Source organism: Sorex fumeus, unplaced genomic scaffold (assembly GCF_029834395.1).
Source record: "Sorex fumeus unplaced genomic scaffold, SorFum_2.1 ptg000122l, whole genome shotgun sequence".
Taxonomy (NCBI): Eukaryota; Metazoa; Chordata; class Mammalia; order Eulipotyphla; family Soricidae; genus Sorex; species Sorex fumeus.
The window spans coordinates 8251687-8374477 of NW_026606179.1; the positions used below are offsets into that span (position 1 = coordinate 8251687).

Sequence of the window (122791 nt, forward strand, 5' to 3'; positions counted from 1 at the left end):
GCACAGAGCCAGAAGTCAGCCCTGAGCCCTGCTGAGTGTGGGTGGCCCCAAACAAACACAACTGCAGCTCCAGGCATGGCGCCTGTCAGTAGGTGAGAAACTACCGGCACCACGCTCTACGCAGGGGGCCCTACGCAGGGGGCTGAGGACAGGTGGGGAGACTCCTGGGTGACATGTGTTTCACCTGCACTGGACTCCCTGACTCCCTTTCTCAGAGGAAACTGAGGCACGGCAGAAGCAGTACACTGGTGGAGAGGGTCCTGAGGCGAAGCCCTGAGAGCCTGGCACACAGCACAGGTCCCTGGCGCCGCCTGTGGCTCCCCCACAAACACACCTGCCACTCGAGGTCACTCCGGGTGACCCCGCAGAGTGGCGTTGCTAAATGGGGAGGTGCAAAGCTCCCCGGATCATCGGTCTGCGGGGGAGGGGGTGTCCCCTCTCAGCCCCTCCCTTGGGGACCCAGGTGGTCCACTCTGTGGCCTGACCTTTCGACTCCAGCAAAACAGCTGCTCTGGCCCTGCACTTGCCCGCACCCATGCACGCACACGAACACGTGCACACAGAACCCTGCACCACACACTCACACACGCACACTGACTCCACACCACACACGACAGAAACACACTCACCAGCCCACGGGAACCCCCAGGCCTGGCAGCCTTGAGTCCTAGAACCTGGGGAACGGCCAGCCTGGCTGGCTAGCGTCTCTCCTTCTCCAGGTCTCAGTTTCCCCCCCAGAGCCTGGGGCCCCAGCCAGGTTTTGCCATGGCTCGGCAGGAGGCCATCATCATCTTGAATGAATTAAAAAAAAAAAAAAGCAGAGCCAGGGCCTGTGCCTAGTGAGCCAGGAATAAACAGCCACCAGCGCGGGCCAGCGCCCAGGGGCCAGGAATAAACAGCCCTGAGTGCTCTGAGTTTACTTTCTCAATGGGCCAAGAACACCCGAGAAAGTTCCTGACCCTAGCAGCCGAGAGGGCGCCTGGGGCGCTTGAGGAGCTGTTGGTGCGCCTGAACCGGGTCCCAAGAGCCGTGAGTGTGTGGCGGTTTCCCTATACCGCTCAGGGGTGCGGGGCCGCAGTGAGTCCCGCTGTCAGCTGGGATGCCCTGAATCATCCTCGTGCAAACTGAGCTAGACCAGCGAGAGGGCCCCATGCGATCTTCCAGCCGTCTGGCACCCCATTTCCCCCAACCCCAAGTCAGGCATTGCTTAAGCGTTTTAAGGCAAACACCAGACCTGTACTGTTGCACTCCAAAAGGGGTACAGACTGGCCCCCACCCCTCACGGTGACCAGCGGTGCTGGAGGTCCAGGCTCAGCCTGAACCCGGAAGGCTTATCCTTCCTCTGCGGTGCGCGGCTTGGCACAGGCCGGCCGGCGGGCGCTTCCAGGGCGCGAAGTGCTGCTGCGTCTTTATTAATAGCAGTGGCCGTAGTAGTAGTGGAAACGGGTGAGTCACCGCTGGCTGCCGCAGCCTCTCCTCCTGCCGACCTTGGGGGAGCGGATGGGCCCCCGGAGCCTCAGTTTCCTGCTCTGCAAACTGGGGGCGAATCTCCCTTTCCCGGTGTCAGGGAGAATTCGGTGTCAGGCGCCCAGGTAGCCTGCTCCTTCTCCTGTTCTCTAGAACTCAGCTCCAACACTCCCAGTCTGAGGGAGGAGGCTGGTGCCTGACCCTGGATCTGAGGGAGGTGACTGGGATTCTAAATCTGTGAGCCTGAGGTGGGACGTGAGGGAGGAGCTTGGGGACAGGACCCCTGGGTCTATGGGTGAGGGAGTCTGGAGGCTGGACCCATGGGTCTGAAGGAGGAGGCTGGAGACTGAAGCCCTGAATGTAAGGATGGAGGAGGCTGGGGACTGGCCTTCGGGGTCTGAGGGAGGAGGGGTCAGGGTCCTGGACTCTTGGATCTGAGGGAGGAGGCTGGGGGCTAGACACTTGGATCTGAGGAAGGTAGCGTTAGGTCCCAGATCTGAGTGTGGAGGAGACTGGGGACGGGGCCCTGGTCTGAGGGAGGAGGCTGGGAACTAAGCCCCTGAGTCTGAGGGAGGAGGCTGGGAACTAAACCGCTGGGTCTGAAGGAGGAGGCTGGGAACTGGGCCCCTGGGACTGACGGAGGAGGCTAGGGGTTGGGCCCTGGTGTTGAGCAGCCAGATGGGAGTCCCCCTCCCTGACCCCAGTTCCTAGAGGAGGCAGAATCCAAGGCCAGGGCCCCATCCCAGGTGAGGTGTGAGTGGAGCCCGTCCTCGCCCCGCTCTTGGGCCTAGCCCTTGGGGGTTCACAATATGTTTTGTCCCCTTTGTTCTGGGACCAGAGCCCAGAGTCCAGCTGGTCTAAGTTTGGAAGGGGGAGGGCGGGGGACAGCGTGTCAGAGGGGGTGAGGGAGGAGTGTGGGGTGACACGATGTCTCCGTGTGGCTGCACACACCCCCCTGTCCCATGTCCAGAGAAAGGGAGGAGGGACAAAGGGCTCTTCAAGGGAGACGTGAATAAAGCTGGGACAAGAGAGAAACCGGGGAGCGAGCCACTGAGGGCAGACGGTGGGAGGAGGAAGAGAGACAGATCAAGACAGAGACACAGAGACAGAGAGGAAGAGAGAGACACAGAGTCAGAGAGAGGGAGAAACAGGAACAGATACAGAGAAACAGGGACAGAGAGACTCAGAGACAGAGAGACACACAGAGAAAGAAAGAAACAGGGATAGAGAGGCACAGAGACAGAGAGAGACACACAAAGAGACACCAGAGAAAGAGAGAGAGAAACAGGAACAGAGAGACACAGAGGCAGAGAAACAGGGACAGAGAGAGACAGAAACAGAGAGACATAGGGAGAGAGAGACACAGAGACACAGAAACAGGAACAGAGACACAGAGATAGAGAAATAGGGATCCAGAGAGACACAGAGAGACAGAGAGAGAGAGACAGAGAAAGAAACCAAGAGAGATAGAGAGATAGCCGGGGAGCGAGGGGCATTCCCACAGGCCTTTGCCAGAGCCTGCGGGCAGCAACCAAGTGCAGACTAGGGGCAGGGAAGCTCAGCCTCACACAAGGGGCCCCGAGAGGACGCAGGCCTGGCCCAGCTCCGAAGGGCCCCTCTCACGGAACCCCAGAGTGTGCCACGCCCCGGAGCAGGCTATGGAGCTCAGGGAGCCGCAGCCTGAGGATGGGGAGCCCGAGGTGAGGGGGCGGGAGGGGGAGAGACCCGGGCCGGGAGCAGCGGTGCCCACAGGAGAAGCCCCTCTCCGGGGAAGCCCCAGCCCCATGGCCAGAGTCAGTCCCCCAGCCAGCCAGGACAGAATCAGATGGCGAGGACCGTGAGTCACCATGAGTCAGTCTCTCAGGACCGTGACCTGCGCCCCCCAACCTTGGCTGCTCCTGTGGCTCCAGACTCACCCCCGTCCCTTCCTGCAGGAGGACACGGCCACAGCCCTGCAGCGGCTGGTGGAGCTGACGGCCCCTCGAGTGACCCCCCTGAGGAGCCTGCGGGCCCAGTACCGCCTCATCCGAAAGCTCGGCTCCGGCTCCTACGGTCGCGTGCTCCTGGCCCGGCCTCACCCCGGGGGTGAGTCCCGGCCCACCAGGGCCACAGAGACACAGAGCAGGCCGGGAGGGTTTGGGACTGAGGCCTCAGAGCAGTGTTCTCTGGGAAGCAGCTCACCCAGAGGGATGAGCAGCGTGCCTGAGGGCACACAGCAAGGTGGTAGCACAGTTTGGAGCAGAGCCCAGACACCAAGTCCCTCACTTTGGGCAAGCCAAGAATTGGGACTCAAGAGGCCCAAAGGGCCCTGCAGGGTCACACACCTCACCAAAGGCACAGCAGGACGGGTGTCAGGGGACCCACTGCAACCTCCCAGGAGAAATGGCCAGGCAGTGGCCGGGCAGCCCCAAGCGGGGTTGGGGAGTGACGGGGGGGGCGGGATCTGCAATGTCTCAGTGATAAGGGCTCAGGGAGTGACTGGAGCAGAGGTGATGCGCTCAGAGGGGGTGGCAGCGGGTATGGGGCTGGGGGGGGGGGGCAGAGCAGGGCTGTAGGTCTCACTGCCTGCCACCCACTCTTTTCTCCCCACAGGTCCTGCCGTGGCCCTGAAGCTCCTGCGGCGGGACACGGTGCCCAGGAGCACCTTCCTGAGGGAGTTCTGCGTGGGCCGCTGTGTCTCCTCACACCCTGGCCTGCTGCAGACACTGGCGGGGCCTCTGCAGACACCCCAGTACTTTGCCTTTGCCCAGGAGTATGCGCCCTGTGGGGACCTCAGCAGCATGCTCCAGGAAGGGGTGAGGCCCACTCTCCCGCCAGCCTCACCCCGACAGCACGTCCGTGCCCCACACAGCTGCAGCCTGTGGCCTGCTCCTCATCCTCAGAGCAGCTGCAACTGCTCTAGACAGAGACACCTGAGCATAGGCCCCACAGGGTTTGGGGTGGGGCTGCGAGTACTTGAGATCCTGCAGGGAAGGTGTGGGAGACAGAGGGAGGCTGAGTCGGTGTTGGGCAGGGTGGGGGCCAGGACAAGGGAGGGCAGCTGGCAGTAGGGACACAGGACAGAGCTGGCCACTGCTGACACCCCTTGGCTGTGGATCCAGTTCTGGGTGGCAATTATGGGGCCTACTGGAGAGAGGGGTCTGAGGGACTCGTGGGACGGGAGCACAGGCTTGGAGTCCAGCCTCGGTTGCCTAAGCATTTAAGGATGTGCCCCATTCACAGGAGGCCAGGTCAGGACTGACTTTAGGAGGACCAAGGATCAGGGCAAGTGATCCTGAGGGAAGGCTTCAGAGGAACATCAACTCAGGGAGAAGCAGAAGAAAAGCTGGAAAGATGGAAGGGTGGGTGGAAGGGAGGAAGGAAGGAAGGAAGGAAGGAAGGAAGGAAGGAAGGAAGGAAAAGGTAACTGGTCGCTAGCCTGGTGGAGGGTGCTATGGACTGGAGACTCCTTTCTGGGGAGCTGCTGGCCACTGCTCTGCTGTCAACTGGGCAGTTGCTGCTGTGGGTTGAGCTGGGAGATACCCACCGCTCCACTGACAAAGTGACCCGCAGGAATTTAGAATGGGAGTCGGTATAGAGGGGGGATTCAGATTATTAAGGACTGAGACTGCTATGAGGGTTGTGATTTGGAGAAACACAGAAGTAGATTTGCGCACTGGGCATAGGAGACAGTTTAATGGGGCTAAAAGAGCTCCTGGTCCCATTTGGGGCTCCAGTGCAGACATGAGCAGCCCGAAAGGGCAGATGACCAGACGACAATCACATGATCTGGAGAATTTGGCAGGGACATTTGAAGTTACCTTAATGTGGGGGATTTGGACTCTTTTTGTTTTGTGCTGGACCATACCTGGCATTTCTCAGTGAATATTCCCGGCTCTAGTCCCAGGGGTCACTCCTGGCAGTGACGGGGGCGTCCTCTGCAGTGCCGGCAATGGAGTCGGGGACCCTGGATCCTTAAACCCCAAGTAAAGAGGGAAGGAAGCCCCTGACTGTGGCCTTGACCCAGCCTCTCTCCTTGACCCAGGGCCTTCCGGAGCAGTTGCTGAAGCGGGTGGCGGCGCAACTGGCCGCGGCCCTGGACTTCCTGCACGGCCGGGGCCTGGTTCATGCTGATGTCAAGCCAGACAACGTGCTGGTCTTCGACCGGGTCTGCAGCCGGGTGGCCCTGGGGGACCTGGGCCTCACCCGGCCCGAGGGCAGCCCGGCCCTCGCGCCCCCCAGGCCCCTGCCCTCTGCGCCCCCAGAGCTCTGCCTCCTGCTCCCCACCGCCACCCTACCCCTGCGGCCTGCTGTGGACTCCTGGGGCCTGGGGGTGCTCCTGTTCTGCACCGCCACTGCCAGCTTCCCCTGGGATGTGGCGCTGGCCCCTGACCCCGAATTTGAAGCCTTTGCTGGGTGGGTGACTGCCCGGCCTCAGCCTCCTCAGCCCCCGCCCCCTTGGGACCAGTTCTCACCTGCAGCCCTGGCTTTGCTCCGGGGGCTCCTGGACCTGGACCCTGAGACGAGGAGCCCTCCACTGTTGGTCCTGGAGTTCCTGGGGGATGACTGGGGGCTGGAGAGGGACAGAGCAGGGACCGGGGACTCTGTGGGGGATGGGGAGGAAGTGGGGGAGGAGGGGGGCTCGAGCTTGGAGGAGTGGACAGATGGGGATGAGGAGGATGAGGGTGAGAGGAGGGTGGGGACAGACATAGACACACCCTGAGCTGACAGAGGAGAGGCCCGACTCTGGGGGACAGAACAGTACACTGTCCCCCCAGACTGCCTGGGCTCTGAATCCCTGCAGCCAGCCCCAGCCCCGATTCCTCCAGCCCCTCTCAGACCTGGGGGGGAGTGCGCAGCACTCAGGGACCCGGTGTGGCTCTGGGCTCAGCCCAGGGAAGCCTTCCTCACCTCTGTGGGCCCCCGCAGCACCAACATTCCTGGCCGGTCTCTGATCACTGCCACCTGCACGTGCAATTATTTGCACACCCACATGCGTGCACACAGGCATATACAGACACGTGTACACAAGGACACACACAGATGGGCACACCCACACCCACACACAGAGGCACATAACCCCCCCACAGAGGCACATGCACACCCACATGTGCACCCATACATTCAAACACAGGTACACAAGCCCAGTACACACATGCAGGCATGCGTATCCACATACATGCACACATGCAGTCCCATATGCATGTATGCACACACAAACCCAACATGTACATTCACATGCACACAAGCACTAATAGCCCACACCCCATGCACACCTCACAATCGTGCATGTACACAGGTGACTTGTGACACCCATCTATACATCAGTGCTCATCCCTGGAGCCCCTTCCTCAGCTCTGCGCTCCCCTCCCCGCCGGGGGTGCCTGTTCCCTGCCAGGCAGATTCTGGGAGCCCCTGGGCAGGGGCAGGCTGGGTCTTACCTCCCACACTGTGTCTGGGGCAGTATCTGTCCTTCCTGTGTCTTCATGGATTGCAGCCTGGTGCCTGGCCTGAGGGCGACACAGGCCTGGGGAGCATTAGTGAGGGGCATAGGAGGGCGGGCTGAGAGCATCCTCCAAGCTTGGACAAATGCCCTCTGGACTGGGTGAGGTGCTGCCCTACCGGGCCAGGTTACCTGACCCCCAGGCAGCAAAGAATCATTCTGGAATAAAGTGATTGAACACACCAACTGAGCTCATTTAGTGCCTTTGTTGTAATCCTGCAGGCTAGGTGCGTCCAACCTCCTCCTTCAGACCAGGGGTACAGACCCCAGCTCTCCCCCCACAGATTAAGGGTCCAGAACGCCGAACTCCGCAGACTAAGAAAGGAAGCTCCTCCTGGTGGCCTTCGCCGCCTCCCTGTGCTGGCCGTTGGACACCTGCTTCCCCTCCCCTAACCCCTGGACGCTCTTCCCCCCTCCCCCTCCCTGTCCCAACTGCCCCCAGAGTCCCTGGCCACCCCCAACCAAACTCTTATGTCTGATCTACCAGTGGTCAATAGAGGGCAACGGGAGGCCAGATGGGGAAGCCACAGGGGTGACCTCGCCCCTCAGGGATTCCACTCCCTGCTGAGTTCCCAGCCCCAGGAGTCCACCTGCAGGGCAACAAATAAATGGCCACACTTCTGGAAGTCACCGCGCGATGGCGCTGTGCTCGCGTCCTGAGGAGGCGGGGCGGGGCTACGACCCCCAGGCTGGGGCGGGTCTTACTCCTGGACAGCGCTGCTGGCCTGCGCCCCAGGACCGGTCACTAACCACAGCGGACAGCGGAGGGCCAGGCCAGCCTGCAAGAGGAGAGGTGTGGAGGTCACTGCGCTCCGCAGAAGCGGGGGTTATTGACCTGAGGAGCACCTGAGAAGGGAACCAGACAGGTGGCTGGGCGTGCAAGGGGTGGGCCTGCACCTGGGGGCTGCAGAGGGTCGAGGGGAGGGCCAGAGACGGGTTCTGGTCTGGGAGTGTGCACACTTTGGGAAGTGTGGGCCGTGGGCCAGGCCCGAGACTGGGGGGCCGACCCCTGGGTCTAAGGGAGAGGTCTAGAGACCAGACCCCTGGATCTGAGGGAGGAAGAGCTGGATTGGACACCTGGGTCTGAGGAGGAGGGGCTGAAATCCCAGGTCTGAGGGAGGAGGCTCTGGCGTCTGACAGCAGTGCTGAAATCAGAGTCCAGATGTCCCAAGGGCTCACCGGTAAGTCCCTGCTCACGCTCAGGCCCCAGGCGTCCCGAGCACAGGGGCAGAGAGCCTGCCTGCTCTCAGATGAGCCCTCACCCACCCCACTCGAGTGTTTGCTTTGGATACAAGGTTGGGGTGTCTCGAGTTATCTGGTTCATCTTTCACCCTGGGGACGCGGGGTGGTGCAGAGAAGTCAAGGTGGGGGTGAGGGACATCTGTGGCCGTGGACTTGACCTGAGCCCACACCAGTGATGGGCACTGGCTTCTCAGATGTCTCCAGTGAGGGGAGACTGAGTCACAGTGATTCTTGTCAGTGAGACCCCAGCCTTCCTCCCTCTACCTAGCCTGGACCCCCGCCCCTCTGGAGGGCACCATGTCCACTCCCCACCTTTGCAGGGATGCCGGGCACGCGGCTGGAAGAGGAGCAGGTCGAGGCGGAGGAGGCAGAGACGGCGGACGAGGACCTGGGCGGCCTGACCCGTGAGGAGCTGCGGCAGGGCCAGGAGGCAGCACTGGCGCTGGAGGACATGATGGCGCTGAGTGCGCAGACGCTGGTGCGGGCTGAGGTGGAGGAGCTGTACCAGCCCGTGCGGCCCCTGGGCCAGGGCCGTTACGGCCAAGTGCTGCTGGTCACACACCGCCAGAAAGGTACAGGGTGCGACCAGTGCCTGTACCCCGGCCCCCTGCCCAGCTGGGTCCCCTCACTGACCCTCGGCACCTCCCTCCAGCCTGAGACCCAGCTCTGAGCACATGCCCTGCTGACTGACTCCTGCTGGTCACAGTCCCCTCCATGTGATCTCACTTGCCCACACCTGGTGGCCAGGAGGGACCTGAGCTTCGGTGGGCTGACACTCAGAAGGCAGTTGTGGGCCCATGTGCGGTCCCCCACCCTGTGACACCATCCTGCACCCACACACCTGCCAGCTCCTCCCTGGGATGACAGAATTCAGGAGAAAAGACCAAGGAGCACGAGGGGCAGGTGGAGGGTGGGCTCGGGCGCAAAGGGGATCACTAAGGCCATGCTAGGGTTTGGGGGTGAGGGCTGCTCGAATTGAGCCACACATGGTCCCAGGTTCTGAGCACAATTCCACCTCTCCAGCTGCTCATCGAGGCTGAGGCAGAGCACTTAGGGGTGTACCCCGCCTGGTACTGATGACCCAAACCCCATAGTCCCCAGAGCATTGCTGCCGTGGCTCTGGAGGTCTCTCATGGCAGCATGGTGTCCTAAGTATAATGAGGAGGGCTGCTTGGGAATGTGAGCACTACATGGGAGGACTCCCAGAAAAAGTGAAGGGGGAGAGTCTGCTGAGTCACAGAGATAGTGCAGAGGCTAAGATGCTTGCCTTACACACACTGACCCCGGTTCAATTCTCAACACCAAGTAGGGTCCCTGAAGTCAGCCAGGAGTGATCCCCAAGCACAGAGCCAGGCGTCACCCTGAACACAGAACCAGGAGTGAGCCTGGAGCACAGAGCCAGGAATGAGCCCCAAGCACAGAGCCAGGAGCGATCCCTGAGCACAAAGCTGGGAGTGAGCCCTGACCACAGAATCGGGAGTCAGCCCTGACCACAGAGTCAAGAGTCAGCCCCAAACACAGAGCTAGGAGTCAGCCCCGAGCACAGAGTCGGGAGCGAGCCTGAGCACTGCCAGGTGTGGGTCACAAACTAAAGACTGCAGGGTGTGGCCAACCCCATGACTGGTGCAAGGCACTTGGGGGGGGGGGGGCGCAGAGGGAGCTGTGGGCCTGACCCTGCCACTGCCCCCTGTGCCCCCAGGCACTTCCCTGGCCCTGAAGCAGCTGCCCAAGCCCTCCACCACCCTGCGCAGTTTCCTGCACGAGTTCTGCGTGGGCCTGTGTCTGGGCGCGCACGCCGCCATCGTCACGGCCTACGGCATCGCCATCGAGTCTGTGGGCTCCTACAGCTTCCTGTGCGAGCCCGTCCTCCACGGGGACCTCATCGCCTTCATCGAGCCCAAGGTCGGTGGGCGCCTCCGCCTCCCTGCCCCGCGCTGCGTCGCGTGCCCGCTGGGGCGTCTTGGGCTCCGGGCGGGTGCTGACCGCTGTGCCCGCAGGTGGGGCTGCCCCCGGGCGCGGCGCAGCGCTGCGCGGTGCAGCTGGCATCGGCGCTGGAGCACGTGCACGCGCGCGGCCTGGTGTACCGAGACCTGAAGCCCGAGAATGTGCTGGTGTGCGACGCGCGCTGCCGGCGGGTCAAGCTCACGGACTTCGGCCACACGCGGCCCCGGGGGACGCTGCTGCGCCTGACCGGGCCGCCCATCCCCTACACGGCTCCCGAGCTATGCGAGCCGCCGCCGCTGCCCGAGGGGCTGCCCATCCAGCCGGCACTGGACGCCTGGGCGCTGGGTGTGCTGCTCTTCTGCCTGCTCACCGGCTACTTCCCCTGGGACCAGCCGCTGCCCACCGCCGACCCTTTCTTCGAGGACTTCGTGGTGTGGCGCGCCTCGGGCCTGCCTGAGGACCGGCCACAGCCCTGGGGTGGCTTGACGCCGGCCGCCGACGCCCTGCTGTGGGAGCTGCTGGACCCCCAGCCCCGCAGCAGGAGCCCCGTGAGCTGTGTGAGGGCCTACCTGGGCCAACCCTGGAAGCAGCAGGAGGGAGCGGAGGAGATGGGAGAGTGAGCCCCGGCCCCCAAGCCCTCCATCCCTCCCTCTGCCAGTCCTGCCTGCCGACCCACGTGCTCTGGCCAGAGTAGGCCTGTCCACTCCTGTTGCTGGAGCCCTCCCGTGCTGCAATGCCCCGGCCCCTTTCTTAGAGAGGTGAGGAGGGGAGTGCTCTCCTCTCCCGCCTCAGCTCTACAATAAAGTCCAGCTGGCCAGTGCTGTGTGCTGTGTCCTCTGCTCTGGGACGGGCCGAAGGTCGGGGGAGGGAGATGGGGGGGATATCCCAGGCTGCCTGGGTGTATGTGTCAGACTGCCAGGGAGCAAGTGGGCTCAGCCAGTCCTATTTGGGATGTACACAGAGCATGCTGGCAGAGCCTGAGGCTTGGATGGCAGCAGGGGCTAGAGCACATGTGAATGTGTGTGCATGTGTGTGAACATGTGTGAGTATGCATATGTGCATGTGCATGTATGTGCATGTGAGAGTATGTGTGAGAATGTGTGCACATGTGCATGCGTGTGATGGTGCATATGAGCATATGTGTGTGTGAGCATGTGTGTGTGAGTACACATGTAGGCTTTGGGTCTATGTGTTCTGTAGTAGGGTGTCCTGTGTCCCCCCTCTGGCATGGCTAACCTGAGTGGACACCAGATCCATGTGTGTGTCCAGAGAGCTTGGTACGTGTCCATGGGCAGCGTGCAGGATCACTCGGGCTGTGCTGCCCATGGCAGACACTTTCTCTTCCTCTTTGTGTCCTTCTTGGCCACCCGCCCAGAGCAAAGCTACAACTCGGGGCTGATCGGGTGTCACTGTCCTTGTCCTGCACCCCACCAGTTCCCCCTGCTGTGGCCTCCATGGTGGAGGCTGGGGGCAATCCTAGTGTACAGTGACCTTCAGAGCTGTAGAATTCCAAACTAGGCTCTGTCCTGGGGGTTCCAGGAGCATCTCTGGGGGAGGGGATTTTATCGGAAAAGGGGGTGTAGTGGGGTGCTGGCCAACCCAGGTGAGCTTTCTGGAGTGGGTATTGCTAGGGAGGGTAAGGTACAGGGGGTACAGTATCTCCTGCCACTTCATCCATGGATCTGAAATAGTCCCAGCCACTGCCCATGGGCCACCGGCCAAGAATGTGTCCCCAAAAGCTGGTGGAGGGAGGGGAGGCCTGGAGGGTGCTAATTGGTGGTAGCAGCTGTGGATTAACAGGTGTCAAGGACTCTCCTAATCAGGCTGACTAAGAGCTGTTCCACTCCCAACACTTCCCAATTCAGATAGGGCATGAGAGTGCACTGGCCCCTGCTGACTGGGGAGGAGTGAGAGTGAGTGAGGGGCTGGGTCAGGGGCTCCGCCAGACACCACAGTCCCCTAGGCATTGCCAGGTGTGTTCTGTAGGGCCCCAGCACCATAGGGTTATGGGGTACCCCCAGCACTGACCCTCAGGCCCAGGTACCCCAGCACTCTCATACCTTAACTCTGGGATGTACACTGCGGCTCTCACTCTGGAGAAGCGGCCTTCCTTCCCTCTCTCTCTCTCTCTTTCCCTCTCTCTCTCTCTCTCTCTCTCCCTCTTTCTCTTCCTCTCTCCCCATTTCACCCTCCCCCGTTCCTCAAAATTTCCAAATAAAAGCTATTACTTAAAAAAGAAAGAAAAAAAAGGTGTTGGTGTCCAATGTAAAATGGCCAAGAGGCTTTGGGAGGCAGGGGGACGGGCTACCGCATGTTCTGCAAGCATGGTGGCCTGACTCCCCCTGGGCATGACCCTGAAGCAAACAAAACAAAAGCTGGGACAGAGGTGTAATTCAGGGGTTGGTCCTCATACCTGGCCTGAGAACCGCAGGGTCCATCCCCAGCACCACAGGTACCTGAACACCAGCGCAACTGCGAAGAAAACGGACTGATGGCGCAGGACCGAGGTCTCTTCCCCCCTTCCTCTTTCTCCCTTTCCCCTCCCTCTCTCCCCCTTTCCCCTCCCTCTCCCCCTGTCCCTCTATCTTTCTCCCTCTCTCCTTGCTCCCCTCTTTCCCCCTCTCCCCCCTTTCCAGGTCTCATTTCCTGTCTCTGCCCGTCCCCTCCCCCACATCTCTCCCTCTCTCTCCCTCATGCCCCCATCTCTCCCCCTTCCCTGTCTCCCACCCTCCCTCAGCTGCACCCCTGCTTCCTGGAATCCAGCTTGGCCTGAGTGGGGCTCATTTTCCAGCTCGTGAGTACCTACTCACAGTGCCGATTTGCTAGCCCCAGATCTCCCCAAAATATTACATCTCTACCTGGCCTGTGGCCCCTGACCAGGGAGGTGCAGGGAGGTGGGGAGCACTCCAGCACCCCGCTCAGTCCCACTGACTCTTGTGAACTGAGGTCCTGGCTTCCCCACCTTTGCTGGCAGTTATGTGCTTATAGGCATATGTGTGTGCATACGTGTGTGTCTACATGATCACATGCCTGTGAGTATGCATACATGCCTGAGCAAATGTTTGTGTGCATGTATGTACGTGTACATGTGTACATGAGCACATGCCCATGTGCATGTTTGTGAGTGTTGCATGTGTGTGCTTGCGTGAGCACATGTCTGTGTGAGTATGTATATGTATGTGTGTGCATGCCTACGTGAGCACATGCCTGTGTGCATGTGTGTGTGCCTATGTGAGCACATGCCTGTGTGTAGTGTGTATATGTGTATGTGCATGCGTGAGCACATGCCTGTGTGCATGTGCATGTGTGTGTGCCTGTGTGAGCACATGCCCGTGTACACACATGTCTATAACCCTAGCAGATGTTAAGTTTTGTTTTTTTCCTGCCCCCGCGGGGCTTACTGGGGCCCTGTAGCACCTGTCATGGGTTTTCTGGGGCTTGGCAGGCTCAGGCAGAGCTCAGCTGTCCCGAGGGTGGAGTCTGGGTGGGGTAATTGCCCATCCTGGCCTCGTGCCCAGGGCCAGATGTTGGGGCTTAGCTGCCTGGCCAGGCGGGATAGAGTGACCAGGCCATTAAGCTCTAGCTTCTTCAATGCTGGCGGACAGTGGCAGGAGTGGGTGGGGGCTTCAGGCCCAAGGACAGACTGACCCCACCTGGCTGGCAGAGTGGTCGGGAGGCTAGCAATGGGGTCTCCCATGCCTCTGGGAAGAAAGGAGGCCGCTGCGTCCAAGTTGGGGCACTGTCCTCCGAGCCCCAGAGTCCTGCCCAGCCGCTGTCAGCAGTTATTTCAGTCTCGGGGCTTACTGGGAACAGGACAGTGAATTCCCACTGTACTCCCGGGCCTATTGGCGGGGGCATGGCCCACACAGGACCCTGCCACTTCCCCCCAGCAAGTAACTGGACCCTGATGGCCTTTGCAGGCTGCATGACCGTCCAGACCCACTGAGCCAGACTCTGGTGTGGGAGGGGAGGGAGCACTGACTTCCCGCAGGGGCCACTGGAAATATAGAGCATCTGGGAAATCTTTCAAGCCAGCCCCCAAGTTAACAGCTACAGAGAAAGGAGACGCTATCAAACCCCTCAAAGGGGGCTGTTGTGGAATTTCAAGTCTGAGCTCTGGGCCAAGGGAAAGGTGTGAAAACTGGTGCCCCATGGTTCCAGCACTCAGCTCTGCTTCTGCTATGTGGCCTCTGATAGGAGGCTTACCCTCTCTGAACCTGGCCCTGTCTTCCCTGCAACGGCTGTGCTAAGCACTGGGCACAGCCATCTGAGCTCAGTAATGAGTGAGGCAGGAGTTATTTAAGCTCAGGAGGTGTTGCTCATGATCAGGGTGGGAAACACCCCTAATCAGTCACAGGAGGTTCCTGATCACTGCAGTCAGGCATCAGGAGGAAAGACTGCTGCCCCCCAGGCCTCCTGTACAGCTGGAGGTCTGTTCAGGTCCACAGGACTCAGACCCAGGCCCTCTGCACTGGCCTGGTCACAGCCACTAGCCAGTGTGGCTGCAAAGCAGGAAGGATGTCACTGCACTTAGTGCCTCAGGAGACCATATGACTGGTCAGCACTGTTCTTGTGCATGTGTTTGTTCCAAAGAACGCTGCAGTCTGTGCACCCAGAGGTGGGAGCACAGACCTCTTGGAAGATGCATTGCTGCCTGGTGGGGCTCATCACTGCTGCGTCATTGTCCTTGTGGTTCTCACAAGCAGGACAATCCCATCACCATCAGTGCCATTATCCTCATCACATTTTCATCACCATCATCCCTATCATCTCCACCATCACCTCCATCACTGTCACTGCCATCATTACCCCCATCTCTATAATCTCTATCACATCACCTCCACCACCACCATCTCCATCATTTCTATCACCTCCATCTTCATCATCCCCATTGCTATCTCTGTCATCTCTATCAATTCCATCTCCATCATCACCATCACCTTCATCATCACTTCCACCACCTCCACCTCATCACCTCCATCACTATTCTCACTATCACATCCATCATCACCTCCACCATCACTTCCATCTCAACCACCTCTATCTCAAATAACCTCCACCATCTCTCCCATCACCATCATCACCATCACCCCCAGCATCACCGCCATCAGCACTGTCTCCGTTCCCATCCCCTCCTTCCACCACTGACAGTCATCTCAGTCCTGACCACCAGTTATCTCCTTGGCCACCCTGCACCTCAGAGAGCAGTGACAGTCACTGATCCAGATGAGTCCTGTGGTCCCACTTGCTCAGGGATCCACTATCCACGTCTTTATTTGGTTACTTGGCTTGTGGGGGGCAGGGCAGCAGTGGGGAGGCTGGGCTCCCTCACACGTCCCCCCTCAGAGGCCGCTCCTCCTCCTCCTCCTCTGGGACAGCTGTGGACAGTGCAGATGTGCTGGCATGCCAGGTGCCCCTGCCCAGTTCCCGCACGGCCTCTCCCAGCTGCGCCAGTCCCTGGGTAGCCTCCAACAGCTGGCTGAGGCCCCGGCTGAGGGCCTGGCGCTCCTGCTGGTCTCGCTCCAGGGCCCCTGTCAACCTCTGGAGCTGGCCCCCCCACCTCCCTCACGGCTGCCACCAGCTCCACCAGGGCTGCTGGCTCGCAGGCCATCACGCGCAGAGGCGGTGTCGGGGTCACGCATGGGCCGGTGGGGGCAGTGTTCTGCTCAGGGGGGGACTTGAGGGGGTGGCGGGGAGGAGGCTGCCTAGGCGGGCCCGTGGAGGAGCCGTGGCCAGGTGTCTCCTGAGAGCCAGCGGCTGAGTGGGGGGTCCAGGTTGGCCGAGGGGCGAGGCTGGGGCTTCTGGGCCCCTCCGCGACAGGAGCGTCCGTTCCCGGGGCTGAAGCAGAGGCATTCACAGAGCTGGGGCTCCACGGAGTGGGTGTGGAGGGGTGCGAGGGCGGCACGGAGGCCAGGCCTGGGAGCCCTTTGGCCTGGACAGTAGGTGCTGGAGTGGGAAATTCTGTTCCTGAGGCAGGGATGGGGGACTGGGGAGTGAGCGTGGCTGTTGCTGTGGGATCAGGGTTCACAGCAAAGTGAGGAGTGGTGGTGGTGGGGTGAGGGGTCATGGTGGGGGACTGAGGAGTTGTGGTGGGAGGGTGAGGGGTCGTGGGGGGAGTGTGAGAGGTGGTGACAGGGGGGTGAGAGATTGTGGTGGCGGAGGCTGTGGTGGGGGCGTATGGAGCCTCAGTGGGCAGGTGAGGGGTCATAGTGGGGGCCTCTGGGGTGCTGGTGGGGGGGTGAGGGGTCGTAGTAGGATTAAGGACTGTGACTGGGGAAGGAGGTGTGATGGGCTGGAGGCTGGTGGGAACGTCTGAGGATCTGGAAGATTCTGGACGCGTGGTGGGGTGCTGAGTGGCCGGCGGTTCTGGGCTCAGTGCCGACGTAGGGGTGCTGCCGGGCACAGTCATGGGCATAGAGGGGTCAGAGGCCAGTTCCCTGGACACGGCGGGCAGGGCCAGCCCTCTGTTAGACGTTGCCTTGGCACTGCGCCGCGGCGGTGTGCGAGGGGTCGACGAGGGCCCGGGGGATGCGGACCCGGTGGCGGGGGCTGGAGAGGCGGTGGGGGTCGCGGCCCCATGCGCTGCGGGGCGCAGCGTGCGACGCTCCAGCTTCCGCTGGCCGATGCCCGCGGCACCTGCGGGAGACAGGCTGTCAGCCGACCCCGCCTCCAACGCAGAGCAGCCAACGGCGAGCCGGCCTTTCCGTGACGTCACGGCTGCCGGCGACTTCGCCCCGCCTGGCGCCAGCCCTCCCGCCGCCGCCGCGTGTCCAGGCGCCCCCTGGCGTCCGCGGCGCGCGGTATCCGCACTTGAAGGGGGCTGAGGGTCGCCAGGACGCGCAACGATGGCGGGGGGTGGGGTAGGGGGGGGTGTGGAGGCAATGGAAAAGGTCGGAGACATGGGCGAGAAGGCAGCGATGGAGGGGGGTTGTGGAACGAGAAGGGGTGCAGGAGGGATGCAAGGGACGAAGAGGAAGGGGGTGCAAGGTGGGCGCCGGGACTAGCGGCTGCATGGGGTCCTCGGCAGTTTGGAAGGGTAGCACTGTAGCACTGTCCTCCCATTGTTCATCAGTTTGCTCCATCAGGCACCAGTGACGTCTCCATTGTGAGACTTGTTACTGTTTTTGGCATATGGAATACGCCACGGGGGAGCTTGCCAGGCTCTGCCGTGCGGGTGGGATACTCTCGGTAGCTTACCGGGCTCTCCAAGAGGGGCGGAGGAATCGAACCCAGGTCGGCCGTGTGCAAGGCAAACGCCCTACCCACTGTGCTCCAGAATTTGGAAGGGTAATCTTGCAATTTACATAAAACCTTAAGACACTATTTTTTGTTTGGTGGTCACACCCACCGGTGTTCAGGGTTGTTCTCAGGTTCAGGGATGTGGGAGTTCAGTTTGGGCACCAGTGTGCAAAGATTGTGCTCCAACCCGGCGAGCAATCTCTTTGGCCATTACATCATACTTTTGAGGGTTTTTTTTGGGGGAGGGTCACACCCAGCAATGCTCAGGGGTTAGTCCTGTGCTACACTCAGGAATTCCTCCTGTGGTGATTCCTCCTTGGGTGACCATGGGAGCCGAGGATTGAACCCATGTCAGTCTCATGCAAGGCAAGCACCCTATTAGCTGTATTATCTCCTACATCATATTTTTAAACAAAGTTAGTGCAAAAAACCCACGCAAGAGTGATCCCTGAACCCAGAACCAGGAGAAAACCTTGTGTACCTCTGTGTATGGCCCAAACCACGAAAGAAAAAAAAGTATTATCTGTCTGGAGCCAGACAACAGAACAGGGGTTAGGGGTTGCCCGAGCCCCTCCAGGAGTGATCCCTGTGCACTGCCAGTGTGGCCTATAAACCAAAACACAAACAAAAGTACTGTGGTATAGCCCAGGAGGGCCTCACTGTCCTGAGCACAGAGCCAGTTCCTCAGAGAGCCCACAGAGGGGTCCCTGAGTCCAGAGCTGGGAGCAACCCTCCTAAGATAAGATTTATCTTGATTGTGGGATGTTTGGGGGTCCCCTGGACTTTGAGAACTGCATGGAAGCTCCACATTCTTTCTGAATGTCGACCCCCTCTTTACAGGTGACACAGGGACCCCAGAGTCCAGGCTGTGGGACACCCCTTGCCCCGGCCCCTCAGAGGAACTCAGTGCTCGCCTTTCCAGAAACCTGACTCTTGTTTGGTTCTGTTTTGGGTTTGGAGGGGCTGCTCTGAGCTTCACTCAGGGATCACTGCTGGTGGTACACCGGGACCCCTGGAATGCCGGGGATCAAACCTGGCCTTCCCCGCTGTCCTCTTGGGGGCCTTAAATCTGACTAGCTTCTGGGGAGTCTTTCCTGCACAGTTAGTGCCCCTGCCCTGCGCAGGGGGTAACTGAAGACAATGTAAGTAAAGGACCCCCGCAGAATCATCTCCACACGGTGCCTCACTGCTGCTTGGTTCTGTCTGGGGGGCTCCCCCTGCAGTGCTGACTCCTTGCTCTGTGTTCAGGAGTCACTCCTGACAGGGCTCGGGAATTCTGCAGGGTGCCAGAGACTGAACCTGGGTCAGCCACGTGCAAGGCCAGCTGTACTGTGCTCTGACCCCTCATGGTTGTCCACGTCTAATGAAACCTCCCAGCCCCTGGTGGTGTCCGCAGGGCAGAGGATGGACCAGTCAGCACTTCTGGCTGAGCTCTCAGGGACCAACTGCACCCAGGCTTGCGGCTGCGCTCCCTACCACTCCCATCCCAGTCCCACACCCAACTCCTGACCAGAGGCTCAGACCTTCCTGCCTCATGTGGTCCGTGGCCTGTGGCCAGTGACTTGAGGGAGGACAGGTGATCTGACCTCCCGGCTGCCCAGGACAGGCTGGTCCTGTGGGAGGGCCCAGCTCTCAGGGGTGCATGGTGTGGGGACCTTCTCTGCTTCCTCTCATTCCTCACAGTCCCAAATGCCCCCAGAAAGCACCAGCAGCTCCCCACGGGAGTTCCGGGTAGATTTTAACTCCTTGTTTAAGGGTGGATTTCTGTTGGGGGCGTAGGGGTGATACTGGGCGGGGCTTTGCAAGGTCACCTCTCCACCCACCCATGTATTAATGACCTCGATCCTGCTGCTTGTTTCATCTGAACCGGCCCCATGTCATCTGGGTTATCTCACCTGGGTCTTCCCATGTCACATGGGTCGTCTCACCGGGGTCTCCTGTGTCACCTGGGTCTCCCATGTCACCTGGTTTTCCCTGTGTCACTGGGTCTCCGGGTGTTACCTGGTCCTCCCTGTGTCACTGGTCCCCCCTGTGTCACCCGGGTCACTCCCATGTCATCTGGATCTCCCCAGGTCACCTGGTCCTCCCTATGTCACCAGTTCCTTCCTGTGTCACCCAGTCTCTCCGGGTCAGTTTGGGACCCCATCTCACCTGAGCCCCCCGTGTCAGTTTGGGACCCCATCTCACCTGAGCACCCCGCCCCACCGTCTCACCTTGGTCCCCGCGGGCCCTTGGAGCTGGAGCATGGCGGTCAGGGCTGCTAGTGGTGCTGATGGCAGAAGTAGCTCGTGATGGGCTTGCTGTTGGGGTTCCCTGAGCCAATGTCCCACTTGAGGGCGTGTCCCACATCCAGGAAGGCTCAGAGTCTTCCTCACCATCTGCAGGGACAGGAAGATCTAAGCCCTCTTCCCTTGATTCTGAGCATTTGCTCTTGCATCATCCCAATATCCATGGGAATCATCACCCCGACCTCCACCTGGGCCATTACCCCAACATCTGTGGGACCCTCACCTGGACCTTCACCTGGGCCATTACCCCCACATCTATGTGGACCCTCACCCCAACCTCCACCTGGGCTATTACCCCAATATCTGTGGGAACCATCACCCCGACCTCCACCTGGGTCATTACCCCAACAACTGTGGGGACCATCACCCTGACCTCCACCTGGACCATTACCCCAATATCCATGGGAACCATCACCCCGACCTCCACTTGGAACATCACTCCAGTTTTCCTGAGTGCGGCACCTTGGGAGGCAGATGTGGGGTGGGGGGCCTCTCAGCTTCCCAAACAGAAATGGGCACCAACCAGCCTATGATGAAGGACAGTCACACTCTCCATCCCAAAAGGCAAGTTCTGTCCCTGCTCCCTCTGTTTTGGGGCCACACCCAGTGGTGCTCACTCAGGGATCACCCATGGTAGGGCTTGGGAAACCACTTGGGGTGCTGGGGATGGAACCACGTTGGCTGTGTGCAAGGTGGGCTCCCTCCCCACTTCTCCATGTCCCCGACTCCATTTTGTGCTTTTTGCCCCCACCTTTACATCCCCTCCCCATAACAATTCCCCAGGGCACCAACCGAGGACCCTTGGCACACATGCTTGGTGTGGGGCTCTGCACACCCCTCTGTGTGCTGGGGAAGGGGAAGAATCTGTTGTGTTCCACATTGGCAAACTCGCGAGAGCAGTGTGGATGCTGAGCACCTCTAGCATCTCTCACAGTCGCATCCCTTCTGGCCTTCCTGCACTCCGGACGTCGGGACACCAGCCTCCAGCACCTCATCTGCCCTGTGTGTGCCTCCACCCCTGGAATGCGCCGCCTCACATTCCCACTCTGCTCACGGCACCAGGCTGAAGGCCTTGTCCCGAGATACGGGGTGTGTTTGTTATGGTCACTCCCGTGAGCTCTGCGGCCAGCCCTGGAGTCACCACAACTCCTCACTCCATGCCCTGCTGACCTACTGGATGACATTACCCCAGGTCCGAATGCCCCAAAGCCTAACTCAAGCCAGTGAGAACTTTTCCAGGAAAGTTGTGAAGGAGCAATAATAGGCTGAGTCTGGGGCGGGTCCACCTGCCCTGGAAGATCCAGTTCAAAGACTCCCCCTGTGACCCGCAGAGTTTGGAAAACCGGGATAATACACCTAACCAGCTGTATTATTGCTCTGGCCCTGGGTCTTATTTTGTTTTTTATTATTATTATTATTATTTTGCTTTTTGGGTCACACCTGGCGATGCACAGGGGTTACTCCTGGCTCTGCACTCAGGAGTCACTCCTGATGGTGCTCAGGGGACCATATGGGATGCTGGGAATCGAACCAGGGTTGGCCACGTGCAAGGCAAACGCCCTACCCGCTGTGCTATCTCTCCAGCCTCCTGGGTCTTATTTTTTATGTCTTCGTTTGTTTTGGTTGGTTGGTTTTAATTTTCTTGTCTTTTCTTTTTTTCTCATGCTGGAGATTGAACCCAGGGCCCCACGCCACGAGATACGCACTTGACTGAGGAGCTACATTCCTGCCCCCGTGCCCCCCCCCGTTTTTTGTTTTCAGAGGAGAAACGGAAGTCAGAGTGCAGTCAGTTTTCAAGGTCCCTTGCTTGCGGGGTCAGGAGGCGCCCCCCATTTCTCGTCCTTGCAGCCCGCTGCTCGCGCCCCTACAGGTCTCTATCCTGTTCCGGACGTCCAGTCAGCAGGGTTTGTGCTTCCTCCCCTGTGCCCTGCTGCGGTGGCTACCCCAACCCCGGCGCCCCCACCTCTCCAGCCGTACAACCCAGCGTCCCGCTGTGCAATCACAACTCGAACCCCTGCACCCCACATTTCGGCTCCCACTCCCAGAGTGCGCCCAACCGCCTCACCCCGGTGGCCAATCAGGAGGCTCAGTGTGCCCATGACGTCATGTCACGACAGTCGCCAGCCCGCGTGCGCACTGAGTTCAGGAAAAGGCGGGAAAGGACCAGGAGGCCAGGAAGTGGGAACGCATGGAGCCATCTGGAACAGCACCCACAGAGAAATGCAGGAAGCAACAGCAGGGCACAGCTCGGGACACAAGAGGGGAGGGGCAGGCTAGACTGGTGACTCCAGGGGAGGCAGCCCTGAGCAGTGAGGACAGAGAGGAGGAGAGAGATAGTGCTCCGAGGGGGAGCGGAGGAGAGGATGCAGGGGTGACCCCGCGGAGGGAGGGGACAGCTCCAGAAAAGGGCACAGGGGAAAACAGATTTCCATGGATGCTGGAAACAAGAGACGGGTGGGACCCATTGAGCCTGGGAACCCAGCTGGGTGGACCTGTGCTGGGATGCAGACTCACACACAGACACAAGTACATGTACTCACAGATGCGCATAAAGACATAAATACACAGCACAGATACCAATATGTGCCCACAGACAACACACACCCACAGACATGCACACACACAGATGCACACACACATGTATACACATACAGATGCTCACAAACATATAAATGCACATATACACACAGTTATAGAGGTGTGCACGTATATGTGTGCACACAGAGAAACATACACACAAACATGCACACATAGACACATGGATCCACATACATATATGCGTGCCAACACAGATACACATACTTCCATGTAGAAACAGCTAACAATACACATACATGGATGTAGAAACAGTTAACAAGTGTACTCAGACACACTGGCCCAGACCGACAGATGCACAGACACATGCATACAGACATGTAGAAAAACACAGACACACACACACACAGCCGATGTACATACACATGCACACGCCCATGCATGCAGGCAGCACACACGTGCATGGGGATTTGAGGGTTCAGCAGAGACCGAGAGCCTCTGGCAATGACATCACAGGGGCTGAGGCACGTCAGAGCGAGCATGGCTTGAGAGGAAAGGAGAGGGAAGCCATAGGCAGGGGGTGAGCGGGGGCTCGGCCTGCCTCCTGTTCCGGGCCCGAGAGCCCCACTGTGAGTCAGACACCATCCAGCCAAGGGGGCAGGTGGGATTCCCAGGTCCTGACAGGGCGGGTCTCCTGCCAGGGTGGGCTTGTGAAGCTTGTTGAAGGGCGAGGACTCAGGTTTGCTGCACTGGTCTGATCCCTCTGGGGAGGGGGAGATGTGGAGCACAGAGGGGCTGTTTGTAGGGTCTCCTGAGCCCAGGAAAAGAGATGGAGATGCAAACCCCCAAGCAGCAGATATTGCTTAGCAGGAAGCTTCTGGAATTCTAAAAGTCCTCCCTACGAGCTGCTCACCTGTACTCGGAAGGTGCCTTGTTGCAGGGGAGGTGCTGCCCCAGTGGAGTGTGTTGCTGGACAGCCCAATGTTGGTGCTCCCCTTGGCCAGGTCCTCCCCCGAGGTGGGGTCCCAGGTCCAGGGAGGATAGTCGTCAGCGTCTGTTTGGCCTTAGAAGACATCAGGGCAGGGCTGCACATCTCTGGCCTCAGAGTCCCTACCAGTGCTGGGAATTCCTTCCAGGGCCCCACCCACACCGCCCACAGGCAGGACCCCCCTATGCCAGCTCCTCCCCACCAGGCCCAGGAGAGCCAGGGTCCTCTGGCCCCGCCCCCCGGGGCTCGCCTCCCCTCTCCCTGGGCCGCACCTGTGCAGGTGAGCCCCACATCCTCTTCATGGTCACAGTTGTGCTGGCCCCAGGGGCTTGCCAGGCAGTGGCTCAGCGAGTCCTCAGCGCCCCTGCAGCCCACGTCGTCCAGCCAGATGGGGCCTGTGCCAGGGCCATAGTGGGTCTTGCCCACACGGGGCCGCACCCGGCCGCAGCCCAACTCCCGGCAGACCACCGTCGCATCCCGCAGGTCCCAGCCGTCGTCACACACGGTCCCCCAGCGGCCCGCGCGCCTCACCTCCAGCCGCCCGGCGCAGCGGTTGGGCCCATCGGCCAGACGGATCCTGAACAGCCCTGCTGAGAGGTGTGAGGTCAGGGGGCTGCCAGGAGGCCCGCTCCCCCGTCAGCCCTCTGGAAGCCCTGTGCACACCTGAGTCTTCCACCGGGCTTCCAGTGGAGGAAAGATCTTTGGAGGATGGTGGAGGTGCCCCCACGGAGGTCAGGGGGCTGTGCTGTGTGGTGCCTCCCAAGGTCATGTCTTGGGGGTCTTGAGTGGTGAGGTCCCTGGGAGTCTGTGCTGCAGCGGGGTGTGAAGGCAGCCTGGAGAGAGCCTCGGTGGGGGAAACGGTGGCCTGGGAGGTCAGTTCCAGGCGGCCTTGGGGGGCTTTCGTGGTCGGCCACTTGGCGCCTTTTCTTGCCCACTTCCTGGTGCTCTTGGGCATCTTCCCTAGGATGGGGCTGGTGGGCTTCTCCATGGAGACACTGGTGGCCAGCCTGACAGGGTGCTTGGTTACCAGCTCCACTGGGAGCCAGGCGTCCGGGTTCCAGCTCCAGCTTAAGGGGTCTGAGAGGGTGTCAAGACCAGAGGTCCCTGGGTGGGGAGAGGGCAGGGCAGGGGAGCAGAGTGGGCACTTACAATCAGTGCATCCCCCCTGCACGTCCTCCCTTACCCCCTGCTCCCCCCACCCTGTCAAGCTCTCCAGACAGGGTGACACCCCAGAGGGCTACCCCAGACCTTTCTATGGATCTCCACAAAGGCCCGGAGGGGAGGTTGGGGCCTGCCTAGACCCAGCAGAGGTGCCCCAGAGAGGCTATCAGCTTCCTGTGTGTCTGGTGCAGCCCAGCCTCTGCACCCTGCAATATCTGGTCTCATCAAGGTGTCATGTTTGCCTGCACTTGGCTGACCCGGGTTCAATCCCCAGTATCCCATATGGGCCCCTAAGGACAGCCAGGAGTGATTCCTGAGTGCAGAGTCAGGAGCATCACAAGGTGTGACCTCAAAACCCAAAAACATAACAAAACAAAACACCAAAGTATCCCTCCTTGGGCTACCCCAGTGAGCTAGTCACAAGCTGACAGTTGCAGCACACAGCTGGTGGGGTGCAGGGACCTGGCCAGTCCCCCTACTGAGCTGTCCCTTCACTGCCACAAACCGAGCATGATCCTGATTTTCTGAGCCCTTTGGGAAGTCGTGAAGCCTGAGCTTGACCTTCACGTGGGTGGGTGCGTCCCTCCCCTAAGGCCAGACCAGCAGCTCAGCCTCTGACAGTCTGTGCATTTTCAGCAAAAGTGTCACATTTTGTGCCTCCATTTTTCTTCACTTCCTTCCATCACAGGGGAAACAAAATCCCCCTTTAAGAGTGAGAGGTCCTTGCCTTAGGAAGAGGAATGTGGAGGAAGAATCCAAACTACCTGCCCTTTAGTTGCTGTGCGGCCTTGGGGGAGTTATTTAACTTCTGTGCCTTGGCATCCTCATCTATAAAACGGGCACAGGCTGCACTGACCTGCAGTTCCCAGTGGTGGCATGCAGCCACGTGTGCAGAAACCTGCAGTGACTGAGCAGTGGGAGCATGAATGCCAGCCCCACCGGCTCCTCCACAGAGCCCTCCAGACGTCCTTACCTGTGCAGGTCACTTCGACATCCTCGTTGTGAGCACAGTTGTGCTTCCCCCAGGGGGCGGCGGGGCAGTCAGAGAGCGATGCTTCAGTCCCCACACAGTCCACATCGTCCAGCCAGATGGGGCCAGAGCCCCACCCGAAGCGGCCCATGGCAGGGTCCTGTGGCTGTGCTGCCCCGCAGCCCAGCTCCCGGCAGGCCACAGCCGCGTCCCGCAGGTCCCAGGCGTCATCACACACGGTCCCCCAGCGCCCGCCGTGCCACACCTCCAGCCGCCCCGAGCACCTGCTGGGCCCTGCCACCAGGCGCAGCCGGGGGGACCCTGCACAGGGCACAGAGTCAAGGACTTAGCCCAGGGAACATTAGCTTGGGGCTTCCTATGGCATCCCTGCCCCTTCCCTACCTCTGCTCCGAGACCCTGTGCGGGCGGAGGGGTGGAGGAGGGGGGTTGGGGGTGTGCCTGCTGTGGGGGTCATGGTGGGAGTGAGCAGTAGGGGGTGGAGATGCTGTGTGGGTGGGGATGCACCACCCCCTCCTCCAGAGCACTCTGCAGGAGCTCAGGGAAAGGGGCGGGACCCCCCAAAAGAGAAGACGCCCCTCTGTTCCCTGCCTTTCCCGCCACATGATCCAGAAAGTTCTTTTGCAGTGAAAGGTCCCGAAATAATAAAAATGGGGTCCCAAAGATCCGGGTGCACAAACGCGCACAGCAGGTGGGTGGCGAGGCAGGGGCTTGGGAGTGAGTCCCAAACAGTGCTCCAGAAGGAGGGGGTGCCACACCCACACCCCGCACAGGTGCTTGGCGCCCTTGGAACTGGGGGTGGGGGCGCCACCAGCAGGGGAGTGGGTGCCACACCCCCAGCCCCGCCAGACCACTGCGGTCTCTGCTCCACGATGTAAACATGAAAGAATGTGGGCTCGGGACAAGCCGCCTCCATGAATTCTGGAGTTTCCATTCCGCTGCTGAGCCAGGACCAGACGGTCCCACCGGCCAAGTGGGCAGGGGCCCATGGGGGGGGAGGGGGAAGACTCAGCCAGGCAGACAGGAATCCTGCAGGAGCCAGCAGAGCAGCCCTGCCCAGAAGCACAGCTGTTTCACCACCTGACTATTGTCCTCCACTCCCTGAAAGGGGCAGAGACCCCCAGGAAGAAAGGAAGCCCCTCTCTGCCCTGCCTTTCCCGCCTCCGCCGGTCAACCCTGCTTTCTGATACATGTTTCTAAAGTTTTGGCATTGTGGACTCTCTCCCAGGGTTACCAAAACTTAGGCATTGCCAGAACCAAAGCCTCATATCTTCCCTAAGGGGTCCAACTGCAGTTCCCATCCTCTGCGCTCACCCCAGGGCGGATACCTGGTAGGGGTGGGCAGTCAGCGTCCTCCCTGTCCTCCCAACACACACATTGTTCAGTATTATTGGGGATCACAACCACACTTGGGAAAAGCGAAGTGCGGGGTCCAAGGCCTGTTGGAGCCTGGGACCCCACAGGGCCCCTGAGCACTGCCAGGTATGGCCCAACCCCCACCCAAATTCGGAAAATAAGACCACAGTCAAGGTTGACGTGGCCTTTAAGACACTGTAGAGAAGGAATGATCTAGAAAGACACCAAGCATGACCCCTCCTAAACAGGAGGGTTGTGCCCTGCCCCCATCTCCACTGGCAGAACTCCCCCAGGAGACTGTGTCAGGGGGACAAGAGCAAGCAGAACTGTGGGGGGAGCAGAAGACGCTCACCAGCTTCCGGCATGGACTCGTGGGAGGCAGTGGGGGGTGCTGGAGGGGGTGACACGTCTGCAGTCCTTGTCCTGGGGGCTTGGCTCGCAGCGGGGAGCATGGAGGACTCTGGCCGTGGTGCCCCCCTGGGTGTGGAGCCATTGCTGTTGCTGGCAGGGGCTGGGGGTGGCACGTCCAAAAGGGGCAGCCCTGGGGCAGTGAGCAGGACTCACACAGAGAAGAAGCTTTGAGGGCTCAGGGCAGGGCCCAGCCCCCGCCCACGCCCCTCACCATCACACACGGCCCCCGCGTCCTCTCGGTGGTGACAGTCGTGCTGGCCCCAGGGCCGAGCAGGGCAGAAGCTCAAAGCTGTCTCATTGCCTCGGCAGCGCACGTTGTCCAGGAGGATGGGCCCCGGGCCCTCCCCGAAGAAGGCGCCCCCAGGGGCGGCTAGCGCCCTGCCACAACCCAGCGCCCGGCAGGCCACCGCCGCATCCCGCAGGTCCCAGCCGTCATCACACACGGTCCCCCAGACCCCTGCATGCCACACCTCCAGCCGCCCGGCACAGCCGTGGGGGCCATCAGCCAGGCGCAGCCGTGGGGCTGGACCTATGTGGGGAGAGTGCGGAGGTCACTGCAGCGGCCAACTAGGACTGGCCCCCAACCCCCAACCCCAGACTGATCCCCCATCGCACTAGGGGCCAGAACAGACTTAGGTTCCCCCACTGGACGCCCAGACAAGCCACAAGCTCGCTGTGATGCCCCTGAGAACTTCAGGTTGGGGCACAGCCCCATGCATGGGGGTCCCCCCTGCCAAGAGGACATAACGGAGTGAACTCAGACTGGCAGGGGCCAGGCCACCTCCCCAGACAGCTGCGGTTCCACAGGGCCAGTGAGGGGCGCCTGCCTGCTTCCCCACGGGGGACACAGGGCTGCCATGCAGAGGTGCCTGTGATGTGGCAAAGTCCAGCCTCCAGCCCTCGGAGCCTGTCCGCAGACCTGCCGGGAGAGACCCCAGGGTCCAGTGGGGCGGATGATACTGCCACATGAGGTGCATCCCTCCCCCCACCGGGGCCCCCTTTAGGCCTGTGCAGAGTGGGCGGGAAGCCAGGCCAGCACATACCGCTGCACACCAGCCCTGCGTCCTCGCTGTGGTCACAGTTGCTGCGGCCCCAGGGCTTCCGGGGACAGTCCCGCAGGGCCAGCTCACTGCCTCTGCATCCCACATCATCCATCCACACTGGCCCTGCGCCGGTCCCAAACCTGGCTTCTCCGGGGGCGGCCAGTGCCTCGCCGCAGCCCAGTTCCCGGCAGGCCACGGCCGCGTCCTGCAGGTCCCAGCTGTCGTCACATACGGTCCCCCAGCGCCCAGCATGTCTCACCTCCAGCCGCCCAGCGCAGCCATGGGGGCCCGACACCAAGCGCAGCCGCTCTGGGGGGTGGGGGGTCACACCAGGAGAACAGTGAGGGGCCATCAGAATGGGCACATGTGACCGCAAGTGTGCCCACAGGGGAAACTGAGGCCAGATGCCTGACATCCCTGTGGGGCAGTCCCAGGATCCGGGTGGGGCATGGGCTGCAGGCTGGGCTGTCCTGGCAGGAGGCATCCACCCCACCCTGCGGCCCTCTGACTCACCCTGCCGGGGAGCCCCTGCACTCAGCACGGGGGCGCGTGTGGACTTGACCTGCTTGGGTGGACGTGGACTTTTCTTCCGGGCGCTGTTCTGGGGGGTCCCAGCCTGGTGAGGAGCTGGGGGAGTGGGTGGGGGAGACTGAGCTGCTGAATCCTGGGCAGGAAGCTGAGCGGGGGGATTCTGTGCCCCTTCATAGGGGTGGCTGGGGGGCTCACCGTGGATCCCAGCAGGTTGTGACCTCTGGGGGGGCTCCTCCGAGTCAGGACTCAGGGCCCCAGACAGCACCAGCAGGGGGTCTGCATCAAGGGGCGAGGCTGACTGATCGCCATCCCCCATGTCGGCCACACGCTGACCTATAGGAGGGTGTGAGCAATGGCGGGCCGGGGGGCCAACCCAGAGGGTGTCAGGGTCTAGGGGTGCCTGCCCACAGGGTCACGAGACTTAGGACTCAGTTTGGTTTTTGTTCTGGGCCACACCCAGCTGTGTCAGGGAATCCTCTGTAGTGTTGGGAAGGGACTGGCCCATCCCCACCGTCCCCCACGCCCAGCCCTCACCTGCACAGACCGCGCCGGCGTCCTCCTCGTGTGAGCAGACGTGTGCCTTCCAGCCGCGGTGTGCGCACAGGCCCAGCCCCGCCTCGCCGCCGCGGCAGTCCAGCTCGCTGAGCCACACGGGACCCGTGCCCTCCCCAAAGAAGGCGCCCCCCGGGGCGGCCAGCGCCCCCCCACACCCCAGTGCCCGACAGGCCACCGCTGCGTCCCGCAGGTCCCAGCCATCGTCACACACGGTCCCCCAGTGACCACCATGTCTCACCTCCAGCCGCCCTGCACAGCTGTGGGGGCCGTCAGCCAGGCGCAGCCGTTCTGGGGGGGGTGGGGAAGCGTGAGGGGGGCCCGGGGGCCCCAACTCCTGGTGAGGTATGCCCCTTCCTGCGCCACTGCCAAGAGACGCAGTGCAGCTCGGCTGCGGGTGCGGTGGGATGTGGTGTGGGGGGCCACTTACCGACAGCTTGGATCCCCATCAGGGCTGCTGGAAGGAGGGTGGGGGGGTGGGCAGTGAGGGTCCATCTGAGCACCCCCAGATGTGCATGCACCACTCCCAGCCTTGGCCAAGAATCCACCCTCCCGGACAGCAGAACCCAGGGCCCAGGTCTGAACAGACTGAAGCCCGAGCCTGCAGAGGCCCCTGAGCTCGGGGCCGGGCCAGGCAGGGTCAGGGTGGGGAGCAGGGAAGTGATCCTGGGCCCGAGCAGGAGGGCCAGGCATGCAGAGCTGGGCCCCGGGACTCTGGGGTTCAAAGGAGAGGAGGAATGTCCGGCATCTCAGGCGGCCGGAAGTCTGAGTCCCAAAGTGATGAAGCCAGGGCTGAGGGAGGCCCTTGGGGCCAAGGGCCACTCACCGAGGAGGCAGGCTAAGACCTTCATGTTTGCAGTCGGTCGGGGGGCAGAGGACAGGGTGGAAGGGGGCAGCGACAGGAAGGGGGAGGCGGCCCGCCGCAGGCGCCAGGGCTGGGGAGGAGCAGCAGGGCCGGCCGCCCTGCCAGGAGCAGAGTGGAGCCAGCCGGGCCCAGAGCGGGGACAGGAGGGGGCGTGAGGGGGCTGGCCGCGGCCTGGGGGCGGGGGCAGGCCAAGTGTGATCACCCACACAGCTGGCTGGACTCACCACTGCACAGGGGTAGAGGCCTGGGAGCACAACCCAGCACGGGGTGGGGACAGATCCCCTCTGGACCCTCGAGGCAGCTCTGGGGTGGGGACCTGGCCCGAGTGGCCCCTAGCCCGCTGTCCAGCATGTGAGGCTCCCTGGAAGGGCGTCCTGCAGGGAAAGCTGAACGTGTCCCTCCCTCCTGAGCCCTGGGGGAGAATGGGGTGGGTGCCCGGGAGCTGGGGGCCAGGGGTCAAGATGGGGGAAGGCACACACACATGCACACACACACGCACACTTGCTCCACACACAGGCAGCTGTGAGGCGGAAAGAATTTGGTAATGGGGAGCATGTGAGTCAGAGGGCTGGCTCCGAGTGGGCCGCTGTGAGCTCATGGTGCCTCTCCCCCATGCAGCACCCCGCACCACCCCGTCCTGGGATCAGACACAGACAGGGAGACATCCGGCCAAGACAGCGCCTCCGCGGCTCCAAGCTTTATTAACAAAGGAAGCAGATGCAGCCAGCTGCCCACAGCTTACCTTGACGTCCCCCCCACCCCACCCCACAGCCGTAGGCCCCCTCCCAGCCCCTCCAGGCTCATGCCAGAACTATCCCACAGGAGGGACTGTCCCCATCTGGGCCACCCCCCAGCTGCAAGTAGGGGGGCGAGGAGAGGAAGTTCGGGTCACCTCTACCCCCCCCCCCCCGCCCCCACCGCGGTTCCCTGGGGCCTGGGCCTGGGGCAGTGGAGGACAGTGGCCCTCGCTCACAGGTCCTTGCTGAACTCCCTCACCAGCGTGTAGCCCATGCAGCCCCAGCCCCCATCCGCCTGGTAGCCGCAGCCCTCCAGCATGCCCGCCACGCCCCACGCGGCCACGGCCACGGGGACCACCAGCCGTGCGCGGGGCTCCCCCATGCCCCCGGCCCAGGCCCGCGCGCGGCACTCGGCGAAGGCCAACAGCCTCCGGCCCACCCCGCGGCGCCGGTGCCAGCGGGAAACCGAGAGGCGGGTGACGCGGGCCCCGTCCCCGGCGTGGGTGCCCGGGGCCAGGGCCAGGACGCCGCACACGTCGCCCGAGCCCCGCACGGCCACCCAGGGGCCCCCCAGGCCGCCGGGCGGGGGCAGCGAGCCCCACCGTGCCCGCAGGCCGAGCTTCAGGGCGGCCACGGCGAGAAAGACGGGCAACAGGAGGGCCAGCGCGAAGGAGGCCAGCACGAAGCGGAGGCCGCTGCTGGCCGCCGCCAGGAGCAGCAGCGCGGGCGGCCGCGTCAGGGCGTGCAGGGCCACGCGGTTCTCGGTGTCCTTCACGCCGGCCTGCGGGCAGGAGGACAGTGAGGGGGCGGCACCCCGCACGTGGTGAGAAAAGGGGCGGGGAGGGCCCCCTCCCCTGGGCCGGGCGCAGCGGCTGTCATCGCGCTGCAAGTGGGAAACGCGTCCCCGCGGCCACCAGCTAAGCACCCGACTCGGGCCCGAGGGGGCAGGGGGCGTGCCGGGCCTGGACCACCCTCACCCCGGCCTCCCTCCGGGAAGCTCCTTCCCCAGCGTCCGCAAGAGGCGCAGCCCGGGAGGGAAGCGGGTGTGGGGGGGCGGGGGCTGCGCGCGCCCCACCGCGGGGCTGGTCCTGCCTCACCTTTAACATCTCCAGCACCAGCGGCTTCTCGTCCTCCCGCATCTCCCGCACCGACAGGTGGCTGGGGGCCATGGCAGCCCCCAGGCTCCCGCGTGCACCTGGTGGAAAGAAGCAGGTCGGCCTAGAGCGTGTGGGGGGGCGGGGGCGGCTGGGCCCCCATGCATCCCCGCAGCATTGCCCGGACCAGGCGCCTGCGGGAGGCCCGAGGCGGACCTGCTACCCCCTGCACCCGGGGGTGCCCTCTCCCCCCAGGCATGCGACGATCAGCCCTGGATGCGCTGTGGACGCCTCCACCTGGCCGTCCTCCCAGATTTGGGGCTGCCTGGCGGAGGGGACCCGTGTCCAGCAAAATTGCCCGTGCCTGGCAGGGCCCGCCCACCCCGTGCCCAGCGGCTCTGTCTCGCGTCGTGGGAGCAGGGACCTGCAAGCACCGCTCCGGGCCGCCCCGATCCTTCGACAAGGTTGTGGGGGGTGGGGGAGAAGCAGGGTCGGGAAGGGGTCGCCGGCGGAAGTGACGTGTTCGCGCGCGGGGGGCGGTGCCAGTCTTCGGCCTTAGCGACTGTTGCTAAGCGTCCGCGGGGGCTGGAAAGAGCAATTGAGGGGGCGCTGCGGGGGGGGGGGCTAGGCGGAGGACAGTCCCCACCCTGCCGGTCCCGCCCCCTCCTGCCGTTGCTATGTGACCTGCGCGGCGCCGAGGGGCCGGTGACGCCTGCGCATCGACTCAACAGTGGCCACAGGCGTTGTCAGCTGCATCCCGGGCTCCTGCGCCACATTCCTCCGCTGGGGACCCCCGACCCCCACGCCGAACCCGTCCTGGCTCAGCCTTTCAGATCAGGCGCTCCCACGGTCCGGCCACTTCTCCAGACTGCCAACGCCTCTCCCGGGTAGTGAGCAGCCGCAACCGCCTCACGGATGCTGCACTGCGCCTCGCGAATGGGAAGGGTCTCGAGGCACCCAGGGAGAAGACTCCTGACCAGCCCAGACCCTGCCCCGTCCCCTGGTCCCCGCCAAGGAAAAAAAACAAGCACAGAAGGGTCCTGGTCTTTATTAGCAAGCCCAGCTCCCTGGCAAGTTTCTGGGGATCCCACTCAAAATGTGTGCACGAGCTGCACAGTGGGCACTGTCTGGACGATCTGGATCGAGGGGAGCCCCTGTGGGGTGATGGCCCCGGGCGCAGCTCCAGCTGGGACCACATGCACCATCTGCGGAACGGAGGCAGCAGGGATGCCCACAGGTGTGGCAGCAGCCGCGGGGGCTGGTGGTGGTGGGGCCAGGAGCTGCAGGGTGGTTGTGCCTCCCCCAACGCCACCACTGTCCAGCAGCTCCGTGGTCCCCGCACTGCGGATGATGAGCAGTTTCTGTCCCTGAGGGCTGGGGGCGGGCGGCTCAACCAGCCCGGAGGAGAGGGTCTCCACCTCCTGCACACAGAGCTGGGTCTGCTCGCCATCGGCCCCACTCAGCACCAGAACGCTCTGAAGGCCATCATCAGTCTGCAGCGTCTCAAAGAGCACATCCTGCACCACGCCTGCACCAGCCTCTGCATCACCTGCCTCCCCGGGGCCTGCACCTGCCAGCAACTCCTCAGTCGCCCCACTCTGAACCACCAGCAGGTTGGGGGCCTCAGTGGCAACAGCTCCCCCGGGGTTAGAGAGCTGGCCTGCCACTGGCTGCAGCTGGACTGTGGTCACCTCTGGGGCAGGCTGCAGCTGGACTGTGGTCACCTCTGGGGCAGGCTGCAGCTGGACTGTGGTCACTTCCGGGGTGGGCCGGAGGGGCTGTAGCTGGACCCCACTCACTTCTTGGGGCCCCGCCTCCCCACACCCCACATTCTGCAGAACAATGAGGCTTGGCCCAGCCCCGAAGGTGCCAGAGTTACCCCCACCCTGCATACCCAACCCTCCAGGCCCAGGCAGCCAGACCACTCCAGCGCCCTGGCCTGCCTTCCCCACGGTCCTCGGGCCCTGCCCAGAATGGCTGCCCCCTCCACCGGGGCTGGAGGGCAGTAGGATGAGTTTGGATGGGAGGGGCGGGGGTGGGGGGGCAGGGGGCTGGACGCTACTGGGGATAAGCTGGAGGCCCTGGGCCGTTTGTACCAGAAGAAACGTCTGAGAATTGGGGGCCGCGGCACCTGCAGGTGGTGCCTGGGCCGCACCCCCTGCCACCTCCAGGGAGAGAGTGGCCTGCAGGTGCGGGAGGATGTGCACGTCCTGGGTGGCGGCTGGAGCAGGAGCCGCAGCCAGCAGGGCTGGGGTCGGGGAGCCGCTGACGGCTGGGGTGCCCACCGGCGCGTGTGTCCGCAGGTGCCGCTGCAGGTAAGCTGCCATGACAAAGCTGCGGCCGCATATGGGGCAGGTGAAGGGGCGCTCGGCTGAGTGCGTGCGCTGGTGCAGCAACAGGTTGGAGGAGTGCGTGAAGGTCTTGGGGCACAGCGGGCAGCGGAAGGGCCGCTCGCCTGTGTGGACGCGCTGGTGCTGCCGCAGGTTGGATGTCTGTGCGAAGCTCTTGCCACACACGCCACACGAGTGTGGCCGCTCGCCCGTGTGCACGTGCCGGTGGCGCCGCAGGCACGACGTGTTGCGAAAGGCCTTCCCACACTCGCTGCAGGCATAGGGCCGCTCGCCAGAGTGCAGCCGCAGGTGGTACTGGTAGTGGGACGACCACTTGAAGGTGAGGCCACACTGGCTGCAGGCGAAGGCGCGCAGGCCGGTGTGCACACGCTGGTGGATGGCAAGCAGGGACGAGCGCTTGAAGGCCTTGCCGCACTCGCCACACTGGTAGGGCCGCTCGCCTGTGTGGTCTCTCAGGTGGTAACGCAGCCCTGAGGAGCCCTTGAAGGCTTTGCCACATTCAGTGCACTGGTAGGGCCGCTCAGTGGTGGGCGGCGTCGGGGCGGGGGCACTGGGCGCAGCGGGCGCCAGGGGCTCCTGGGGGCAGGTGACCTCAGCAGCCTCGGCCTGGGGAGGTGGGCGCCCAGCCGCTGCCTCCTCCACGTGACACTGCTGGTGCGCCAGGAGGCTGGCCAGCTGCGGGAAGGCGCCGTCACAGCTGCCGCAGCGGAATGCCTGCCCGCTGGCAGCACCATGACTATGCTGGTGGCGGGAGAGTCCGGCCACTGTCCGGAAGGATTTTCCACAGGGGAGGCAGGCGAAGCCCGGGGCGGCGGGGGCGGGAGCAGGCGTGGGTGGGGACAAAGCGGGCAGCTGGGTGGGCACGGGCACCGGCTCCGGTCCAGGGCAGGGCTGGTGCTCCAGAAGCAGATCCTCACTGCCGAAGCCCAGCTCGCAGCCCTCACAGCGGTACACCAGCTCCACCGTGGTCTCGGCTGCTGCCAGGAAGAGCTCAGGTACCACGGGCGGGGGCGCTGGTGGCGGTGCGGGCGGGCTGTGGGGCTGCGGCACGAAGGCGCCCACGGAATCTGCACCTGGCTCGCTGGGCTGCGGGAGTGTGGGAGCGGAGGGGACAGCAGCGGGGGCAGGGGTGGCACCGTGCGTGCGCTGGTGCAGTAGCAGGTTGGAGGAGTGCGTGAAGGTCTTGGGGCACAGCGGGCAGCGGAAGGGCCGCTCGCCCGTGTGCACGCGCTGGTGCTGCCGCAGGTTGGTGCTCTGGGTGAAGCTCTTCCCGCACACGCCGCAGGCATAGGGCCGCTCGCCCGTGTGCACGTGCCTGTGGCGCCGCAGGCTGGACGAGTTCTTGAAGGCCTTGGGGCAGTCCGGGCACGGGTAAGGCCGCTCGCCCGTGTGCTGCCGCAGGTGGTACTGGTAGTGCGAGGACCACTTGAAGGCCAGACCGCACTGGCCGCAGGTGAAGGCTCGAAGGCCAGTGTGCACGCTTCGGTGGATCTGCAGGAGGGACGAGCGCTTGAACGCCTTGGGGCAGTCAGGGCACTGGTAGGGCCGCTCTCCCGTGTGGCCCCGCTGGTGGTACAGCAGGGCTGAGGAGCCCTTGAAAGCCTTGGGGCAGTCGGGGCATTTGTACGGTCGCTCGCCCGTGTGTGTGCGCTGGTGGTGCAGGAGGCGGGACGACCACCGGAAAGACTTGCCACACTCTCCGCACTCGTACTGGGCAGTAGGAGCCGTGGGGCCAGGCTTCTCCCCAGCCCCATCCGCAGTGGAGGCGGGAACCATGTCCGCGTGGGAGCCAACCATCACACCTGCAGGGGGAGGGGGGTGCTGGGGTTTGAGTTCGAGTCAGGGGGCGGGCCAGCCCCACTCCAGCCCACCTGCTGGCCCTTTAACTAGGCCCCGCCCTGCAGGCCCCGCCCCCCTGCCTATTGCTCCAGTAGCTGAGGGTCTGTAGAGGCCCTGGATGCCAGACTTGGGGTGTAAAACACTCTAGCCAGCTGGGGCAGCATGCAGTCTCTCAGGCTGGCAGCTTTCAGATGAGAAGGTGGCCTGGGGCTGTCACCCGCTTGGTACCCCAACCCAAACTTCCCCGATCTACCACGTGGATCCTGGCTTCAGTTTGAGTGGAAGTGCTGAACCTCAGCCTTCCTTTGAAGAGGTGCCTCTTTCAGCAGCGGGAGGGCAGGCGAGGAACCACACGTTCAGTTCCTGCATGTAATTTAGGGGCGTGGCTAAGAACAGGCATGCGGTTCCACATTCGTGGCCCAGCAGGTTCCGATCAGGCCAGGCTGACCTGTCCACTACAGTATGCCCCTGGGGCACACTCAGCAACCAGGCCAGGAAAAGGGTGTCGTTCTCCTCTGGAAAGGGGTGACAGCACAGCTTCATCTGCGTGCCTGCCCCTAGATGGGCCCTCCTGAAACCTCAGCCCCACGGGACTGGCTGTTTTCTACTCACTTGGTATCCCTTCTCAGTGTGGGGTGCAGGGGAGCCCTGGAACCTCCTTGAGCACAGGTCCACACCTGAGGCCAGAGGCCTGTGCCTAGTCTCTGCTCCTGGGCCCTAAACCCCCTGGACATGTGCAAAGCCCAAGTCCAGAGTTTCTGCCCCCAACCTTGCCAGCGATCACCTCCACCTCACCAAGGAACTTGAAGCATCCTAGGGTCAGAAGCCTCAGGCAGCCTCTCTGCCTCTGCCCTGCCCGAGATCACCCAGTCAGCCACGCCCTTTCCAACACCAACATTCCCAACTGGAAGACCATCAGGGCCTCAGGGCCAATTCGGCCTGCTCCGCAGTGGGATAGGGTCCTGACCCTTTCCTCCCACCCTAGTGAAACCTGCTGAAGGCTCTCCAGCTCCTTCCATAGGAAGGACAACTGGGGCGGGGCAAGGGGGAGTGCCAGACTTTCGACAACCTGCGGCCCCTCCCTTCCCCGCCAGGACCCCCTAGCTCCCCCTTCCCCTCCAAATCTTCCCCCTCCTACCTCCAGTGGCCTCAATCCCCACCCTGCATCTCTGCCTTTCTCCCTCCGCAGAACTGACCACCTTCTAGCCTGCTCGGACAACCCGGCTTCCCACCCTCAGTACCGGGGTGACTTGGGGTCCCGAGTCACTTTGCAGGGGGCTGTCCGGATACCAGCGGGTGTTCAGCAGCAACGCTGGCATCCCCGCCCACTACGTGCCCAGGGCACCGGTTCACTGTTGCAGCCCTGCTCCCGGAAAGAAAGCCTGGCCCAGTGGGCGCACTCCGCAGAAGCGTTCTGAATAGGCAAAGCCGAACCCCCCTTCAGAATAGCAGCAAAATTTCCCTTTAAAACGTGAGCGTCCCTTTTAAAACGCAAGTAAGTCCTTTTAAGAGACTACGTACAGCGCGGGACCACACGTGCCTGGAATGTGGGATAAGAGCCCGGACCCCTCGCATCCCAGAAAGGACACCGTCCCCTTTCCAAAGGCCGACCACACCCCATCCTCAGGCCGCCCTTCCCTTTAAGAGGGTCTCACTGCATGTCCCTCTCCACCTTAAACTAGGGGCCGAGCTTAAACTAGAGGCTGCCTTCTGGCTACCAGGTCTCGGGAGCTTCCCCTCCACTGTCGAGACTCGGTCATCAGCCTTAGGAAACTAGCAGCGGGGCGGGCACGCGGGCAGGTCCCGGGAAACGCAACCTGCCCCGCCCCTCGAAAAACCAGGCTCTGGCCCCTTAAGAGGGAGGAGCCGGCCAAGCGGACAGAAATCGGCGGAGCAGTAGTGACCTTCCCTTTAAGGCACCCCTTCCGGTTCCGCGCTCGCCGTTTTCCCAACGTCCCCGCCCTCCGGTCCCTCCCCCTCCCCCACCCTCCGGTCTCACCTGCGGCCCGGACCCGGGGAGCGAGCACGGGAAACCCAGGGCCTCCCGCGGGGGCCGACGGGAAGGCGGGGCCCGGCAGCTGCGGGGCGGGAGTGGGGGCCGGGCGGGGGGCGGGGGCGCGCTCCCCTCCCCACGGCCCCCGGCGCGCGGCACCCAACCTTTACCGGCAGCCTCTCGCGCACACAAACCCCGACGTCGCCGTAACACGTCACGACGCCACGTGCGCCGAGTCCCCGCCCTCGACGCTTCCCGTTGGCCGCCACACTCGCTGATCCCGGTCGCGCGGGGCATACTGGGCGTTGTAGTCTTTGGACCCTTGCAGACAGGCAAGCAGGTGTGGTGTTCTATAAAACAACCTGCCCAGTCCTCTTTGTCAGCACCGATTGCTTCTCCTGCGCGACCTAACCGTCTCCAGTGTTGGTTCCCAGTACAGTCTGCCCACCAGGAGGTCTGGTCACCCCAGTCCAGGCCAGAGGATGCCCATTCCCGCCTTGGCGAATCTGAGGCATGCAGTGCTACCATCCCACTTCCCACATGCTCAGGCTTCTTGGGTGTCCACTGTGCATCCCTGCATATGGTTGTTGGAACCCTGGTCCCCATGGGGACCTGGAATGGACAGCTGAGGAAGAACAGAGAAGGATGGAAAAGGAGCTTGGCTAAAGGGCTGTTCTTGGGGGTATGGTACCGTCAGCAGGTGAATCTGCCTGTGAGGCGAGTGCATCAGCAGCTTGATGGTGCCTTCAGACTTCTAGATACCCCAAAACTGCTTCTGTGCCTTTGGCCAGACCCCAACAACTTGGGGCCAAGTTTACCAAGAAAGTAAAAGGCCAAAAGTTAGGTATGTGGGAGACACACCCACAAACCACCTCTGGCTCAGCTATATAATTGGAGGCAAGTCCTCTCTGGTTCCTGATTGAGCTGCTTAACAGCCATGATCCCAGAGACTCAGAGACAGGTCTTGGAACCCAGCGGCTTTTGGAAGAAATGCGTCTGGTCCCTGTGGTAGGTTACCAGCGCTGGGCCACCCCTGGGGGGAAAGGGTGCTGTCCCTCCACCTGCTCCCTCTTGGCGGCTCGGTGGTGGAACCGGCCCTTTCCTCCCTGCCCCAATGAGACCCCGGGTCACTACCCACGAACGGCCTCTCTGGCTCCTGATCAAGCTGCTTAACGGCCATAATCCCAGAGACTCAGGAACAAATCTCAGAACCCAGCAGGTTTTGGCAGAAATCCCTCCAGATTTAATTGTTAAAATTTCAGAATTCCAAAATCGTGTGGCCACGACTGTGGCCGTGTGACATATGTTATTCATAATCAGCAATAGAAGACATTGTTGGGGCTGGAGTGATAACACAGCGGTTAGGCTGTTTGCCTTGCACGCAGCCGACCTGGGTTCGATTCCCAGCATCCCATATGGTCCCCTGAGCACTGTCAGGAGTAATTCCTGAGTGCATGAGCCAGAAGTAACCCCTGTACATTGCCGGGTGTGACCAAAAAAAAAAAAGACACACACAAATTTGTCTATGGTTGCCTTTTCGGCAGATCTGAGTGTTGGGGTAAAATCCCAAATAATAATGGTGGGTCTGGTGTTGAAATATTGATTGTGATCAAAGTAGAGAGAGAGTAATGTGGAAGTCATCTGCCCCACAGGTAGGGGGAAGATGTGAGATGGGGGTTATATTGGGGTTTTTTTTTGGTGGTGGAGAATGGGCACTGGTGAAGCGATGGATGTTTCATCATTGTATGACCGAGACTTAGACCCAAAAGCTCTGTAACTACTTTCACGGTGATTAAATAAATTTATCATGAATCACGAATCACGACGATTCTGTTATTCGTCGATTGCCTCGAGCAGGCCCCAGTAACGTCTCCTTCATTCTAGCCCTGAGATTATATTCAGGCTCTTTAGGAGAATGAGACCCATCATTGTTACTAGTATTTGGCATATTGGTTACACCACGGGGAGTTTGCCAGACTCTGCCGTGTGGGCAGGCTACGTTCGGTAGCCTGCCAGTTTGTCCAAACTTTGGACAAAAATAAATTTATAAAAAGGAAAAAAAAAGTAAGGTGGAGTTCATGCCCAATTCAATCAGCCTAATCAGTGGCTGAATAAATAGCAATACACCTACATTGTCACTGTCACTGTCCTCCCGTTGTTCATTGATTTGCTCGAGCGGGCCCAGTAACGTCTCCATTGGAGACTTTGTTGTTACTGTGTTTGGCATATCGAATACATCACGGGGAGCTCTGCCGTGCGGGCGAGACACTCTCGGTAAAAAAAAAAAAAAAAAAAAAAAAAAAAAGGCTTTTCTTCCAGAGCATCCCAAAGACCTCCACGTGACCCAACATCTGCTGATGGCGGAGAAGCCCACACTGGCTGAGAGTATAGATGCGGAATAGGTACCACTGCACCATTCCTCTGAGGCCGATCACTGGGGTCCCTGTGATGGTGAAAGACTCCCCCAGAGCATCTGGAGCTCTGTCACCCGCTCCCCGCCCTCCAAGCACTAGGAGCAAGATGGGTAAGGAGGAGTCTGCACGTCCATTTCCCCAGCTTCTGGTCCCTTAGAAGTCAGAAAGCAAGCAAAGGGTTTGAGGAGGGGGCGGTTACAGCACTGATAGTAACGACCACATGGGTGGGCAAGGGAACTCAGCTCTGGTGCCAAGCACAGGTCTCCGTGGGCTCTAGGTTTCCTGTGCATCCTTTCCAGCGTATTCTGGGCTTCTCATGTGACCAGTAAGCTGGGGGTGCAGGAGCCAAAATAGAAAGCTATGATGACAGCCATCAGAGACGCTTGCTATCAGTGTGCCTGGACCCCCAGTCCACTCCAATCCTGCCTCAGTGACTGGTGTCAGAGATATGGAGCTGCAAGGGAACCAGTGAGCCACAAATGACCCTGCTGTGCCTTGTGCTTTGAGAGAAAGTAAGGGAGCTTGGGTCCTGCACCCAGCACTGGAGACAGCTAGCCCAGGCACCAGGACTGCAAATGTGTGGGTGCACAGCCTCTGGGCACAGGCCTTCTTTCTGATTGACACCAACCCAGCCCAGGAGTATTTGAAGGGAGCCAAGCACCCTATATGAGTTCAGCAGCTCTTATTAACCAGATGGTTAATTTTTTTAGTGGGGGGAGGGTGGAGTGGGTGGTCAAGACCCACCCATCCCTTCCTAGGAAGCTACGATGCAGTAAACATTAGTCCTCCCCCTCCTGAACTTGGTGTTCTTCTCCATTGATCCCATCCCAATGCTATCTGCCCTTCCTGATTAGTGAGGGAAACCAGAGCAGACTTCCTGGAGGAAGTGGACCATTCACAATTCCCCATCTGTGTGGGGAAGACAGACCCATTTGAAATCCACAAGGATGGATAAGTAAATGCCACCTCCCTCCCAAATGGCCTGCTTCCTCTGTAATTCTGTGGGGTGATACCTCTTCTCTGAAGGATGAGGCCAGTGTGCAGGGGTTGGGTAAGTTCAGTCAAGGTTTCCCAGTGCCTGGTTCAAAGTCACCAAAAGGAAACAGTGGTTGCTTCTGTGTCCCTTGGCTGCCGTGTTACCTCCCCAGAGCTTTGGTCAAGACTCATCTCTGATGCACAGATCCTGGAAGCCAAGGCACCTGACAAGCATCTCAGTCTAGAGGGCCCAGGAAGGGGAAGGTGCAGGAGGGCTGGGCTTGCGGGGCACACTGAGAGGAGGGCAGGGAAGAGCCCTGACCTGAGCTCTATCCCGAGCACCCACATAGTCCACAGAGCTCCACCGGAAGCAATTCCTGGCACAGAGCCCAGAGAAAGCCCAGAACACAGCCTAAACCAAACACCAAAGTGAAACAAAACAAAATGAGTGTGTTGGTCCTGAACCAAGGACTAGGACAGGTCGAGCCTTCCAGGGAAGGAGAGGAAGGCCCAGATAGGAGGCAGAATTCTGCGTGCATGTGCTTCCCTGAAAGCTCTCTGCAGACAAAGCCTCAAATCTTCACGACAGGCCTGGTGTCCCCTTCTCGGCAGTCAGGGACAGGAAAGGGCTTTGTGCAGAGGCCCAGGAAGGTGGGGAAGGGCAGGCGCAGTAGGAGCCTCATCCTCGATTATGGCTCTTCTTCCTCCCATCACCACCCCTGGGGCCTCCCCAAGTCAGAAACAAAGAGGGTTAGTTGCCCTCAGCTTGAAATAATCCAGATGTCAATGTAACTGTCTTGGGGGGCCTGTGGAGAGAGACGATGGATGGCAGAGAAAAAGACGGAGCCAGAGCAATGAAGCAGGCTTCAGGCACTTGCCTTGCCCATGGCTGAATTCAATCCTGGGCATTTATCTAGTTCCCTGGGCCCCTCCAGGAGTGATTCCTGAGTGCACTCAAGCCCTGAGCACTGCCAGGAGTGACCCCCAAAAAACAAAAATGAGCAGAGATTACATAGAAGCAGATTCTGTCACCAGAGGGTACATTGTATAGAGGACAGAAGTTGATTATGTAACACATGACAGAGCAGAGGGGGAAACTATTCAGCCCACAGTCCCTTTCTGGAAGAAATACTCACTGAGCACTCCCGGAAATCTGTCTTCTCTGCATGAACAAGCGGAGAGTGCCACCCCCTTTGTTCCGTGCCCCCCGCCCCCAGTATCGCCCTGTGGGAAGCACCAAAGCAGACATCCATCTTGGAGAGACAGTACAGAGACAGCACAGGCATAAGGGCTTTAGTCCTGCATGCAGCTGACCCTGGCTCCATCCCAGGCACTGAGCCAAGAGGAGCCCCAGAGCACTGTTGAGTGTAGTCCAACCTCCTTACCCCACAAAACCCAATATTACCCATCACTTCTGCTTCTATGGAGAATCCTGAAGAACTAGATTTCCTGGGTGGGCCTGTTCTAATCAGATGACCCATGTGGATAATCCAGACATGTGGAGCTGAGCCATTGGCCCAGGAGACTATGGTCACTCTGGGTTCTGCAGATGTAAGCAAACAAACTAGGAAGGCCTGACTCAGTGGGTCCATGGCCAGGCCAGGCCCCAGAGAAGCACCCTGGCTGGCCCTGAGAACTGCCTCCTGCCCTAGAGTGGCGGGGCATGGCCACTGAGGCCGGGGTGTCCTTCTGATGCTGTGGGAAAGCACCCCACGTTGGTCTAGAGAGTATGTCCCAGCTGGGGCGATCCCCACAGTCAGGGGAAAACTGCAAAGCTTCGTCTCAGTGAACACACGACTCTGACGTATCTCTTCAGGAGAAGTCCGGCAGGGCTGCCTCTCTGAGTTCTGCTTGGGACCTAGGTGACACTGACAATTTAGGGAGGTCCTGGAGTGGGTAAGGGGACTGGTGGACTAGCCCTCTGGACCTCCTTCAATCCTCAGATGGGAGCGGATTGAAGTTGGGTCCCTGTACCCCAAGGACAGGTGGCCGCAAAAGCAGTCTGGAGCCAAGTGCAGAGGTCCCAGCATCACTTCTGCCTTCACCCGCGGGGGCGCGGCATTCCGTGTCCTCCCAAGCCCTGTGTCTGACTCCAGAGCTGGCTTCTGCCCCAGCCCTTTGCCCCCTGCACCCTCTGCTGGGATGATCCTAGCTGCCATCTCTTCCATTCAGGCGGCGGGACCATCGTCACCGTCCCTTCAGGAGCAGCGTCCCTCTCCCAGCCGGCCTCAAGGGCCGCGCAGAACTTCCCCAGCGCGGGGCGCGGTTTGGGTGGATGCTCAGAGCCTACCCCAGCCCCCTGCACTGTGAGGGCGGCTATGGGGGGAGGCCCGTGAATGCTTCCTAACCTGCCCACGTGCGCGTCCCTGTGCGGGTGTGGGCGCTCTGCCTGTTTTAGGTGGGGGAGGGGAGCCCAGGTTAGGGAGGGGAGCCCAGATTTCCGTGCCGGCGTCCCTCTGGGGCTGTAGCCCGAAACGCGGGCGCCCCCTGGTGGAGCAGCCGCCGGCCAGAGCCTGCATGGAAGGGGCTGGAGTGTACGCGGGGTGACCCGGCCTGGGTCCAGGAGCTGTGAGGACATAGTCAGGCCCAGCCATGCTGCAGGGGTCCCTGTCTTCTGGGCCAAAGCCCTGACCTCCTGCTGTGTCTCTGCCCTCAGCCGAGTGACTCTGGACTCTGTCCGGCTGGTAATCTTCTGAGCCATGCCCCACACCACACACACACACAATTATATACACAAATATGCATATATGCACACCTGATCACACACAGACACACTTTTACACATCTATGCATGTATGCATATATATGCAGTCATACCCACACACATACAAACATGCACTTATGTGCATGCTTATGCACACATGTGCACACACGTACATGCAGATGCACAGACAGGCACACATGCATTCATACACACAAACATGGCCATGGCTGGCCAAGGCCAAGACAGAAACAGAGGGAGGCACCCAACCTGGGTGACATGCACAACCTCCATGAAGCAGGTGGGGGGAGGCTGGGACAGCCACGGAACCCAGAGGAGCTGGAAACAGTCTGGAAACAGCAGGAAAAAAGGGGAGAAGGGCAGGACCCAGCAGGGGCCACTGACACCGCATGTACCATCTCCACTTGCTGCCACCATGCCCAGTCCCCCTTCTTCGCCTGTCTCCCACCTAAGCTACCCTGAGCCCAGCTGTGTCCTTGGCTTCCCCCGCCACTGCTAGAGCACAGGACTCAGAGCGTCAGGGCAACACGCCTATTCAATCCTCCCGGAGGCTGGTCAACACGTCTCTGAGCCTCTGTTTCCTCCAGACACTCACTGGGCAGAGCACAGCAGTCTGGAAGCAAGTGGGCGGTGGGGGCGCTGCTCCGGCCCCTCCAATTACTGGCTCTCCAGGCTAATCGCTGCAGTTGACTTCAGCCTCAGCCTCGCTTCCCTAATTGGCCTTTGTGTCCTAATTGGCTATCTCCAGGCGCTTTTCTCTGCACCCCACACCAGGGCCCGTGCCCCATCTCCCAGACCCAACAATCTGCTAATTAGGCAGGAGGGGGGCACAGAAAGCCCCTGGTTCCCACCCCCTTCCTATATCAGGCCACCCTCAGTGTGCGGATCCTCAGCAGGGGACCAGCCTGGCCCTACACCTCCTCCTGCAGCACCCTCCTGTCCCAGCCCCAAAAGGTGGCCTCTGCTCCCCTCCCTCCACCTAGACTTGGCTGCCCCTCAGGGCTCCCAGAAACATCTCGGCGGCTCCAGAGCACTACAGCCATGCACCCAGGGTTCCCGGCAGCCCCTGGAGTCCCAGAGCCCAGCCCCCGCGAGCTGTGCACCTTCGTGAGTGGGGCAGCTGCCCGCGTGCTCCGCGTGCTGCAGCCACGAAAATCCCGGCCCCCCAAGAGGAGGCTCAACCATCGGCGCTTCCTGCACAACCAGATCTGCAGGTGAGGGGCTGCAGAGGTGCTGGCCCGGGGACGCCCATGCCATGAGGGCGAGTTTGGTGTAGTCAGTCGGCGGGTGCGAGCTTGCAGAGGCACCAGATTGCGGGTCAGCGGCACATACCGCACTCTCGGTGCTAGTGCCAACCCTAATGACTCGCCCTTCAACAGAGTATGACTGGCACAGATGGTGGCACCCCTGTCCCCGTGTTCTGACCACGAGTGTGACTTCTGCTCCTCACCGGGGATTTTCTGATGTTGGGGTGCCATTACATTTTGAGAAGCTCTCCCTGAGAGGGGAGGTGTGAACAGATTGGGGGGTGTAAGGGTACAGAGGTGGGGACTGAAGGGGCTTCACATGCAAAAGTGCCAATGCAAGGATTGGGGGGCTGTGGGGGCCCCCACGGGGAAAGCACAATCACAGGAGAGATCAAAGAGAGGAGACAAGGATTGGAGTGACAGTGCTTGGGGAGGGCATATGCCTCACATGCGCTGACATGGGTTCAACATGGGCACCCCAGACAATCCCTTGAGCACTGCCAGTAGTGATTACTGAGTGCAGAGCCAGGTGTAACCCCTGAGCACTGCAGAATGTGGCCGAAAAGAAAAGAGAGAGAGAGAGAGAGAGAGAGAGAGAGAGAGAGAGAGAGAGAGAAGGGCGACAGATGCCAAGCCCCGGCCATCTGGCAATGTACCAGCACTGCACACCCAGAGGCGGGTCCCCCAAGATAACCAGTGGGCATAGCGCAGGTCTAGAAACTTGCAAGAGGCTGAGAAGTGTGCTGTGGGGGTGAGGGTGAGCATGACGGGGATCTGAGAGCAGGGCAGGAGGAGGCCCCTTTGTCTCGCCTCCCAGACATCTCCACTGTGCTGGCTGTGCTGACTCCAGCTAGCCCCAGCAGCCCCAGCCCCACTGGCTCCCCATCTTCCCTCTGGCTTCCTGCCCACATCCCCCATCAAGCAAATGCATTTGGGCAAGAAGTTGCAAAAAGCAGCAAATCCCGAGTGGTCCCAGGGGTGGCTGCCCCGCGCCCTGAGTGATCACAGGGATGTGCAGGTCCCGGGCGTGCATTGGAACAGCCAAGCCTGGGGCAGGTCCAATATCTGGCCACCAGGCAGACAGATATGAGGTTTTTGTTTGGGGGGTGGGGTGCCCACACCCAGAAATGCTCAGGGCTTACTTCTGGTTCTGCACTCAGTAATTACTCCTGGCAGTGCTCATATGGGATGCCAGAGATCAATTCGGGGTTGTCTGCATGCGAAGGCAAATGCCTTCCCTGCTGTACTATTACTTCAGCCCTGTACTAACCACTTTAAAGTATATGATTCAGGGGCCGGAGCAATAGTACAGCGGGCATAGCATTTGCCTTGCATGCAGACAACCCCAGATTGATCTCTGGCATCCCATATGAGCACTGCCAGGAGTGATTCCTGAATGCAGAGCCAGGAGTAACTCCAGAGCAATGCCAGGTGTGACTCAACATCCAAAAAATAAATCAACTAAAAATAAAGTGTATGACCCATTGGCTGGAGGGAGTGCAGGGGTTAAGGAAAGTGCCTCACAAGGAGGGACATGGCTCAATTCCCAGCTGCAAGGTCTCCTAAGCACTGCCAGGAGTATCCCTGAGCACTGAGGCCTGGAGTAGCCTTGAGCATAATAGGGTATGGCTCACAAACCAAAAATGAAAATCAGGAAGAAAACCCGAATTATGAGCCTGGAGAAAAAGGACCAGGTAGGACAGACAGGCTAGCAGGGTCGGGGCAGGCCCAAGACAGAGGTAGACAGGAGAGAGGCCTTGGGAGGCCCAGCTAATTCCCAGTCTCTCCGCAGGCAGTTTGCCAGGATTGAGGCTGCCACCCAGCACCTGGCCAGGTCCATCCTGTCCCAGGAGGTGCCCACCTGCAGACCACCGCCGCCGCCACCACCACAGCCGTCTCTCTTCCTTGGGGTGGCTTGTGCTGTGGCCCCCCTGGAGGAGGATCCAGAGGGCCCCGGCCTGAGTCTTGCTGCCCTGGATGCCACAGCCACCCTGGAGCTCTTTGAGGACATCACCCTCACCTTGCAAAGCCCCTGGATGTCCTCAGACCCCTCCCGCCCTGCACTGGAACAGCCAGACCTGGGGCAGGTCCGAGTTCCTGCCCCAGGGCACCTGGGAAGAGGGGAAGAGTTCTTAGTGCGGGGCTGTGCCTGGGGGTGTGGGTGGGGTGAGTCCTGCACCTGCGATTCTCAGGGACTCCCGAACACTTGCTGGGAGACTTGCTCCCCATGACATGGCAAGCTGGGCTGCGCTGCTGGACAACCAGAGATCTCCCTAGGAGCTGTCTGTCCCCATCCCCTCAAAGCAGCCGCTGGAAAAATAAAAAGAAGCCCGAGGCCCACCCCAAGCCCCGACACCTTTACCCCATGCCGGGGCTCCAGTTCCCTGCTCTGGGCCCTGAGGTCTGGCCCCACATTTCCCCCCAAGGAGGACCAGCACCTTCGGAGCTGGGATCCAGCCGCTGAGGGTTCGCGGTGAATAAACCAGATCAGAGTTCGGCCCGCCTGCGCTCACATTGTTGGTGGGGAGGACGGGGCGCGGGTACTTCCAGAAGCGCAATGAAGGCGGGGGTGGTGGGGATGGGGGTGGTGCTGAGAGGAAAATCAAAGGGCCACCTGGTGGACTTGGATGGCGCGGGGCCGGTGGCTGACAGGAGGGAAGTGGCTGCCCTAGGTGCGGGGCTAGCGCGGAGGTTGGGTGAAGCCCAAGCCCGGCACGGCCTGGACACGCCCCTTCACCACTGCCTTGCTCTCAGATTCTCGTCTCCCGGCCCACGTTCGACTCACCTGCACCCTGGAGCAAGCGCGCTCGCACCCCGCACGCGCAGGGCCCGGCGCCCGCCACTCATCCCTGCCGCCGCTTCCTATTGGTCGCTCTCGCCGCCCGCGGGGGGAGCGAAGAAGTCGCGCTCGCGGATTCGCTGGACTGTGGGCGGGGCCGAAACTGGTGAGCGCCGGTTCGTCGGCGCTGCCTGGGGGCGGGCGGGCCGGCCGAACCGGGCTAACAGTGCTTCGGGCTCGGCTCAGCCGGGAGAGAGCAACGTGAGTCCAGGCGGAACGAGGTGAGTGTCCGGCAGGACGCCGGGCCCGGGGCGTGGCGGGATCCGACCTGGCGCCTCCCGGCCGAGACCACGGCCCCGAGACTGCGGGGGGGCACAACTTGTGCAGCTGGGCCCGCACCTCCTGCAGCACGTCCCCAGCCAGGGCACTGCCCAGGCGACTTGTCACCCGGCCCCCGGGTCCGCGCCCTCGCGGACCTCTATTGCCAGCAGGGAGCGGGCTTGACCTTCACTTCCTCGGGAGGAAAGTGAGTCTGCACCTGGGGATTACAGCGCCAGAAAGTCCCTGCTCCGGGTCCCGGAGGCCACCGGACACCACCCTCCCCGGGCTGCTTCCTGGACCCTCTCTTGCCCGCCACGCCTCCAGTCTCCAGCCCAGAATCTCTGTTGCTTTCACGTTCATTCGCAGGTTGTTTTATCTCCTCAAAACTGGAGCCCTTCACTCAGTCTCTGGGATTCGCCCCCACCGTCTTACCCAGCCCTGCTTCCTCATCACACACACTATTGAAGGGGACCGACCTTTCCTCTAATTAGCAGTGACCCCAGTGGAAGTGTTTGATAGAAGTGCAGCATATAGGCTTGGGGGTGGGGGGTGTTGGGCAGAGGAAATCTCAAAACAGCCCAAATGAGCCCATGTTTGGGTGTCAACATCTGAGTCACATCACACGTGACCCACTTCACCCCGTCACTCTGCCCACCTGGGTCCTCACTTGCCCCAGGAGGGAACCCAGCTGTCAATGAGATAAAGACCAGAGTCCTTCACTCTGTCCCAGGCCGGCTCCACAACCTTGCAGGGCTGGTTCCCTCTGGGTGCCAGAAAGGAAGAGGGACAGGGCAGAACACTTTGTCCCCGTTGGCACTGTGCTGCTTGCTCCCAGCTGCCGCTCACAGCTCCAGGCTTGCCCTGCTCGCTTCACCTGCCACCAAGGCCTTGTCTCCTGTGACCAGACCTTGACCCACCAGGTGTTCCAGTGGAACTAGGGTCAGAGGGTGCAGAGCCAGAAGCATGAGAAATGTGATCTGGCCTCTGGAGGTGACACTGTCACCTCCCTACCTGGAGCCCAAGGACGGGCACCTGACCCAGCCCTCCACCATTTCCACTCCCCCTCCTGGAAGTGGGGGTGTAGCTGAGATTAGGATTCTGCATCGGTTTGGGATTCCCCCCATCATCTGCCGGAGCCCTCCCACCTTCGCCGCATGCCTGCACCCACCCGTGGCTCCAGTGGACCCCAGCTCCCAGTATGCCAGTGGCCATCTTTTGCTTATGACCTCTGTTGAGGAAGGGTTCTTTTGGCTTGGGTTTTTGGGTTTCTGAGAGGTGAAACCCAGGGGCCTCACCCCACACATGCCAGACTTACACACTCCATTGCCCCAAGTCCCCCGGACTCTATGACTGTTTTCAGACATGTGTTCTACATTGACGCACACCTCTGGACCCTGATCTTTGGAGGAAGCCTAGAGAGTGTGCGGAGACTCAGTCACCCGTAACTTGCACCCAACTTCCTGTTTAGGGGTCAGGGATGCACAGGGAGCTTCCCCGGGCCCTGCTACAGCTAGGAGGGTGCAGGGTTGGCTTCCTTCTCTGGGCCTCAGTCTCTGCACTGCGCTCATGGGTATCGGAGCTGCAGCCTACAGGGCACAGAATGGAGCTAGGAAGGGGTGGAAATGCCGCCACACTACCCTGTCTGTGCAGGAGGAAGTGGGCAAACAAGGGTCCTGGGACAGCCTAGGGCCCCAGCTCCATGAGTAGGATCCAGCCTGAGCCTGTTCACCTCACTGCTCTCCCTACCCTGCAGGACATGGCAGCTGTGAGACCCGGCCTGGGCCGAATCCATCCAGAATCCACAATCCTCTTCCTGTGTGACATGCAAGAGAAATTCCGTGGTGTTGCCTACTTCCCCCAGATTGTCTCGGTGGCTGCCCGCATGCTCAAGGTCCAGCCTCCTCCATCAGATGGGGCCCAGTCCTCCAGCCTCTTCCCTCAGACCAGGGTCCAGTCCCTATGACTCCTCCTTCAAGCCCAGGTTCCCAGCATCTCCCCTGCTCAGACCTAGACTTCTCCCAGGCCTTTCTCTCTCAGACCAGAGTCAGTTCCATAGCCCCTCCACCTTCACACCCAGCACTCACTTCAGTAGCTTCCTCCCTCAGATGCAGGGGTCTGGGCCCCAGACCCTCTCAGGCTCAGGCCTCTCTCTCCCTACCCCTGCAGGTGGCACGACTGCTGGAGGTGCCTGCTGTGCTGACGGAGCAGTACCCACAGGGCTTGGGCCCTACAGTCCCCGAGCTCGGGGCTGAGGGCCTAAAGGCTGTGCCTAAGACCTGCTTCAGTATGGTGCCTGCAGTGCAGCAGGAGCTGGACTCCCGGCCCCAGCTGCGCTCAGTCATCCTCTGTGGCATTGAGACACAGGCCTGCATCCTGGTGAGGCCCCCATGGGTCCCACGCCCAGCCCCCTAGACAGGGACCCCATCCTGCCTGGGTCTCCTTGTGAGTGCACCACTCTGTCCCCAGAACACCGCCCTGGACCTCCTGGAGAGGGAGTTGCAGGTGCACGTCGTGGTGGATGCTTGCTCCTCGCGCAGGTGAGGGGGCTCCTGAGGGGCGCCCTGCCCAGAACCAGGGTGTCCCTCCACTAACCGCCCCACGCCACCCCCACAGCCAGGTGGACCGACTGGTGGCCATGTCCCGGATGCGCCAGAGCGGGGCCTTCCTCTCCACCAGCGAGGGGCTCATCCTGCAGCTTGTGGGGGATTCCTCCCACCCCCACTTCAAGGAGGTACCAGCCCTGCCCATCGCCTCCCCTGAAGTTGCTGACTCCTTGTCAGCATCCACCACCACCTCCTCCATACCAGGGTGGAGAAGGCTGAGAAAGGCTGGGGGCCTGGTGGGGGTCTGGTGCAGAGGTCTCATAATATTGATTATGGTTTGGGTTGCAGGGCCACACCAGTGCTGCTCTGGGCTGACTCCTGTCTCTGCTCAGAGATCACTCCTGGTGGAGATCCCTGGGGGACCATATAGGGTACTGGAAGTGGAACCCGAGATGGCCACATGCATGCAAGCCAAGCACCCTGCCCACTGTGCTATGTCTGTACCCCTGGATCTTGTCCGTATTGTTTGAGTGTGGCACGGGATCACAGTCACCAGGGCTGTCAAGCACAAGCAACAGACGCTGCCTCAGTCACTTTTGCATATATGGGCCAGTAGGGATTTGAACTCAGGCACTTGTCTGTCACCACTTGTCTGCAGTTCCTTGGCCCATCCCTCCATGCAAAGGGGACACCCAATGGCCAACCAGCAGGGACCCCCAGCTTCCTCTGGATAATGGGAATAGCCCTGAATCACAGCCCCCCTCCTCTGGCAGCTCTGTGGAGGGGGTGGAGGTGACATAATAGCAGAGCAGCCTGGGTTCCAGTCCCCGCTGCAAATGGTCTGGGGGTGTGCAGTTGGTACAGTGAGCCTGGGCCAAGGCCACAGGTGGGACGGAACTTGCTTATTTAGGGACAGCTAACTCTTCTCATAGATTTGGGGTGTGTGCCAGTGCACTCTGGAGTGATGAGGGGTTAAGACCAGATGTGATGGTTTGTAGGGATGCCCTGGGGTCTCTGGGAAAAGGCAGATGAGAGGGATGCAGGTTTCCGGTGGTAGTGTCTCAGAGGCAGGCAGAGAATCCAGGGGCATTGAGGGGCCAGGTGGGGGCTGAACTGGGGAGGTGAGCCCACCTTAGGAGGCTCCCCAGGGCTGACTTGGATTCCTCAGGGGTCAGCCAGCAAGGGGGGACACAAGGGTGGCAGGTGATGGGGTGTTAACCTCACCCATCACCTTTGAGTGCACCATAGGGGAAGTTTTCAAAAGAGGAACTAACTGGCCACTTTGGCCAGTTGTTGCTGAGAGGGCAGGGAAAAGGAAAATGGAGCCTTGTCACTGGCATCAGACCCTTTAACGCGTCCTGATTTTCAGGTATCCGCCCCTTCCTCTACAGATCCAGAAGTTGATCAAGGAGCCCAGCCCGGACAGCGGACTGCTGGGCCTCTTCCAGCATCAGAATCCCCTCTTCCGCTGAACTGCTGAGGGCCTGCCTGCGAGGCGGAGGCGCCCCTGGACCCCGGCGCTCCCCCATCCTCGGATCCCCAGAGTGGTGCAGTCCGCCGGGAGTGCCGCCCCTCGGGAGGGGGGTGGAGTTCCGCCTTCCCATTGGGCCGTGTCTCCCGGAAATGCAAATTAGATTCTTGGAAGCTGGATGGCGATTGGCTGCGCGTGCTGGGGGCGGGCTGAGCTCCGGGTCGCCGCACGCGGTGGGGAGGGCGGGGGAGGGCCGGGCCGGGGCGCTGGGACCCTCACTCACAGAATAAACATTAATGTCCTGGCGGGCCCTACCATTCTTGGGTTGGGGGGTATCCCGGGGGCGACTGTGAGGTGCGGGAAGGAGGGCGGTGGGGAGGAGGAGGTGTGTCTTCCGGGCACCCCGCGGGAGCGAGGCAGAGGCGCGGGGCGGCCGCGGCGACCTCTGCTCAGAGACGAGCTGCGTGCGGGCTGCTCTACACGGCACAGCGCGCGCGCACACGCCCCGCCGGCCCGGCGGGCAGACACGCGCTCGGCCGCCCCCCACGCCGCCGCCCCCGGCACCCCAGGGCTCCCGCGTCCGGAAAGTGAGGTGAGCACCACCGCACCCCGATGCGGAGGGGGAGACTGAGGCAAGGGGACCAGGAGACCGGGAGGGAGGAGACTGGCATGCGGATGAATGGATGGGAAGGACGGACAGCGGCTTCCGAGGGGTCCCTGCCCCCCTAAAGACGCAGGAGCCCGGGCATCCACATGGGGCTTGTCGGAATTCTGCAGCCCCCAGGACTAGGGGCCCCCAGTCAGGCCCGTAGCCCTCGAGATTCGCAGTCCTTGCACCCACCCGCCCCCAGCCTGGGGGGCCTGAGAAGCAGCTTCTGAGTCTTCAAGTGCCCCAGCATCCCGCCTGCCTGGCTCCGCTAGGGAATTGGAGTCCCCCAGCCCCGTGGTCTCCCAGGAGGCCCGTCCAGGGTCCCAGGCATCAGGGCGCCCAGCACCACCTCGCCCCACCTTCCAGGAGCCCCGGGGACCGGGCGTCGGCGCCCCCGGCCCCCGCCTTCCGGATCCAGGTGTCCCCCCTCCTCACCCGCAGCCTTCAGCAAGGCGTCTCGGAGGCCGAGCTCGCGTCGCCATGGCAACAGGAGTCTATTTTGCGCTGGGAACACACAGCTCCCGCCGCAGCGCCCCCCCCACACCGCACCCCTCCAACCTGGACCGCGGGCGGGGTCCGTTAGAGGATCGGGGGTCGGAGGAGGTCCAGAGGGGAGGACCCCGGGCAGCGAGGCGGGGGAGAGAGGCGGAGAGCGGGAGAGGTGGGGCGGGGGCAGGCAGCGCGGGCCGAGAGGGAGGCGCCCCCAGAGAGCCGGGACCCCGAGACAGGGCCAGCGAGGAGGCGAGACGTAAGGAGAGGCTCAGGGCTGCGCGGCCGACGGCGGGGTGGGGGCGCGGTGAGGGTGGTGCGGGTCCTTTGCCCCTGGCCCGGCACGTCGGGCGGCCGTCGGGCGCGGCCTCCTGCGATGGGCTTAGCGCGCCTCGGACCCTTCTGCAGACCCTCTTATCACCGCAGCTCCCTGCAACGGCGCGGTCCGTGCCCCGCCTGCCGGGAGCTGTTCCCAGCCTCCTCCACCCCCTCCAACCCCCGCCTTGCTGCCGGCTCCCCGTCACCCAGCACACCCACAGCTGCGGACCCTTCAGCCCAGCACCTTGGATAGGGACCAGGCCTGGTGCTTCCGGTCTCTACTTTCTCCGCACCTTCACTCCATCTCTCCCTTCTCGAGGTCCCTGTCCTCCTCTCTGGGTCTCTGCCACCCCCTTTGGTTCTGTTACCCCCTCTTTGGCTCTGTTCCCTTCTGTCAGGGTCTCTGCTCCTCTCTCTGGGTCTGTCTCCCTCTCTCTGGGTCTCTGTCCCCCTCTCTGGGTCACTGTCCCTCCTCTGAATCTGTCCCCCTCTCTCTTGGTTTCTGTTCCTCTCTCTGGGGCTCTGCTTCTCCCCCACTCTCTGGGTCTGTTCCCCTCTTGGTCTCTGTCCATGTCTCTGGGACTCTGTCCCCCTCTCTCCTGGGTCCCTGTTCCCCCCCTCTCTTAGGGTGTCTGTTCCCTCCCTCCCTGACCTCCCTCTTTTGAAGTCTCTGTCCCCCATCTCTATCCCTCTCTCTCTGTCTTTATCCCCTTATCTTAGGTTCCTTGTCTCCCTCTCTGGGTCTCTGGCCCCCTCTCTTTGCAGTACCCAAGCCCCCCTAGACTCCCACTCCACCTGCGTCTGGACAGCTGGAGAGGGAAGGAGGAAGTGGGGGTGGCCACAGAGGAGCAGGCTGGAGAGGGGGTGCTCAAGGGCTGGGACAGGTGGGGACAGCTCCTAGACAGCTGCTCCCATCTGGCCCCTCTGCAAGTTTTGTGTCGTCGTGGGTGGGCCCCAGTGTGTATATGCGGAGGGAACATAGCACTGACCCTGAGCGTCATGCAGCCGCTCCCAGCTGTATGGAGGAAAGTGCTTTTGTGGGAGAGTGGGATGGGTGGGGTTGCCTGTGTCTGGGGGTGTGCCTGTGGGGGTGTTACATGTCACCTGTCACAGGCCTGCTCAGACACCCCCGGGCTTGGGGCTGTGGCGGGTTCGGTCCTTGGGGAAATGTGTGGGGCTTTGAGTGGCCAAGGGCGACGCTGAGGACTCTGCCCGCTGGGACAGCAATGTCCCATGTCCTGTGCCTTGTGGGTGAGGGCAGAAGGCCCCCATCCTCATGTCTGGATTCACCAAAGTCACATCCTCCACTTGTGCGCAGTTGCAGGAGGCTGTGGGACTCAGCCGCGTGACAGCTTGTGTGCTGGGACTGCACTGGCCTGCCGACTGGACACCAACAAGATAAGGGTGCCCCCAACCCCATATCTGCTGAGGGCAGGCAGCTGTCTCCGGGTGTGAGTTTGAAAAGGGGGCCTCTTCCCATACCCAAAGTAGCCCCACCAGCAAACATACCTCAGAGGGGAGAGCTGAGCGGTCCCAGGCCCCCCTCCCTGGGCAGTGCCCAGCCTGCCTGACTCTTCCCGAGTCCTCACTGACAGCCTCAGCACTTGGTCATGCACAGGTGCCTCTGCTGGCCTGTCCCTAATGTCCTGTATGGCACAGAGGCATCCATGGTCATAGGCACAGGTGCCCCAAGGTGCAGGAAAGCCTCAGGCCTCTTGGAGCACATGTCATCAGGAACATCATGTTGTGTGTCAGGGTTAGGAAGCACACCCTCCCGGCGGTATGCACAGATCCAACATGCTTACTGTGTGTCAGGCGCATGCGCATACAATGGGGACTCCTGTCACAGACTCCAGTCCACCTTTGGGCAGTTGAGAGTCCATTGGGTTTGGCTAGTGCACGAGTAAGGTGACAATGGAAAGGGGTCGGGTGTGGCTGCAGGCAGGGCCAATAAGGGAGCAGGCGTGCCAAGCATGCGCCTCACTACCGCAGTCCCAGCCCCGGTGCTGCTGTGAACCGACAGGGCTTTGCTAAATGGGCAAGTGTGGGCACCTGAAAGGAGAGAGCAGGAGGCCAGGCCTTCACGAAGGGGCTTCTGGGCAAAGGGAAGGGCAGATCAGCTTTGGAGACAGGAAGGGGGATGCCTGGTGGGGCGGGGCCTGAGCACACTGCAGCCCCACTGCTCCTGGCCCTGGGGGGCTTTGGGGTTTCTTTCCTTTGAGGTAAAATACAGGTTGTCTAAAATAATGGCCCGTTTGGTTTGGTTTGGTTTGGGGGCCACACTCCTCGGCAGTGCTTTAGGCCAGTGCTCTGGGCCCCATGCAGTGCAGGTTCCAAACCTGGCTGTTCAGACCAAGCTCAGATTCCTATGCTTTGAGTCCCAAATCAACCATTTGAATGAACTTCTGTGTGTGAGTTCGTGTGCGTGCGTGAGTGTGTGTGTGTGTATGTCTGTGCATGACTGTCAGTGTGTGTGTCTCTGTGTCAGTGAGTGTGCCTATCAGTATGTGTGTATGTGTGAGTCCATGTGTGTGTGTCTGAGTATTTGTGTGTGGGGGGGTGTATGTCAGTGTGTATCTATGTGTATGATTGTGTTTGAATGTGTGTTATATGAGTGTTTGAGTGCATGTGATGTTGGGGAGGGAACCCAGGACCTTGTGCAGGTTGCACTCTCCTCAAGGGACTCCAGCTCTCACCCACCTTTCCATGGAGGGTTCACACTCTCAGCTGAGGCACCTGTCCATGGTGGGGTGCTCAAGGGGTGGACTTGCTGCAGTGCTCACCACATCTGCATGTGTTGGCCCTTGCACCCACTAATTTTTCTCAATTGGGGTGCCTGGGGGGTGTGGGCCAGCCAGAAATCACCTGCAGTGCTGAAGACCACAGGCAGCACTTCCACTGTGCATATGGGGCCCAAGGATTTGAACCTGTGATCACATGCATGTAAGGCTGTGGGGCTCAGACCATGGTTCCTGAGGGGCCTAGGCAGTTTGTATGAACCCACGTCTTTGGTTCTGTGGGAAAGTGGGCCCAGTCCCACTCTGACCCCCACCCAGGAGCCAGGAGTTCAGGGACAGGGCCCAACTGGAAAGAAGAAGGAACTGAGGTGCAGGCAGGAGGAAGAAAATGCTCTCTGCGATGGGAGGGTCAGCACCTTGGCCCTGGCCCAGCCCTAGCTGCATGGCTCTTCTCTGTGGCACCCACAAAGGAACGGGACAGCTCTTGAGACTCCTTGCACCAGCGCCCAGTCACTGTAATACTCTTTTTTTTAAATGTAGGAATACTGTTATTTATTCAGCTATTGATTAAGCTGATTGAATTGTGATGAACTCCATACTACTTTTTTTTATTCAGAATGTTAATTTTATTTATTTTTATTTTTGCTTTTTGGGTCACACCTGATGATGCACAGGGGTTATTCATGGCTCTGCACTCAGGAATTACCCCTGGCAGTGCTCAGGGGACCATATGGGGTGCCGGGAATCGAACCCAGGTGGGCCGCGTGCAAGGCAAACGCCCTACCCACTGTGCTATTGCTCCAGCCCTGCAGAATGTTAATTTTATTTTATTATTATTATTTTTAAATCACCATGAGATACAGTTACAAAACTTTTCTTGTTTGCGTTTCAGTCATACAATGATCGATCACCTACCACCAGTACACATCTTTCACCACCAAAGTCCCCAGTATTCCCCCATCCCACCCCTCCCCCTGCCTCTATGGCAGACAATCTCCCCCATACTCTCTTTTGTATTGTTTGTTATGAATAGCATAATATGTTGTGGGGCTGGGAGAGTGGCCGCATGCTCCTGGAATTCTAAAATTTTAGATAATTAGGATCTGGAGAAATCGCTGCAGTGAGCTGCTTGGTTCAGAGATGGAGATTTTTTTGTGTCTCCAGACAGTAGCCAGTTAAGGAGCTTAAGTAGTAGCCTGAGGCAGTTGTAGGTGTGACCTCTAGGGTCCCATTATTGGGGGGGGGATGAGAAGGACCGTCCCATCCCCAATCCCTTGAGACCTGGAGTTTGCCATCACTAGTCACTAAACCCACATACCTGCACTTCTCATTGGGTTCTGGAAAATGGCAGCTGCCAGGGTTTTTAGGGGGCAGGTAGAGAGATGATGCCTGCCCGTCTGGGTTACCCTGGTGAAGTCAGCATGGCTTAAAGTCCAGAGGTATCTCTGCAGAGAGCTGCTTGGTTCAGAGATTCTTCTGCGCTGTAACACTCTTCCACTCTGCCATGCCCTTCTGTTGCCCCAAGCGTCCATCTTTGGGGGGCTGGGGAGCCAGGCAAGGGCAGCCCAGTATCATTTCCCAATCTGTGTCCCAAGTCCATGCCTGTGGACTCGCTCTGGCCCCCGCTGGAAAATCAACCCCACAAAGAGACCAGGGCGGGGGCAGGGGGTTGCCCACCCCACTTCCTTAGTGGCAGGGGAATGGCAGAGGAGTGCCCCGCCATGCCCAGGGGTGTACGTGGTTCTGACTGGCTAGTGTGGTTTTGTTCAGCACTGGTGCTTTCATGTCCAGCAGAGTGATGAGTGCTGAGGGAACCCAGTGATGCCCTAGGTACTCCACTCTGATCCCCATCTTACAGAGAAGCAAATTGGGGCCTCCGGGGACAATCCCTTCAGGGTCCCCCCTTCGCGGCCTGAGTCTGAATGGGGCTGGAGGGGTGGGGAGAGGCAGCCCATGCCAGAAACAGCCTCAGCAAACACTTCCTGCCTGGTCATAGACATAGCTGAAGCTGGTCTCAGCAAGTCACACACCTACCATCTGGAGGTCCACATCCACAGACAGGGAAACTGAGGCACAAGGAACTGGGCAAGAGGCTCTCCAGCTTCAGGAGTGGCACATGGAGGACCAAGGGACAGAGCCTTCAGATCAGACTTGGAGTAGAGTGTGTGTGAGACAGACGGACGCAGAGGCACAGCACTTGAGTATCAGCCTGAACAGGATTGATCAGCATGGGGAGGGTTGGCTAAGCCAGTGCTCTGGGGGGGGCACCTTGCCTGGGGCGGGGCGGGGTCAGCTCTTGCTCCTGGCACCCAGCCCTACCCCCACTGTGTAACACCCACATCACACGATGGGGCAGCCATGCCCAAGTCAACCTCCCTGAGGCTCTTCTGCAAACTTAGATTCTGAGTGTCAGGGTCAGAGCACGGTGCAGGGGGGAGGGTCTGGCCGAGCATGTGACTGACCTGGGTTCCATCTCTAGCACTACCTAGGGTCACTCCTGAGCACTGAGCCAGGAGTGACCCCTGAGCACCAGTGGGTGTGGCCCCCATAAGAACTTCTCAACTCCGCTCTCTCTCTCCCCCCCTCCCAACTTCACCCTCCCGGCCCCCACACCGGGTCCCTGTCATTCCCTCCCTGTGTGCGCATTGTCACCACTTCCCATGTCCACATTCTCTCTGCTCTCCCGCCTCCTGCCCTCTGGGCACCCCAACTTTGGGCTCATCTTTCACTTCATCCCGCCGCACCCCCCCACCCCCCGCATCCCACTCCCCTCTGCCCTGCAGCCTCGGCTCTCCCCAGCCTGGCGGCCCTGGCCGGCCTCCTGCGCGCCCCATGCCGGCCCTCCTGCTCCTCGCGACCCTGCTGCTCCTGGCCTCCGCCCCCCCGGCTGGGGCGCGCCCCGCCAACGCCACGACCGCTGAGGCCGCCGGCCCGCTGCCCGCCCTGCTGGCGCACCTGAGGCGCCTGACCGGGGCGCTGACGGGCGGCGGGGGCGCGGCGGGCGCCGGCGGCGCCAATGGCTCGAGGGCCGGTGCCGGCGGCGGGGCGGGCGCGGCGGCCAGGGCGCCCCCGCCGGCCGAGCTGTGCCACGGCTACTACGACGTCATGGGCCAGTACGACGCCACCTTCAACTGCAGCACCGGCTCCTACCGCTTCTGCTGCGGCACGTGCCACTACCGCTTCTGCTGCGAGCACCGTCACATGCGCCTGGCGCAGGCCTCCTGCTCCAACTACGACACGCCGCGCTGGGCGACCACGCCGCCACCGCTGGCCGGGGGCGCCGGGGGCGCCGGTGGTGTGGGCGGGGGCCCCGGGCCCGGCCAGGCCGGGTGGCTGGAAGGGGGCCGGGGGGGAGGAGCTGGGGGGCGGGGGGGCGAGGGCCCCGGGGGCAGCACGGCCTACGTGGTGTGCGGGGTCATCAGCTTCGCCCTGGCAGTGGGCGTCGGCGCCAAAGTGGCCTTCAGCAAAGCGTCCCGTGCGCCCAGGGCGCACAGGGAGATCAACGTGCCCAGGTGTGTGAGCGCAGCAGACCGAGGGTAGGGAGCCTGGGGACCTGCGGCTGGGCCTGGGTGTGGTTTGGGGCCTGTGGGCGGGAGCGGTGGGGGCGGGGTGGGGCGGGGGCTGGCTTGGGGCGGGGCCATGTTTTCGGGAGGCGGAGCCAGAGTTTTTTCCCGTCCCAAACCCCAGCAGTCTAGTGTCCCTGAGGCTCAGGTCCTTATTCGTGCATTGAACAAGTATTTTCTGAGCACTTTCTGCGGCACAAAACAGGTGGCTGTGGGAGCCGGGCAAGTGGCCTAGCTTCTCTGCGCCTCTTGGGCTCATCTGCAGAGACAGACAACCCCTTAGGACTGTGATGCATGAACAGAATCAGTTTACGTCCAGTCCTGGCCCATGGTCAGTCCATTACCAGGTGGTGAATCCTGTAAACCAACCAGTGCTCAACGCCTGTCTGAAATAGTGATAAGGGCAGGGCAGAGCAGGCAGCCTTCGTGAAAGTTGTCATGACGTGGTCAGGAAAAGTCAGCTTGCGCAGGGGTCTCTGAGAGGGAGGATGGGCATCCAGGTCAGGGAACCGAGGGCGTGTGGTGCTCAGAGGCATGGGGCAGAGGCCAGTTAGGGGACCTGTCTTGGCCCAAGAGAGAGGCAGGGCAGGCAGCTCCCACGACGAGTGGTCCAGTGTGAGGGATATGCAAGGCTGCCAAAGGTGGACCAGAGAGAGCAGAAGGGGCTGAGCACAAGCTTCACATGCAAGCTGGGATTCCGGGCACCACAAATGTCCCCAGGACTGACCCTGAGCTCTGAGCACCATGAGGTGTGCACCCCGCACGTACAGGGAAAAAATTTAAAGGGGCACACAGGGAAACTGAGGTGGAGGCAGAGATGATTCTGAGGTTTGGGGTTCACATCCCTGGGCAAAATGGGCATACTTGGTGCCATAGGAGAAAGACCTGAGGTTAGGGAGATCACACCAGAGCCACACAGAGCAGAGGGCACACAGGAACCCCACAGTGTGGTCCAGGGTCTTGGAGAAGGATGGGAGCGATGGATATGGTCAGCCATGAGAGGGCATGGCCAGAGGCCAGGGGCAGCTGACAAAATCCCCAAAGATGGGAATAGGGAGGGACAGAGGCTCTCTCACCAGTCCCACCCCTGCCCACTGACCATCCCACTATCCCCCTAGGGCACTGGTGGACATTCTGAGACATCAGGCGGGACCTGGGAGCCGCCCGGACCGCACCCGGAGCAGTTCCCTAACCCCAGGGATTGGGGGCCCTGACAGCATGCCCCCTCGGACGCCCAAGAGCCTCTACAACACCGTGAAACCCTCTAATCTCGGTGAGCCTGACTCTGGCCCCACCCCAACACAGACCAGACCCTGCCTCCCTGGAGGGGCTCGGGGGGGGGGTCCCCTTGGGTTGGCACCTGGAATGCCTTGCAGATCTCTAGAGACATTCTCAGCCCCTGCACTGAGAAACTGCAGTTCAGACCCATCTACCCCCAGATATGCCTGAGAACACAACTGTGGATGTGTTCACCTGGTAAACTGTGGGTGCACTTGTCAGGTGGGGGCCAGATAGCTTTGTGGGTCAATCTGGAAGGGTTTGAATGGCATTTAGAAGGTAAGAGCCATTTGAGGGTTCTGAGGAATAAGTAGGACTTCAGGAAAAACGGGAAGAAAGGCCTGGAGGCAGAGTAAAGTCCCTTGGTGGGGAAAGGGCCAGGCAGATGTCAGAGTACTGAGTATGGACAAAGGTTGTGGCAGGGGCTCCTATCAGGGTGTACGCAGGTGTGCTGGACCAGGGAGCAGGATTGGGGAGCAGGCTCCTGCCACAGCACCCCTGCAGCTTCAGCTCTGACCTCAATCCCCTTCTTGGTCTCCCCCCAGATAATCTGCACAACTATCTGCACCTGAATGTCAATAGCCCCAAGCACCATGCTGCCACACTGGGTATGGACAGCCTCTCGGGACACGGGGTGGGGGGCAGGGGAACAGCTGCCCTGGGGTCAAGGGGGAGCCCTGTGCTCATGCCAGTCCAGGGGTCCAGGGGTCTCCTCCTCACTAGATGCACAGGCACTGGTCAGTCTCCTACCCAGGTGCTGGAGAATGCAGGTCTGAGGGAGGAAGGGGTGGGTCTTAACTCCAGGGCCTGAGGGAGGAGTCTTTGGGGGGTCTAGATCCTTGGGTCTGAGGGAGAACTAGGCACTTGAGGTCTAGGACCCAGAATCTGAGGGAGGAGGGCCACACTAACCAACTGTGACCCCCTCCAGACTGGCGGGCGGCACCTCCACCAAGCCCCTCCTTGCACTACTCCACACTGTCGTGCTCGAGGTCCTTCCACAACCTCTCCCACCTGCCCCCATCCTACGAGGCTGCTATGAAATCGGAACTCAACCGCTACTCTTCGCTTAAGAGGCTGGGTGAGTGCAGGGGCGGGTAGGGTGAGCCGAGGTGAGCACCGGGCCCTCCCAGTTCAGCACCACGGACAGTGACCTGCCAGCTTCCTTGGGCTTCTGGAGAAGTTCTTACAGAAAAAATTTTTGTTACTGAATGGGGGGCTGTGTGTTAGGGAGGGGGGTCGTGCCCAGTGCTTGGGAATTGTCTTGGCTCTGTGTTCAGGGACTGCTGCCAGCAGGGTTGGGAGGACCCTGCGCTGCCTGGGGTGAAAGCAGGCTTCCCTAAGAAAACCTCGTGTATGCAGCTCTGAGCCAGTTTCAGCCCATCTCAGATCATTTTCTATCAGAATTACGTGGGCCACTTTTAAACTTTTAGAACTTTAAAATTTTTTAAAGAGTGCAAACTAGGGGCTGGAGCAATAGCATAGCGGGTAGGGCATTTGCCTTGCACATGGCTGACCCGGGTTCGATTCCCAGCATCCCATATGGTCCCCTGAGCACCGCCAGGAGTGGTTCCTGAATACAGAGCCAGGAGTAACCTCTGTGCATTGCCAGGTGTGACCCAAAAAGCAAAAAAAAAGAGTGCAAACTAATCACGTGTGCGTGCGCGTGCACACACACACACACACACACACACACACACACACACACCGCCTTTACAGCCAAAATAAATGGTGTAATCCCAGAACACAGAGCCCTGAGCACCACCAGATGTGGTCCCAAACCAGAAATAAGTAAAAGAAATGCAGGTCAGAGTGATAATACAGCAAGTACAGCAAGAAGGGAGCTTGCCTTGCATGCAGCCGACCAGGTTCAATCCCTGGCATCCTATGTGGTTTCCCAAGCCCACCAGGAATGATTCCTGAATGCAGAGCCAGGAATAACCCTGGAGCACTGCCAGATGAGGCCCAAAAAGGAAACAAAATGACACTTAGGCACAATAAGGAAATTAATTATCTGGACTGACAAATTAACTATCTGGGCTGACTATCTGGTCATTAGCTTCGAGTGAGGCTGGAGAAAGGTGAGCAGAGCAGACCCCTAGATTCCAATCTCTCCCCTCTCTTCTGGGTTGCCTTCACCTCTCTTCCTGGTGCCACCATAATAGTATCTCCCCTAATTCCAGCAGAGAGGCCCCTGAGCATGTCACTGTGGCTCTCAGTGGTGTCTCAGGTTCAGAGGCCCCTCATAACACAGCATCCTAGGACTAAGAACTGGCAGCTTAGAACTAATAACTGCTGGGATTTGTGTTCATGTTTTTATGACCCAGGAACACAGAGATCTATATATAAAGCTTTTTTTTTGAAAAGGAGGGTTTAGGGGACCAGATGAGGCTCTGGGGCTAGAACCCCTGGTCCACTGCGTGCAACGTGAGTGCCTTGCCCACTGTACTGTATCACCAGTCCCCGTATATGTTTAAAAAAAACATGTTTTTCATGATAGAAAAGCACAGAAACTTGTTGCTAAGGCCATTTTCTAACATGTGCAAGATAGGCAAAAAAGCTGTGGATGAACCTGCTCTCGTCACTCAACTGACAACACGTGGTTCTTCATTACTCACTCCTCCGCCCACCTCAGCCTGGGCGGATTATTTTATCTTTGAATTTATTTTGGTTTTTGGGCCACCCTCAGCTATGCTCAGGGCTTACTCCTGGCAGGACTCAGGGGACCATCATAGGGTGCTGAGGATCAAATCCAAGTTGGGTCCTTGCAAAGTAAACACTTGGCCTACTGTACCATCACTCAGGCCCCTTTTTAAAAATTTTATTTTTGTTTTCAGGGCCACGCCTGTTTACAGGCTGTTCCTGGATCTGTACTGGGGGGGTGGGGGGCTGGTGGTACAGGAGACCCTTATGTGGTGCCAGGAATTGAATCAGGACCTACAGTGTGCAAGGACCTGAGAACCCCTGAACTATCTCTTTGGCCCCTGGATGCTCCCCCAAGCCATACCAGGAGTGAGCCATGCCAGGAGTGATCCCTGAGTGCAGAGCCAGGAATAACACCTGAGCAGCATGAGGTATGGCCAGAAAAACAAAACCAAACGAACAAAAAACAATCTACTGGTATTGGGTCATTGCATCCACAAACACATCAACAGCATACAGGAAGCTGAAACAAAATTTTGCATGCAGGGTCAGAGCTATAGTACAGTCACTTTGCATGCAACTGACCTGAGTTCAATCCCTGGCATTCCATATGGTTCCCCAATCCTGGCCAGAAGTGCAAAGCCAGGAGTAAGTCCTGAGCACTGCTGGGTGTGACCCAAAAAATAATCTTGTGAGCTGATTATTTGTGATGGAGGGGGACTGCTGATAATTTGGTCCCAAAGCAGGGCATTGCTTCAGCCACTCAGCCATGTGGCTGAGCTCTGCGAACTTGAGACCACTAGAGGTTGAACAGGAAAGAAGAGACCAGCAAGTGAGAATCAGTTCTGCTTAGAGCCACAGTGCAGGGATCAGCACTTGTCTTGATTTCATGCCCGGCACCGCATCGCAAACGATCCCCCCAGCACCTGCAGGGGTTGCGCAACACCTCCCCAAAGAAGGATGCTCTGAAGGAAAAAATGCACCCCTGGCCCAAACATTCCGGCAGATGCGGGGGGGGAGGGGCCGGGGGGGAAGTGCAGAGGGGAAGGGGGGACCTTCTGGGATATGAGACGTGTGAGCAAGGGCCAGGGTAGACGGGCATCCTTTGTGGGCGGGGCACTCGGTAGAGTTGGTGTCCTTGTAGGCGGAGCGCTCGGTGGGCGGGGCACCCACTAGGGCTTTTTTCCCACAGCCGAGAAGGATCTGGACGAGGCCTACCTCAAGCGGAGGCCCCTGGAGATGGCCCGCGGGACGCTGCCCCTGCACGCCCTGCGGCGGCCGGGCACCGGGGGCGGCTACCAGCTGGACGGCTGGGGCGGCCCCGAGGATCTGGGCCTGGCGCCCGCTCATCACCCGCGCCGGGTCATGTCGCAAGAGCACCTGCTGGGCGACTCGGCCCGGGCGCGCTGCGAGTTCACGCTTCCGCGCGCACGCCTCGTATCCCAGGAGCACCTGCTGCTGTCATCACCCGACGCGCTGCGCCAGAGCCGCGAGCATCTGCTGTCGCCGCCGCGCAGCCCCGCGCTGCCCCCCGAGCCCGCGACGCGCGCCGGCTTGGCCGCCTCACACTCCAACCTGCTGCTGGGGCCCGGGGCCCCCCCCACGCCGCTGCATGGGCTGCACGCGCACCACCACCACGCGCTGCACGGCTCCCCGCAGCCCGCCTGGGTGGCGGATGCGGGCGGGGGCACGCTGGCGCGCAGGCCACCCTTCCAGCGCCAGGGCACGCTGGAGCAGCTGCAGTTCATCCCCGGCCACCACCTGCCACAGCACCTGCGCACTGCCAGCAAGAACGAGGTGACGGTCTGAGCCCAGCTCAGCCGTTCCGCCTCCGGGGGTCCTGGGACGCCACTGGCAGGGCACAGCTGCCTTTGAGGACTGAGGGTTGGGGATCCTGGGCTCCACCTGTCGGGGCGTGGTGTTCCTTAGATCCTCCTGCCTCGGCTCTGATACTTTCCCTACCCATGGCGTCATCGCAGAGGAAGCCCTGCCGGAAGCCGCCTTTCAGTCCTGGTCAAGACACCCCCCTCACACACAATGTCCTAGCAGAGACCACGGCTTGAACTACGACATCACCCCAGTACAAAGACTCCTCCCTGTTGACATCAGTGCAGAGACACCCCTCACTAGCATGGGAGTCACCAGGAAAGTAATTCCTTCGACAATGTCATCACTCCGTGGACAAAGCCATCTTCCTAGACAGCAGGCCTTCTCCCTCCCAACTTCCTTCTTTGATGCCATCACCTGAGAAGGTGCCCTGCACCGTCACCAGAAGGACTGTGTCATTGTAGGGATGACACAGTCATCCCTTGGGTTACGTCTGGGACACCTCTGGAGGGTGCTGGGAAACAGCTCCTGAGAAGGCAGGGGTGCCTGGAGGCAGTGCCTACCCCAACAGGGCACTGAAGGGTGTCCCTCATTCCTTCTGGAAGGGTCTCCCCAGAGATTACACAGCTCCCATACTGTGATGTCATCCCAAAATACTGCCTCTGCTTCAGGGCCATCCCCTGTGATGGCTTCACCAGAGCAGTCATCTGCTCCCCACATGACTAAACTGGCAGTTCCTTGCCATGACTGACTGCACTGGATACTCTCTTTAAAGGGCAGATGTTCCTCAAGTCCTACTCTTTGCAGAGATGTCACTTCCTGTGGAACTCTGGAAGGCCAGCAGCCCTGTTTGCTTCTGCCTCAAGATTTTCACAAGCCTGGGACTTTAGGTGGCCCTCTGGCTGGCCTCACTTCTTCCTGCCAAAACTAGAGAGAGAGGCACCCCTGTCAACGAAGTCCTGGCCTCCTGCTGGGGAGGGACACAATACATCGAACTTGCTGATGACATCATCAGTACCTCAAGACTTTTGCCACTCATGATGGCATGGTGTTTGGGGTTAATGCAAGCCATGCCTGATGACAGCATTTCCCTCTAACCTGTGTGTGTGTGGGGGGGCGGGGTTTCATCTCCCAGAACCCAGCACAACTGTGGTCTCCTCTTTCTTCATATTTTACCACCTCATATCTTGGTACCATTTCTGAGGGATCTCAGAGCCAAGAGGTGACATGCTTTGGTGACTTGCAACCATGGTGGATTCACTGTGGCTGATGGGACACTCTCTACTAGGTTCTTCAAGGATGGATGCTAGCCCCATTCCTCACAGTCCCACCATCATCACAGTTCATAATCATGGTGTCTACTGGGACCTAACTCCAACAATGATGTCTGTCATCCCCTTCCTAGATCCACTTCATCCACAGCACCATCACCTCCCAGAATGCACTCAACCATGTCTGTCATCACCTCCCTAAATCCAGTTCAACCAGGGCATCATCACTTCCCTGGATCCACTTTAACCACAGCATCATGCCTCCAGGATGATCACCTTCCAGGGTGAACTTCGACCACAGTGTCATTACTTCCCATGATGCACTTTGACCACAGTGCCATCGCCTCCCAGGGTATACTTTATTCACAGTGTCATCACCTCTCTGGATCCATTTCAAACATGGCATCATAACCTCCCTGGATCAGCCCACTCATTTCAGCTATACATGCCACTATGTTCCATTCCAAACATGGGATCAGCATTATCCAGAACCCCAATGGTGGCCTCATCTTGTAGGGTTCATCATTTAAGAGCCACCGTGCCAGGATCCCCATAACCATAGCTGATCACCGTCCATGGTCCACAGCAGACTGTGTCCTCATTCACCAGGATCCTGGACAGGGGGAGATCCTGCCCTCCAGTGTGTCCACTGTCTTCTGGGCTCACACTGCACCACAGCTATTCCCAGAAGGGCAGCCATCACAAGGCTCCATTTTCCTGGGGTCTCAAAAGCAGACTCAGGTGGGACGCCACAATAGCATCATCCCGGCTCTGATCCTTGATGTCACTGCCTCTATTTTGACTTAGGCAGACACCTGCAGTAGCTCCAACAGACTCGGACTGGGCTAGCACCCCACCCCACTCCTGGGGAGGGCATCCAAGTTCCTCCTGACAACTCACTGCCCTCCTCCCACCATGTGATGGGTGACAGGGTCAATGCAGAGACCTCCTTTGTCACTGGAAGGGCATTCCAGCCCATGAATGATGTCACTGCCCTAGCCCACTGCCTGTCACTTGGACTACCCCATAGGAGCAGAGGCCCTGAGAGCTGACCAACTCCCTGGGGCTTGTGGATGTCTTCTGCCCCCCTGCTTGGAGCACAGTGTCCCCCTGGAAAGCCACAGGAGAGTGCCACCGTGGGGGCGGAGCAGTGTCAGCTCTTCCTGATCTGTTCTTCCCCCCTCCTCCAGGGGCTCCAGATGCCCCAACACCCCATCCCCCTTGTACATAGCCATGTTATAGAGGCGGCCATCTCCCCCACTCTTAAAGGGCTACATGCTCCCCCATCCAAGCCCCCAAGGCGAGGTGGGGGGGCTCTTCTTCCTCCTTAGGCCGTCCTCTTTATCTCCTCTCCAATACTGGCACCTCTGCTGGGAGCCACACCCCTTCCCAAGGACTGGGTCCCAGTGCCCCTTTTCCAGCTCCATGCTTACAGTTGTCCACGGGACTCTAGGGTCCCCCTTTGCCCTCATAGGACCCCAGACTGACTGACTTTCCTGGAGAGCAACAGGGATGCCTGCCTGCCCACCCCCCAGCCCTGCCCTTTGCTCCATGGCACACTCTGCTTCCTCCAGCCCACCAAGTGGGGGGGTCAGGACTCTCAGCTTTTGTATGCACCCCCTCTACTTGCTCTCTTCTAGACTGGACTCAAGGCACCTTGCCCTTTTCCCCATTCACCCAGGCACTGGTTGCCTGACCCTGGGGCCTTGACCTCTGGTCACTAGTAAAGCCATAGTGGGAGAGGTCAAGGAGCAAGGCAGGTCAGACCTCTGCAATCTTTTGGAGCTGGGATTCGCCATCTGAGACTCCCTCGTCCCACCCCCCAGGCAAATGCACACAAGCAGGGGCTGTGGGGGGGCCCAACAGAGAGAAGACAAACATTTCTGGACCAGAAGACCCTCCGCCTCTTCTTTCCTGCCCCCTACTCCCCACCCCACCCCAGACTTCCCTCCAGTTCCTTAGCGAGGGCAGTGGCAAAGCTGCGACTTGTTTTTTTTTGGTGTTTTTTTTTTTTTGAATAAACATGTTTTCCTGATACGGTTTCTACTTTGTTGGGAGGGAGAAGGCTCACCTGGGCACTTGTGGGCCTGGATGGAGGGTGAGGTGGAAAGACACACAGCTGCGGTGGCCCCAGGCATGGAGCAAGTATGCATGTGCACACTGTTTGCCCCAGCCATCACCTGTGGTTGCCACTTCCTATGAGCACCTGAGCCCTAGTGAGCCTGGGCAGTGTTATCCACTCCATCTGGCTCTGCAGAGGGCTGTTGTCAAAGGGGGTGCTGTGGGGCCCTGTTGGAGCAATCTATGCAGCAGGTCCCTAAGGTTATTCCATTTGGTGGAGATGGCACTCAGGTGAGGGGCACACCCACAGGTACCTACTATCCCAATGCCTTAGATTCAAGGTGCAGCAGATGCCATGTGAGGACTCAGCATCCGCCCCCACCAAACCTCCTTTTATGCAGAACTAGAGCCCAGTCATCCCCTCTCGGGCCTGAAAGTCCCAGGCAGAGGGGTGCTGGGTGCGTGGATTCCCGGAGCTGGGCTCCCTGACTCTGCGGCCATGAGAGACACCCCTCCCCATCGGCACCTCTATGTTCAAATTTCCCACTTAGGACAAGGACTGCTGAGTGAGGGGTAACCCCAGCCACCAGTCTTATGGGTCACCTGGGTTGGGCCACATCCTGTGGTGCTCAGCTGTGTAAATGCTGGAGGTCCTGGGGGGCGGGGGGAGGAAGGAGCCACCCATGGTACCTCCTGTGTTCTCTCTCCTGCCCCCTGCAGATACCACTGGTAGGTGAGTGGCGCCTCCCTGTGGGCCCTGAGGATTTGACCTGTTCCCATGTCTGCACTTCTGCATTTCAGCCCTGAGAGCTACCAAAAGGAGCACAGAGAGTGGAGCTGGGGACCCCCTATCCACCTTTGTCACCAGACACCTCCCTCTACAAACTCTGTGAGCTTCCCTAGCTCCGGCCAGTGTTGCATATGCATGCTTTTTGTTTTGGAGTCACACCCAGCTGTGCTCAGGTCTTCCTCTTGGCTCTGTACTCAGAAGTTACTCCTAGCAGGATTTGGGGAACCACATGGGATGCCAGGGATGGAACCCAGGAGAGCCACCAGGCTGTGCATACAAAGCAAGCTGGACTATCGTCACAGCCCATTTATTTTTGGGAAGGGGCGCATGGGGGCCACATCTGATGCTGCTCAGGGATCACTCCTGGGGGTGCTCAGAGGACAATATGGGATGCTGAAAATCAAACTCAGGTCTGTCACATGTAAGCCAAGACCCCACATGCTGTGCTACCATTCCATCCCTCCCACCCCCCACACCCATCATTTATGTTTTTTGGTTTACTTGTCTTTAACTTAGCCCTTTGAGTTAACATACGTATAGTTACAACTTCAGTAAAGTTACAACAGGTACCTGTCCAGGTATCGCCTTGCCTGGCTCTCAGACTTCTCTCCATAGAAACATCCCCCACCAGGGAGCATTTGCAAGGAAGTTGCAGGTGTGGTGCCCACTTTGCTCCCAAAGGGACACTTCTTTTTTCAGGGGGCACACCCCATGTTGCTAAGGGCTCAACCCATACTCTAAACTCAGGAATAACCACTGGTGGTGTTCAGGGGACCCTGTGTGGTCCTGAGGCTGAACCTGTGTTAGCTTTGCACAGGACAAGTAGACACTGTTCTCTCTCTCTCTCTCTCTCTGCCTCTGTCAGAGGACAGTTCAGAAGAATAAGGCCAGTGGCTGGGGGGACAGCCCACAGACATTTTCAAGTAGAAATTCCCAGGTTTGATCCCTAGTAACACCAAGCATGGACCCTGCAACTTGACCTCCCAGCATCCACAGCACAGCAACTAAAGTGTGTGATCTCCAGTTACCACCACAGTGCCCCTCGCCTTTCCCCCATGAGCATGACAACCCGAATGTGCAAGAGCACCTCAAGGAGGGTGACACCAGAGAGCCCCACAACACAACATGTGCGGACCAGCTCACTGTCACAAATTTAGACACAAGAACAGTAAGGAGACAGCAAGGGTGACCTGAAATTATAAGCATCTAGGGCCAGGGATGTGGCTCAGCGGTTTGATACCTGCACCGCTATCAGCACATTCTCAAGCAGCCTCAGTGGGACCCAGTGTGGTGTCGAATCATTATGTCCCTCTGGCTGTTCCAACCTTGAGCCATCAGCTTGGCACATCTGGTGTTGCACACAGACTGTGCCTGTGGCTCAGCTGCACACCTCAGGAAACACAAAGCTGAGCCCTACAGCCTAGGGTGCCACACTGACCCACCTGTCTGCATCAGGAAGACCCGGCTGTCTGCCTGATGCCACATCAATGTCTTGTTCTCGAACATTCCCCACTGCCTCAGACCTGCATCAAGGTTTGATGGGATTTGCAAATGATCTTTCCCCAGCAGCAGGCTCCTAGGCACACAGTGATTTACCATTTCAATGTGGTGTTGCGGGGCTCCCCAGCAGTGGGCCCGGAGACCACTCCCAGTGACACTAGGGCAAGCAGGGGACTATGACTTGGGATCCAAAACCAGGTCCTCTTGAGCACTGCCTTAGCTCCCAGACATTCCTTTATGTGGCCGTGGCCTCCTTCTGACTTTGTCTTCTTGTGTCAGCATGGTACAGGTTGGCCCGTAGTCCACTGTTGCTGTGCTCCTCTGGATTCTCCTGGAGGCTTACAAGAGGCCATGCCTCCTCCAGTTGAGAAACACAGCTTTTGTTTTCAAATGTGGCCTTCTTATATACCTTGACCATTCCCATAATTAGTTCCCCGGTGTGTTCCCCAACCTCCTCATCCTGCTCATACTGGAGCAGGGGTACAGGAAGATAGGGAAGGGATCCCCATGGCAATGAGTTCTTGGGAAGTAATAAAACCAACTAGGCCTAAGGTTGTCAGAACAGTCTTGTGGAAAGAAAGTAAAGCCTGAAAAGATCTTAAACTGGCACCAGTGCAGACCCAGAAAAGGCTGGAACCCTCTCAGAGAGAAGTTCCTGCAGGAACAAAGGCCTGGAAAGGAATATCAGAGAATACCATCAACTCTACCCCCTTGGCAACCACCCTAGCAGTAGACTCTTACCTGGGTAGAGAACCCCACAGGGCAACTTTGGGGTGGGGGTGGGGAGCCTGTAAAAGACAACATGAACAAGGGAAACACACCATGTGCAAGCGATGCCAGAGCACCGTGTTGTTCACATCTCCCCTGTGTACTTTCATACTTCCACATCTAATGCTCGGAGGTGAACTGGGGCTCACTCTCCACTCCAGAAAAATCCTTGTTCGTTCTCTCTCTCACCACATGCACACCCTTCCTCAACATTTCCAAAATCTCTTATACAACACTGCTCATCTCCTGAAATTCTTTTCTGAGAGAAAGACGAAGAACTGGAAAGGCCTGGATGATTTAGGACTGACTTTCCTTTCCAGCAAGGAGCAAGGCTCACAGTCCTGAATTTCCCTACCCCTTCTCTCTGGAGAAAACTGCAAATTCCCTCGATTACCTCTCAAGGCTGCCAACAACTCTCTCCTTCCCACTTCACATAAGTCACCTGAGGACTCTACCAGCATCAATTATCAAGCAGTATCTTTGGACACTACAAGCTTTGTTGTGATGTAGATAGGGAAAAGCCCTTTGCAATAAACAAAATTTCAAGAAAGAATTCTAAGACTGACCCACCTTGAGGATACAGAAAACAAAGACCTGATAAGACCATCCGCAGATCCTGAGGATATAGGCCTCCTCGCCAAGAAGTTCCTCTTTTTGGACCTCCCTTTTAATTTAGTGATTCAGCCCAAAGAAGACCATCACTGCTCCCAATCTCCCTGGTAACCTCCTTAGCAATGGACTTTTACCTAGGAAGAAGCCTGACGTGGGGGCAGGCTGGAGAAACCCTATAAAGGCCACCCTGAACAAAGGAAGGGCGCGCATATGCTGCCCAGTGACCGAGCACATGTGGTGCCCGAGCATATGTGTCGCCCGCATCTCCTCTCCTGTCTTAGCTAGGATGTGTGTAGGGGCTCTCTCTCTCCGTCCTTAGAGAAGCTCATGTTCTTGAGTACTCTCTCTCTCTCCCCCTCCACACCTTAAGAATCCTCCAAATAAAATCTATTTACTTCACTGCTTGTCTACTCCTGAAATTCCTTTCTGCCGGGCGAGACAAGAACCCAGTAACCCTGGATTCCGGGTGGCAGAGGCGGGTGGGGAGAAAGTGACCGTCTTTCTCCACCCCACTTCACATACGTCACCCGTGGGGCCCACCGACATCAGTTGGGGGGGAGGCTCTCAGGCTCAGTGGCTCTGCCGAGGAATGGCTCCCTGCAGTGCTCAGGAATGCGGCAAAGTGCCGCAAACTGTTGGGCAGACACACTCAAAGCAAGTGCCCTGCCTGCTGTACTGTCACACCCGCCCGTGTTTCTCCTCTGGGGTGGGGGTGGGGGCGGGGGGAGTCACACCACACAGTGCCATGGAGCACGCTGCCACACATCGGTTTGGCTTTAGTTCCAGGGGCCACACCCGGGGAATCAGGGGGCTGAGGACAGAGCACAGGGCCAGCCTGCAGCCTAGCTGCACCCTAACGTCGGGGGAGGCGGGAGGTGTAGGTCTACGGGGCGGGCTGACGTGAGCCAGGCCTAGGCCCGGGCCAGACGGGTCGAAACGCGGCCTGAGGCCTTCGCCCGCGTCCCACAGGCAGAAACTGCGCAGGGCCAGGAACGGAAGTCACACGCCGCGGCGCTTGGCGACCACCGCAAGGGGCGGCTGACGGGTGTGAGACCCTCTGAGGCACGGGTCAGAGGTCATCTGCCGCACAAAATGGCGACTGGGGGGGCGGAAACGTAACCGGAGTCCCTCGCGCGCTCCCCCACGGTCGGCTGAGAGCGCGCGGACAGTGAACGCCTGATTTGCATATGCCAGACCCGACGAATTTCATTGGCTGCAAGCGTTTGTCCTGCCGCTGCGTCGGGCCCGTCTCCGTTATTTCCGGCCGCCTCCCGGCACTACCCACGCCGGCAAGGATTGGCCCCCGCTGGTCCCGTGAACGCATCCTAGGCCTGCAATTCCCTATTGGTCAGCGGGCTTTCCATCATCCGTTTAAATCCCCTCGAGCTCCGCCTCTCCTGGCCCCGCCCTACCGCCGCCGACCGTTAGTCAGGTACGCGATTTCCTGGGCGGCGAGGAGCGCGCGCGTACGCCGGCCTGTGGCGGCGTCTCGTTCAAACGGCCCAATCAGCGAGCGCGGCTGCGCTCCCACTCCCCGTGCTCAGCCCTCTCCGTTCTTTGGGGACCCTTCCCCGGGCCCCGCGTGTTCCACTGACCGGACGACCCCGCGCCCTCTCCTCAATTTCTCCCGCCGCAGCCCGAGGACTACGGGAAAAGGATGAGAGCGTCGGACGCCGCGGGACGTGCGCGCTGACGTCACGAGTCGGGCCGCGGCGCTTCAGGGTCGCGGAGGGGCGGGGCCTGCAGAGCGCTATAAAAGGGGCGCGGTGCGCGCGCTCCTGGCTCAGTGCGGCCGGGCGCCGGGGCAAGGCGGGCTTCGGCACCTACGGACCGTCAGTGGACAGCGAAGTGGGGCCACTCGGGCCACGCCAGGGCCGCAGCGGCCGCAGCCGGCGGTCCGAGGAGCGCAGGAACGGGGGCCGGGGGACCCGCCCCCGGCCGACCGCCGTCATGGTGAGCGCGGGCCGCCGTGCGCGGGGAGGAGGGCGGCGGGCGGGCGGGGCCCCGAGGAAGGGGTCCGGGGCCCAGTAGCCTCCGGCGTGCGGCTGGAGGGGGTGGAGGTCGCACCTGCCGGGCCGGGCCGGGCCGGGAGGTGTGCTCCGGGGCTTCGCCGGTGGCGGGAGGCCGCCCGGGCCGGCCCGCGGTGGCGTAGGCCGGGCGGAGCCCCGAGCAGGGCTCCGGGCTTTCGCGGCCCGCTGCGGGGCTGTTTCGGGTACGGAGGCTTGTCGCCGCCAGCTTCCCTCCAGGCTGAAGGTCTTGGCGCCGCCAGCTTCCCTCCAGGCCGTTTTTACCGAGGAGACGTGGGGAAGAGGCTACGGGCAGGCCTTAGGCCTACCCCGCATCACTGCCATCCTGGCTGGGCTGCAGAGCCGCGTTGGAGGCCCTGGGGAAGCGGGGCTGATCTGGAACGTCGTCAGCAGTTCCCGGCTCTCGCCTGTTCTAGTGGGGCGGCCCTGGGAACTGTACCCGGCTAACAGCCGGTACTGCGCCGGGACAGCCCAGCGCCGGACTCACAGCGCTTCTTCCTCTACCCAGAACTCCAACGTGGAGAACCTGCCACCGCACATTATCCGCCTGGTATACAAGGAGGTGGCCACGCTGACCGCTGACCCTCCCGATGGCATCAAAGTCTTCCCCAATGAGGAGGACCTCACCGACCTGCAAGTCACCATCGAGGGGCCTGGTGAGTGGGCCTCCTGTGGCCACACTGCTCATGCACTGAATGCCCCTGGAAGGGATGGGACAGACTTGGGTAGCAGACCCATGACAGGAGATGGACGAGGACCTGGGAGGTGGTGGGGTGGTGAGTGTCTCAACATACATCAGCGCTGTGCCAGTGAAGAGTCTGGTCTGAGTGGTGGTGGGTGGGGATCACAGCGGGAGCTCCCTAGAGCCCCCCAAACAATTTGGGGTTCCTGGTAAGAACCGGAAGAAAGGCTAGTAGTGGTGAGAGGAGAGGGACGCTGTGGGTGCTCCAGCCTTGAGCATGAGGAGTGAGGCAGCTTAGAGACCTTCTCGAACCTTGGTGGGTTGACCAGTGCTGGGGGCTTCACTCCAGACAGGGTGCAGGGCAGTCGAAGTGAGGGCCATGGGTGTGAATCACACTCGGGTAACATAGTGCCCCCTCCTTGCAGAGGGCACCCCCTATGCCGGAGGCCTGTTCCGCATGAAGCTCCTGCTGGGGAAGGACTTTCCCGCCTCTCCGCCCAAGGGCTTCTTCCTCACCAAGATCTTCCATCCCAATGTGGGTGCCAATGGGGAGATCTGCGTCAACGTGCTCAAGAGGGACTGGACAGCCAAGCTGGGCATCCGGCACGTGCTGCTGGTGAGTTCTGGGTCTCCTCTGGGAACTGGAGAAACACTGGCAGTGCCTGGAGCGGAGGACACCAACGACTCCATCAGGAGCTCTTTTCTTGGCTAGGACAGAGTGGTGGTATCCCCTGGTTCACTGTTCAGCAAATGGCTCATGGTTCTAGAACAGTCAGGAGTTGGCCGGGGCTTGGGGAGAGTGAGTCTGTTTTGCATGTATGTGGGCCTGAGAGCAGCGCCTGTGCTGTCAGGGCCTGCCCTGAGCTGGGGCAACCTGCAAGCACTAGATGTGGCCTCCAAACACAACAAAAGTCAGTACTGGGTAATTGTGAGGGAGCCCAGAAGACATCTGGAAGGACCAGAGTATACGCTATACAGGTGGTGGCCAGGGTCAGTACCTGACATGGCACGTTCCCCAGTGTATCATTAGATGTGGCCTCTAGGATATTGTTAAATACACTTACTGTTTGTGTAACCTCTATGATCCCAAAATCTCTCCATGAGCCACTGTTTCCCACCAGATTTGGTTCACTCTGCCAGGAACACCTGGCACTTTGAGGACTGCCCATGTGCTGGGACCTGGGACATGGTGGTGCTAGAGATGGAATCCAGGGTTGTCACTAGCAAAGCAGTCTTCAAGTCATGGAGGGGACCAGGGGTAGCCCCATGTTCCACAGTGCCAAGAAAGCCGGTGGGATAGTGGTTGGGTAGAGCCTCATAGATAGGCCCCTCTCCGCAAAATACATACACACTTCTCCAGGGCTCCAAAGCCTATGTGTAGCTCCCAATGCTTTTTTGTACTGACACAGTAGTATAGTACTCTGGGACCTTGTACTGGGGATCAGATCCGAGGTCCTGAGTCAGATGCCTGCGTGGCAACCCTAGAACATCTCCCAGATTCTTAACAGTACTGAAGGAGGGGGCTGGAGCCATAGTACAGGGTAGGTGCTCAGTTGCCTCACACACGACTGACTCAGGTTTGATACCCAGCACTACAGAGTTCCCTAAGCTTTGCCAGGAATGATCCCTGAGCACCACCAGGTATGACAAACCCCCTCTACAAAAAAAATTTTCCTGAGGATAAATTGCTGTAAGCCCCTGGGGAGGTGGTGATGGGGTTCCTGCAGCCTGTGGTAGCCTCTGAGGTAAACATCAGAAACCATTCCCTTCCACACCTGTTAGCTTGGTGGAGAGGACACCAGCAAGAGTTAGGGTGTGGTGCCTGCAGCTTTGTCCAGTGACGTCTGCCCCGCCAAGTACTCCTTGCCACATATCCTGACTGCCCCTGTGTGCAGCCATGAGACGCAGTCATCTGCCGAGCCCTCTGTGGTCCTAGTATGAAGAGGATGTTTGTCGTGCCCCTCAGCTCTGGCCTGCTGGGGTGCTAGGTTACCTGTGTCAGCTATGAGCCTTTTTGGCCATGATTTCCATCAGAAAAGGGTGCAGAGACTAGAGCGATAATTCAGCGGGTAGAGCATTTGCCATGTACACAGCTGACCCAGGTTCAGAGTCCCAGCATCCCATATGGTCCCCTGAGCACCACCAGGAGAGATTACTGAGTGCAGAACCAGGAGCAACCCTTGAGCATTGCCTGGTATGATCCCCAAAAGCCAAAAAGAAATGGATGTGATTTCTAGGTTGCTTCTTTCTCCTGAGTGACCTCCGACAAGCACCTCCCTGCCCAGAATTTGGGGGTCCCTGGGTCTGTGGAACAGGACAGTGGGAGTCTGAGTCCTGGGCACTGCTTGCTCTTTACACAGACCATCAAGTGCCTGCTGATCCACCCAAACCCTGAGTCAGCCCTCAACGAGGAGGCAGGCCGGCTACTGCTGGAGAACTACGAGGAGTACGCAGCGCGGGCCCGCCTGCTCACGGAGATCCATGGCGGTGCCCCAAGCACAGCCGCGGCACCCTCAGGGGACCCAACCACCGCTGCAGGTGTGGGGGGTGCTGAGGGGCCCATGGCCAAGAAGCACGCAGGTGAGCGGGACAAGAAGCTGGTGGCCAAGAAAAAGACGGACAAAGACAAGAAGCGGGCGCTGCGGCGGCTGTAGGAATCCCCTTTCCTGACCCGACCGCCCCCAACTCTATCTCTTAAGTTATTTAAGTTATGACGGGGATGGGGAGGGCTGGGCACTGGGACCTGGATTTGTTTTTCTAAATAAAGTTGGAAAAGCAGCTGCTGGACCTTGCTGATCCCAGAACGGTGCCCCACATCCGTACCTCACCTTGGCCCCCAGGGTCAGTCCCTGTGTAGTCTCACTCAACACTGGGCTAGTGCTGCTCTTTGTGGGCACTTGTCCCTAAATGAGGCCGCTCCCATAGCCCAGGGCTGGCTCCCCTCTCCCTCAGCCTTCCTTTAGGCCTGGCCAGTACTGGGGCACTATAGACTCTCACTGGCATCTTTCGCCTCCACCCACTTGCACTACTAAGCCACAGCAGGTGTGGCCCTTGTCCCTCGGGACTGAAGTAGCCAGGGAGGCCAGTTTTGTCTAGCCAGTTTAAAGGTTTGGGTGATGCCTTGCACGCGGCAGCTGATACCTTTGATCCCCAGCATCCCATATGGTCCCCAGAGCACCACCAGGAGGAATTCCTGATTGCAGAGCCAGTAGTAACTTCTGTGTAATGCTGGGTGTGGGCTGGAGCGATAGCACAGCGGTCGGGCGTATGCCTTGCACGCAGCCAACATGGCCGACCCTAGTTCGATTCCTCCGCCCCTCTCGGAGAGCCCGGCAAGCTACCGAGAGTATCTCACCCGCATGGCAGAACCTGGCAAGCTACTCGTGACTTATTCGATATGCCAAACACAGTAACAACAAAGTCTCCAATGGAGACGTTACTGGGCCCACTCGAGCAAATAGATGAACAACGGGAGGACCGTGACCGTGACCAAATGCTGGGTGTGACCCAAAAAGAAAAAATGGTCTGGGTGAGGGTGCTTGGGCGTGACCAAAGGATAAATGGCTGGGCCATGTGTAGCCACCTCTTGCACTGAGCATGCGTGCCCACAGCACAGCTAAGGCAGTCCCCCCTCCTGAGGGATGCTGGGTGTTCTTTGGTCGTAGGCTGGGCTTCACATGACTGTAGGTAGAGCTTACCAACTAAACCTGGTATCCAAGCCCCAAATTAAACAATCTCCAGCTTTCCTCTTTTTCTAGCTTTGTTTTTGACTTAATGAGAATTTCAAAGGGTCTCCAGGCCTCCCTAAATGACACCAGGGTCATCCTCGTTCTGAAGATTCTAGGGCCCCAAGCCCCTATAGGGGCTGAACACACCCCATCTCATTCGGATTCCAAGCACAGAATAGGGTCCCTGAGCAGTGCTGAGTATGGCACTGAAAAGAAATAAATGGATCACTCCATTATGAGCCCCAATCCCCCTTCCCTCTGTGGGAGATGTAGAGAACTGGGCCTTAAGCTGACACTGCCCAGAAGACCACGGACACTTCAAAACCAGAAACAGCCACTCTTTGGGGTCTGGAAAACATTCCAGACATGTTAAAAAACATCTTCAGAGAAGGGCCGGAGTGATAACAGCAGGTACAGTGTTTACCTTGAATGCAGCCGACCTGGGTTCAATTCCCAGCATTCCATATGGTACCCCAAGCACCACCAGGAGTGATTCCTGAGTGCAGAGCCAGGAGTAACCCCTGAACATTCCCAGGTGTGACCCCCCCCCCAAAAAAAATAATCTTTAGAGAAAATAACAAAGATAGCTCTGATAGCCTTAAAAAGAAATAAAGACTTGAGTTAAAAAGTCCCCCAAGCACTGCCATGAGCAATTCCTGAGTGCAGAGCCAAGAGTAAATCTGGAGTACCACAAAAAGCAAAAGTAACTGAAATAATCTAAAAGCACTTGTGGCACCTGACAGCACAGCGGTTAAGCCTTGCCTGTCACAGAGCACAGGTTTGTTCCCCCACTGGTACCTGAGCAGTGTCCAGTGAGGCCCAGACACCACCAATCCTCATTTTTTTGGTGGAGGGGGTGAGTCATGCTTAGGGCTTACCCCGTTCCTTAGGGATCAGTCCTGGTTAAGTTTAGGGACCATGTAAGTGCCAGTGTTCCTGGGTCAGCTGCGTGCAAGGTCCTGTCTGATTCTACCTGCTGTCCTGTCTGCAGTTCCTGAAAAGCATTTTGGAGCCCAGGGACATAGCACAGGGGCTTTGCTTGCAGAGAGCCAACCCTAGTTCAATCCTGGCACCCTATATGGCTCAGAGCCCCACTAGGCATGATACCTAAGCCAGGAATAAGCACAACTGGACATGCCCCAAATTTAAAAAAAAAAGGTGGGGTTGAATAACAGTGGGATGGGCACTTGCCTAGCATTTATCTGTCCAGGGTTTGACCAACAGCACCACTATTGTCCCCAGAGGCAGAAGAAATCCCTGAGCACAGCAAAACCAAAAGTGAAGAACTGAATAGCTCATAATACATTGAAATAAGGGGATCCAAACTTGTAATAGTTAAGGGAACAATGCTAGATGTACACTTCACAAAAAAACTTAATCCAAGGGCTGGAGCAATAGCACAGTGGCTAAGCCGTTTGCCTTGCACGCGGCCAAGCTGGGTTCGATTCCCAGCATCCCATATGGTCCCCTGAGCACCACCAGGGGTAGTTCCTGAGTGCAGAAGCCAGGAGTAACCCCTGTGCATCGCTAGGTGTGACCCAAAAAGCCAAAAGAAAAAAATCACTTACCTGCCCAACTGGCTGAATGGATCTTGGCACCACTTGGATGCCCTCAGGAACCACTAAGGGTCAATCCTAAGCATAAACAGGAAGCTCAACCCCCACCCTCCAAAAACAAGCCCACTAAAACAGTACATTGTAGTTTTGTGGACCTAAGTACAGGAGGCCCAAGGCACCTGAGCAGGTGCTGACCGAAGTCACTGCTTGTCCCAGGCAGCACTGGTGCTGCACACATGCACCCAGGTATCACCCTCACAGGAAACAGGTTAATACTTGTTTTAAATTGCTTGCTGGGGACGACAGGTGGTACAGGAGTTAGGGCTCTAGACTTGCACAGGCCAGCCCATTTGATCCCTGATACTGCCCGCACCACTGAGTTCTGCAGCTCAAATCAGTGTTCCATCTCCCCTCCTCAGACATTGGTAAACAAGTTTCTAAAAGCCCCCACACCAGCTACATCCATCAGGCTATCCACACAGACCTGGACAGGGCACCTGCAGCTCTGTTCCCAGGAGCACCTGCAGCTCACAGCAGCAGACAGCACCTTAGGTAGTTTGGTGCCAGCCCACACCCCACAAGCAATGTGTCAGGCCCCTATGGGAGAGACAGAAGGGGGACCCCTAGGCAATGGGAGATGTGCCTGGGGACCGAGTGGGACTGCCCCTGCCCCACACACACCTAGGCCACCTTACACAATCAGGGTATCCTGACTGCCCGGCTCAGAGTGGAGAGCAGAGGCTCCTGATCCCACTAGAACTCAAGACAACACCTCTCATCACATCAGAGGACACAGGGCACCAGGTGGCAAGGTCAGTCCCTGCCACATACAAGCTGTCCAGGGTAGGCCAGCAGTCCAGGCATGGATACCCAACTGCCTTCCACTACAATCCCAGGTGCCTCTTCTGCCTGCTGAATAGGGACAGACAGGGACAGGCAAGGGCCCCAGCAAGTTGTGTGTCCCGTGCTGCAGCTGAGACACTCTAGAGGTGGGATTGCAATCACTGAGAAGACGTGCCCCATGTACACTATATGGGAGACTTAAAGCCCACTAAATCCAGGTCCCCAAGGAGGATAGCACCAGCGCCCAGTCCCAGGTGGGCAGCATGCTGGACAGCTCACGCAGAGTGAGGGGAATCGGCAGATGCCTTTATTGATCTGGGGATGCACTCAGGCACTCTTAGCAGGGCGTGCCCGCTTCCTCTTCACAGCCACGGGCTTCTGGCTGCGCAGGATGGCACTGGCTCTGCGGATGGCAGCCTGGGGGTGCAGGGGGCTCAGTCAGCCAACTAGTGGGGGGGCACACCTCCACCGCCCTCTGCCCATACCAGGTTACCCCCTCACCATGCGCAGGTCCGGGCGGTACTTGTTCTTGCGAATCATGTGACGGACGCTGCTGAGGGTGGCCCTTGCATTCTTGTTGATGGTGGTCCGCACATAGGAGGTTGCGGGCTTCCGTTGGCCTGGCAGAAAGGCAACCCAGGCTGGATGTTAGTGCCCCTCCGTCTTAAGTACTGCCTCCAGTGCTCAATGACCACGACTGAGAACCTCTGGTCCCCAACCAAAGGCACACAGCAGGAGTCTAAAGGTGGGGGGAGGGGGTCCAGGCTTCCCCCAGTCCTAGGCACTGGGTAAAGATAGTCCAAGCTCCACTTGGACGCTGGGGTTGACAACAGGTGGGAGGAGAAAGGCGTGTCTGGCCCTCAACTGCAGTTTTCCACCTGGATTCCAATACTAGCACCAAAAGAACAGCCTCCTGGGCTGTAACAGAGCCTTGGGACAGGCTGGCTGGGGGCTGGCTTAGAGTGGAGGAACTCCTGAGTGGCTCACGCATGCACCCCATCAATCGCTACAGGAGCATAAACGTAGCCGCCGCCGGTGCACTAGGGCCGCCCATATCATCTCTGGCAACCCGCTTAGAACCCAGGAAAAAGCTTACCGCCACCGAGGGAAAAAACAGCGACACCAGCAGGAGAGAGCCTTCAGGGGCGACCCCTATCCGGTGGAGTTCCCAAACCGTAACAGCCCCATCGAGGATCCCCTTGCCCGCACTCGCACCCACAAGCAGACCACCGCATGTCACCTCCCCGGTGCAGGTATCCTCTGCGGCGCTCTGGAGAGTGAACACCCTCCCCCGGCCCCCTGGGGCGGCGCTTACCGGATCGGCGCTTCATCACCACCACGATGCCTTTGCCGTCAGCCGCCGGCTCCACGCCCACGGTCTTGCGGTGTATGAGGCCGTTGTAGCGGAAGGAGTTGCGGGCCTTGAGGTTATTCGGCTCCTGGGAAGAAGGCGTGGAGTCTGGGAGTGGGGCTGGGGGGGCGGGGAGGCGGAGGGAGGGGCTCCGGGGCAACCTTGGGCCGCTCCACTTACAGTGCTGTAAGTCTGCTTGTTCCTCTTGATCAGGAAGCTGGAGCAGTTGCGCACGACCATCCATTGCAGGTGTGCGGACATGGTGGCAGCTACGGAGACAGGGAAAGCAGGGCTGGGACGCGGCCTGCGCGCCCCGGCCCAGATGGACGGAAGGTGGGGTTCCGGAGGATGGGCGGCCGGCAGACAAGCCGACCGTGGGCGAAGGGGTGGAAACAGGGCGATGAACTGGGGAGCGTATTGAGAGTGATTCGGGGTGGAAAGGGCCTGCCCAGCAGGATAGAGGAGTGGGCAAAACTTTAGCAGGAGCGGCCACGCGGGAGCATGAGGCTCGACCTACCTCCTCTCGCCGCGGCTGCCGGAGACGGAAAGAGACAGGCAAAGGGCGGGCTGACGCCTTTAATAACTACACGCATTTCCGCTTCCTATCTGGGCACGCACGCGCAGACGTTCTCTCCGCTCGCAGCTAGTCAGGGACGTTCGGCTCTTTCCGTCAATCCGTCGCCGCTGCTCGGCCATCTCCGGAATGATCGGTTCTCGTGCCCAGACCATGCCGCGGTTTCCGTGACGCTTGGTGGATTCTCACCAGCAGCTCCTCAAATATCGTCCGTCCCGTGCTGGACACCCGAATAAACAAGTTCGACGATTGATTCCCGTGCGTGTGCGCACTGGGGAAACCGTTCCGTATCTTCGGGCGCCTCCGAGCCCCTTCGGAAGTTCTCGGCCGACCTACGAAGGCCCGGAAGAACGCTCGGGCATCTCCGGAACCCTCCGGGAACACGGTTCCCCGCGCAGACGGCCGGACTCGGGCCTGTTCGGAAACACTCGGGCCCCATTCGGTCGCGTTCGGAAAGCTTCCGCACTTTTCGCGGCCCCCTTCCTACTTCACACAGTTCGGAGACTGCTTAAAGAGGAAAAACTAGACGTAGACTTCTCAAAGTCCGGCACTGGCTAAGGTCCGTGATTGGCTCTAAGGACGAGCTGCAGTTTGGAGGAAAAGAGAATGTACCAGACTTCTTGGGCGTTTGTTTTGGGGACAAAGCAGTTTTGGGGGACCACTCCCAGGGGTGCTCAGGGTTTACTCCTAGCTCTAGTACTCAGGGGTCACTCTTGGAGATGCTGGGGACCAAACTCTCGTCGGCTGTGCGCAAGGAAAGCGCCCTACTCGCTGTACTATGGTTCCAGCGCCAAGGAGGGTACCTTTCCAACAAGGCTTAACAAGAATAAGGACGCTGCCATAGGCTTGCGCTGTCTGGGATTCCCTGGGCGTCGCGCCGGTCGGGCATTCTCTGAACCCGCGGCAACAAGGCCTTGGAAGTTTGGACACCCCAGAAGCCGCCCGTGTGTACAGACCTGATGGCCGAGACCAGGGATCCGGCCTATCCACACTAGCGTCCGGGGTTAGTTCGCGACGAGACGCACAGGAGTCCCCAGTGAATAGCAGCGCGCAGTCTCGCTCCCTGGGCTGCCCCTGGTCGCACCCCGACCGCTGGTGGCCTGCTGGTGGCGGGCGCGGCGCCGGGGGCCTGTCCTGGCAGAAGGCATGGTCCCCCGGCCCCGGGCCCGCAGCGCCATCGCCTGCACTGACCAGGCCTCGCCATCCTGACCCCCCGCAGGCCGGGCCTCACTCACCCCGCCGGGCTCAGGTGACCGGCCGGCCTTCGGGCGCACCTGGCGCCGGCCCCTGACCCCGCCCCGGGCTGGGCCCGCACCCCGGGCCGCCCTCTCGGAGGCGGCGGCACAGTAGGGCCATGGCGGCAGCGCCGGCGGTGGGTGCGGTGCAGGGCTCGGCGGCGGGACCCCCGGCGGCCCCGGTTGGCGCGTCGGGGCCCGCGCTAGGGCTGGGGCGCTGCCGCGCGGCGCTACTACTAGCGGTGGCGCTGGACGTGGCGGGCATGGCGGCGCTGCTGACCGGCGTGTTCGCGCAGCTGCAGGTGCGCGGCCGCGACTTCGGGGACCTGTTCATCTACTCGGGCGCGCTGCTGGTCTTCCTCAGCCTGCTGGGCTGGATCCTCTGGTACACCGGCAACATCGAGATCTCCCGCCAGGAGCTGGAGCGCGACTACGGCCTGCGGCCCTCCGCCCTCGCCCGCCTGGCGCGCAAGCTCTCCCGCCGCTGGTCGGCGCCCGCCCCGGCCTCTGGCCCGCGCCCCCTGCCCGGAGCCCACGGGCCGCGCCGCGCCGCCCGCGCGTCCCCGCTGCCCGCCGCCAACTCCCGTCGCGTGCGCCTGCAGCTCGCCGCGCTCGAGGCCGGGCCGGGGCCGGCAGGAGCCGGGCCTGAGTGAGCCCCAGGTGAGGAGGGGCCTGGGGGTGGAGAACGAGGGGCGACGGGGTAGGGACAGAGCGGAGGCATGGGACGATGGCAGCTCCGGGCGCCAGCGCTCCCCGAGCGCCCCTCCTGAAAAGTTGTCTGAGGGGCGTGGAGGGAGCCAGCGGGACGGAGGGGTCCTCCCGATCCTCTTTTCTAAGCATCTTCCCGGGCGCAGAGGCTGTGGGGATCCCCGGGTACCCTTTGGCTCAGCCCCTTGCCGCCTGGCCTCCGGCTCTCTGCCTCTCTAATGCAGCGACAGCCGGCTTCCCTCTCCCCTCGTCCTGCTCCTCCTCTTCACTCTTCCAGGCCAGCGGGGTCTAAAGGATCTCCGCTATTGTGTCTCCCAGGAAGCAGGCGCCCCTTGTCTCCCGAAAGTTTCTGGCGCCTTTGTTCTTAGTGTTTCCTAGCAGAGTGAATTGAGGAAGTCTGAGATTGATGTTCAGGGAAACGCCTAGACAGCCAGAAAACAGATGGGTGGATGGGGGGGTGGGGGGGGTGGGGTCTGGGTTGGCGTGTGTGTCTCAGCGTGAATGGGTGGTGTGGGCTAGGAAGATACAGAAAGAGAGGTGGGTGGATGGGTTCACTGGTGGCTGCAGGAACAGGCAGAAGAAGCAACATTTGAGTGACAGAGCCCAGCCCTCAGATGGGGGAAATCTATAAAGCAATTAAACCTTGAACTGGGGAGATAGTTCAGAGAGCTGGAGAAGCCAGGTTCAATCAACCTGGCAAGGCACGGTGAGCACCACCAGGAGGGGGCAATGAGTTAGTACTAATCCCCGCGCACCACAGGGGCAGCCCTCAAACAAAAAATAACTTAAAGATATTAAATCCTGGCCCAGGCACAGAGCTGCAGTGCAGGCATTGCAAAGGGGAGACGTGGGTGGCAGCCCCAGAACATGGACCCCTGTGCACCGCTGAGTGATCCTTGAGCAGTGTCGAGAGTAGCCCCGTAGGGACCAGAGCTATAGCACACTGAGAAGGGCTCTTGCCTTGCACGAGGCTGACCCAGATTCAATTCCTGCCACCCATATAGGTTCCCAAGCCCTGCCAGGAGTGACTCTGAATGCAGAACCAGGAAGAAGCCCTGAGCACCACCAAGTGTTGGGGAGGGGAGCGCTGAGTTCACTGGATGTGGCCAAAAAAAAAAAACAAATAAGCCCCAATGTGCTGAGATTCTACAAATAATGAATTAATCTCTCTTGACTGTATCCAGAGCAATCCTAGTTCCATTCTGTTCTCAGAAAATAATCCCACCAGTTGCCACATGTTCTGTGGTTCCAAAGGGGCACCCTGAGAAAGGGTGAATAGCCCCATGCTGAAGAGAAGGGTGGAGTAACACACTGGGCAGAAAACGCAGCGAGAGAGCTGGGGAGAGAGCTCCCAGGGCTAGGTATGTCTGTGTGTGCATGTGCATTTGCTCCAGTACCTGAGTTCGCCCAGCCACCCACCCTGCCCTGCCCACAATTGTGGTCCAGAGCAAGTGGCACTGTCAGGTCTGCTTACAAGCGTATATCCTTACCAAGGGGATAAGTATCAGTGGACACACACACACTATTACTGCTGAGCAGGCCTCCCCTCCCATTTTTTTTTGGGGGGGGATCATACCCAGCAATGCTCAGGGCTTACTTCTGCCTTGGCACTCAGGAATTCCTGCAGGGGACCATTTGAGATGCTGAGGATTGACCCTGGGTAATCCTCGTGCAAGACAAATGCCCTACCCATTGTACTATTGCTCTGGCTGGCTCCAAATTTTTTAATAACACAAAAAGAGACCAGAGCGATAGCACATGGGAAGGATACTTGCCTTGCACACAGCTCAGCCATCCTGATTCTAGCCCTGATACCACTAAGATTCTCCTGAGCCCTCCAGGAGTGAGCACTGAGCACCACAGGGTGTGATCCAAAACAAAACAAAAAGTCACAAATAGAGGTAAGAGACTCAGCCCTTTCTGCCCCCCCCCCCCAGAAAAAAAGAAACAAAAGAAACGAGTTAAGGCATGTGCCTGGCATTCCACCTACCAGGGTTCAAATCCCCCTATGGCACTGCATCTAGTCTACCATCAACACCAGAATTCCTGAACACAGCTAGGAATAGTCTCTGAGCACTGCTGCTGCCCAGTGTGGCCCCAAAATAAAATGAAACAGAAATAAGCACCTATGGCTCTAGGGACCCTGAAAACTCATCTATTAGCTTAAAGCCTGATCCAGCCACTGCCCCTCACTTCCAGGAGGGTCTGCTTCCGGGAGCCAGGGGGAGCCTAATGTAAATCTACAAAAATAGTGGACAGACTCCTCATTGCTGAGGGGGCGCCCATGAAGGACAGGAGAGCTGGATTCTCACAGGGAACTAGGCACCCAGCCCAGCCTCCCCACTCCCTCAGGGACGCTAAGGACTGTCACCAGGCAGAACCTCCCTCCTCACTTGTCTATGTCGCCACACCTGCCCTTCTCTGTCTCTCGGCTCCTTTGTCCCAGAGTCCCTGTTGCCCATCACCTGTTTCCTATCTCTCCCTGTCTCGGTCCCCACTTCTGGAAAGGCCCACATGACCCTACCACCATCTCTGAAAGTGGGGGGTAAATGGGCGAAAGATGGAGGATGGACATGTGTCAGAGCAGGAGGGGGTAACAGAAAGTGCTCCCTCCCCGACCTCCAGACCGGGCACTACTAACCTCGTTCCCCTCCTGCAGGTGACCTCACGCCCCACCTGGCGGGACCAGATCGAGCTGTGCACCATCCAGCGACCCATACACCCCAGCCCCTGCTCCCCGATAAACAATTCCTGTCACAGCGCCTCCTGCGTATCTGTCTGGGGGTGTGCAGTGGCTAGCTGCAACTGGACTCTCGAGCTGCCTTCCAGTGGGGGCTCAGCTGGTCATGCCCCAGCGGGCAGAAACAGCATGGCACTCCCTACCTTGAGCCCAGACCTACCCTGTTAGCCCAGGCTCCCCATACTTGGGTTCCTCCACAAAGCACTGCACTGTCTGCGCTGTCTTCCCGTTGTGCATCGACTTGCTCAAGCGGGCGCCAGTAACGTCTCCATTGTGAGGCTTGTTGTTACTGATTTTGGCATACTGAATACATCTCGGGTAGCTTACCAGGCTTTGCCGTGAGGGCGGAATACTCTCGGTAGCTTGTCGAGATCTCCAAGAGGGGATGGAGGAATCGAACCTGGGTTGGCCACGTGCAAGGCGGACACCCTGCCCCGCTGTGCTACCGCTCTGTCCCAGGGGCCAAATTAGACATGAGGTTATTTACTTGGGGGAATACCCAGGAGGGTGCTGCAAACCCACTGAAAGGAGAGGTGGAGAGAGAGGGACTGGACAGGGTGCAGATGTGCCTGTAAAACCACCCCATGGAGGAGTCAGTCCAGAGGCCTTTGGCATTGAGGTGTCCCCTACACCCTATTCCACTCAGGTTCTGTCTGGAGGCTGTCTGGGAAGCGCCACCGATGGCTGGAGCAGGGCCCCAAGGTGGGGTGTGTCAGAGGCTGTGAGTCCACTGCAGCTAGAGGGTGTGTTTTCCAGGGCAGAGCCTGCTCCCCGCCCCCCCCCCCCCGCCTTCATCCCCCACCTCACAGCTCAGTTCAAGCCCCCTAACCCAACCACTCTCTCGGGTCTTCTGCCTGGCCACCTGCCACTTGTCTCCCAACTCTCTCACCTGCTCCTCTCCACGTACACTCCTCATGACTACAGCTGAGAACCCTCACTCAGCTGGGCCCCTCCTGGCAATTTGAGGACCCGCCCCCCACCATCAGCTTGGTTTCGTCCCCACTGCAGAGCCCTCTCTCATCTCTTATTCCAGAAACTTTACCGTTTACACAGTCCCCCTCCCATAATTACAAACCTGATACCCATGCTCGCCCAGGCCCTTTGCAACACACACACATGCACAAATGCGCACACGTGCACACCTGCACACGGGGCCAGGAACATGCGCCCCCTGCTGCACAATCTCCCAGGACTGTCGGGAAGGACACTACAAGGCTATGCGCTCTGTGTGTATTGAGGGGTCCTCCTAATCATCGTCCCCTTCATCAGCCCCTTCCGTCCCTTCCCCTTCAGCGTCTGTGGGTGACTCTGACATCTTTTTGTCGCTGGAAACTCGGTCCTTGGACAGCAGAGAGACCGTCTTGGAAATGTCGTATCTGCCCTGCAGGAACTTAGGGAGGTGCAGGAGGTTCCGGCGCTTGGCCCACCTGACAGGGAGGGACACCTTCAGCCTGACTGCTCATGCCCCATACCCTGCCACCCCACTCCCCACTGCCACCCCACTCACCAGATTACGCAGATGGCGCAGATGAGGAAGAGGAGGCCTCCACACGTCCAGCCCAGCGCCCACATGTGCTTCCGTCTCATGTTCTCTGCACGAACAGGGTGGTGAGACCCAGCCAGAGCACCTATCACCCTGGCGGGAGCCTCCCCAGACCCACTCACCATCTGGTCGCTGGTGGTAGCAGACTCCGTCTCGGTAGCAGCATCGGAGACGCAGGCACAGGTTGGGGTTCTCAATGGCAGCCTGACCCCCACAGTTCTCTCGGTCCCAAACATCTCCCTCACAGCCTGGGGACCAGCACCAGCAGAACCTCGACACTGTGGACCTAGCCTCGGGGCTCAGAGGGCAATGTCCCATGCCTGCCTAGTGGTAACCACAGGACCCAGGGCCTCTTCCCTCAGATCCAGGGCTCCAAGCGCCAGCCTCCTCCTTCAGACCCAGATGTCCAGACCCTTAGCTTTCTCCCTCAGACCCACAGTCCAGCCCCTCTGCCCTCACACCCAGAAGTCCAAAACCCCCAGCCTCCTCCCTCAGACCCAGGAGTCCAAACCTCCAGCTTCCTCCCTCAGACTCAGGAGTCCAGACCCCTAGCCCCAATGCCCTTAGACTCAGGATTTTAATCTGAGGTCCCTGTCCCTGAATGACCCGGTTTTGTCCACTGCTCACTCCACGGATAGAAGAATCCCTGGATTCCATTCGCCTCTGGGAAAGAAAGGGGGTATTGCTGGGGGGTACAGAGAAGGAGACAACCCACTCGTCACTCTGCACCCACTGCCCTCACCTGCGGAGCTCTGCATCAGCAGGAAGAGGCCCAAAGCGGGGATCCCAGAGCCCACCATGTCGCCTCCCCAGCACCCTGGGGCCTCTGTGGGAAAAGACCTTGAGTGCCATCACCCCAGCAACCAGCCTGGCCCCACCCGCCTGCCCCCCAATAGTCTGAGTTCTGTTGCCAGGGAGCTCCCTCAGCAATGGGGGAAAGGAAGGGAGGTCATACTGGACTGGCCACCTGGTTGCTATGGAGTTGCCTTCTTAGCAGCAAGGAGGAGAGAGCCTCGGGGTGGAGGTGGGGGTTCCTCATAACTGGGGGAGCCTCAAGAGATGGGCTTAGAAATTGAATGCTGGGCCAGAGTGATGGGACGGGGGGAGGGTGTTTGCCTTGCATGCAGCCAACCCAGGTTCAATCCCGGGCACCCCATACAGTCCCATGAGCCTGCCAGAAGTGATCGCTGAGCACAAAGCCAGGAGTAATCCCAGGGCACTGACGGATGTGCTCCTCCTCCCCCCAAAAAAAGAATGCTGAGGAGGCTGGAGAGAGCACAGTGAGGAGACCTTGCACAGCCCCACCAGGAATGCTCTCTGAGCACAGAGCCAGGAGTGCCCACTGAGCATGGTCAGGTGTAGCCCCAAACTCACAAACCGAGAGCTGAGTTGCTGAGAATACATGGCTTCACACCTCAGTTCGAGAACTGGCTGCCACGATTCTTCTAGCAACTGATTGAGGGGCCTCACTGAGCCCCATTGTTCGGGAAGCCCCCAGCAATCCACAGGCCATGAGAACCTGGTACTAAGCCCCCAGTCAGTGGACTTGCCCTAGTTTCCCCAAACCCCAGACTTCCCTGTATCCCCTGCCAGAACTCTTCAGAGACCTTACAGGCAAGAGGGGGTGCAAATGGAGACCCCCTCAAGCTTGAGTGACTCCCCATAGTCCAGAAGGAACAGCCTGAGTAGGGGTCGGTGTGGCCATGCGCAGCTTTACCCCTACACAGTGAGAAGGGCCTCAGCAATCCTAGGGAGTGAATTTTGGGGTACAGGGAGATGGGAGTAAACACCTGAGTTAGAGAGCAAGAACTGGGAGGCCTGGACCCCTAAGTCTGAGGGAGGAGGCTGGGGACCTAGACTTCTGGGTCTGAGAAAGGAGGAGAACTGTGCCCTGGGGTCTAAGTCTGAGGGGTAAGGGAGTTGGGGATCTGAAAGCAGTGGCGGGGTGGGGAATCCACGACCCCGTCAGTGTGGGGGCAAGCTGCTGACGCATCTCTATCTCACATACACGTGGCTGAGCGCCTCACCCTGTCAGAGGGACCTGGCAGGGGGTCGGGGGATCAGTGGGCTGCGGAGCTGAGGCCACACAGCTGCTGACCATTTCCTGTGTCAACATCATCTGGACCCACTTCGCAATTCCCTGGATTCCTCAGGGATCAAGGAAGGGGTGGGGGCGGGGCGCCAGGGACCGCGGGGTGGGATGGGCCCCCCCCAGCCGTCATGGCTCTCACCGCTAATGACAGGTTTGGGCAGCTTCTGCAGCCCGCCTGCCCCCACCCGTCACCCCCCAGAGGCCAGACAGGACCCCCCAGGGACAGACAGACGGACACACACAGCCCTGAACCTGCTGACCTCACCACAGCCGCCCCGCCTTGCAGGTTCCCCCACAGTTCCCTGCCCACCTGGGAGCCCCGCCCTGCCCTGCACCCCTACTCACCCATGACTGCAGCTCTCTCTATGCGTGGCCACTGCCTGCTGCTCCTCACCTGCCTCCGTCACACCATGTTTTTCCACACAAGTACCCTGGTGTCCCCACCAGGAAAGACCCAGGAGTCCCAATACCCCGACTCCTGCCGCCTCTCCCTGTTTCTGAAGCCAGGACTGTGGTCCCAGGACACTGACCCCCCCAGCACATCCCACGGGATTCTGCACTTTTAGGAACAGGGACCTGGGTGTGAGGGAGAAGGCTGGGAGCCTGAGCCTCCAAGACTAAGGGAGGAGGGGCTGCAGGTCTAGACCAGCAGGCCTCAAGGCAGACGGTCTGGGGACTGGAAACCAGATCTGAGGGAGGAGGGTTTGGGGGTCTGGACTACTGAGTGTGAGGGAGGAAGGACTAGGGGCTTGGACCTCTAGTTTGAGGAAGGAGGCTGGCGAGCTGGATTCCTGGTCTAAGGGAGGAGGGGCTGGGATTCTGGATGCCTGTCTGAAGGAGGAGGGGCTGGGGGTTTGGACCCTACGTCTGAGGGAGGAGGCTGCAGACTGGACCCTGGATCTGAGGGAGGGGATTGGGACTCTGGACTCCTGGGTATGAGGGAGGAGGGGCCGGGGGTCTGAACTCTTGGATCTGAGGGAGGAGAGGCTGGGAGATCTGGACCCCGGGTCTGAGGGAGGAGACTGGAAACTGGCCCCTGCCTGAAGCTAGGGAAGCCCCCATGATTCCTGGCTGGCTGCCCTGTCCCCCATCCCCTCGGGTCAGTCCATCCCCCAGGCTGGTGGCCTGAGTCACCTTGGCTGGTCACACTGGTGGGGGGGGGCTACGTCAGTTCTCCCCTTACTGACGCAACCTTGGGGCCCCCCTCACTGACTCAGCCGGAAACAGACCCCCCAAAGGGTGGAGACCTAGTGGTCCGAGGTCTGGGGCCCCAAGGGCACTGAGCTGCAGAGGCCCCGGGGGGTCTGGAAGGGCTCTGCTGGCCGGGGGAAGGAACTTACCTGCGGCGATGAAGTCATGTCCCGCACAGGGGGCTGTGACCTCACCTCCCAGAGGCCCCTGAGTCTGTGCCCCCACACCGCGGTGTGGGGGAGAGGGATGTGCCAGCTGCCAGCAGGGGCCGTGGCAGCCCTGTCACCTTTTGTCTGCCTCCCTCCTGTCCCCTGCAACCTGGGCAAACCTGGGATCTCTGGCTCCCGTTGGCATCTTGCTGCTGGGTTTCAAGCTTCTGTCACAGTGTTCTGGGTCCCCTGAAGCTGCTGCCCCCTCCTTCTCCCCAATCCCTGTCAGCCCCAGAGCTCCAGGCTGAGCCCCGCTGGACTCCCCACCAGCTGCTGCCCCTGTGTGGAGGGGAGACTGTGACTAAAGGGGGCTGAGTCCTGTTTACTGAGGAGCTATGCCCGGCCCCAAGACTCCTACACCCCACCCCAAGTGGCACCATTTCACAGTTGAGGAAACTGAGGCAGGGGTGAGTCGCTGAGTGACTGAAGGTTTCCTGTTTCTTCCCCTTTTCATCCCTGTGTCTGGCCCAGGACTCCCCAACATCTCAGCATCCCCATCTCTGCTTCCCTGAGCTCTTGGTCTTCAGGACCCTGCCTCAGTTTCTCCGTTTCCTCTGCCCCTGCCATGGCTCCCTTCAAGAATCCCCATTCTTTGGCGTTCTACAAATCTGTCTAGCTCTGCCCACCTTGCCACGTGCTTGGAGCCTCCTGGCATCTCTGCTCCCTGCCCCGGGCGGGACCGCAAACTGGCAAAGCTGCCCTGAGCGTCCGTGTCCCCCTAGCTCAGTGCCCTGACTTTCTGTCTTGCTGCCAGAGTTGCTGTGAGTGTCTCCCAGGTGGCCCCCTGAAGCCTTCACCGTCCCATGCCTGTCCCCCCGACCCAGGTCAGCTCTCTCTCTGGCTCTCTCCGTCCCTTGCCCGACGGGGGTCCCCCCACCCCACTCACAACAGGGCCCCAGCGATCCAGCGGGGCAGCCGGCGGAGGAGGTGGAGGGAGGGGACGCCAATGACCTCACCAGCCCCTCTCCGACCCCCCCCCCCTTTCCCTTTCAACTTTTCCAACTTTTCCTTCCGCGCCGTCCGCTGAGCAGGCGTGAGCGCTGCGCGGCTGCCGGCTCCGTGTGAATGGAAAAGGCAGGCGGGGGGAGGGTGAGTCAGAATGTGTCAGGCGCCCTCCCTGCCGCCTGCCCCCCGCCCGCCCGCCCCGGCCCCCTATATAACCCCCAGGCGGCACACTCCCGCACTGCCGGGCGCCTGCTCCCCGCGCACATGCCTCCCCTCCCCAGGCCGAGGCCCAGCTGACCCCCGGGGCACCCTGCAGTGGACAGGGGAGGGTTAAAGGGTTCCCCGCCTCCTGCCCAGGGGACCCCTGCCCTGCGGGGCCATGAACAGTAAGTGGCTTCAAGTTAATGGGGGGCGGGCAGGGAGGGTGCGGGGGACCCCCACCGCGAGGAGGGGAAGTCAGAGATGGACCCCCTGACGGGACAGACGGAGCGGGTAGCTAGGCACCGCCTGAGGGGACGAGGGGCAGTGCGAGGGCCTGGACAAGAGACCGGCAGAAGCGATAGTGTCCCTCGACGGGTCCCCCAACAAGGCAGATGTGGGCATCCTCAGGAGCGGACCTCCGGGTAGTCCCCGGGACTCTCGCACCCAGGGACGCCGCCAGAGAGGCTCCGGGAGGGAAACTGAGGCAGAGAGCCCCCGGGGGTGAAGGAGTGGGCGGCCAGGGGGAGACGCCGCGGAGAGACACGGGGGTGCGCACTGGCGGCTGCGGGAGGGGACCAGGGGGCGGGCTGGGGGTGTGCGGCGGAGCGCGGCGGCCCGGGGGGCGCTGATTGGCTGTCGGGGTGGGCGGGGCCGGGGAGGGGAGGGGGCGCGGCGGCGGTGCCCACTCTCGGGGGTGCCCGGCCCTAGCCCGCGCCCTGCTGCGGCCCGGCTCGCCCCGCACGGCACGCGGCCCACGAGGCCCACGTGGCGCGTCGCGGAGCCCCGGGCCGTCTGCCGCCGAGGGGTCCGGCCCTCCCTCTGCGTCCCGAGGGCCCTGGCCGCCTCAGTCCGGCTGGGGCTCCCGGCCCGGGGAGGGGGCAGGTTCTGGCCTGTGCCTCGCCCCTCATGCCCCGCCCCGGGGCCCAGATTCCGGCGTCCGGGGGCGGACGGGAGACGCCCGGCCCGTCTACCCGCCCCGGGCCGCGTCTGCTCCGACGGGTGGGGCAGGCGGAGTGGAGCAGAGCCCGCCAGGCCCTGCGACCTGCCCTGGGCGGCCACCCGGGCACTCCACGCCCCCAGCCTCCTCCCTCAGATCCGGGAGTCCGGGCCCCGCCCCCAACCACTCAACCTTCTCCCTCAGACCCAAGAGTTCAAGTCTCCAGCCTCCTCTTTCAGATCCAGGAATTGAGACATCCCTCTCCTCCGGCAGATCCAGGAGTCCAGACCTTCAGCCTTGTCTTGTCCCTCAGACCCAAGAGTCCTCTAGCGCCTCCTCCCTCAGACCCAATAGTTGAGACCCTTAAGCTCCTCTTCCCTCAGACCCCAGTCCAGAGCCTCCAGCCTCATCATCAGCCTTTCTGGTTTTTCTCACTCAGGTGTTTGCTGCCTGGTCCTGGTTATGCTGAGCCTGAAGCCAGATGAAGCTGCTGCCCCAGGGCCGCCTCCAGGCCTGCCCCGGGCCTCCTCCGACCCTCGAGTGGAGCTGGACAGCATCGTCCTCCTGACCCGAGCCCTCCTGGCTGACACGCGGCAGCTGGCCTCCCAGCTGGTAGGAGCCACAGTGACCTGTAGGGGTGCCCGTGGACCTTCTGAGCTTTCTACAGAGGCCTGGGGACATGGGGGACCCCCAGAAATGGGTCAGCTTCCCCCTCACAGCTGCTTTCTCCCCAGAGAGACAAATTCCCAGCCGATGGAGATCACAATCTAGACTCACTGCCCACCTTGGCCATGAGTGCAGGTGCACTAGGAGCTCTGCAGGTGAGAGAGGGGAGAGGGGGAGGGGCTCGGACTCCTATGGGACAGAGATGGGAGGGGGGGGAGATGGGGGAGAGGAACTCTGCAGAGGAGAGGAGAGGAGGGGAAAGGAAGAAAAGGACTCTGAACTCTGCCAGGGAGAGGAGAGGAGAGAAGGGGAGGGACTTGGAGCCCTGCAGGGTGGGCAGGGGAGAGGAAAAGAGGGGCTCAGAGCTTGGTAGGGAGGGGAGAGGAGGGAGAGTAAAGGGGAGGAGGGCAGGTTGTTGGAGCTTTGCAGGAGAGAGGAGGAGAAGAAAGAAGGGGAGGGAGGCAGAGAAAAGGCTGGAAGAGGAGGAGAGGCTCGTGGAGCTTGGCAGGGGAGAGGAAGGAAGGGGCTCAGGGTAGAGGCGGCTGGAGTCCCTCGCTGTCACCCCTGCAGGTCCCGGGTGTGCTGTCCCGGCTGCGCGCAGACCTACTCTCCTACCTGCGCCACGTGCAGTGGCTGCGCCGAGTGGGAGGCACCTCCCTGCGGAGCCTGGAGCCAGAGCTGGGTGCCCTACAGATGCGACTGGAGCGGCTGCTGCGCCGGCTGCAGCTCCTGGTAGGCCCCTAACGGAGATCCACATCCCTGAGGCTTGATACCTGGGACCCTCCAGGCTGCTTGGAGACCCCGTTAGGGTCTCCCTAGGACACCAAAGCTCCAGCCCCACATTCCTGTCTGGGACCTGTAAGCCTGCACTCAAGACCAAGACCCCAACATGCCCCCTCAGCTCCAACATGGCAGATCCAAACCCTACTGGGACACTTGGCAGTTACAAATCCAAGTCCTAGAAATTTATTTCCTAGAACTCAACACACACAACTGGTGGGAATCAGAGTAATGCCACAGTCCATGGGGCATCTGGGCAGTGCTGACCATAGCTGGGCATCAGTGTCAGCCTGACACCTGAGTTGAGCAGCCCAGGATTCCAAGACCATAGCTCTGGTGCCCTAAAATCTCAGACCAGAAGCCTCTAGACCAGGACTTCCTCAGGGAGTGATGATGTCCCCAAGGCTGCGCCTGAATGGCAGGGTGAGCTAAAGTTTTGGTTCACTTGTTGGCGCTTCCTTTTCTTTGCTGGAAGCAGATTTCCAGAGGGTCATTGAATCATGTTGTTTTTACTGGAACGGGGGTGGCAAGATCAATAGACAGCAACTAGACAGGTGTCAACCTCCCTAAGATTCCCCAAGAAGGTGCCTTCAAACCCAAAACCCTAACTTATAGACCAGAACCCCAGTCCCAGCCTCACCCAGATGGGCCTCAGAGTCCAGCTCCCAACTGGGCCAGCCACAAACGGGGCCCAGCCCTCACCTTGGTCCTTGAATTTGCCCCAAGAGAACTGGGCAGTGAGAACTGGCCCTGGAGTCCCCCACTGCCAGTCATGCCCACCCCAAGGCCCATCCTGGGTCTTTCAACCACACCAGTCTCAATTTTCTAATTTTCTCAATCCAGCTTCTGAAGATGACCCTGGACAGACCCTTCACCATCATATGGGGGATGGGAGGTTCTCAAGTCTATAACCAGGACCCCCAGCACCACTTCCCCAAGACCCTCTTCATGTACTCCTAACCTCTTGCTGACCACTGTCTTCTCCCGCAGATATCCAGCCTGGCACTGGCGCAGGTGCCCCCAGACCCGCTGGTGCCCCCCCTGGCACCCCCAGCCTCTGCCTGGGGAGGTGTCCGTGCAGCACACGCCATCCTGGGGGGCCTGCACCTCACCCTGGACTGGGCCGTGAGGGGCCTGCTGCTCCTGAGGATGCGGCTGTGACCGGCCTGAGCCACCAGCCACTGGAGCCAGATCTTTATTTATTTATTTATTCGGGGTGTGGCAGTTAGGACCCCTGCACTATTTCGCCTTGTTATCAGCAGACCCTCCAGGAGACCCTGGCAGGTCATCTGTGTCTTATTTATACTTATTTATTTAATTGGGGGGAGGAGACAGGTGTACTCAGGGGTCCCCTGCGGAGGGATCTGGGTCACAGGCTCTTGGATCTGTTGGAAGCCTGATACACTGTCCCCGTGGCCCTTCCCCTGGGAAGGAACTGGTATATTATTTATTTAATTCAATTTCTGCTCGGCTGGAAGGGCGGGGATGGGAAAGGAGGCCTGGGCCTTCGGACAAGCGCATGAGACTGGGGTGATGATGTGAGACCGCCAGTTGCAGAGCCCTTTTGTCCACAGGGGTGGGGAGGTGGGGCACTCAGGGCCATGAGCCCCCACCCCGCTCTGAGACCAGGAGCTCCAGGAGGCAGGCTTGGAGCCTCCTGTGATGCCCAGCACGTAGTAGGCACCCAGCAAACATCTGATGAAAGGTTCCAGAAAGTCTTCAGAAGGTATACTCCGAGGAAAAGGTGGTTTGTTGCAGTCTAGTTTGCTACAACAGATCGGAGAGCCTGCAGATCCCAAGCAGGCGAGCCATTGTTCCGGCCATCCACATCCATCCTGCAGGCACTGTGACCCCGAGAGCAACCTGAAACCCCACATCCCTCGGCGGGACGGGGCTGAGAAACAAAAGTCTTGCAAGGACACAGATGTGGCTGCTGAAGGCATGGGTTCCAGCGGGGATGGGATGGTGGGGACTTCTGTTCTGGGTGTTTGTATTTCCAGAATCCTGGCCACGACCATGTATTTTGCATGACACCATTTTTAAAAGATAATAATAATAAACACTATTTTTAGAATGATGGTCTAGCAAGCCCAACTCCCCACATTGGGCCCTGAGTGGGGTTTTGCTAATGAGACCCTAAATCCTCTAACCTGCCACCCACCACGTTACAGGTGACAGAGTAAAAAACTGTCTGTGGGAGAGGGCATGAGAAACCATGATTTATCTCCTCCCTAATCCTGGTGCCCCTTTGTAATTAAAATTCAAGAGATTAAGATAACTCTGAGCCAGAGACTGTACAGCAGTCAGGTGCTTGTTTGGCATGAGCTGATCCGTTCAATCCTTGGTTCCCCCTGCAGTGATCCCAAGTAGTGATCCTGAGCAGTGATCCTGAGCGGTGATCCCAGAGCACAGGACCAGGGGTGATCCCTTAACACTGCCCCAAAGGAGTGTGTGGCCATTGTGTGGCCCTAAAGCCAAAATCCAAAGCAATGGCAACCGTTGGAAGAAGGGATGTGCCTGCTCCAGCACCCACAGTGGTGAATTGCAGTTCTTTTGGAGGGTCAGGAGAGGACACTGGCCATGAGGTTCTATTCAGGGCCTTCCGGAGGGAAGACAGAAAGCCCTGCATGACCCACTTCCAATAGCCAAGCAGAACCCCCCACACACCCACACTGGCTGGGCCATGGTTCTGATTCAATCCCCTCGCCACCCCTACACTTCGCATGTAGCCAGAGGAGGGCGCCCTTCCCGCTCCGCCCAAAGAGTTCCGCGGGTGTGCGGTGAGGTCACAAAGCCCCCGGGACGGCTTCTCCCCTGCCCCCGCGACTCCCCGCAGGGGCCGAGCCCTGCGAGTCCTTCCTCTGACTCCCAGGCAGGCGCCCGGTGAAGCCCAAGGGGCCGAGAGGGCTGGGGGGCGCGGGAGGGCGGGCAGGTCCCGCCCGGCGCGGAGTCCCTAACTCCCTGCCCCTCGGAGACCCCCCCCCCCAACTCTCCGCCGCCACCATGAACCGCTTCTGGAAATCACGGTTCCTGGAATCACTCCCTCGAACCCCGAAGTGGGTCCCCATCCTCGGCGAGCTGCAGAAGACCCTGCAGAAGGGCGAGTACCTGCCCCTCGGCCCGCTGCCCATGTTCGAGAGTAACTTTGTCCAGGTTCCCGGCATCCCGGCTGGGGGGGAGGGCAGGGCCTGCGGCAGTGGAGTGCAGGGGTTGGTGCCGCGGGGGTGGGGAAAGCCTGAAATACGAGGGTCGTCCCAGCCCCTCTCCCTGGCCTGCAGGTGACCAACAGAGGGTGCCCCGTTTACGTGCACCACCGGCCCAACAGGGTGACCATAGGCGTGGCCGCCTCCCTGCCTGGACTCCTGTTGCCCGACCTGCTTCTCATCGGCCAGCCCCCGGACCGCGAACACCCCAGCTTGGTCCTCACCAGGTGCCGTCCGCCCGCCCTCGGCACGCCCCAGCCCCCTTCTCCTCTCTCCCGGCCCCGCCTCCGGCCCCACCCCTGTCCCCTCTCCCGCCCGGGCCCAGCCCAACCTGCCCCGCCCACCTCTCTCCGGCCCCCCCAGGATGATACCGCTGGGCCTGGCACACCTGTACGTGCACGAACTGGCCACCTGGCGCCTGAAGCTGCGCCTGGTCACTGGCCGTTACTACTACCTCGAGCTGGACGCTCCTAGCCGTGAGGCAAGTTTCCTGTTCAACCGCTGGATCCGCCTCATCCACCAGCTGCAGGAGCCAGCCCCTGCCTGGGCCCCCCAAGTGGACCTCAACCTCACCACCGCTCCCCCTTCTACTTGGCGCCTCCAGGTGCGGTTCCTGTCCCCCCACCGCCCTCATCATCAAAGCTGCCCTGTGCAGGGACGGGCAGTGTATGGTTCTAGATTCCACAGGCAGTCAGCAGGGGGGTCTGAAGCCAGGGTCCCTGGCAATGTAGTTTGAAGGCCTGGGTCTAAGGGAGGTTGGGGCCTGCATTTCTTGATCTGAGGGAGGAGGGTTGGGGTTCTGGACCTTGGGTCTGAGGGAGGAGGGCATGGGTCTGGACTCCTTGCTCTAAAGCAGGTGGGGTCCCTCTGATGTGAGAGGGAATAGCAGTAGGTGCAGGGGTTGGTAGCCCCTGACACCCTTTCCTTGTGGCAGGATCAGGAGGACCCCTGCAAACATTCAGGTGAGCTGGCTGTGAACATCGGCGCTGTTGAGGGTCTCTGTCTCTGCATGCCCTCCTCCTCCAGCTTAGACCACTGCAGTATCCTCTGCCATAGTCTTCCCGCATCCCCGACTCAGCACCCCCTCTCCTTGCAGCGGTGGTCCTGGAGCCCACCTTTCCGTTCTCGGCGCTGGCATCACCACACAGACAGAGGAAGGTCAAGGTGAGAGGCCACAAGGGTCAGAGGGAGCGTCCATGGACAGGTCCAGTCAGTGGGAGGGCCAAGAGGGACCATGGGAGGGGCCAAGGGCGGAGCCATAAAGGTCAGTGGGATGACACGTGGGCGTGGCCATGAGGGGTTGTGGGCAGGTTCATGGCAGGACCACGGGAGGCCCCTGGAGGGGCTGTGGGAGGGGCCGCGTGAGGGTCCTGGGAGAGTCTGTGGGGGGGTCTCAGAACAACTCTGAGAGATGTGGGCGGGGTCTAGGAGGGACTATGGGCGGGGCCTCGGGAGGGCCTACAGGCAGGTGTGGGCGGGGCCTAGGGTGGTGGGCGGGGTCACGGGAGGGCCAGTTCTGCTGACGCCACCTACCTCCTCTTTCGAGCTGCAGACACTCCAGCGCAGGTTCAGGTCCCAGGCAGTGGGCGACTCGGTGCCTCTCGTTTGGTCACAAAAGCTGGAGGAGCCCAAGACCACCAAGAAGAAAGGCGAAGAGAAGGCGTAGGCGGGGTGCTGGCCTGAGGATTGGGGTAAAGAATGGGGACCTGGCATGGAACTGCCAGCTTCCCGCTCTGTTGTATCTCCAGGTCTCCAGGTGTCTACCTGCCTACATCTCAGCGCCATGTCCAAGTTTCCGGTGAGAGCACCTCTCCCTCCATCTCCAAGACAAGCCCCAAAGCTCTGTGCCTTTTGGGCGCACTCAGACTGTGTTCTGAACCCTATCCCCAGAAAAACACAGCGTCACCATCCAGACCATCTTTAGCATTGTCTCCGACACCATCAACAAACAGTCCTCGACCAAGGCACCTAGACCCCAGGGGGGTCTCCCGGTCTGAGGGCAGAGGGCCGGCATTCCTGGAGTGAGGGTGGAAGGCTGGGGATGTGGGATTCCTCTGGATTCACATTTCCTCTCCGCATCTGCCTCTCTCCTCTCCTCTTCTACAGGTCGGCCCCCCTGATGACAAGAACATCAGCTCCATGGGGGGTTTAGTGGAACCCTCAGAGCACTGCATTCCACCCAACAAGCACGACTTGTCCATGCTGGGCTCCTATGACCACCTCAATCGACACCTGTGGCAGCAAGGTCTGGAGGAGCTCATGGACCCCGAATCCAGCAGCGTGACCTCTTCCTCCTTGGACCAGTTTGCAGACTCTCCTGCCTTCCAGGAGACCAAGCCCATCCCCCACTCCCATAAGCACCTAGACAAGGGCTGGCTGTCTAGGCCCCTGAAGAAAACGGGAGCACCACCCATGAGAAAGACCCCTTCTGTGCCCACCACCTTCTACAACGCACCTGTGCTCCTCGACCAGTCCCAGAAAGCCCCAGCCCAGAAGGCCCTGCCTGTATCGGCCCTCCGGAAAGAGCGGGACCTACCCTGCCCATCACACAAGGCGCTGTCCATGAGGCCTGTGCTCCTGAAGGGCCCTGAACCCTCTGAGCCGCACAGGGTGGATGCTCACCACAAGGGGGCGTGCTACCTCTCCAACAAGCAGAAATCAGCCTTCCAGGCCACCTCAAGGCTGTGGGCAAGGAGCCGGCACCCTGAGGCCTCCCCCCCCAGCAAGGCCTGTGTGAATCAACAGGTTCTGAGTAGCAACAAGGAGGATAAGGAGCAGAGGGGCAAGAAGAAAGGGCCCCCAGAGGCAAGGAGCAAGTGGGCGCCCCCTGCCCTCAGGCCCTCGCCCAGGTCGGTGGTGGAATTGGAGGCACTGCCACCCCACCGTGGGCAGGGGCAAAACCTGGAGGGCCAGAATGTTGAGGGGAGGATGGGAGATGAGGCGCTTGGCGCCCCAAGAAAGACCTACATGGATAGGACTGGCTTCTGGCCATGCGCACAGCACCAGAAGTGGGACAAGCGTCCAGTGCTGGCCGTGGCCCCACTAGAGCAGGGCAGACCCTTCTCTGCTGAGGGCCTGGCCATGGCCAAACTCATCATCATGGCCCAGTCAGTGGACCAGCAGACGGCAGCTCCAAGTGAGTCCACAGCGCCGTACTGGCTGTCTGTTGCCCACCTGCGAGCTGTGTCCATGAAGGGCCAGAACTCCCTGAAGGACAGGTCGCCCAGGTTGCTCACGAAGACGGTGCTGCTGGCCTCTAAAGCCCAGGAGGGCAACACGGTTTCCATAGGGACAGGGGAGGACCTGCCCAGAGACCAGGGAGAGGCTCCCGCCCCGCCCTCTCATGCTCGGGGGGTCGCCCCTGGCCCAAAGATGCCCATCTCCAAGGCACCCATTCCTCTGCCCCAGTCCACATGGGAGGAGGTTCCCCCCACTCCCACCTCACAGACCCCCATCAGCCAGTTGAAGGAGAGGGTGTCCCATTTCAAGAAAGGCTCCCAGGGGCCGAAGCCTGAGTCCCCGCAGTCCGTTGTGGCCACGGTGGGCTCCAGCTCCCAGACTTTCTTCCTCCGGTCACTCACGGAGATGCATAGCAAGACGGAATTGACCACTGTGAAGGAGACAGAGGCACAGAAAAACGAGGCACCTGAAAGCAAGAAGGAATTGGCCACGGCGAAGGAGGAGATGGAGCCACAGAAAGACGAGTCACCTGGACAGAATTTAGGAGCTTCTGCGCCTTTGCTCCACAGGTATTTGAGGGTTGGTGGCTGAGTTGATGCCATCAGTTCTGTTTCCAGTGGGATTCAGAGGGGCCAACAGCACAGAGTGCCTGTGTAGCCAGAGTGGGGGGGAGGGCTCTCGGGATACAGCATCTAGCAGGAGGGCAGATGTGCTCCTTGAGTGCACCTGGGTGGAGCTGCAGTGCACAGGGGCCTCTCTCTGGCAAGGAAAGTCCCATATAAAGTGTCCCTAGAGGTGACCTTAAAGAGAGGGTCTTGGACAAGAACAGACAAAGCACTGGGTTGTGCATTAGAGAGACAAGGTGGGGGAGAGTGGACTTTGATGGGGTGGCCCTGAGAGACTCAGGGAGGTGGTGTCATTTGTGCAAAGACCTAAAGGAGAGGGAAGAGAGACAACGGAAAAGCCTGTCACAGGTCTGTGGCAAGGGTGAGTGCTCTGTCTGGACCAAGAAGGAGCTGCCATGACCCCAGAGGAGGACATGCAGTCAGAGGAATTGGGGAGTAAGGAGTGTGTGAAAGGATGCAACTCGGGAGCCGGCAGGTCATTTCCCCTCATTTATATGGGGGGCACAATTGGCAGTGCTTGGGAGTTTCTTTGAGGGGTACACTCATCAGTGCTCTTGGCTCTTCACTCCTGGGTGACTCTGGGGACCATATGGGGTGCTGGGCATCGAATCTGTATCAGCCAAGTGCACAAGACAAGCGCCTTCCCAACTGTACTGTCACTCTGGCCCCATTCAGGACTTTCATCGTTCTGTGCTCACGAATAGACCTCTGGTGGTGCTCTGGGAGCTGTATGTAATGCCTGGGGTTCAAACTGGGCATAGGAGGATGTGTGAGAATGTCATTGCCCTGCAGTATTTCTTTTTCCGCCCCCTGGCTTCCCTTTTGGGCATCTTGCTTCCAGCATGTCAGTGGACAAGCACTGTTTGCAGCCAATTGCGTGAGGAGGGCACAAAATGGGGCCAGGGCCAGGGCCAGGGGCCAGGGACCAGGGACCAGGGTAAAAGCTGTAGATTGTGCAAGAGACGAAAGGCTACTTGGGTCTCAATGGGACAGGCTTGTGGGGGGTTCACTGTGCTGTACCCTTTGATATTGTGATGCTAAGTCAACAGACCATGATGGCCAGAGGCTGTTGCCTATGCAGCATGTCCAGAGCTTTGTTGGCAGGGGCTGGAGGTGCTGCATAAAGTATGGGGCTTCTTTTGGCTCCTGATGCCACAGGAGGGAGGTGGTCGTCTCAGCATCATCAGGGTTTTCAGGCTGGTGTGTACACTTGGACTGCTGCTGAGAAGGGACTGCATTCATGATGCACTTGCTGCAAAACCAGACCCTCCCCAGGCGTACATAAGGAGCACTTAGCCCGCCTCGCTGCCCACCCTGCAAAGCCCTCTCCGGACCTCTCTCTAGAGCGCGGAGTTTCCAGAACCTGCAATAGCAGGATGCCAGAATCCGACTTCAGTGGCTCAAGTGTTCAGATCAGCGCAACACGGCCAGGTAGCTCGCTCTCGGTGCCCCGAACCCGCCTCTGTCTGGCGCTGGAGTTGTGGGAGCGCATCCCAGCCCCGTTCTCTCCTCTCGACCCGCAGGCCCCACTGTAAGAAGCAGGGTGCTGAAAGGCCGGGCGGGAAAACCCTCCCTCTGCGGTAGATCAGAGCTGTTTATACGTGTAAATGTTGGGGGCAGGGACCGGGGGGCGCGCGGGGGCGCAGCTTCGCGAAGATTAAACCAAACGCCTGAGTGCAGTAGCCTGGGTGCCTGTGTGCGCGCGCACGCCGGGAGGGGTCCCGGCCAATCGGGGCGGGGGCTCGTTCCTTCCCTGTTCGGAGAAGCGAACCCCCTCACTACGGACCGAGCCGCGAGCTCAGCTGACCGCCCCGGCGACTCCTGGACTCCCACAGGTGAGGGCAGGGTGGTGGATCGGGCGCCGGGAGGGCGGGGCTCCCCAGTGCCCACAGACGCCCGGTCCCCACAGACTTTGTAGATGTGTGAGTCCCAGAAGTCCTCCGGGAGGAAATGGACAACGCCGCCCTTCGACCCCCGTTTCCCTAACCAGAATCAGACCCGCAACTGCTACCAGAACTTTCTGGGTGAGACCCCGCACCCCAGTTTAGGGGGTGAGCAGGAAGAGCACGCCCCACCTGAAGAGGCGGAGCGGTTTCCGGAACTCCGGGGAGGGCGGAGACCGTTGAGGCGAGAGTTGGGACTGGCCGCGGCGGGCGCGTGGGCCCCACCTGGAAGGATGGGCCGAGGGCGGGTGGGGCCTCACGGACCCGGGACGGGACCAACTAGTGGGCGGGGCCTCCCGTTTGGGCGGGGCCAGGGAGGTGGGCGGGGCCTGGAGGGTTTGAATGCCGGGACCAAGGGTCGGTAGGCGGGGCTAGCGTGCCAGGCTCGGAAGGGTTGGGCCCGCCCGAGGGGGGCGTGACTGAACCACAGGGGGCGGGGTGCGGGCGCGCAGAGCTGGTTCCCTGGCCCGGCAGATCGCATCTTGGAGAGGCGTGGCCTGTTTTGGAGGCGTGTTCTTGGGAGGGGCTTGGTCTGAGCCGAGGGAGCGTGGAACTGGCCTGGAGCGAGCTGGGCCAAATCGTGGAGGCCAGACTTGGTCAAGGTGGAGACATTGATCGGGGCGGGAACCAGAGCAGGGCGTCGGGGGGCGCGGCCTGACCCCGCCCATCACGCCGCAGACTACTATCGGTGCCTGAAGGCCATGGATCGGCGTGGCAAGAGCCCTGAGCCCTGCCTGTATTACCAACATGTGTTCCGCTCGTTGTGCCCCAAGAGCTGGGTGAGAAGAGTCTCGTGAACTCGAGTCCGGGTGGAGGGCCAATCGAGCTGAGCAGGACGTCCCCTGCCTCCTACCCTTCTCTCTCCCTGCTTCCCTTCTTTCCCAGGTGCAACGCTGGACCGAGCAGATTCAGGACGGGACCTTCGCTGGCAAAATCTGAGGCAGCACGCGTGGTCCTTTGAGGGTTCAGCCCGGATGCCATCTTTCACGCTGCCCGGATACTTACCCTAGTCCTTAAGCTGCAAATACAACTTTGTGGCGCCTGACATTGCTTCTAATTGTCTGCCCCAAGGGAACACTGGGGTTCTGATCCTTGGAGAGGGTCAGAGAGGGCTGTGAACACTGCTCTCCGGATAGAACCCAGCCCCAGCGGCTCCCATGCCCCTCAGGCTGCAGCCTCCCCCTGCTGTCTCCATCACCAGTCCTTTGATTCTCGAGGCCAACTGCTCTTAAACTTACATGGATCTGGCAACGATAGTAGTCTGCAGCATGATGGGTGGGGTCAGGCCGCGCCCCCCCCCCCGTGCCACCCCCACTCCCCCCCAAGTTCCCCTACCTCTCCCCTCCAGCCTTTTTGATTGCTTGTGTCTGGCCCCCTGGCCCTGTACCATCTTAAGTTTCAAGGAGTTTTGGGTCTTTTTGTACCACCAGTTGTGACTCTCCAACCTCTGCATTTCCCTCTCGGGATGTCCTTGTCCCTATCCTGTGATTGCTCTGACAAGGTTCTATACCCATCTCCCTTGACAGTGCCAGGGTAGCCTTACCCTTTCTCCTCCTACCGGCAGGCTCTGGCCACATGTGTCTGCCCCACACTCTCACCATGAGATTCTGTGGACTCAGAGCTCTCTTGGGATAGTCCCAGGACCAGATGTGCCCCCTGACACCCTATCAACTCTCAAGCCCTGCTCAGTTCAAAGGCAGCCTTGGGCTAGAATGATAGGACAGCTGACACTTGGCTTGCATGAGGCCAATCTGAATTCAATCCTCTGCACCATATAGGTTGCCTCAAGCCCCACAAGGAGTGACCCCAGAGTGCAGGGTCAGGAGTAAGCTCTGGGCACTGCTGGGGATGCCCCCAAGTCAAGCGGATCAAAGCAGCTTTACTAAGACACTTGAGATCTCCACCTGCTGAGCCTCAGCTTTCCCCGCTGAGGCGAGAACTGTGTTCTATTACTAGATGAAGCAGATGCCAGAAAGGACCAGGGGAGCTTGGGGGGTGGGGACCTCCCAGGCCTCCCCCACAGCCTTCCATGCCCTGTCCTCTACACTGCTCTCATCATTCCCACCCCCACCTGAGATGCCTTTACTGGGAAGCACAGTGAAGCCTGGCCTTGAGAGGCAGCCATGTATGTGCGTTCGGGGGTGGGTCACAGATTCACTGTTGGGGGATACTGGAGTGTGGGTGGCATTGGAGTGCAGAGCACCTGAGTCACAGAATTCTTAGAGACCCAGGTCACTGACCCCTAGTACTGCTCCCATCCCTTGTAACCCAGAAATATCCTGCTATCCCCCCTCAGTCACCCCCCCTGACCACTTGTGCTCCCCCACCCCCCAGCCCCCCCCAGGGAAGCTGTCACTACCCTCTCCCTGCTCCCAGTTCTCAGAGCCCAGATAAGTTGAGACTGAAGATCTGAAGATCTAGAAACAGGTTGCATGCCAGAGGGCCTCAGGGTACCCCTTGGTGGGATCATAGGCCTCTGCATACAAAGCAGCAGGACTCTGTGAACCTGCAGGGGGCCCAGTTGGCCTCACAGCCTCAGGGCAGTCATACCAGGGTGTTAACACTGTAAAGGGGTCAGAGAGCACCAACAGGCCTTCATGCATAGGGATAGTGGGACTCTGGCATGGTTAGTGGGCAGTGTCTGACCTGTTACCCTGATGGGAGAGAGTTGACGGTTGCCCCTCCTACGGGTATGGGAGCCCTGGGGGCAGGGCCAAGCCAGTTCCAGCTAGAACTCACCCCATCTCTGCTGCCACCCCCAACTCTGCTGCCACCCTGCTGACACCTGACACCTATCAGAAGCCAGTGATCTCAGAACAAGTTAGCCCTGTGCTTCAGGAGGGGATTTCCCCTTCCCTGTCTCCAGCTACCTTAGCTGAACAGCGTGCAGTAAAAGGGGTCCTGCCCCAGCACCCTCTGACTTTCCTTCCACACACCCTTTCCTGCTGTGGCTGGCCTGCACAGAGGGGCCAAAGCGGATTCCACAGTACACCCAGGAATATGCAGCCACAAATGCCAGCCATCTGCAAAACAGGGAAGCAGGGCTCTCCAGGGCGAGAACAGGTCTGTCTCAGCCCCTCCGATGCCTTTCTGACCCCCACTTCACCCACCCAGCTAGGTGTGTGTGTGTGGGGGGGGGAAGCTTTTGTTGAACCATCACTAATGGGCGCACTTCTGTGAGGCAAGCTGGAGCTGGTGAGGACTGACCGAAGGTCTCCCCACAGTGGACACCCACCCACATGTCCCTCTTAATGACTGCACCTTCTGAGGAGGCTGTTTATAACAAGGTTTTAATAAAAAGTTCAAATGCTTCCAAGCCCCCACACCCCAGTAGCACCAGGGACAGCACCATAAGAAAGATGAGGTCAGCACCAGCCTCCCTGAGACCTGCCAGGGGTGCTGCAGATGCACCCTGACACCCCAGCCCTGCCCCCCTAAGACAGTCTCTAGGGAGTTCTTGCCAGCCCTGCCCCTATGGCTTTGCTCCCTGGGGAGGGCAGCCTAGCCAGAGGTCCCCGCTGCTGGGGTCAGCAGTCACAGGAGGACAGGGGCAGAGCTGGGGTCTCTCCAGCAACTGCCACCAGTGGCTCAGAGCTGTGCTGGGGTCAGGGTAGGCTCCCTCCAGTGGCTTTTGCTCCACCAAGACCCAGAGCAAGGGCCTCCTGGCATAGCTGTCAAGGACCCTCACCGTGGACATCCAGGTCAATGGAGCCGTGGCTGACCACCAGTCGCAGGCGCTTGGGTGGGGAGAAGGGGGCAAAGGCCAGGGCCTGCTTAGGGACAGGAACAGGGACCGGGTAGCTGGCAGGTGTAGGGATGGTGGATGTGGGCCCAGCCCGGCTCAGGTTCACGCGCAGCACATAAGGCAGTCCATAGCGCCGTGCCCAGTGCCAGTCGTGCTGTGGGGTCCAGCTGGGAATGGCCGCTCGGGTCAGGGCTACCCGGGCCTCACCCTGCAGGCGGCAATGGGGCCCACAACCTCCCCATGGATGCAGGGAGACGCGGGTGGCTGGGAGAACAGGGAGTGCCGTGGTGGCCCGCTGGGGCTGGGAGCGCCGGCACTTTCGGGGACGCCGGTAATTCCGGGGCTGCACCAGAAGCTGGGGCTGTGGCAGCCACTGGAGCCAGAGTGGGGAGGTGTCAGGGCGGCAGCTGCAGGACAAGGACCGCAAAGGCTGGCAGACCACTGCAGAGAAAGGGGAGGTGTCAGCGGGGCAGTAGAAAGGGGCCGAGAGGTTTGGAGAGAAGGGTCAGCACAGTGGCACTCACTGCAGGAATCGCGGTGCCCATGCCGTGAGGACAGGTGGGTGCAGGCTCGGGGGCCCAGGAGGCCTTGCAGCCGACGCTTGGTCTCCCGCAGCTCGTATTTGTCTGGGGGCCGAGACGGCTGGGGCTCCCGCGGATGCAACCTGAAAGCACCCTCGCCTTTCCTAACGGGGGAGAGGGCAGAGGGAGTCAGGGACGCTGCCCTCCGGGGCTCCCACTGCACCCTCCCGCCCTGCCTGGCAGCACCTCTCACAGGTGTAACATTCACAGTGTTCGTTCTTTTCCCCGAAGAAGCCATCGCCATAGAAGCAGGTCACCTCATCGCCCGGCTCGATGTCTCGCAGCACCTTCACACAGGCAGCATTTCCATCTGTGGGTACAAACTGCAGGGCCATGCCTCAGTGCCCCATCTCCACAGCCCAGAGCCCCTCCCCCACCCCCTAAACCGCCAGCTCATTAGCATGCACTCTCCACCCCAGTCAGTGCCTCTGATGCCCCCGTCCGGCCAGGCACAGCCAGCACAGCCAGCACACCCCCAGGAGGTCAGGCATTGGCACTAGCCAGGTAAGATTTAAGGTGGTGGGGGGTGGGTATTGCTGGCTCTGTCCACCTGGAGCCTGTATGGTGCGCCAGCAGGGGACCAGGACACAAGCCTTCTTCCATCTGCAATCCAGGCGCCTGGGCCGTGGTCAGACTTCGGCACTGAGGCACCATTTCCCCGCAGTTCAGGCTCCCCATGGCCTGCACCCTAGGGCCCAGGAAGCAAGACGGAAGCCTGGGGCCGGGGCCCTCACCTCCCGCAGGCTCCCTCACCTTGCAGTTGGGCTTGCAGTCTGGAGCCGGAGTGACGGCGCGGAGGGAGTGGGGAGAGAAGAGCGGGCAGTGAGTGGGGTCAGGCTGCCCGCACCTGCACCCATACCACCACCCACCACCCTGTGCCCACCATGGTTGATGAAGGCTGCCGGACCGAGCCACAGCTGTGCACTGCGCTTTCGGGTGGAGTACATGATGCTGAAGTCGTTCTCACCGGCCCGCAGCAGCCCCTCATCCGCCTCACGCAGCTCAGCGACGCAACCCACCAGCAGTTCCAGCTTCTCATTCTTCTTCCTGAGGTGGATGGCCATGGGGCATGAACCCAGGCGCCACTGCCCACCTTGTGCTCCCCTGGCAGGCCCGAGTGATCCGCCTCGCCCTCCTTCTGCAGCACCATTCTTGTGCTGACTGGGGAGGTCACCGCACCATGTTGACCCTTGTCTTCCAGCCCCCCTTCACCGCCTCCCTTTAAATATCAGGTGCTTGGTGCTTGCTGGAGATGGCTGGCAGGGGGCCTCACCCTGCCTGGCTGAGGAGGGTCTTCTGGGGCCCCCCCCTAGGCCCACAGGCCTCCAGCCAGAAGGGGGTGGGGGGCACCACTTACCAAGCCCGCGTGGACACTATCTTGGCACCGTTGGTCTCCATGGAATAGCGGGTACAGGGCAGGATGGTGAAGCCACTCTCAGGTAGGAAGGCGCGGAGGTAGCGGTAGATCTGGGGAGTGAGGAGCAGTGGTGAGGGGGTGGCCAGGCTCTCGGGGCTCTACTGCTCTGCACTGACTCGCTGAGAGCTCTTGGGGGACTCACTTCCCGCTGTGGGGGCGTTCAGTGTCCTCATCTGTCAAATGAGGAGGTGGGGCTCCATCTGGGAGGGCCCCCAAGTCTCCTAGGCATCTCTGCACCTCTCCTCAGAGGGTCCTCACGGCTAAGGAAGTGGGTAAGTCCAGCCGTGGGGGGGCAAGGCACCAAGGGGCTCGGGGCTGATAGCTGGGGGGGGGGGGTCCGGGGTGAGTGGGGAGGGTGGGTGGGGAGGGGTGGGCGCCCTCACGTGGGTCTTGAGGGCGGCCTCCTGCCGTGGGCCCCGGCTCTGGAAGTAGTGGGTCATCCAGCCTCCCCGTGTCAGGGCCCGGAACGCGGCCTCCAGGTCCCGCTGCCTCAGGAAGGCCTCCAGCGCTGAGCGCAGATGCTGCTGTCGCCGCAAAGGCGGCACAGGGCTGGGGGAGAGCGCACACCTGGGTCCCGGGGCCTGGGCCTACACCCCTTGGGCCCGGCCCCCCGCTGCCCTCCGCACAGACCTCACAGTGGCCCTCAGTGTGGCTGGTGGCAGCAGGGAAGGGTCCCCAGCCTGGACCCCGGCCCCCCACCCCAGCCCCTCACCTGACATTCATCTTATGGGTGCGGAAGCCCAGGTAGGGGTCCAGGACCAGGCTGGTGGCCAGGTCGTCGTTCTCACACAGCTCCCGCGCAGTCACTCTGTCGGGTCCCATGGTGACCCCAGACCATGCTGCCTCCCACAGTGGGTAGGGGGCACTGGCAGGCTGCGCTGGGGGTGCTGGTGCAGCAGGTGCCACTTAAAGGGGGCGCATGCGACTGGCCTGCCCTTGTGTCCTCCACTCTACTGGGGAGGGGGGAAGCAGTGCAGGGCGAGATGAGATCAACAAGTTCTCCAGGCAGAGTGCAGAAAGCCCCCCAGTACGCCGGGAAGCACTATCAGAATCTAGCTCCTGATGCCTGATGGGACAGAGGTCCACGAGCAGGCGGACCCTCCACGGCCACACACACACCATGCGTGTCCCCGCTGGCGTGGGGACCAGCTAATGGGTGGTCTGAAGTAGGAGGGCTCCGCGCTGCCCGAGGCTCAAGCAGAGGAAAGGGACACGCTGCACTGCTCCCCGCCCTGTACCCCACAGCCCTCAGGACTGCAAGCTAGGGAGGCCCCAGGCAGTCTGCGGGGGGGGGGGGGGGGGGGGGGGCGGGAGAGGGAGGGAGAGCAGCCGCACCTGCTCCCCTCCAGGGCTCTGCGGGAGGGGGTGCAGAGGACAAAGGGGGGGAGGGGAAAACGAAAGGGGCAAGCTGCGACTGCTCACAGGGACACCCACACCTCAGACTGCTCACGGGGACACCCACACCTCAGACTGCTCACAGGGACACCCACATCTCAACAGTTCTGGGGGAGTCCATGAGGACACCAGGAAGGGGGGCCGGGAGGGCCCTGGGAGCCTGGGTCTAGAAAAGCGGGAGGGGACGGAAGGGGGGCGCGGGCCGGAAGCGGCCAGGGCCAGTGGGGAGAGGCCAGTTTCAGAGCGGTTTAGCTGGGCGCTGAGGAGGGGCCGGGGTGTGCTGGGACCTGGAACCCACGAGGGATCCCCAGAATGTCGAGGGGGTCCAGGGGGACTGGAGGAGCCGAGGGGATCCCGAGGGTGCAGAAAGCAGCGCGAGGAAGCCGCGAGACGGGAAACTGGGGCGCCAGGGGGACCTGGGGAGATAGCGAGGGTGTCAGCGAAGGTCTGGGACGGGAAAGGGGCGAGGAGGCGGCCTTGGGGTGCGGGAGAGAGCCTGACGGGAAGGCAAGGGTCAGGAGGACTGGGCCAGGGGGAAGCTCAGGCTTTCCAGGGGAGGATCTGAGGCGGCAGCGGGGCTCGGGGGAAGGTCTGAGACAAGGAGAGTCGCGGGACGCCTGGGGCGCAAGGAGGGGCCGGCGGGTGCCTGAAGAAGCACAGAGAAGGGGCTGCGGCGCCCACAGGAGCCCGAGGCCTGAGGAAGGGCCGGGGGACTTGGGAGCCTGCACATGAGGAGGGACCGGGGCGGGGGCCAGTCGGGACTGAGGGCGACTGGGAGCAAGGCGGCGCGGGGCGGGGACCAGAGGGGGCTCAGAGGTGGGACCCCGCGCCGCCCCTCACCCGCTTCTCCTCCGCCTCCTCCTCCGCGCCGCCGCCGCCACCACCTCCCACAGCCTCCTCCGGCTCCCGGCCGCCGGGCCACCGAGCTCCTGTCCGCTCCGCCGGGCCCGCCCCGCCACGGCTCCTGCGGCCCTCCATTGGCTCCGGCCGCCGCCAATCATCGGTTGCCATGGCGCCAGGGCCGCTCTCATTGGTGGGGCCTCACTCCGCTCCTCCCCGCCGGAGCCCCACGAACCCCGCCACGCCTGCGCCGCCGTCCGGCGCCTTCCGCGGCAGCAATAGGCTCACGCGGCTGTCTGCCTCGGAGACTATTCCCGCCCACGGCCCGTAGTCGGCGCTCTCATTGGCCTGAAGCGCCGTCGCTCCCGGCGAAACTAGGGTTTGGGTCAGGTTATTCGGAGTCCAAGTGGAAAAAGAGCGGGCTCTGCGGACTCCAGAAGCTACAGACGATTGGCTGGAGCTGGAGCGACTTCTGCTTCCATTGGCTCAGGCTCGTCCCCAGTCTCTACCTCCCGCCTCCCCTTCTGGGGTGGATTCTTCAGCCTCCGGAAACCCGCGGCGGGTGGGGGTGGGGATGCGCGCGCGCTCCTCGCCCGGCGGGGCCTGACGTTGCCACGGCGACCAACTTTATTGACAACCTTGCCGGGCTACAAAGGGCTCCGCGTTCTTCTCTCCCTCAGGTACCCCGTGTAATTTAGAAAGTACCCACAAAACAAATCTGCGCGTAAACGGCCTGAGTCCTGAGGCGCTCCCCGGGGACACTCCCCCATTAGGATCCCCTGCCCCGAGCCAATCTTTGAGACAAACATAATTAGCTACTCATCATAATTACACCCCGAATAATAAGCTCCACGCTTGCAGCGCGCGGCCTTTGTCTCGCTGGAGGCTGGGTACTCCGTATGGAAGCGAGCGCGGTTCAGGGCAGGTGCAGGCAGTGTGGACAGAGTGAATGCCTGCGTGCGGGAACGATGTGCGGCCAAATGCGTTCTTACACGGACAGGTGAAGGAATGAGTGCACAAGGGAGTGAGTGGGTGGATGGGTAAATGAATGCACGCACTGAATGCTGGAAGAAGTGAATGCCTGCAGTAATCAACGAATGGATGGGTGGGTGACTGAGTGCATGAGTGAATGAATGCACGAATGCGTGTGTGAGTGTAGCACAAGATACACCACTCACCAACACCCAGTTATCTAAGCAGGTGTGCGCCTCAGCCCAGGTGCATGCGTAAACCCTGGGAGTACACCTAGTTTCTGTGTTCATCATCCATGACGTTTGTACTCTGACATCAGCACCTAATGACCCATTTCTCAAAACGTGTCCTAGTCATTAAGGATGACAGCATTGGTACAGCAGGCTGGGAGCTTTCCTTGCACTGGTGTTTAATTCCCAGTAGCCCCAAAGCCCTACCAGGCTGTCTGTGATCCACAAGTACTGAATCAGGAGTAAGCCCTGAGCACTGCTGAGTATGACTCCCCACCTACGCATGCACAAAGGTTGTATGTGATCACAGTTGTAAAGGTTGCAACCTGTCTTAATATGACAAAGGATAGAGCAAGGGGCAAGGACCCAAGTGGCATCTTGAAGGAGAAAGGAAATGAGAGAGGAGTCCAAGGTGTAATTGTTTTTTTGTGGGGGGTCAGGGGGGCTACACCCAGCTATTCTTAAGGGTCATTTATGGCTCTCCTGATGGGCTCTGGGAACATCTGTGGTGCTGGAGATCCAACTGGGTAGGCAGCATATGAAGTTTTCTTTTATTCCCACACTGTGTGGGTAAAACAACTGGTGTGTGAGGGGTGTCAGGGAGATAATGGGCAAAGGATACCAACTTTCAGTTCCCAGATGAGAGAGTTTGGGGAGTGGCTCAAATGGGGTGCCATGGATTAAGCCCTAGTTGGCCACGTGCAAGATAAACACCTTCCCCACTCTTCAGTCCCATTGTGGCTCCATTTTTTAATGTATTACATAGGTAATGGTCTAGAGCGATAGCACAGCGGGTAAGGCATTTGCCTTGCACGCGGCCAACATGGCCAACCAGAGTTCGATTCCTCTGCCCCTCTCAGAGAACCTGGCAGGCTACCAAGAGTATCTCGCCCGCACGGCAAAGCCTGGCAACCTTCCCGTGAAGTATTCGATATGCCAAACACAGTAACAAGTCTCACAATGGAGATGTTACTGGGCCCGCTCAAGCATATTGATGAACAACAGGACAGTGCTACAGTGCTACATGGGTAATAACAAAATCTAGGTAAGAATGTAGCAAAAGCTAATTATAACAAAATGATTGGTATAATTGATAGCAGTTAATAATAAAATGAAAATATTTCCTACTCCAGAGTCATTTCTTTTGTATTTTGGGAGGGCTCCCCAGCAGAGATCTCTCCTGGCGAGACTGAAGTCTGTCTCTGGGAGCCTGAAGGTTTGGTGCTCAAGCCTGAAGGTGCTGAGGGTCCCAGGCTACACCACTCAAGCCTGGTGTTGCTTGGGGAGCCCATTTAGTATTGGGATGGAACTCAGGCTCCAAGTGCCAGGCATGGGCACCCATGCTTTGAGTCAGCCCCCAGCCCATGTGCATTCACCCACAACTGTTTGTAGATATCTCTAAGGCACACATGTCTGTCCCGGCTCATCACTGTCCTCACAGGATCCCAGTTCCAAACCTGCCAGATGATCCCCAGAGTCAGCCTCCAGGCATCTCCTTACAGAATTGTATCTGGCTGGTGAACAGGAGGGTGCAAGGCAAGAGTCAGGCCTGTTCAAACTCTCCAGTCACACCAGACTTCATATAAAAAATTTAAAAAGGTGATACTACAGCAGAGTACACTGTAGTGTGCACTTGCCCTGCACACAGCCAACCTGCATTCAGTCCCCAGCACCCCAGAATCCCCTGAGCCCACCAGAAATGATCTCTGAGCACAGAGCCAGGAGTATGCCCTGAGCACTGCAGAATGTGACCCCAAACCCAAAAATAAATACAATAAAAAATAAAAAAGGGCCAGAGAGCTAGCGCAGGAATTAAGAAGCTTGCCTTTGGTGACCATCATCCTCCAGAGGCCATTGGACAGTCAGGCTTGGGCCTGCAGTGACGAAACTTGTTCGGCCTTGCGGGATGGGGAGAGCCGGGCCTGACCGCCTCACTGCAACGAGACCCCAAGTCATCGCCCACAAATAGCCTCTCTGGCTCCTGATCAAGCTGCTCAATGGCCATGATCCCAGAGACTCAGGAGCAAATCTCGAAACCCAGTGGCTTTTGGCAGAAATCCCTCCAGATTTAAGTGCTAAAATTTCGGAATTTCAAAGTCACATGGTGCTACTGTAGCCACATAACATCATATGTTATTCATAACCAACAATAGAACACAAATTGTCTACTGTTGCCTTTTCAGGAGATCTGAGTGTTGGGGTAAAATCTCAAATAATAATGGTGGGTCTGGTGTCAAAATATTGAATGTGATCAAAGTAGAGAGAGAGTAATGTGGAAATCATCTGCCCCACAGGTAGGGGGAAGGTGTGGGATGGGGGTATACTGGGGTTTTTGGTGGTGGAGAATAGGCACGGTGAAGGTACGGATGTTTCATTGTATGACCAAGACTTAGACCCAAAAGCTTTGTAACTGCTCTCACGGTGATTCAATAAATAAAATTATAAAAGATGAAAAAAAAATAAGTAAGGTGGAGTTCATGCACAATTCAATCAGCTAATAAGTGGCTGAATAAATAGCAGTACTCTCCTACATTAAAAAAATTAAAAAATAAATTAAAAAAAAGAAGCTTGCCTTACACATGACTGACCCTATTCAATTCCTGGCATGGCATAGGGTCTCTCAAGCGCTGCTCAAAATGACTCTTGAGCACAGAGTCAGGAGTAGCTCCTGAGAACCACCAGGTGTGGCCCAACCCCCAAAACACAAGTTCTTTTTCTTTTTGGGGGGGCAGATTCAACTGTTCATGGGACATTACTCCGGCTCTGTGCTCAGGTCACCCCCTGGCAAAATTTAAAAGGTTGACTCCAAAATCAATCCATGAAGATCAATTCTATTTCTTCTGAGCTGTTTGTTGGGGATCCCCAGACACACAATATTTAGGAATTCCCTAGGAGGGTGGCTAGGACTCAGTGAAGAGCTGTGCTCAACAGGTGTCAAGGAAGAAGCCACTCCCGAAGCTTGGAGGGGTCTGCACCCCAATTTCCTAGGCTCCCTCCTTCACAAAGACCACATAAAACTCGATCACCACTGCCCCCACCAAGAAATGAAAGTATAGCAACCTGTGATTGCTACTTCTTTTTGTTCTTGTTATTTTTGTTTGGAGGTAGGGTTACACCCATTGACACCCAAGACATACTCCTGCCTTTGTACACAGGAACTATTCCTAATGGTACCCAGGGGAGCATATAGGATGCCGGAAATGACCCAGGTAGACTTTGTGCAAGGCAAACACTAGATCTGCTGTACTGTTGCTTCGATCCCAGGCATTTGCTATTTCTGCCAAAGGGGCACAGGACCCTCACTTGTGGCTGGTCATATAGGCACTCTGACCCACCTTGGATGAACTCCAATTCTAGTTCTCAGAAAGAAAACAGGCATTCGGCATGAAACCAGACACAATTATCAGTCATCCAGTGAGTCAGAAGCAGCCAGGAGACCAAGAGAGGGAGGGTTCAAGGGCTATCTTCGTGCTTAGCATGTGAGAGTGCCGGGTTTGATCCACAGCGCAGAATGCTTTCCTGAGCACTGATGGGTGTTATGCCAAAATAAACAAGAAAAACAACCAGGGCCAATCAACAGCCAGTCGTGCAGCTGGGACAACCAGCTCATATCTGCAAAGTGAGCCATTTGCTGTCCAAACGTTTCAGGGGTGGGGTGTTATTCCCAAGACCAACTTGGGAATAGTCCTAAATATTGCTGTGTGTGGAGCAAAATCTGAATGGAAAAAAACACACTCCAAAAAAATTCCCAAAATCGCAACTGAGCACCTACATTACCTGCATTTTGGAGGGGAGGGGATGAGATGAGTCACATCCAGCAGTGCTCAGGGCTTACTTATGCCTCTGTGCTCAGGGATCACTCTTGGTGGTCCTCAGGGGACTATATGGGATTCTGGGATTAAACTCAGGTTAACCGCATGCAAGACAAATGCCCTCTCTACTGTCCTATCACTCAGGCCTCCACAGTGATTGTTTTTACAGCTTTCATCCAGCACCAAGTGGACCCACCAAGTTCTTGCTCTGTGCCCTGCTGGCAATCATTGTTTCTGTTGTCCAGGAGTTTGTTTTGCTTTGTTTACTTTCCACATGGGAGTGAGATCATCCCATTTATGTTTCCAAGCTGATGAACAATGGTGACACTGGAGTGCTACCAAGGGCAGGATTTTACTCTTCAGAGCTGAGTTGTACTCCTTGTGCATGGACACCTCCCCAGGGCTCCACTGCTCAGGGCTTCTTTACAATAGCTCTTAGCTCCTGGGAGCAATCCTGCCACAACCCAGGACTCTGCCACAGCTCAATTACCGCTTCCAGCCCCACCCAGACACTGTAGCACTGTGGCACTGTCCTCTCATTGTTCATCGATTTGCATATGCTAGAGCAGGCAACTCAGAACTGTGAGACTTGTTGTTACTGTTTTTGGCATATCCAATAGTCATAGTCATAGGTAGCTTGCCAGGTTTTGCCATGCAGGCGGAATACTCTCAGTAGCATGACGGGCTCTCCAAGAGGGGCGGAGGAATCGAACCCAGGACCCAGACACTAAGCCTGGGTTGTGTCAGTTAGGATTGGAAGAACTGTCTTTCTTTCTTTCTTTCTTTCTTTCTTTCTTTCTTCCTTCCTTCCTTTCTTTCTTTTTCTTTCTTTCCCTTTTTTTTTTCATTTTGGGTCACACCCAGCAATGCTCAGAGGTTACACCTGGTTCTGTACTCAGGAGTCACTCCTGGCAGTGCTCAGGGGAGCATATGGAATGCTGGGGATCGAACCTGGCTGGCCACTTGCAAGATAAACGCCCTAGTTGCTGTACTATAGCTCTGACCCAGGGCTGGCCATTTCTGCAAATTATTTATTTATTTTTGCAATTGAGGTAAAATTCACACAACACAAAACAGTATTTCAGGACTGGAGAGATATTCTAGCTCTTAAGAGATTAAAAAAAAAAGAAGAAAGAAATATTGGGGCTAGAGCCCATTGTATAGCAGGTAAGGCACTTTCCTTGCACCTGGCTAATCCTGGTGCAGTCCCTGGCATCCCCTATGACTCCCTGAGCCTGCCAGGAGTGACCCCTGAGCTTAGATTCTGGACTAAGCCCTGAGCACAGCCGGTGTGCCCCACCCACACCAACCCAAATTTTTTTTTTTTTTTTGGCTCTTGGGGTCACACCCAGCAATGCTCAGGAGTTTCTCCTGGCTCTGTACTTAAGAATTAGTCCAGGAGCTGAAGCAATAGCACAGCGAGTAGGGCGTTTGCCTTGCACATGGCTGACCCAGGTTCGATTCCCAGTATCCCATATGGTCCCCTGAGCACTGCCAGGAGTGATTCCTGAGTGCAGAGCCAAGAGTAACCCCTGTGTCTTGCCGGGTGTGACCCAAAAAGAAAAAAAAATTACTCCAGGCTGTGCTTGGGGGGCCATATGGGATGATCTAGATTGAACCAGGGTTGGCTGTGTGCAAGGCAAATGCCCTACCTGATGTACTATCACTCCATCCCCAATACAGTCAATTTAAGAAGCACATCTTGGGAGCACTATTTTAAAGCTCTTGTGCAATCTTCACCTCTATTTCTAAACGTCTCTATCTCTCCCTCAATGAAACGATTTAGTGATTGGTGGCCATGTACTCTTCTTCCAGCCCATGATGGTCACCACCTCACTCTTGGGAAGGCTCCCCAAGGGGCTATCGACACTGCTCCCTCTTTCCCCCACACTTCTCCTTTTTTCCCAGTTGAGACCCACAGCCCTGACCCATCTTGTTCCCTTGTTCCTGCTCCCTCTTTTTGGTTCTATAAAACATTTTGGCTTTGGGGCCACACCAGCAGTGGTGGAGGCTACTCCAGGCTCTATACTTGGTAATTCTGTTGGTGCTCAGGGGACCAGGTGGTGCTGGGGATCAAACTTGGGGTCCCATAGACTTAGCACACTTTAATTCATCTCCCTGTTCACTCCCCTTTATTTTCCATGGGTCACCTCCCTTCCCTGTCATTTCTGCTTCCTGGGGATCTTGGGACACAGAGGATCCTTCTCAGGCTGAAGGAGGTGTCTTGACCCCAAACAGCCCAGCCAGATCCACAAGGGATTTTACACAGTATTTTTCCTATCAGGCACTGGTTGAGGTTCTCACCAGCCCTCACTAGCGGCCCCCAAGCACAAGGTGTGTGTGGGGGACAACCTTTAAGATCCTGGCTTTTACAGAGGAGAAAACAGGTTCTGAAATGTCCACACCTCTGTCTTCCAGACTCCCCACCCTGAGACAGGGTCCCCACCACCAACCAGAAGTGGTTACCCAAACATGAAAGTGCAACATCATCTTGCTCAGAGGAACACTTGGCCTCATCCCCTGGGCCAATCCAGACCAGCTTGCTCTTTATGGAAAGATCAGGAAGAATCTGGGCTCTCAGAACTTAAGAGGGCAATCAATGGAACCTAATTGAAAGAAGCCCACCAGGTTTGAGGACCTAGAAAAACTGGGGTTGGGGAGTGAGAGAGATGAGAACTTGCTAGAATGTCACTCCAGCAGGCCAGGTCACATAGTCCCCAGCCTCTGCTCCCTCAGACCCAGGGGTTCAGACCCCCAATCCCTCCTCCCTGGCATTTCTTTTTTATTTGATTTTGGTTTTGCTTGGGCCATATCTGGGATGCTCAGGGGCCCATGCAATGCCTGAGGTCCACGCTGCCGCCCCTCATGCAGAGCCTGTTCTCCCTGGTCATGTTTGTTTACTTGTTCATTGCCACTGAGCAAATGTGTGTTTGGTTTATTTACTTTGTCCTGAGTTCAAACCCGGGCTCAGAGTGCAAACCGCAACCCCACTATATGTGTGTGGAGTGTGTGCTGAGGGTCAAAGGCAGTTCTCATGCATGTGAGGAGTGTGCTTTAGTGCTGAGACATGCCCCTGGTTCATTTTATTTATTTATAATCCAGGGGTCTCACCAGCAATGTTTAGGGGGGCTGGGGGCCACTCCCGCTAATGCTTGGCTCAGCTAATAGTTCAGTGCTTGGGCCAATGATATGTGGCTACGCAGGCCCAGCAGTGAATGTCAGGGTCCAGCAGGTAGTACTACCACAGTACTATTCTGGGAGTACTACTCTGGTAGTACTTGGGGAGCCCATGCAGGAATGGAACACAAATCTAGAATCATGGGTTTGAGGGAGGAAGCTGGATGCTGGAGTCCAAGTCTGAGGGAGGAAGCTGGGGGCCTGCAACCCCAGGTAGCCCTAGGAAGGAGCCTGGAGGGACTGGAGGTCCAGGGATCTGAACTCTGTGAAGGAGACTGAGTTATGCATTTGAACCTCTAACACTGAACAAGAAAACAGGGTCTCCATAGCTCAGAACCCCTTTGGGACAAGGAAAGGGAGCCCATAAAGCTCAGGGCACCCTGGGGACAAAGGAAAGGTGGTGCCACCAAGCCTAAGAAGACTCCGGAATCCTCTGTTTGGTTGAACCCTGAAGTGAGAGTGTCAGGCCCATAGCCGACATCATGTGCAGGCGCCAAACGCAGATGGGACTTTGGTCACAGCCTCGCCCCACTTATTGTCGCGCCCCACTGCTAGCCTGGTGAGCACTGTTGGGCTGGGC

The 122791-nt window shown here is 59.6% G+C and overlaps 16 protein-coding genes across 20 annotated transcripts; 10 read left to right on the forward strand and 6 right to left on the reverse strand.

Moving 5' to 3' along the window:
- The first annotated feature begins 2509 nt into the window (after window positions 1-2509).
- On the forward strand, window positions 2510-6169 carry SBK3 (SH3 domain binding kinase family member 3). The gene is made up of 4 exons (XM_056137216.1): window positions 2510-3167; window positions 3402-3552; window positions 4060-4262; window positions 5492-6169. The coding sequence occupies exons 1-4, from the start codon at window positions 3126-3128 to the stop codon at window positions 6167-6169; spliced, it is 1074 nt and encodes a 357-aa protein (XP_055993191.1). The 5' UTR covers window positions 2510-3125.
- A 1823-nt stretch (window positions 6170-7992) lies between these two features.
- Window positions 7993-10755, forward strand: SBK2 (SH3 domain binding kinase family member 2). Its single transcript, XM_056137217.1, has 4 exons — window positions 7993-8130; window positions 8512-8763; window positions 9891-10093; window positions 10189-10755. The coding sequence occupies exons 1-4, from the start codon at window positions 8112-8114 to the stop codon at window positions 10753-10755; spliced, it is 1041 nt and encodes a 346-aa protein (XP_055993192.1). The 5' UTR covers window positions 7993-8111.
- Window positions 10756-15463: 4708 nt separating this feature from the next.
- SSC5D (scavenger receptor cysteine rich family member with 5 domains) lies at window positions 15464-30471 on the reverse strand. Its single transcript, XM_056137218.1, has 16 exons — window positions 30317-30471; window positions 29658-29684; window positions 29210-29518; window positions 28871-29008; window positions 28658-28771; window positions 28145-28453; window positions 27313-27630; window positions 27043-27201; window positions 25320-25637; window positions 23849-24289; window positions 23458-23772; window positions 23111-23260; window positions 19588-19752; window positions 16401-16771; window positions 15696-15797; window positions 15464-15592 (listed from the first exon to the last, which is right to left on the reverse strand). Exons 1-16 carry the CDS (start codon window positions 30441-30443, stop codon window positions 15464-15466), a joined length of 3492 nt encoding a protein of 1163 aa, XP_055993193.1. The 5' UTR covers window positions 30444-30471.
- Window positions 30472-30982: 511 nt separating this feature from the next.
- Window positions 30983-32539, reverse strand: NAT14 (N-acetyltransferase 14 (putative)). The gene is made up of 3 exons (XM_056135809.1): window positions 32348-32539; window positions 31927-32024; window positions 30983-31610 (listed from the first exon to the last, which is right to left on the reverse strand). The coding sequence occupies exons 2-3, from the start codon at window positions 31996-31998 to the stop codon at window positions 31062-31064; spliced, it is 621 nt and encodes a 206-aa protein (XP_055991784.1). The 5' UTR covers window positions 31999-32024; window positions 32348-32539; the 3' UTR covers window positions 30983-31061.
- A 416-nt stretch (window positions 32540-32955) lies between these two features.
- Window positions 32956-38346, reverse strand: ZNF628 (zinc finger protein 628). The gene is made up of 2 exons (XM_056135754.1): window positions 38113-38346; window positions 32956-36076 (listed from the first exon to the last, which is right to left on the reverse strand). Exon 2 carries the CDS (start codon window positions 36069-36071, stop codon window positions 33015-33017), a length of 3057 nt encoding a protein of 1018 aa, XP_055991729.1. The 5' UTR covers window positions 36072-36076; window positions 38113-38346; the 3' UTR covers window positions 32956-33014.
- Window positions 38347-45258: 6912 nt separating this feature from the next.
- CUNH19orf85 (chromosome unknown C19orf85 homolog) lies at window positions 45259-48413 on the forward strand. The gene is made up of 3 exons (XM_056137220.1): window positions 45259-45431; window positions 47257-47551; window positions 48219-48413. The coding sequence occupies exons 1-3, from the start codon at window positions 45259-45261 to the stop codon at window positions 48411-48413; spliced, it is 663 nt and encodes a 220-aa protein (XP_055993195.1).
- ISOC2 (isochorismatase domain containing 2) lies at window positions 48407-52826 on the forward strand. The gene is made up of 6 exons (XM_056135810.1): window positions 48407-48524; window positions 50318-50455; window positions 50731-50940; window positions 51031-51101; window positions 51178-51295; window positions 52499-52826. Exons 2-6 carry the CDS (start codon window positions 50321-50323, stop codon window positions 52577-52579), a joined length of 615 nt encoding a protein of 204 aa, XP_055991785.1. The 5' UTR covers window positions 48407-48524; window positions 50318-50320; the 3' UTR covers window positions 52580-52826.
- Window positions 52827-52965: 139 nt separating this feature from the next.
- On the forward strand, window positions 52966-66533 carry SHISA7 (shisa family member 7). 4 transcript variants are annotated; one of them, XM_056135774.1, is made up of 6 exons: window positions 52967-53170; window positions 59556-60308; window positions 61454-61608; window positions 62159-62221; window positions 62542-62691; window positions 65446-66533. In XM_056135774.1, exons 2-6 carry the CDS (start codon window positions 59605-59607, stop codon window positions 66060-66062), a joined length of 1689 nt encoding a protein of 562 aa, XP_055991749.1. In that variant the 5' UTR covers window positions 52967-53170; window positions 59556-59604; the 3' UTR covers window positions 66063-66533. The 4 variants fall into 4 exon arrangements, with proteins under 4 accessions (XP_055991752.1, XP_055991749.1, XP_055991753.1 ...); XM_056135776.1 differs by having other exon boundaries at window positions 52968-53170; window positions 59556-60284; XM_056135777.1 differs by lacking the exon at window positions 62159-62221 and having other exon boundaries at window positions 52966-53170.
- A 7988-nt stretch (window positions 66534-74521) lies between these two features.
- On the forward strand, window positions 74522-78570 carry UBE2S (ubiquitin conjugating enzyme E2 S). The gene is made up of 4 exons (XM_056135814.1): window positions 74522-75035; window positions 75618-75765; window positions 76217-76407; window positions 78152-78570. Exons 1-4 carry the CDS (start codon window positions 75033-75035, stop codon window positions 78443-78445), a joined length of 636 nt encoding a protein of 211 aa, XP_055991789.1. The 5' UTR covers window positions 74522-75032; the 3' UTR covers window positions 78446-78570.
- Window positions 78571-82203: 3633 nt separating this feature from the next.
- RPL28 (ribosomal protein L28) lies at window positions 82204-83853 on the reverse strand. The gene is made up of 5 exons (XM_056135818.1): window positions 83787-83853; window positions 83450-83538; window positions 83234-83357; window positions 82420-82538; window positions 82204-82335 (listed from the first exon to the last, which is right to left on the reverse strand). The coding sequence occupies exons 2-5, from the start codon at window positions 83528-83530 to the stop codon at window positions 82246-82248; spliced, it is 414 nt and encodes a 137-aa protein (XP_055991793.1). The 5' UTR covers window positions 83531-83538; window positions 83787-83853; the 3' UTR covers window positions 82204-82245.
- Window positions 83854-84990: 1137 nt separating this feature from the next.
- Window positions 84991-96102, forward strand: TMEM238 (transmembrane protein 238). Of its 2 annotated transcripts, none has more exons than XM_056135816.1 (2): window positions 84991-85738; window positions 96084-96102. In XM_056135816.1, the coding sequence occupies exon 1, from the start codon at window positions 85198-85200 to the stop codon at window positions 85729-85731; it is 534 nt and encodes a 177-aa protein (XP_055991791.1). In that variant the 5' UTR covers window positions 84991-85197; the 3' UTR covers window positions 85732-85738; window positions 96084-96102. The 2 variants fall into 2 exon arrangements, with proteins under 2 accessions (XP_055991791.1, XP_055991790.1); XM_056135815.1 differs by lacking the exon at window positions 96084-96102 and adding an exon at window positions 88446-88548.
- Window positions 89773-90869, reverse strand: TMEM190 (transmembrane protein 190). Its single transcript, XM_056137221.1, has 5 exons — window positions 90812-90869; window positions 90697-90732; window positions 90192-90317; window positions 90034-90118; window positions 89773-89953 (listed from the first exon to the last, which is right to left on the reverse strand). The coding sequence occupies exons 1-5, from the start codon at window positions 90867-90869 to the stop codon at window positions 89773-89775; spliced, it is 486 nt and encodes a 161-aa protein (XP_055993196.1).
- IL11 (interleukin 11) lies at window positions 94819-98924 on the forward strand. Its single transcript, XM_056135811.1, has 5 exons — window positions 94819-94892; window positions 96084-96256; window positions 96379-96465; window positions 96881-97042; window positions 98081-98924. The coding sequence occupies exons 1-5, from the start codon at window positions 94886-94888 to the stop codon at window positions 98249-98251; spliced, it is 600 nt and encodes a 199-aa protein (XP_055991786.1). The 5' UTR covers window positions 94819-94885; the 3' UTR covers window positions 98252-98924.
- Window positions 98925-100048: 1124 nt separating this feature from the next.
- On the forward strand, window positions 100049-104064 carry GARIN5B (golgi associated RAB2 interactor family member 5B). Its single transcript, XM_056137222.1, has 9 exons — window positions 100049-100243; window positions 100369-100520; window positions 100657-100897; window positions 101228-101255; window positions 101390-101457; window positions 101846-101955; window positions 102042-102091; window positions 102184-102284; window positions 102400-104064. The coding sequence occupies exons 1-9, from the start codon at window positions 100094-100096 to the stop codon at window positions 104062-104064; spliced, it is 2565 nt and encodes an 854-aa protein (XP_055993197.1). The 5' UTR covers window positions 100049-100093.
- Window positions 104024-107075, forward strand: LOC130043497 (cytochrome c oxidase subunit 6B2). The gene is made up of 5 exons (XM_056135821.1): window positions 104024-104042; window positions 105444-105530; window positions 105623-106123; window positions 106721-106821; window positions 106928-107075. Exons 3-5 carry the CDS (start codon window positions 106018-106020, stop codon window positions 106979-106981), a joined length of 261 nt encoding a protein of 86 aa, XP_055991796.1. The 5' UTR covers window positions 104024-104042; window positions 105444-105530; window positions 105623-106017; the 3' UTR covers window positions 106982-107075.
- A 2246-nt stretch (window positions 107076-109321) lies between these two features.
- Window positions 109322-114115, reverse strand: KMT5C (lysine methyltransferase 5C). Its single transcript, XM_056135788.1, has 9 exons — window positions 114021-114115; window positions 112498-112738; window positions 112169-112334; window positions 111726-111835; window positions 111252-111415; window positions 111122-111141; window positions 110555-110691; window positions 110312-110472; window positions 109322-110228 (listed from the first exon to the last, which is right to left on the reverse strand). The coding sequence occupies exons 2-9, from the start codon at window positions 112605-112607 to the stop codon at window positions 109717-109719; spliced, it is 1380 nt and encodes a 459-aa protein (XP_055991763.1). The 5' UTR covers window positions 112608-112738; window positions 114021-114115; the 3' UTR covers window positions 109322-109716.
- Between the last annotated feature and the right edge of the window lie 8676 nt (window positions 114116-122791).

Bases quoted from the DNA above. Each gene is read 5' to 3' on its own strand.
- SBK3 (XM_056137216.1), top strand. From the start codon at position 3,126: ATGGAGCTCAGGGAGCCGCAGCCTGAGGATGGGGAGCCCGAG. The intron at 3,553-4,059 runs GTGAGTCCCGGC...TTCTCCCCACAG, and splicing joins GGCCCGGCCTCACCCCGGGG to GTCCTGCCGTGGCCCTGAAG. The intron at 4,263-5,491 runs GTGAGGCCCACT...TCCTTGACCCAG, and splicing joins GCAGCATGCTCCAGGAAGGG to GGCCTTCCGGAGCAGTTGCT.
- SBK2 (XM_056137217.1), top strand. The intron at 8,764-9,890 runs GTACAGGGTGCG...CTGTGCCCCCAG, and splicing joins GGTCACACACCGCCAGAAAG to GCACTTCCCTGGCCCTGAAG. The intron at 10,094-10,188 runs GTCGGTGGGCGC...CTGTGCCCGCAG, and splicing joins TCGCCTTCATCGAGCCCAAG to GTGGGGCTGCCCCCGGGCGC.
- SSC5D (XM_056137218.1), bottom strand. From the start codon at position 30,443: ATGCTGGACAGCGGGCTAGGGGCCACTCGGGCCAGGTCCCCACCCCAG. The intron at 23,261-23,457 runs GTGCGGCCCAGG...ATGTCTTCTAAG, and splicing joins TGTGGGGCTCACCTGCACAG to GCCAAACAGACGCTGACGAC. The intron at 16,772-19,587 runs GTGAGACGGTGG...TGTCTCCCGCAG, and splicing joins AAGGGCCCGCGGGGACCAAG to GTGCCGCGGGCATCGGCCAG.
- NAT14 (XM_056135809.1), bottom strand. From the start codon at position 31,998: ATGGCCCCCAGCCACCTGTCGGTGCGGGAGATGCGGGAGGACGAGAAG. The intron at 31,611-31,926 runs GTGAGGCAGGAC...TCCTGCCCGCAG, and splicing joins TGGTGCTGGAGATGTTAAAG to GCCGGCGTGAAGGACACCGA.
- ZNF628 (XM_056135754.1), bottom strand. From the start codon at position 36,071: ATGGTTGGCTCCCACGCGGACATGGTTCCCGCCTCCACTGCGGATGGG.
- CUNH19orf85 (XM_056137220.1), top strand. From the start codon at position 45,259: ATGCACCCAGGGTTCCCGGCAGCCCCTGGAGTCCCAGAGCCCAGCCCC. The intron at 45,432-47,256 runs GTGAGGGGCTGC...GTCTCTCCGCAG, and splicing joins CTGCACAACCAGATCTGCAG to GCAGTTTGCCAGGATTGAGG. The intron at 47,552-48,218 runs GTCCGAGTTCCT...CCTTGCTCTCAG, and splicing joins AACAGCCAGACCTGGGGCAG to ATTCTCGTCTCCCGGCCCAC.
- ISOC2 (XM_056135810.1), top strand. From the start codon at position 50,321: ATGGCAGCTGTGAGACCCGGCCTGGGCCGAATCCATCCAGAATCCACA. The intron at 50,941-51,030 runs GTGAGGCCCCCA...CTCTGTCCCCAG, and splicing joins AGACACAGGCCTGCATCCTG to AACACCGCCCTGGACCTCCT. The intron at 51,102-51,177 runs GTGAGGGGGCTC...CCACCCCCACAG, and splicing joins GATGCTTGCTCCTCGCGCAG to CCAGGTGGACCGACTGGTGG.
- SHISA7 (XM_056135774.1), top strand. From the start codon at position 59,605: ATGCCGGCCCTCCTGCTCCTCGCGACCCTGCTGCTCCTGGCCTCCGCC. The intron at 60,309-61,453 runs GTAGGGAGCCTG...CTATCCCCCTAG, and splicing joins GTGAGCGCAGCAGACCGAGG to GGCACTGGTGGACATTCTGA. The intron at 62,222-62,541 runs GTATGGACAGCC...GACCCCCTCCAG, and splicing joins GCACCATGCTGCCACACTGG to ACTGGCGGGCGGCACCTCCA.
- UBE2S (XM_056135814.1), top strand. The intron at 75,766-76,216 runs GTGAGTGGGCCT...CCCTCCTTGCAG, and splicing joins AGTCACCATCGAGGGGCCTG to AGGGCACCCCCTATGCCGGA. The intron at 76,408-78,151 runs GTGAGTTCTGGG...CTCTTTACACAG, and splicing joins GCATCCGGCACGTGCTGCTG to ACCATCAAGTGCCTGCTGAT.
- RPL28 (XM_056135818.1), bottom strand. From the start codon at position 83,530: ATGTCCGCACACCTGCAATGGATGGTCGTGCGCAACTGCTCCAGCTTC. The intron at 83,358-83,449 runs GTAAGTGGAGCG...CCTTCTTCCCAG, and splicing joins ACAAGCAGACTTACAGCACT to GAGCCGAATAACCTCAAGGC. The intron at 82,336-82,419 runs GTGAGGGGGTAA...CTGCACCCCCAG, and splicing joins ACCGCCCGGACCTGCGCATG to GCTGCCATCCGCAGAGCCAG.
- TMEM238 (XM_056135816.1), top strand. From the start codon at position 85,198: ATGGCGGCAGCGCCGGCGGTGGGTGCGGTGCAGGGCTCGGCGGCGGGA.
- TMEM190 (XM_056137221.1), bottom strand. From the start codon at position 90,869: ATGGTGGGCTCTGGGATCCCCGCTTTGGGCCTCTTCCTGCTGATGCAG. The intron at 90,318-90,696 runs GTGAGCAGTGGA...GCTGGTCCCCAG, and splicing joins GGGATTCTTCTATCCGTGGA to GCTGTGAGGGAGATGTTTGG. The intron at 90,119-90,191 runs GTGAGTGGGTCT...CTGTTCGTGCAG, and splicing joins CTACCACCAGCGACCAGATG to AGAACATGAGACGGAAGCAC.
- IL11 (XM_056135811.1), top strand. The intron at 96,257-96,378 runs GTAGGAGCCACA...CTTTCTCCCCAG, and splicing joins GGCAGCTGGCCTCCCAGCTG to AGAGACAAATTCCCAGCCGA. The intron at 96,466-96,880 runs GTGAGAGAGGGG...TCACCCCTGCAG, and splicing joins GTGCACTAGGAGCTCTGCAG to GTCCCGGGTGTGCTGTCCCG.
- GARIN5B (XM_056137222.1), top strand. From the start codon at position 100,094: ATGAACCGCTTCTGGAAATCACGGTTCCTGGAATCACTCCCTCGAACC. The intron at 101,956-102,041 runs GTAGGCGGGGTG...TTGTATCTCCAG, and splicing joins AAGAAAGGCGAAGAGAAGGC to GTCTCCAGGTGTCTACCTGC. The intron at 102,092-102,183 runs GTGAGAGCACCT...CCCTATCCCCAG, and splicing joins GCGCCATGTCCAAGTTTCCG to AAAAACACAGCGTCACCATC.
- LOC130043497 (XM_056135821.1), top strand. From the start codon at position 106,018: ATGTGTGAGTCCCAGAAGTCCTCCGGGAGGAAATGGACAACGCCGCCC. The intron at 106,124-106,720 runs GTGAGACCCCGC...ATCACGCCGCAG, and splicing joins CTGCTACCAGAACTTTCTGG to ACTACTATCGGTGCCTGAAG. The intron at 106,822-106,927 runs GTGAGAAGAGTC...CTTCTTTCCCAG, and splicing joins CGTTGTGCCCCAAGAGCTGG to GTGCAACGCTGGACCGAGCA.
- KMT5C (XM_056135788.1), bottom strand. From the start codon at position 112,607: ATGGGACCCGACAGAGTGACTGCGCGGGAGCTGTGTGAGAACGACGAC. The intron at 111,836-112,168 runs GTGAGGGCGCCC...CTCACTCCCCAG, and splicing joins AGGCCGCCCTCAAGACCCAC to ATCTACCGCTACCTCCGCGC. The intron at 111,142-111,251 runs GTGGGCACAGGG...CTCCGGCTCCAG, and splicing joins GGCAGCCTTCATCAACCATG to ACTGCAAGCCCAACTGCAAG.